The 144,179-nt window shown below is 38.2% G+C and overlaps 1 protein-coding gene across 1 annotated transcript; it reads right to left on the reverse strand.

The window, feature by feature from the left end:
* Positions 1–6,360: 6,360 nt before the first annotated feature.
* Positions 6,361–115,007, reverse strand: CHSY3 (chondroitin sulfate synthase 3). Its single transcript, XM_069879948.1, has 3 exons — positions 114,371–115,007; positions 112,651–112,934; positions 6,361–9,023 (listed from the first exon to the last, which is right to left on the reverse strand). Exons 1-3 carry the CDS (start codon positions 115,005–115,007, stop codon positions 7,458–7,460), a joined length of 2,487 nt encoding a protein of 828 aa, XP_069736049.1. The 3' UTR covers positions 6,361–7,457.
* Positions 115,008–144,179: the final 29,172 nt, after the last annotated feature.

Raw genomic sequence — 144,179 nt, forward strand, 5'->3', positions numbered from 1 at the left:
TAAGTGAGTTCTCTGTGAGCTCTCCTTGCTAGGCAGCATGCCTGTGTGGTGGTGATCTCCCCTTGAGCTAGGACACTTCTCAAGGTTGCTCCTTGAGTCAGAGGAACCTTTAGCAACAGCAGACCTTTGGTAAGCAACTGATATCGCGCATAACCTTGTAGTATGAAAACTTTGGTTTGTACCTTGGTAATTTTGAATGCACGTTGAATTGACAATAATACAACATTAGTCCCATGTAGCTACTCATATTAATTATTCTAAACTTTGCATATGTAATCCCATAGACAGGTACTGTCCACTTATTCGGGACTGAGCTGTAGCTAGACTTCTCTCTGACAAAAAGCTTAGAAAGCAAGAGGGTCCACTCTAAACCTTGTGACTCAAAGCGAGGATCTTCCTTACCGTTTTGCATCCCTGCTGTCCCTGTATGAATCATTCTGATTCAAGTCTAACTCAGTTTTCCTCCATCTGTTTCTTCCATGTAGTAATTAAGAGTGAACCTTGGCACTGAATTTTGCGAAGTCACATTTTTCAACAATATATGAAACTCTTTTTTTGTTAATACCTTTCACAGAGTTTCTTTAAGTGATCTAAATCACCCATTAGCAACAAATTGGCAGAGTCAGCAGGATCCTAAATCAGGATTAATGACATACATACAGAGGGTTAATGCTTTCTTTCCACAAGGCTTAATGAATGGACTTCCTCACATGGTCCTGAGCTGAATCCAGGTAGACATATTAGCACTCTGCAGAGCACAGCAATATTTGAAACATTAAGAACAAGAAGAAAGGGAATCTTCATTTTAGTTTCTTACATGCTTCATTCTTTGTCCAACCCTGTGTTTCTGACAGTGGGCTCTCTTCTAAGGATGTTCTAGGTAAAATCTTGATCTCTCTGATCTCTTTTGTACATAACGTCAAGAGCTAGTGATTTGCCCTCATGTCCTTCCCTTAAACATTTGTTGATTGGTTTCAACTTACATACTTCTACAAAGAATACAAATGTTCTGCTATGAGCAGAACAGTTCTGAAGAGGAAAACACAGCATTTCTCATTCACTTTTACCAGACACATCTTCCTATAACTTGTTTTGTTAAAAACACCTACAGTCTCTGGATATCCTCCAGCATCAGCACACGCCAGGTGCATAGCTCAGCACTTAACCTCTCTTACTTAAATAAATTTGCTTAGCTTTGTCAGCAGAAAACATTCAGTCATAACTCCTTCATACTGGATTTCTCATCAAGCAAAACATTGTATCAATGCACCAAACACAGATGAATATAATTATTTCAACCACGTAGCTGTGGCTGTATGGTTACACAAGCTGTATACTACTATTATCCAGAAGCCTTTGCTTAAAGAAACTATCTCATTTAAATAGTGATGTGTCATGTAACAATGATAAAAATAGAGCATTTTAGGGAAAACAGAATAAAGCTGTCAAAGTTCTAACTCCCAGTTAAATAACAATGCAGTGAATCATATCTGAAAACAGAACAGGAGAAAGTCATAACTGCAAGTTAAACTATCACTTCAGTGAACGTGGGCCTGCTGGTCAGAACAAACCAGGCGTGAAATATCTATAGTTTTGTTATGGCTTTAGATGGTTTAAGCATTTGTCTGCATGTACAAGTGGACCACAAAATGATACAAAAAGCTTTCAGGATGAATGGAAAGTGGAGTTCTACTTTAAAACAAGTTTTGTGTTCCACTCTCTTAACATAAAAAAGACACACCCCCCTCTCTCAATTTACATCACCTCTATCCATCGTGTCATCCATGAAACACTTTTTACAGGATTCCTAACTTAACTGCATACCTCATTTTTCCTTCAAATGCTGATAGCACTGTGTTAGGACTTGGTGCCTCCTCCCAGCAGTCACAAACTAGAAGCATGAAGGTGAATCCCTGGATATCATGATGCTTTGTACATACTCAGGCTTGTACTTCTCATGGCTGTCCAAGACAGCTAGGAGAATGTAAAGCAAGGGTGAAAACAAGTCATGAAGGCTTCCCAAATAATCTTTAATAAAAATCTTCATGATCTAAGGCACAAGCATATTTTCTTCATTATTCATTTTATTATTACTATCCTTTTCTGATGAAATCACCTAAAGGTAATTTACCTGCTATAAGTAGAAGTATTTGGCACTTATGTTAGCTAGCGTGTATCTCTTCTAGGAGTATTTTCACAGAGTCCTTTGCATTGCTAAGACCTCCTTTTTAAAGGGATACCTTCAGTGGTTGTGCACCAAAGTTGTGACAGCAGATGTATTTAACCTATATACCTACAATCGGATTATGCCACACCAGAGTCTCTCTGAATGTAAGTATCTGTCTCTCACAAGTTCAGGTAAGCCCAGTAAGTCTCACCTGCCGTAAGAAGTTCAATGCTATGCCCATAGCTTTACAACCATATAAAATTGTTGCTAGACATGGTCGGTTTGTGACGAACACTACCCTAGTGCAGGCATCCTATGCAGCACTGAGGAAATCTTCCCACCGGCACTAGAAAAGAATCAAAGCTCAGCAGCCTATAGTATATAGCACATGTTTTGATCTGCCTACTTGGTTAAGCTTTCCACTAATGCTAAATAAACACTAAATTAGTAAGGATTCTTTTAATTTATCTTCAAAGTTCCTATAAACGGTAAACATCTGGTGAATAATCAGGTGCCTGGAAAATAAGGATGTGAAATTACAGTTTGCATCATATAGTCACAGAATCACAGAATCACTAGGTTGGAAAGGACCTCCACGATCATCAAGTCCAATCGTTGATATTACATCTTACTAACTATTGTTTATTTTACTAAAATTATGGAACTGATAAATATGCTTCTGGAATTCTAGATAAAAAAATTGGAGATCAGATCAAGAAAATCCCCAGATTCTGTTCATTTTTCAAGACTTAAGGATTGGAAAGGTTTTGCATTTCCTTGGTGAAATTCTAGTATGAAGGAGACCAGAGGAAGGATTAATTAATAATATTCAGAATACTTGTAACTTAGGGTGACCTGCAAATGGACAAGTTGAAGCAAAACTGGAAACCCATTCAGCAAAAATGCTCTACTTCTGCAGATTTATAAGGCAGTGACATCATAAAACCATAATATAAACATGTTAGTTCATAAAGTTTCAAATACTGTCACAATATATACTGCAAATGAGAAGACCCAAGAAAAAGAAAAACAGGAAGAAGAAAGTGAATCATGAATAGCCAGCTCATTAATCAAGTGAATAAATTCTGACGGAAGAAAATATAATGAAATTTATTCTAAGAAATGAATGCATTAAAAATGGATTGTTTTAACTTTATATGATACTTTCAGACTTATGATAATTATAACCCTCAGATATTGTATATAATCAGATTTTGTGAAACATCTTATTATGCCGCAGTTTAGGATCTTAGTAATCACTGCTCTCTCACATAATAGCTGATTTTTTTGTCTATCTGCTATAGGCATTTTTTGTTTTCTTCTCATGTGATCTTCCCTTAAAAACAGAGCAGAAACTTTCCTCCAATAAGTGACTCATCAATTCTTAGTCTGTATTTTTTTACAAAAATTTTAACTGATTTCAAGTTGTAGGAAAATCAAATGTAGACTGTACTTGGGTTTTGATTGTGTCTTAAATCTAGAATTGTTCTTTAGAGAAAAATAATCTCTGCGGCAAACTACGTCTTAACTAATCACTAGCATTACTTCTAAAGAAACCTAAGGAAGTTTAAAGTACTTATTTGCTCTATTTAAAGAAAGTCCTTGGAAGTTTCTACAGTTCCTCAGGATCTACAATATACTCCTATGAGCCATTTTACCAACATTATAAGTTTTGCAAGGGTGTTGAGGAACCAGTAAACATGCACTGTTATAAAATCTCCAAAAGGCACTTCTTTGCACATCCTTCTGGTGTTCAGTGAGTGCACGAGTTGCCTCTCAGTGTACTGCTTTCTTGGGAAGACCATCTGGTACCTTTTACCCCTCATGTGCCATGCTATGGTATGACTCCAAGTGAATGGTCTAGGCCCGCTACCCCCACTGACTGGAAAGACTGATGGTTTTGCCCCTTCCTTCAGAAAGCTGCTGGAGAGGAAAAAGGGAAGAGATATGGGACCAGACTCCCTTTCCATCCAGGGACAAGGAGACACAGGATCTGAACAAGAAACCCTGCCACTACAACCAAACAAAATCTCTGCTCAGCAACCTCCTTTCACTCCTCCTAAGCCCTGATTATAACACCCCTTTTTCTTCCCAGAAGCAGCTGGCAGCAGCAAGCCCAGCTTCTTTCCTGTGCTGGCTTGTGCTGCCTGTTTGCAGCTCCAAGGAGAGGCATCTGGCAGTGCTGGTGGCAGAAAGGAGGTAACAGAGATCCCATGGCTAAGCCCCATACCACCCCAGGTCCTTTGCCTTTCTCCAGCGTCAGAACCACTGCCTTGATGCAGAGCATACTCAGCAAGTCTTAGGAAGTGCAACATGATGTTTCTTCTTCAAATGGAAGATGCAAGTACTCTCTTAAATTAAGCACTGAGAACAGGAAAATGTGTCAGAATGGGAGTGGATTGGGGATTGCTGAGGTTTTTATAAGATGGGTAGTGTCTGAAAGGCCAAAGTGTGAGCAGTTTGCAACCCATTTCCCAGCAATGAAACCAGGGAACCTATTTCCAGGCTAAGAACATTTTGGGAAAAATTGGTCACTATCTTCTATTGTGAATCCATTAGTTACATATTTACAAAGGGACATCATTCACATGGAGATTTCATTTTACAATGAAGATTATGATTCAGACTAGATAAAAGCATACAACTGACTAGCACAAACATTCCCATCTTAATCTATACATCCATAACATTACGCTAACACTTTTGTGCTTTTTTTTTCTCTTTTAATGTCCTTAGAGGGCATATTACTCCTTAAACAAATCAACACAAGTTCTCAAGTTGTCTCAGGGTGGTTATTTCGAAAGACAATGCAATATTTCATAATAAATTTTTATAACCAGATTTCTAACAAAGTAATTCATCATATAAACAAAGAAATCAGTCAGACACTAAATAAATATTTGTACTGGTAAATTCTAGCATTTGCTTATATCATGTAGGACTTGATCCTGCAAGCCCTCTGTATACATTTTTATCCCCACTGAATGATTGATTTAATTTCTTGTTCTAGTCTACTATGTTACTTTGAATTGAGCAAATACTTTCTGGCCATAAAGTTAAGCAACTAAAATAAGCACTGTAATACATCCCAACAGGCAATGATTTCCTTAGATGCCTCTGTAAATATTTTTTTTTTTTTCATGTTTATGAAATCATCACAAACATTTATCATCAGGCATTCAGTTTTTGATATTTACATTCTGAGTTGCATCGGTTAGTTGAGATTGATCAAGTAATTTCTATGTTCCTTGTTCTTGGCTCTCTTATTGAGCAAAGCATGACATTTGCACTCAATTTGAAAAACGCTTTACAAGAATAATTTCATACTTATACTAGACTTTACTTTCTCCAGACTTTTGAGCTAACAATACTGGGACAGGAAGGCAAGAGCCTCCAGGAGAATAACAAGCCAAGACTTCTCCATGGGGAGGGCAGACAAGCATAAATTACCTTCTATCTGTTCTCATTTCCCATAATTACTACCTTCTCCAAGGCAAGGAGGATGGCCTTTTTGAAAATGTATAAAAAACTATGGCCAGCCCTTTAGTTCTGAGTCTATTCATTCTTTTTCAGGACTGCCTTTTTCTTTGCATGGTAAATCCAGAACAGAGAACCACAGATAACACACATTAACTGACCTATGCACCCTCCTTGTGCCTTTGGACATTTATCAGGATATCTTCATACAAACAGATCTGTCAGTCAATTCAAGTCTCTTAGATATGCTTTGAATGGTAACACTGAAGGAATTAGTTACAGATGAGAAACTTGAACTCTTCAGTTCAATAATTACTTTCTTTTTCTTACTGAGCTCTGTTTGAAACATAGTTTGAAATCAAGGTTACTGAGGTTTTTAAATGGACTCACTGTATTAAAGTTTGGATGATTTCTTACGGTTTCTTGGATGCCTTTGAGCTCTTATTACAGTGTACCATGAAATTTTCCAAGAATGTGGCAAAATTAACAATGATTGTTATAGATCACTGCATGAAATGAAAAAAAAGAATTACTTTGAAGTGACTCTCTCTATCTATACATAGGGATATATACACATGTACACATATACACAGGTGCACACACACACACACACATGTATATATACACACACATATACCCCTATGTAAACATTTCTCTAAAATACAGAAATAGATTTTATTATTTCTTATGCTGTTATGATTTTAAATACTTCAGTCTGTGAATCCACAATACGACAACTTCAAGTTGTCCAGAAAAAAACCTAAATGCAGTCTTATAAACTCCACTAGTATAAACATATTGGCAAGGAACTTTGACCAGCAATAGTAAATTTTGAAACTTAAATAATTATTCTACAATTGTTTTAATTTTAACAACAAATTGCTACTGAGTTCTAATATTAATGGCAAATGTAAAAATAGATACAGCTTTAACTTCTAAGATTTTGCATCAAGTGCACCTTTATGAGAGGATTGTAAAAGTATGTACTAGAGACTCCTGCTAATAAGAGAAACTGCAACTTATATTATGTGTTTCAAAAACCAAATACTGTATGCCTTCACTTTATCATAAATGACCGTGTTAAGTCATAGTTTCTTCTTGCCTGCAAATGAAGGACGTTGATTCACAGATCTTCTAAAGTATACATAAGCATTTAATTAAATCCTGTTCATTGTGAAAATAAAGTTCATTTACACTTAAGAGTGAACAACAATGAGGAGTTTGTTATTATAATAAGACATTTAAGGACCTTGGTAGCCAGTACCAGTAGTATTTGTAAGTAGCTCCTCAGTTTTAATTTTTCTTAAAAAATAAAGGTACAGTCATAGTTATTAATTTACTTTAAAAATTCTAAAGATGAAGAAAAGTAGCATTTATACATATAAGTCCTCATATAAATTATAAAACTCAAGTTTATCTTATTGAGTTGCATCCCCAGAAGAAACATAAAGCACTTTTGTGGTACCTTCACCAGTAAATATTTGTATCACAACAAAGCTGAGAAATGCAACAAAAAACTGCATCCCAAAGCTGAAAGAGAACATTCTTCTGATGCAGTCTCTTGTGATGGATGTTCTCCATGGGATCACATGATTGCCATGACTTGACTGAATTTCAAATACAGGAAATATGAAGGAATTCGCCTCACCAGTTCCATAGGTATAAGAAATATCAGTGAACAGCAGACATCCCATTTAAGGTCAACAGTCTTTGGAAGACAATGAGGAGGGAGTTTAAAACCGCAACAGCAAAATCAAGTAATAATAACAATAATGAGGTAAACTCTCCTAAAAAGGCCAAATAGGCAGAAATGTCAGGAGAGAGTTTGATTGTACCTGATACCCATATGTTTCTGTAGCCAGATTTCAGCAAGATGCATGGTAGAGGCAAATGTACTTGCTTTGGACCCTAAGCACATTTTATATTGTTTTGGATCTAAATTGGGGTCACATTGAACTGGATGAAAAATATGGACGACTCCTACTTCTTGACTTCTAAAAGCCTTCAAGCCAGATGTTATCACTTTAGTAAAGAGGTCAACATCCTCAAGTCCCCAGCCTTGGATTGAGGTATCAAATCCACCAGCAGTAAGAAAATCACTTTTGTATATACAGGTAATTCCAAATCCATACTCCCTCCAAAATCCATTTCTCTTTGTGAAAATGAAACTACTGTCAGGTGGTGAGTTGTCTCCATATACTACTTTTGGATCATATTGGCTAAAGATGATAGGGTAGTAAACCTGTTCTCCCTGAATAGTGTTATCCCTGCATCGCTGGAGGAAGTCTGATGTGAATACCAAATCAACATCACAGAATAGCAGCAAAGTGCCATTGTCAAATTGAGATGAGGCAATTTGAAGACCTAAACCTCTGGAAAACTTTCCTGCCATTGGAATTAGGGTCATATCTGCCTTAGGATACTTAATGCTGTATTCTTTCATCAGCTCTATGTGTTTGCTGGAGTCTTGACCTGACTCAGAACTGAAAAGAATTATTGCCAACTTTATATTCTGTCTGGGAATCAGACAAGTCTTCTCAAAGTTATCCATAAATCTTGAGAAAATGTCAAATCTTCCTGTGAGAGGGACAAGAATATGTATTTTCTTGTCACTGCGTCCCCCAATGTCTTTGGTGCCTTGGAATGATGAGGAAAAGGTCTTTAAAGAATTTGAAAGAAAAGAGAAAGATTGAGTGTCACTGTTGGAATCTTCTAGTAGGCTTCTTACATTCAGCTCCTCTGCTTCTTTGAAGAAAGGTTTGCTAAACAACTGTTGAAGGTAAGCATGGCGTCTCACTGGAACTGTAACTTTCCGTCCTTTGTGCCTTTTGTACAAAAGCAGCAAATCCAGGATGTACTCCACTCCATGCAGCGGGTCCACCCTTCGGTAGCCATACTGTATTTCCTTGAAATCAATGAGCCTTCCTCTAGATCTAGAGTTCTCATTTATCATTTCCATTACTTGCATCACGGTATCATCCAGCGCAGCCCGCAGGATGTTGCTTAGGCTCTGCCGTGGTGGCTGGTTATCTACCATAGAGTAAAGAAATTTTCCTGTCAGGAACTCCCACTCGATAACTTCATCCCTTTCACGTGGCTGGAAATGGTTGAAAGACGGCATTATTCCCAGTTGCTGATCTTCCTTATTTACTTCACTGTTACTGAGCTTGCTCATCAGGGCACTTTCTCTGTGGAGCTGAATGGTCTGATAGCGCAGTTGAGAAATTTTGCGACTCAGTATGTAATTATGCAGCCTATATTGGTAGGCTGGTCTTTTGTTTGGATGAAGGGTTATGGCTGTGTGAATCTTGCTGTTGTGAAGATCTTGAATATAACCCTTGCGGTTGTGTTCATAGTTTTCATGGAACAATTGCTGCATCTAGAAAGAGAGGGAAAAAAAAAAAGTGAGACATTAAGAGATATCAAGTGGAAGCACTTTTACCCACAAAAAGACCCACATAGCTACTATTGGTACTATTGCTTCTTACCTGTTCTTATACATCATAGATATTTTTAGGCACAGAACTTTAAAGTATTCAGTAGGAATTATTTACACTGTCTTGGTCTCAGTTTCAGTACTGTCCACAGTAAGCAAATATTGTCCTCTAACTAAATAGAAGGGCCTATATCTTGCATTTATCTTTACTTCATCTAACTGCAATACTAAACAAACCACCTAACTCAAGGTCTGTACGTAATATCTCTGAGTACCTAGATGCAGGCTGAAAGCTACTGTGCATGAAATATGAAGTCTTCACCTATGTCTAACCCCTTATTAGCACAGATCCTTAATGAAAGCTAAGCAACACTGATGATGTTAAGACGACCTTGGTTTTATACCTGCACAGCACAAAGCTGCTTGTGTTTCCTACAGACACTTCCGAACAGTGCTACTTAATATTCAAAAATTGAATGCACTTTCAATAAAACTAATTTGTTTTGTATGCAGGTGATAAATCCAACAACTGAACGTTGGAATATGTGTGTTAGCAGGGATACACATAATAGAGTATGTCAATTAAGCTATTGGGCATGCAAATATAACTCATCTCGAGTAACTTCCAATATATTTCTGCGGCAAGCACAGACATCCTGTTCATCCTGTTTCGGTCAAATCAGTAACTGTAGTATTTCCCAACCATTGAAAAGATACATTTTATGGCTGAAGCACAGGTCTAGGACTGAAAGTTTAGGCCTTTATTCCTTTCTGTGCTAACAGCTGAACTATGAGCAAATCATAAAACTTTCTCTGATGCAGTTTCCTTCCTAAAATAAAACTTAGCTCATTATTAATTTAATGTGATAAATATTTATTCTTAAATGGGAAGTGGTATGGAGGAGTAAAATATTAACATGATAAATACATTGAAGACCCACCACTCTTTGCTAAGCTAACATCTACTAGCACCAGAGAAACAGAATGTTCCTATGAGTAGCAGATAAAGGAGAAGAGGCTGCTCTGTCTTATCTGCAAACAGACTGGTCTGTAATTAATAAATAAGGAATATGTGATAATCAGATATAAAATGTTGTTAAAGGAGGTGTTGTAAGCTTGAGCTAAAATCAGATTTTCAGATTGGTATTGAAGTTTGTCTGTTATACACCGAGGAAATCAAGAGAGGTGACGTCTAACGACACAATGTCTCAAACTCAAAATATGTAGCTCATTTTATTGCAGTTCCTTCTACTGTTGTTACTAGGAGTAATATTAAACTGTTCAATAAATGTAAATAATTCCTAACAAAGTGGTATGAAAATTATTCAAAATCCATTATCATGAATAAGAAATGCATCTTATCATATTTTAAAAAACCCCAGAATTTTAATAGAAAATTTCTAGAACCTCCCTCTCCCTCGGTTCAGACCCCAAATAACTGTTTGAAGAAGCGCAGCTATAACTATTAGTCAGGTTAACATTTTTGAGGCTACAGTCACGGAGCATGCAGAAAAGCAATTGCTTAATTCTGAGAACTACCTTAAGGTATCTTAAATATGCCTTCAATAAGCAGATAGACCTGTTATATTAGAGTGAGAGTGAATGTGAAAAAACATACACAGTTACAAAATTACTCAAAAAATCCTTATTCACAGAACTCCTACCTAAATCTGCCAAAGCACATTTGTTTTGTTTTGGGAAAGGAGTATTTTGCTTATCCCGTGAGATGAGATGAGATGAACCAGGCACATGAGGGTTTGGGCGATTTTCTTGCTATCACAGAGAACAAGAAATGACACCATCAGTACTGAGTCAGCATTTAACCAGCAGTGCTGGCAAAATTGAAATATGGGTTCCTTGAGGACAAGACATGGACGCTGGCAGGACAGTCAGAATAGAGATTAAGGACTAGATTACAGGAAAGTTCCTGAGAGAGAGCTGGGTGAGAATATGTGCTCTTTGGAAGAATAATTTTCCCTTCTCCTTCCATAATTTATATTTTGAGTTATGAAAGTCCCTTTATATAAAAATAAAGAAAACCAAAGAAGGGGAGGGCTGTTTGGTGGTTGAAGGGTATTAGCATCTTTCCACATGAGCCATGACACTCCACTCTTTCCTAAAACCTCTACTCATAAAGAATTGATTGAGTTTTTCTTCATCCACAATGAAGAATGCTGTTTGAGTATAACTGAAACAACCTCTACACATTTAACTTATGGTGAAACAACCTCTACGCATTTAACTTAATGGTACCTGAATTTTCACAGTAAGTTTTATTTAAAGGAGTATGATGTATTTTATCCAGAAGATTTTTAACAGATTACAAACTATCAGTGTAAAACTAAATGCTATCCTCCTATTGTGCAAATTCTTCTGTAATCCTTGACTTATTACAAGCTCATCTTCACAGCAGATTCATTAGCAGCATGCATTTGAAACAAATATCCTCTGAACATAAAGAACACATTTTTATTACATTTCAGTTTCAGATGCTTTGGTTTATTAGATATACTCTACTGAAATCATAGCCAGATGATGCACTCCGTTATACTAATGATTTTGCTTTTGATAATAAACAACAGATTAACAGCAGCAATGAAAAAAATAAAATCAACTCTGCACTACAATATTATCACACACACACAAAATTGTACCTATCATATTTAAATAACGCCACTGAGCACTTTTAACAGATCTCAATACAGAGAACACTGTTCAGAACAAATATGACAATGAAATCAAACTCTTCCTGAAGATAGCAGGTTTTAATCTTGGTGCCACACAGTAGTTTGTTTTCATAGAATCATAGAACAATAGAATCATAGAATAGTTGAGGTTGAAAGGAACCTTAAAGATCGTCTAGTTCCAACCCCCCTGCCATGGGCAGGGACACCTCCCACTAGATCAGGCTGCCCAAGGCCCCATCCAGCCTGGCCTTGAACACCTCCAGGGATGGGGCAGCCACAGCTTCCCTGGGCAGCCTGTGCCAGTGCCTTACCTTTCTCATGGTGAAGAAATTCTTCCTTGTATCAAGCCTAAATCTACCCTTATCCAGTTTATACTCATTTCGCCTCATCCTATCACCACAAGCCTTTATGAACAGCCCTTCTCCAGCTTTCTTGTAGGCTCAATACTGCAAGACAAAAATACCTCTTGTAACTTCAATTATTAACTTCTAGATTAAGGCAATTAAAAATTAAGTTTGCTTTGAAATTTCTAAGCAAAGTAGTCAAGTCTAGGAGGCAAAGGGAAAGTTGATTAGTTTCACGGAGAAAGGTTCTTTGCAAGGGCCTAAATTCATCAATGCAGTCATAACTGATCTGGAAAAGTAGGTATTCTGGGATTTGGCAAGATTTACTGAATATAAATTAAAATAATTCAGCATGGTTTAATTAAACCTGCCTGCAAAAGTTTTTATGATGCTGTATAGATAGGCGATAAAATATCAGCTTTAATTCTGTGTAGACAAATGCAAAGCATATGTGAAGAAGGCAATCCTAAAAAAACCTGAAGAATGTCAAACTATTTGCAAGCTGTTGGCACTCTGAACAAAGAACTTACTTACACAGTGGGCAATTCTGTGCAAGTCTCACATCAGTGTTCAGAATTGATGAAAGGAAAAGCCAGTAGGATGAGGGTGAGTCTAGAGTAAATCAGAAACACTATTATACAGTTGTGTCCACAGTGCACCTGAAATTTGAAGGCTGTGGGCAGATACCTCATCAATATTGCGATGTCCCATCAAAAACTGATAACATAAGAGCAGAAAGGTACTAACCAAGTCCATAAGATGATCACACACGTGGATTGTTAGATGAATAGATGACTAGGGCAAAAGGGGAGTAATCCAAAGAAGGCCAGCCCCAAGATCTATAAAGTCAGTAGCACCACAAGGGAAATGGATAAGAATAGTCACTGTCCCTTCTCACATGAAGTATTATGACACATACAATGATGTTCTCAAGATTCAAAAACAGAAAAAGGAATACTTATGTAGGTCAGCCACAGAATTTACTGGGACAGCCATCTGCTGGTGGTAAAACTTTGCATAGCTTGGAAGTGTGAGCAAACAGCTTTATGGGAGACTTTCATCATTGCTAAGCACAAAGATATGCTTTCTCCACAATACTGCTGCACTGCAGACTCCTGAAGTCCCAGCTGAGGTTGTATCACAATATGTCTTTACTGTCATACACCCCTGCCTTGGCTTCTTCTACAGATTACTGCAGAGAGAGGATATCTTGTCAAATGAGCTTTCAATATAACATGACACAATCACTTTGTGTTCACTGAAAGCAGAGGACGGGAGAAGTTGTCTTCAATTCAATATGAGGAGGCATAATGTTTTATTTTTTGCATATTGCATGACTTTGTGACTTTCCCAAAGAGTCTGCTGTCTTGTGAACAGTTATTACAGCACAACTAATGCACGACTTGGCAAGAACTTCTGCTAGCCTCTCTTCATGCCAGCTGAAACTAGAAGTTGGCAAGAAATGTGAATAATCTAACCATGCTCTGAGGAACTCTGACCTGCAGCAGGAATTAAAAAAATGAGAAAAAAAATTAGAATAAAGGCATGGCTTTATTATTGTGGTAGAGAAATACAACAGCTGATATGTAAGCACTATGTAATTTGCATTGGAAGTTCTGAAATCATCATAATATCTCTGATTTACTGGTGTAATAAAAAAGGAAAGTTCACGTTGCATATACACAAAAGCACAAACCAGCCAATTCTATTATTTCAGGACTACCACATATTAGAATACTTAATAGAAACGCGACTTTTAAAATTAATAGATTCTTTCTTTGAGCACTGTTTAAGAACAAATTATCCCATTTTACAGAGAAGACATGGACTTAACCCTCCATCCGCTCTAGCTCTTCCTAAATCAACAGAAATATTAAATTGTTGACCATTTTATCTAAAATGAACTTAAAATAAATATAGAAATAAGATGAACAGGAACTATTCCTGGTCTTTCTCCATCCTGCACCTCAGAGTTTAGCTTTCCTAAAAATGAAGATTTATTCACTGTTTCAGATGACTTTGAGGGGTGTTTAATCCATATGAATAACACATGTAAAAGCTACTGTGTTTGAAATGATACTGTTTGGCTGAACAGTAGCAAGCTGAGTACCTTAATCAAAGGATGAGTTAAAAAGAATAAAACTAGGTAACTACAGGCACATTACAATGTTCTCAAAAAAGGTGTGATATAATAAAATCATAGAATCATAGAATCACTAGGTTGGAAGATACCCACTGGATCATCGAGTCCAACCATTCCCACCAGTCTCTAAACCATGCCCCTCACTACCTCATCCACCCACACCTTAAACACCTCCAGGGAAGGCGAGTCAACCACCTCCCTGGGCAGACTGTTCCATTGCCCAATGACCCTTTCAGTGAAGAATTTTTTCCTTATGTCCAGCCTGAACCTCCCCTGGTGGAGCTTGAGGCCATTCCCTCCTGTCCTGTCCCCTGTCACTTGGGAGAAGAGGCCAGCACCCTCCTCTCCACAACCTCCCTTCGGATAGTTGTAGAGAGCAATAAGGTCTCCCCTCAGTCTCCTCTACTCCAGCCTAAACAACCCCAGCTCTCTCAGTTGCTCCTCATAAGACTTGTTCTCCAGCCCCTTCATCAGCTTTGTCGCTCTTCTCTGGACTCTCAGAGTCTCAACATCCTTCTTGTGGTGAGGGGCCCAGAAGTGAACATAGTATTCAAGGTGCAACACTAAGCTACAGGTAAGCATACATCCCTGGACAAGAAAAAAGATTTCAAAAAGTAATTTTTTTCCTGATTATATATTCTTTCTTTCTCACATTAGTCAAGCCATTGGACTAAAATTAGCTCAGCACATTGTAAGCCAAGCGATATCAAGAAAAGAGCTAAGACAAAGCACTCATGAAATAGTGCTCCTCTGTTAATACTAATAGTTTTTTTTGTCATCTCATTTTGTCATCTTTTTAAATTTAAACTAAAAAATTCATTCCAAATCTCAAAGTTTTCTTGCATTGTAGGACAGACAATACAAGAAGGATGTATAAAGTCATGCTGTTTTGCATATGATTCTAGCTGTCTTCTTGTTACGCGGTACTTCACTAAGCACACAGTGTAGTAAAAGGCAACAAATTTGTACTGGCAAAATAAGCATATGTTAGAAAAAGAATGATAAATACTTGAACTTCTGTAATTTAGCCTATTATCAAACAAACTGAACAGCACTGACATGCAAGTAAAGCAGCCTAAATGCAAAAAAACAGCAAAACATTTTAAATTACCCTCTCCATTACCTAAATGGAAAAATTGTGGAAAAGGTTGCATTTCAGAAGTAAACCCATCTAAGGAATCTAGGCTGAACTTCTTTCAGCTTACTAGGCTTTGTCTGCTTGGTGCCACTTGGTGCCTTACTTTGTGCCCTTATTTGGCAGAAACCAGCTTTCAGAGTAGGGGTACTATGGGTAGATGATAAGGAAAGGGTGAGAGATTAAAAATCTGGTAGCAGTGACAATGAACAATAGCCTCCCATTCACTGCCAATCTTCTTTCCACTGGCAGGCAAAAGAGAAAAGGTGAGCTCAGGGGTCTGGATGATGCTGAAGATCTGATTTATTTCCTATTCTGGATGAAAAAGCAGAAGTGATCAGGGAGAAAGCATAACTGTTTTTCCTAATACAGCTTAAGCTTTGTGGAACTCAGTGATCTTCAGTCTTGTGATTGCTCCTACATCCTCATATCATTGAGAGCCCAGGACAGGAAAGCCCATCCACATTCTCGTGAAGTTACACAATGAGACACTGGTAAGAGTAATAGGACCAGCTACATGTTTACAACACATGTCTTGGGAACTGAACATGCCCTTCTCAGCACTAAATAAACATAACTGCAGTCCAGCAGGTAAATGCATCTGCAGCTTTGCCATTGATTTGCCTTGTTACTGAAGGCGATTTGTCACAGTAGCATTGCCTGCTATTGTATCTGGGCAACAGCCTCAAGCATGCATATTTGACATCTTTTTGAAGATCTTAGTAGGGCACACACACTTCCTCAGGCAACAGGTTCATGAAGAGGCAGTCCACCCGCATGCAAGTCAAACACTCCTAGCCCCTCAGGGTAAACTGCTAAATTGCCTTCACGGTAACTTGCTAAACTGGATCTCACTCAGGTTCCTGCCATGCCACAATGGCTGCTGCAGCTTCCCACAAAACCGCCCTTCACCAGGGCTCTGCCCCTTGCTCACTCTTGGTGGCTTTGCCTCAGGTACTTTGGAAGCTTTCTCAGAAAGAGGGATTCTGATTTTTTTCTTGTAGTAAAGAAAGATGTACTTGATAGCTGGTACCTGAGTGGAAGATTTAAGAGACCGTTGCTTTAGTTTCTGAGTAAACTGTTCAACCATGGGGAGAAAGAAGAGCTGATAGCTGTTTCCTACTTCTTAGTGATCTCTTAAAATGATCCAGGTCTGGGACAACTGTGTCAAAGACTTTGACTAACTTTTTTTCTTTTCTGAACTTGCTGGCAAAGTTTATTCCCAACCAATTCTTTTGTTTTGGTTGGAATTTCCCTACAAACAAGACAGATTTTTAATAGCTTTGTATACAGCTCAGAGAACTTGAAACTATGTAACATCCTGCAGAAGTACCTATACAAATAATATACAGAAAATAGAATTCTTTATATACAGAAATTCAATCTTCAGAGTGTAAAAGCTAAGACAATTGTTCTAGGATCAACAAGTACTAGAGTAAAATGCTCTCATGCTGAGCCCTTACATAATTTTCTGTGAACTAGGTGAAGAAAATAAATTTTCGCTCCAAATATTAAGAACTATATTTCAATGATTTTACTTATAGATACACTGCATAAGACAGAATCAGAGTTAATTAATAAGCAATATTTCACAAATTTTAAGATATATTTCATAACTGTCATTGAACATTTTTGGGACATTAAAAATTAACTGTTTAAGCATTTGTATTAAGATCTTATTTTATCATGGCATGCTTTATTTCCTTGTGATGTTTTACTAGTTACCTATAATCTATATCAACTACACTTCATAAGAAATACTAGCTTTAATGTACTTGTGTTATTACTTCAAGAATTTATGTTATATTTTTTTTAAAAAGCATTGCAGAATTTGATCACAAAAGTGATCCATCATTACTTACAGGAAAAGAGAAACATATTTTACATGCAGGCCACTAAAACTTCCCACAAGTGAGAATCACACACAACACTTCATCAGAGCATTTAGAAATACTTCTACTAACAAAATATCTATTTTTTAAACATACAGTTGTGAAAAAATGCTTAATTGTTAACTTCAAGAAGCAAAAGAAGGGGAAAATTATTTTACCAGCATCTTACCCTTAATCATAGATAATTTCTGAAGATATTTTACAACCATCACTGAATTATAAAATTTAAACCCAAGTTTTTCTGTTAGTAAAAATAACAATCAAAGTTTTGTTTTGACTATGGAATTATTTATTAAAATAAGTGAAAGTTACAATTAACTCTGCTACATAATATGCATATTTTGAAAGTTTGTAAGTATTTTACTTGATCTTAAACTGTCCTTCACTCAGTGTGACAGTTGGCTGTATAAAGACAAAAACATCAAAATCTGTTAAATTATTAGCCTCCAACACTTGCATCACTAAAAAATTGAAAAAGTATTTAAAGCTCACATATTTAGTCCAAATTCTATCGTTTAGATTATGAAAAAAAGACAAAATGGTGATATGATAACTAATTATCCTTTCTGAATAATTTCAGTGTGTCTGGTGAAATGTGTTAGTATATTTTTTAAATGATAAAACATGGAGTAATGCATCTACGTATCTGATCAAAGATCTGAACACTGTAATTATTCTTGTAAGTGTATTAATAGCACAGAACTGGAATCCACACTTAGAGATTATACAGAAAGTGGAAATGATTTTTATTTTTTGTGCTATATGCGTTATACCATATTTGGACCAGTAACACATCCCACTTTACAGGATTATCCCTGAAGGAATTTTCACTGAACAACTTCCCCTTTGTTACACAGTCAAAGGTTATGGGCAAGTCCATTATTTTCATGACAAGCTGGGTTTTTCAAGCTTTTGATTTGCTGATCCTGTGTTTTACTACAGAGAATTAGTGAATAATTTGTGGCTTCTGACATATGATGTTGGCACTTGTGCATCAAGCAGGTAGTATGTATTTGCCTACAATTGTGGCCAATAATCTGCAATGAATGGGTATTATTCTTTCCATTCTCATGTTCCCAGCAGTGCTCATATATTTATATTCAGCTCGTCCCAACACACCTATCTCTGACAAAAAAACAGACTTCCAAAGAAACCATTCAAATCTTAACAGCACTCTGACCATTCTTTATTATGGGTATACTCAGTACAGTAAAAAAGCTGAAGCTCTCCATTACGTTACGCCAGAAAGCAGTTTATTCTATGATTGTATGAAGATGCATAGGACAACATTTCATAATTAGCTAGAGCTGTTCCTAACAAAACCAGTCATAATGCGTCCTTTCTGTTCTTCACTTGTAGAGACCAATTGCGTCGTATGATGTGTTTTATAAGCCTTTGTCAATCCAGTCCTACTTCATGCTAAGCAACTGCAATTGTCTGGCTGTGCTTCACACCATGACTTCCCTCCTCTCATACAAGCTGATACAAAGACAGAAGCTCAGCACGTGATCTGCACTCATGTTACACTGCCTGATGTGGGCAAGTATCTTCCCCAGCTCGCAACCCTGACACATGCAATGCATGAAATCTCTACTGCTCAATGAAGAATGGGGAGATTATCTCCTGTGCCTCGATTTTATGGTGCAATATAAAAATCTAATGTTTCTACAGCCTTTATGCTTCAAGTACTCTAAGCAGGTAATCTTAATACAGTGGGAGAGAACTGCTCTACATAGCAAAAGACATCAGCCTCCTGCATACCCATGCCCTGGCAACAACACTATTTATGAACAGTATGAGGCTGCTTTCTCATCCAAAATCCTTATGTAGCGGTGATATTTCACAAGGTACAATCCTCTTTACTGGGCGATGCGCGTCTCTACAAACTACAACAGTCTGACACAAAGAGTTCTCTGGTTTTTATGAATTTGCTTTGAAAATAAATCTAACTGAAGAATCTGCAAGCCTGTGCCTTACTTAACCTGTTATCCACTACAGAAAATGTGTGTCTTACAGTGCTCTGCAGGAGCTCAAAAGGCCTTCCTTAGCCAATTCAGACATAAGTATCCTAACTTTCGAAATATTTCAGTAAGTCAAATCTTAAAGAAAATATTGAGAAAGAACCATTATGTCTTCTGATTCAACTGAAAAAAATATATTTTAAAATTATATCTCAGGGCTACAACCCTGAGATCCACGATAAATTGCTTCAAAGCAAAAATGCTTCTCTGCATTCTAGCTGGTCACATTTCTGGATAAATGAAAGGTTCTAAGTGAAAGCAATTATTCGTGTTTTATATTCACAGTGTACTTACAAGTACAGCCTACAAAAGAGAAATCCTGTGAAGTGTTATCTATCAGTGCAGCCAATTATTAGGACACAAAAGGTTTTTCCTCATCTTGTTTGACAGGATTTTTGGAGTTTTTAACAATATTACTGTTTGAGACTAAAATTTGAGGCTAAAATGAAAGCAGAAAAAATGTTTTTTTTAAGCTGTTCTTATATTATAAATAATTTTTAAGCTGTTCTGTATTAGAGGATTTTTCTATATAAGTCAAGTACTGAAACAGTTCTCCTTTTAAGATCAGCATCAATTATTTACTAAGAGCTAATTAATATAAACTGCCTTTGCAGAGAATCACAGAATCACTAGGTTGGAAAAGACCTCCAGGATCATCGAGTCCAGCCATTCCTATCTGCCACTAAAACATGCCCCTCAGCACCTCATCCACCCATCTTTTAAACACCTCCAGGGATGGTGACTCAACCACCTCCCTCGGCAACCTGTTCCAGTGCCCAGTGACCCTTTCTGTGAAATTTTTTTTTCTAATGCCCAGCCTGAACCTCCCCTGTCAGAGCTTGAGGCCATTCCCTGTCATCCTAAAGCCCTTGCTAGAAACCTAGCTAAGCTCATAAATCGAGCTTTAAACTAGATGTGAAGGGGGAGGGGGTTGAGCCCAGGCTAGACAGGAACGAGCGTGGATGTGGGGCAATGGTGATTGGGAGAGGGTGTGCTGCTGAGGACCACCAGTACCTCACCACACAGAAAGTGGGAGAGAACACACCTCGGGGTGCTAAGGGAGATACGGGCACTCTGGAGCTAGGTACTCCAGTTACCAGGCAATTGGAAACGAACTCTGTTCCCTCTAAGAGAGCTGAAGGCTAGGCAGCTCAGCTGAAGTGCATTTACACCAATGCACGCAGCATGGGGAATAAGAAGGAAGAGCTGGAGGCTGTCATAGGGCAAGGAGCCTGTGATGTCGTTGCCATCACGGAAACGTGGTGGGACGACTCATATAACTGGAGTGCAGCTATGGTGGAGTACAAGCTCTTCAGGCGGGATAGGAAGGGTAGGAGAAGAGGTGGGGTAGCCCTCTTTGTAAGGGAGGACTTGGACACTGTTGAGATGGATTGTGGTGATGAGGAGATTGAGGGCCTGTGGGTTAAAATCAGAGGAGCCCACCAGAAGGTAGATTTTGTGATGGGAGTTTGTTACAGACCACCCAGCCAAGGAGAAGCAGCTGATGAGCTCTTCTATAAACAGCTGGGGTTAATCTCTAGATCAATGCCTCTCATTCTTGTGGGAGACTTCAATCTTCCTGATATCTGCTGGAAGTACAATAGAGCAGAAAGGAAGCAGTCTAGGAGGTTCCTGGAGTACGTGGAAGACAACTTCCTTGCACAGCTGGTGAATGAACCAACAAGGGAGGGTGCCCTCCTGGACCTGCTGTTTGTGAACAGAGAAGGCCTTGTGGGGGATGTGGCAGTAGGTGGACACCTAGGACAAAGTGATCATGAGATGATAGAGTTTTCTGTTCTAGATGAAGTGAAGAGGGTGGTTAGCAGGACAGTAGCATTAAATTTCCAGAGGGCAGACACTGAACTCTTCAGAAGGCTGGTTGGCAAAGTCTCATGGGAGACAGTCCTTAAGGGCAAGGGAGCCCAGGAGGGCTGGGAGCTCTTCAAAAAGGAAATCCTAGCAGCTCAGGAGAAAGCCATCCCCATGTTCTGGAAAACTAGCCGTCAGGGGAGAAAGCCAGCTTGGTTGAATAGAGAGATTTTGAGTGATATCAAGAAGAAGAGAAATGTTTATGGGCTCTGGAAGAAGGGACAGGCCTCTTGGGTGGACTACAGGAGGGAAGTGAGATTGTGTAGAGAAAAAATCAGAAGGGTTAAGGCTCAACTAGAAATCAGATTGGCAAAGTCTGTGAAAGATAACAAAAAATCCTTCTATAAATATCTAAATAATAAAAGGAGGACTAGGGAGACCATACAGTCCCTATTGGACGCAGAAGGAACAACAGTGACAGGGGATGAGGAAAAGGCTGAGGTACTTAATGCCTTCCTTGCCTCAGTCTTTAATTGTAAAGAAAGTCGTTCCATCTGTGTACAAACCCAGGAGCTAGAGGAGCAAAACGAGGCTCCCATGATCCAAGAGGAGGTGGTCAGAGCCTTGCTAGCCTGACTAGACATTCACAAGCCTATGGAGCCGGATGGGATTCATCCAACGGTATTGAAGGAGCTGGCGGCTGTGCCGGCCAAACCCCTTTCCATCATCTTCCAACAGTCCTGGAAGACTGGGGAAGTTCCACTGGACTGGAGGCTGGCTGATGTTGTGCCCATCTACAAGAAGGGTCGCAGGGAGGACCCAGGAAACTACAGGCCTGTCAGTCTGACCTCGGTGCCAGGGAAAATCATGGAGCAGGTGATCTTGAATGCTATCATGAAGCACATGTAAGAGAACCGGGTGCTCAGGCCCAGTCAACACGGGTTCACAAAAGGCAGGTCTTGCCAAACTAACCTGATCGCCTTCTATGCCAAAGTGACTCGGCTGCTGGATGACGGAAAAGCTGTGGATGTGGCCTTCCAGGACTTCAGTAAAGCTTTTGACACAGTTTCTCACAGCATTCTGCTTGAGAAACTGTCAGCCTCTGGCCTGGCCAGGCGCACACTCTCCTGGGTGGAAAACTGGTTGGATGGCCGGGCCCAGAGAGTGGTGGTAAAGGGTGTGAAATCCAGCTGGAGGCCAGTGACAAGTGGGGTTCCCCAGGGCTCAGTGCTGGGTCCAGCCCTGCTCAATGTCTTTATCAATGACCTGGAGGAAGGCATTGAGTGCACCATTAGCAAGTTTGCGGACGACACTAAGCTGGGTGGAAGTGTTGATCTGCTGGAGGGTAGGGAGGCTCTGCAAAGGGATCTGAACAGGCTGGACCGCTGGGCTGAGTCCAGTGGGATGAGGTTTAACAAGGCCAAGTGCCGGGTCCTGCACTTGGGGCACAACAACCCTGTGCAGTGCTACAGACTAGGAGAAGTCTATCTAGAAACTGCCTGGAGGAGAGGGACCTGGGGGTGTTAGTTGACAGCCGACTGAACATGAGCCAGCAGTGTGCCCAGGTGGCCAAGAAGGCCAATGGCATCTTGGCTTGTATCAGAAACGGCGTGACCAGCAGGTCCAGGGAGGTTATTCTTCCCCTGTACTCGGCACTGGTGAGACTGCTCCTTGAATCCTGTGTTCAGTTCTGGGCCCCTCACCACAAGAAAGATGTTGAGGCTCTGGAGCGAGTCCAGAGAAAAGCAACAAAGCTGGCGAGGGGGCTGGAGGGCAGATCTTATGAGGAGTGGCTGAGAAAGCTGGGGCTGTTTAGCCTGGAGAAGAGGAGGCTGAGGAGAGACCTCATTGCTCTCTGCAACTACCTTAAAGGAGGTTGTAGAGAGGAGGGTGCTGGCCTCTTCTCCCAAGTGACGGGGGACAGGACAAGAGGGAATGGCCTCAAGCTCCACCAGGGGAGATTTAGGCTGAACATTAGGAAAAAATTCTTCACAGAAAGGGTCATTGGGCAGTGGCAGAGGCTGCCCAGGGAGGTGGTTGATTCACCTTCCCTGGAGGTGTTTAAGGCACGGGTGGACGGGGTGCTGAGGGGCATGGTTTAGTGTTTGATAGGAATGGTTGGACTCGATGATCTGGTGGGTCTCTTCCAACCTGGTTATTCTGTGATTCTGTGATTCTATGAAGTTCTGAGCTTCGGTAATGTTAAGAAACCTTGACTCTCTTACATACTTTATCATGCACAGAGTTTTTCTTTACTCCATCTCACATCTGCTGATTTCCTAGTTCTTTGTCTTAGTAAAAAAAGACGTCTCTGGTTTCCACTATCTATTACTTATAAATTATTCCCATGTTATTGTAGCTGTATGACTGTATGTTTCCTTTGTAAAGTTAATATTCCTAGCATCATAAAAATCTGTCTGGAAGCAGGTTTTAGTTCCAGTTATCTCCAGGGTTCTGCTTACAGTGCCAAATTCAATCACTAGCCCCTGCCTGGGGAGGAGGGTGCTGGCCTCTTATAATATAACTTATAATAGCAAATTAGATTAGTAATAAAGAAATAACCAAAGCACTGAATAACTGAACACAAAAATTGTTTAAAGTCACTCATGTCCTCAATAAAAAATCAGATCAGCTCAAAAATATTCCATAATTCTATCTGTATTTCAGCATGATTCATAATAATGCATCTCAAATTTTATGCACAGCCACAAAGCTTATCTTCTTCCCTACTCTTCACCAACTACAATTTAATTTTTTTTAGTCTTCATAAATTATTATTCCACTGCCAACAGACTTCAAAAAACTGCTATAGCCCTTTAAAGAAGCTTCTGAAGCCTTTAATTATTAGAAGAAAATTCAAGAAATGCTTGTGTAGTTTATTAGGTACTGATTTATAATCCAATACTATCCAATAATGTTGAAATGAAGTATGAAGAATAGCATCCACAACTTCAATAAAGTAACACCTTGAATTCTATGTTTTAAATACTTCATCAATCAAACAAATAAAATGCCTGAATATATTGCACATTTGTTTACATTACTGCCTAAGCACCTACAACAAAAACAGCATAAGAAAGCACTTGGCATCAAATATATTTGTTTATTCACAATTAGCAGTATTTCACAAAGAAAGAGTTTAAGTATTTCAATTCCCTAGTCCATTGGCCTCATTTGAACAGATTTCCCCCACAAAATAAAGGACAAGCATTCTAGAGAGACATTTTTAACTAAAAAACTTCAAAGCATAGCATAGGAGTGATATTGGGTTATATCTTCAAAGATGGAGAAAAAGAATTCAATCTGTAGCATCCATTTTAAATTACAGTCACCCAGGCAGTATCAGATAAAAACTAACTGCAATCTATTCCACAGTGCTGGTCTAAGGATAGATGCAAGAATGTGAGATAGAGGTAAAATGTTTTTAAAACTAACTGTCATAAAAGGACAAAATAAACATGTTTCTAAGGGAATAAAACTTTAAGAGACCTACAAAGCTGCCTGAAAGGCTTTGAGACATCTTAGATAACTGACTAGTCTCCTTGCTTCAAGCCCAGGCCATGCTGTTTGAATTTCTGTTTTCTGGTAATAAATGCAATACATTGATAAAATGTGAGGTATTAAAAGGGATATAGGATGTTGGAAATTGGCAAACTAAAAAGAGAAATAGATCAGGACTAGTGTGTACCTGAGACATACAAGGAAGAACATATCAATATTAAAAGAAGCAATCTCATAAAAATCAGCACTTGTAGCAGAGCACTAGCTTTCTGTTTAAAATACTAAGGTCATTAAACTTATTTGATTTGATTTGAAGCCCATGTGTTTACTTAAACAGATCTGGCATCTTGCAAAAGCTGTTGGGTGGAGTAGGTGTCCAGTTAGGTACATGCTGGAGCAGAGGAGTACTGAAAGACAGCATCCGAGGGAAAAAAAATCCAACAAAAAAACCAACAAAATTTTTAATCTGGCAAAAGCTACCCCCCCTTCTGCTCAAATTTGTCTGTGTATGACACCATAAATGTCATCTCACCTCATGTGATTTCAGTATATCTAGGCGTGACAGACAAATGACAGATGACAGAAGCACTGAAGTGTGTTTAAGTGTGCCATGAATTTATGCACGTTTATATGGAGGTGGTTTAGAAAACTTACAACTCTAACAAAGGGCTGTCCACAGCACGAAATACTGATGGCTAGTAATCTTTACCATCTCACTGGATTGAAAAAAAAGGAGCATTAATGGTATCGCAATGGCAAGCCACTGAGCAATGCCCTGCTTAGGGTGTCATTTAGTATCTGCATGAGGTAAGTGGGAGGAAATCTTTCTTCTTCTGCTGGGCTTTCGCCATGCTATGGGTATAGTCTGCTGCGTCTGGACCTTCTTTATACTTTTAGGCTCACGTTTGGGGATGCAGGTGTGAATACAGCGTTCAGTGTAATGTGACACCATACAACCAAGAGAAAGAAGTTTTACAGAGCCCTTGTCCTCAAAGGTAAGTCTGGGTTCCCCTCTTTGTTCGCTCAACTAGTGATGGGGCTTTGTGTTCGTTGCATGCAGAGGTCTTTCCTGCCTGGGTGCAGGGACAATCCTCCCCAGGCAGGGGCTAGTGATTGAATTTGGCACTGTAAGCAGAACCCTGGAGATAACTGGAACTAAAACCTGCTTCCAGACAGATTTTTATGATGCTAGGAATATTAACTTTACAAAGGAAACATACAGTCATACAGCTACAATAACATGGGAATAATTTATAAGTAATAGATAGTGGAAACCAGAGACGTCTTTTTTTACTAAGACAAAGAACTAGGAAATCAGCAGATGTGAGATGGAGTAAAGAAAAACTCTGTGCATGATAAAGTATGTAAGAGAGTCAAGGTTTCTTAACATTACCGAAGCTCAGAACTTCATAGAATCACAGAATCACAGAATAACCAGGTTGGAAGAGACCCACCAGATCATCGAGTCCAACCATTCCTATCAAACACTAAACCATGCCCCTCAGCACCCCGTCCACCCGTGCCTTAAACACCTCCAGGGAAGGTGAATCAACCACCTCCCTGGGCAGCCTCTGCCACTGCCCAATGACCCTTTCTGTGAAGAATTTTTTCCTAATGTTCAGCCTAAATCTCCCCTGGTGGAGCTTGAGGCCATTCCCTCTTGTCCTGTCCCCTGTCACTTGGGAGAAGAGGCCAGCACCCTCCTCTCTACAACCTCCTTTAAGGTAGTTGCAGAGAGCAATGAGGTCTCTCCTCAGCCTCCTCTTCTCCAGGCTAAACAGCCCCAGCTTTCTCAGCCACTCCTCATAAGATCTGCCCTCCAGCCCCCTCGCCAGCTTTGTTGCTCTTCTCTGGACTCGCTCCAGAGCCTCAACATCTTTCTTGTGGTGAGGGGCCCAGAACTGAACACAGGATTCAAGGAGCAGTCTCACCAGTGCCGAGTACAGGGGAAGAATAACCTCCCTGGACCTGCTGGTCACGCCGTTTCTGATACAAGCCAAGATGCCATTGGCCTTCTTGGCCACCTGGGCACACTGCTGGCTCATGTTCAGTCGGCTGTCAACTAACACCCCCAGGTCCCTCTCCTCCAGGCAGTTTCTAGATAGACTTCTCCTAGTCTGTAGCACTGCACAGGGTTGTTGTGCCCCAAGTGCAGGACCCGGCACTTGGCCTTGTTAAACCTCATCCCACTGGACTCAGCCCAGCGGTCCAGCCTGTTCAGATCCCTTTGCAGAGCCTCCCTACCCTCCAGCAGATCAACACTTCCACCCAGCTTAGTGTCGTCCGCAAACTTGCTAATGGTGCACTCAATGCCTTCCTCCAGGTCATTGATAAAGACATTGAACAGGGCTGGACCCAGCACTGAGCCCTGGGGAACCCCACTTGTCACTGGCCTCCAGCTGGATTTCACACCCTTTACCACCACTCTCTGGGCCCGGCCATCCAACCAGTTTTCCACCCAGGAGAGTGTGCGCCTGGCCAGGCCAGAGGCTGACAGTTTCTCAAGCAGAATGCTGTGAGAAACTGTGTCAAAAGCTTTACTGAAGTCCTGGAAGGCCACATCCACAGCTTTTCCGTCATCCAGCAGCCGAGTCACTTTGGCATAGAAGGCGATCAGGTTAGTTTGGCAAGACCTGCCTTTTGTGAACCCGTGTTGACTGGGCCTGAGCACCCGGTTCTCTTACATGTGCTTCATGATAGCATTCAAGATCACCTGCTCCATGATTTTCCCTGGCACCGAGGTCAGACTGACAGGCCTGTAGTTTCCTGGGTCCTCCCTGCGACCCTTCTTGTAGATGGGCACAACATCAGCCAGCCTCCAGTCCAGTGGAACTTCCCCAGTCTTCCAGGACTGTTGGAAGATGATGGAAAGGGGTTTGGCCGGCACAGCCGCCAGCTCCTTCAATACCGTTGGATGAATCCCATCCGGCTCCATAGGCTTGTGAATGTCTAGTCGGGCTAGCAAGGCTCTGACCACCTCCTCTTGGATCATGGGAGCCTCGTTTTGCTCCTCTAGCTCCTGGGTTTGTACACAGATGGAACGACTTTCTTTACAATTAAAGACTGAGGCAAGGAAGGCATTAAGTACCTCAGCCTTTTCCTCATCCCCTGTCACTGTTGTTCCTTCTGCGTCCAATAGGGACTGTATGGTCTCCCTAGTCCTCCTTTTATTATTTAGATATTTATAGAAGGATTTTTTGTTATCTTTCACAGACTTTGCCAATCAACTTAGTATGAAGCTAAAAGAATTAAATGTAAGGATAACAAGAACTTCCAAAACAACATTAGAGGGGACAAGAGCAAGAGAATTCTTTCAGCTCTTGGGCAAAACCAATTTGGTAGCTCAACAGTACCCAACAATGCAAGGTCTCAGCACGAGCTTATTGCAAAGATCAAGCCTACAGAACACAATAGCTCTTCCTAGACATATATTTTTAGTAAATAATAAGAATTAGACCACTTTAAATACATAACATCACATTAATATACCGAAAACAGAACTTGCAATACCTTTGGGCAACAAAACAATAAGCATGAACTTTTATCTTTTTTTAACTTGGTAAGCACATCCTGGGAACACTTAAGTACATTGCGATGTCCCATTTTCAATTCCCATGTTAAGTAAGAAAATACAAACATCAATAAACATACCTAGCACGGGCCAAGGTGCTCTCTTTTATCTCTGCTGATTAAGTATTCACGTCTTAAAATAAAGTTAAACACAAATTTATAGCAACATCTACAAAATTTGAAAATGACTGAAACCTGGTTGCAATGGCTGGTAGACCTGAAAGTGATTTCCCAGAACTTAATACTGGAGAATTAAAGACTGAACCAATGCACACAAAACCTCAGAATTCTACCAAGAAAACAACAGGCAAAATCAGTATGGTCAGACTTTCTGCTGTACTTCTTATTTATTAACAAAAAAAGCTGCTCAGTAGTCCGCATAATGATAACCCACGTGATAGGCCAGATTTAATCTCTTTTTGCATTACAATCTTTTTTGCAATCTCTTCACTTGCATTACATTGAGTGAATGTTAATTTTCCTACATTGCACTACTCAGCTGAGGAAATGAACTGCATGATCTCTTTGCCAATTTAGTTCTCACTTCTTGCTTTATCAGTAAAAGAAAGAAAAGGCATGTTCAAATTAAGATTTTACTTCTTATGGTGTAATTAAGGAGATTAAATTTGGTTTCATTCTAGCTGATTTTATTAATATTAAAGTTCATGATAAATTATGAACCGCCCTTGAGCCAAACATCCAATTAAAATAACATAAGCATGGCAGGATGTCTGTAACGATGTTTTTCTTACAAGAAATCCTAATTATATTGCCATTGTAATTTTTCACAGGCATAGCTGAGATTTCTGACTGGATGGGATGAATTAATTAACAAGAACATATTCTTACAACACCATTGAGAATTAAATCTGACTAAAAATAAATAAAATCCCAGCTTACTGAGTTACGTGCTTCATGTGGACAGGAGATGCCACATTGAACAATGACATTGCATCCTTCCAATATCATAAAATAGCTTTATCAAGATAATTAATTGTTGGACTTCTGAATTGGGAAGGGCTGCTGATTAATAGAAAGAAAAAGCCTTCCAGCAACAGAATAGTAATTTAAAACCTATTTTATACTGCCTCATATGTCTTTATGACTAGTAAATGTTATCATTTTAAGACATCTGAAGATTTATGTTATGGAAAAAGTGGAATTACCATCCCAATGGCACTTTCCAATTAAAATCATGGAATTCAAACCAATTTTTTCCAGGTAGTAAAAGACCTGTGCAGTCATTAGCTCTTCAGTAATAAACTCTACCAATTTTCTAGCAAATCATGAAAAAATGACCAGATTGGCATAAGAATTCATCATCTACATGCACTGTCTCATATAACATTATATCTCATCATCTGCTTTACACCAAATCTGTAATATCTAATCAAATATACAGAGACCAATTCTATAAATACTTACCATAAAGACTGTGGAATAAAACAAAATTAATGAAAATAAAGATGATGAATGGGGCGGTCTAATGGAGTAAAGCAAATTTGGAGAAATACGCAAGGGAAAAAAATTCCTGGTGAAAACAATTCAGGAAATAAAGTAAGTACTTTAGTGTTTACCAGGGCAATTGACCAAAATAATTCAGAAATGAGTTGTACCTTGTTTTTAATGAATTATTGTTTGGCCTGATCTGTATTTTGAATAGAGGATGTAGGGCAGATGGGAACTGGGAAAGCAGAGAAACAAAAATGCTGTAGTTCATTTGAATTTTCTCCTATCTCTCACTGTAAAATGTTTTAATACCTTGAAGACATAAGACCAAAACCATACCTGGGGCTACTTCTGCAGGGTAACATTAGATTTATTTTTAATAGCATAAATATTAAGAAAATGATTCCTCTGTCAAGGTAGCCAGTAGCTTTATTTTGTAATGATAGCAACACCACACAGTAAGATAAACACTTTTTCACACAATTTCGTTTTATGATCAGCTTGAGAAAACATTACAGAGCTGTTTGAAACCCACCTAACGGGTTATTATACTTGTTTTCTTGGATGCCTACAGGGAGATGTTAGTTGTTACAACTGCCTACCAATTCCTATAAAGAGTAAACCCAAAGAATATTTCTAAAATACTGAATAAAATGTACTAAAGGATTTTAGAGAGAGATGATAATATTAATAAGTTAATTCAGAAACATGGCAATAATTTTTTTTTTTTTGCACTATGACTGAAGACAAACATGGAATGTGGGAAAGTATCAGAAATGACAAAGCCAGCAGGTCCAGGGAGGCTATTCTCCCTCTGTACTCAGTACTGGTGAGACCACACCTCGAATACTGTGTTCAGTTCTGGATCCGTCACTATAAGAAGGATGTCGAGGCTCTGGAGTGTTTCCAGAGAAGAGCAACAAAGCTGGTGAAGGGGCTAGATAACTTATGAGGAGCGGCTGAGGGAACTGGGGTTGTTTAGCCTTGAAAGGAAGAGGCTGAGGGGAGACCTTATTGCTCTCTATAACTACCTGAAAGGAGGTTGTAGAGAGGAGGGTGCTGGCCTCTTCTCTCAAGTGGCAGGTGATAGGATGACAGGGAATGGCCTCAAGCCGCACCAGGTTCAGTTTGGATATCAGGAAGAAATTTTTCACAGAAAAGGCCATTGGGCACTGGAACAAGCTGCCCAGGGAGATGGTTAAGTCACCATCCCTGGAGGTATTTAGAAGATGAGTAGACGAGGTGCTTAGGGACATGGTTTAGTGGCAGATAGGAATGGTAGGACTCGATGATCCTAAAGGTCTTTTGCAAACTAGTTATTCTATGACTCTATGATATCAGAGCTGCTGTAAAATGTAAGAACTTGCTAACCAGCTTATGACAGCAGAAGTATTATATTGAAATAGAAACAACTGAAAAGATCCTTCCGTAGGAACTAACAGATTACATACATCAAAGTGCACTGCTGACCAAGAATGCATGGTTTATGTTAACTAAATTATTATCTCTTTCATTGTAATCATCACCAAAGAAAAACTTCCAAACAGTACTTTGTTGTGCGTTTTTTGTCTAAAATTAAAATCACACTTTCATACCAGATACAATATAGCATTGGGAAGTCTTTAAAAATAAATCATTTAAACAAGCAAATTTACCTCATTCAGTCCTGTTGAAGTCTTGGTAGGGGCTTTATTGGTGCAGTTAGCTCAAGTTACTATACGTCATTTACTTTCCTTACATTAGTATAAGCAAAAGCAGTCATCCTGCGGATCAATACTGAAGACTGACTGCAGTGTGCGTACTCCAGCCTCCACGGCTCCTTTAAATTACTGTTCAGTTGTCAGCACTTCATGGGTTTTAGGGCTCCCTTCCATACGGTGACCTAGGCTGCCTCATGTTAGCTTGAATCACTACTTAACTCACATCAAGCATTTCAGTACAGAAAATGGGTAACAGGCAAGACTGACAATAGTCCACTTTCATTATCTTGAGTAATGGGGAGAAAAAAGAAAAAGTATCCCTGCATTGGTAGGATAAAACAGATCACACAACATTAAGACAGCGATGGGAATGGACTATCAGCAGACTGCATTGGCCTACCAACTGCCTGCTGTGGGTTTATCAGTCTAAGCACTGCATTGCCCTGAAGCAGCTGTACCACCTCTCCACCTGAGAGCAACAGGGCTGTATCTGTGAAGAAGGCACCAGAATAAATACACCCTGACTGCCCTGAGCTAGCTGGGCATGGGACCAGCACTGTGTGCCTGTCCCTGCCCCATTCAGCAGCTCAAATAATGACTAAGCTATGATTAATTCAAGTGAGAACCCTACAAGCGAGCTAGGAGCACAGAAAAGAGGACCTCTAAGCCAGCTGCACCACCTATCACACAGACTAAGAAGTGCAGCAATGGAGTCTCCTGTTGTTTGTACAAGCACCATTTATTGCAGTGATCATTTTTGACGTGATTTCTGAAGGATTATAGACCACTAACCCAAGTCCAAAGGGTATGTGAATATTTTTGTATATATTGAAAGCTCCAGGTATGCTCTTTGTTAATTGCTGCCTAAGCAATGGGAAATGACAAAAATCCACCAGCTGTGAAGCGTGAATGATCTCTATGATCTTTCTGGTATTACAACGGGATTAAACATGTTCTTACATGTGGCTGTGTCTACTGCAATTTCCATAGTTTGAAGACTGCTTTTAATCATTACTTACTTTAATTACAAAGGAGTGTACATATGTATACAAGGTGAGAATGATAAGTACTATAGTGCCATACTATCTCACACAGGCAAACATTTCAACTACGTTCACTATCGCCTGTCTTTGCCAAAAGCACATTAATCTGTCATGATTGCATGCTCACACCATCAACATACTGATGAATTCCTAGAATCAAGAAGTGCACCCCCCCAAATAAAAAAATCAGGCTATCAACATGTATATGAATCCCTTTCTTCTATGTGTACTCAAGTGACGAGGTCAGTGCCTTCATATGATGCTTTTTGAGGATTATTATATGTATGACGGATTTTGAGGATGCCACTTAGTCTGCAAGGAACTCTAAGTTAGTTAAACCTTTGAGATAACAAGAAATTACTTTCAAAGAGTGTATGATAATCACCTTTGTGCCATCCATCTCCTACAAAAGTTTCAAAAAAATACAACAACAGAGAAAGACTGGTGCTACAATGCTAAACAGAGTTTTGTATCATGCATAACTTTTTCAATGATATTGCTTCCTAAAACCTTCTCATTTGTATTCTATTTATTTTAGTTGTTTAAAGCTATATGTTCTGAATTTTTTCTAGGTATTTAAGCTTTTTAAAGCTATATGGTTGGATTTCCTCTGTCAGCAAGTTAAAAAAAACACTAAAGTTCTTCTCTCTCTAGACAAGGATACCATGGCTCTCCTAATTTTAATAGAGTTAAACCAGATTCTTTTTATGTAAGTTTCTTTAGAAACCTTGATACTTAAGTCAAAAAAGAAAATAAAGCAAGATAATAACAAGACAACATATAAAAGACAAAGTCTAGTAATTCGCAGAAAATTAAAACCTACAAAGGACATCCAATAAGACGAGATTCACTGAAAACAGACAAATGGAAATACAGTGAATTCCAGCATGAAAAAACAAAACAGAGAATTTATCATTTCAGAATTTGTACTTTAAGAATTTCTTAAGTCTCAAAATAATAAACTGAAATAGTGTAGCTGATTACCCCATCCTCAGAAACTAAGATTTAAGAAACATCCTGATGTAAAAAACATTGCCTATGATTACTGCTGCAGTGTTCTATCGTAAATACTTTGTATGTCTTATTGCAGACAGGAGAATGTACAGTGTTGAGGTGTAGCTGAGACTAAGTTCTAAAATAACATAAGTCTCTGAGGGTGACATAGCACAATTATTCTAGAATTTGTTAAGACTGACTCAATAACTAGACAGAAAAAACCACTGCTTTTATAATTATATTCTTTATAATTTATATAATACACATTAATATAATATATCCTTTCTATTTATATAATTATGTACCACATGTTCAACTCCCTTTTTTCCCCAAAAAGAGATGAACAAATTATACACTGCATATCCCACATGAATAACCTGAGACTTACCTGGACATACTTTCACAGAATCACAGAATCACAGAATCACAGAATAACCAGGTTGGAAGAGACCCACTGGATCACCGAGTCCAACCGTTCCTACCAAACACTAAACCAAATGTGGGACTAGATCTTCAAATAATGCAGACTAAGACTAAAATATTACCAAGGCTTGCATTAAGTTTATACTAGAAGCTAATTTTTTAAGCTAACATCCAGTAGACTGTAGCTAATCTGACAGCTTCACAGAACAGTGCATAAAATCATGCATTTATCTGTCCTTTTTTTTCGCACATTCCTAAAGACTGAACCTTAAATAATTTCATGAATATTCTGCAATTACTGTAGCATGATCAAAGGTAAAATTAGAAATAAGGAGTATGCATGTAAGCAAGCATAAAATGACAGAATGAAACAGTAAAGAAATAGAGAGGGAATGAATTGTAACCAGGTCTTGGTTTTTTGTTTGTTTGTTTCACGAAGATCAGTATTTTGTGCCAGGAAATAAAATAAATCAAAGAATCTGAAAATGGTCCAGTCAGACTAGAAAATAAATATGATGAGATCTGAATAAGATAAAGCTTTAAACTCACATCTGGGAATACCAGATAGTTATGAATCTTGTCAAAAGTTGTCACTTTCCTTGGCAACTACTTCCCCTCTTTGCCTTGACTTGAGCTGGCTACTGTAACTAAGCTGCCTTTTAGACAGCCTGTTCTTTGCTAATCTGTCAAAAACCTTGAAAAGATAATTGCTATTTAAGACATCATTAGAACTGAAGAGGAGGCAGTGTTGCGTTGAACCACAGAATTATTTTGGTTTATTATATAGGCCTTGGTAACATCAAGCCATAACACCAGAGCTGGTAATCTGCTGGAATGGAATGTTCAGCATAGAATACAAGCAACTGACAATGTTCTAATATATAGTTAAGTCCAGAGTCACACACATCAATATTTATATATCATTTCTTCACCTACTGAATCCTTTAAGGAACATCTCAAAATAAACACTGCAGGGAAATTAAGTTACTGATTACTTTTATTGTAAAGTTGGATGTGTAAACTTAAAAAGACTAAGCACTCCTGCACTTCAAAGGGGATAAACATGATCATATTAATTTGCACAAAAGCACACACAATAAAGCAGAAAATGTCTTTGACTGATGGGAACAGTCAAATTTTAACCAAATTAAAGTCAGCTATTTGAGTCATGCATCTGCAGATATCTTTAGATATTATGGTTAAAACGCTGTGTTTTCACTTAGTTCCCTTGTTATAAATACAATGACTGCATGTTGCTGACAAACATGACTTATTACAAAACATTTTACAATACTTTTGCAGGAGCTGATATCCAGTGGTATTTCCCTAATCTGATAAAAACATGGGTTTATTATCATATATTTCCACCACCTTGTGTTTTTTTCCCAGCTTGTGTTTTAGGTTTCCCACATTGTAAGAAAAAAAAAATTCCTGCAAACTGAATTTTTCTTTCAGATGGTTGAGAGCAACGAATAGTACTATAACAACACAGCAATCATTATGATTGTATTGCAAAGGTAAAAACAATCTTGTAGATTGTATTCACAACACAATTGTTCTTAAATATCCTTATCTGCAAGCGCAACACAACTTATTTTGCAAAAATATTTTCCTTGTGTTCTGTAGTCTTTTGCTTCACATATACTATGCTCCTTCACAAATGCTTGTTTTCATGCCAAAGCAAAAAAAGAAATGCATTTGCTGTTACATTTATTTTCCTAATTAAAAAAAAATGGAAATGGTGACACAAGATTGGAATTCATGTGCTTAACTGAAAAACTGATGTAAGGTCTATGGTTAAAACTAATATTTAGTTAACATATCTGTACTGAGTGTTAGATTTTTCTATCTTCACTGAGGGATAAGGGCTATTTAGGGAGAAACTTACAGTTTTCTGGTTTGAAAATCCTATGCATTCTCAAATTTCTAGACTTGTATGGAAGAATACCTTGTCCCTTGTTCCAACGTTAAGTTATACCTACTGGAGGCATCAAAACTAACAGATAAATTGTTCTTCTAGCCTGAAAAGTAACATGGCATAATAAACATTTTGTATAAACAACCTAGCTATGAACAACTGGTTACGGATATTCACAAAAACTCAGAAGGAACCATGTAAACATGTTGTAGTCTTGTTTCTCTCATATAACGAAATAATTTAAGAGCGATGATAAGATAATATAATCTGGACTTATGTCTTCAGGGCCAAATGCTGAATTTTCCTCTAGCAAACAGGTTGACTTTGTCCAGCAGTAGCATTGGTGATGAAATCACAGGCAACTTGAAGCATTGGGCAGCAGTGTAGTGAAATGATTCTGCAGAGAGTCTGTGAGCACTATGCACCCTTTCTGCAGCAGAAGAGTCCCAGATACATGTGAGCAACCACAGCCATACAGGAAACTGCATCCCACTACCTTCCATCTCACCATCTATTTTCTTCGTGAAACTGTAGTAGTGTACTCATTCCACATGTGTGGTGGAAGGGATGAAAAGAGGTAATCTTTTTTATTACTTTTCTGGATTACTTCAGTACTTCCTATGCTATCTGAGTAAAAGAGGTTAGTCAAAAGCTTTATGACTTCCACTTTTCAACACAAATCTAATGACACATCACTATAACAGAATCTAGAAAATGAAAATTGAATAGGAATTAGGAAAATAACTATAAGGATTACTTTTTGTGTCCACTGCCAATTCAAAGTTATATTTGTATCAGAGGGGGAACTTGTTCAGTCTTTCCAGTTTGCTGCAGAACTCTGCTCTCTGACTACATACGCCATCAAGATGTGGCACTGAAGTAACATAATGATGGGCTGTTCGATCCCACTGCCAAGACACCTCTAGTGTTCAGTCCTTCTTTTGACCTGAACAGTTGAAGAAGGAGGTTCATTTGATATCTGTGTGGCAATCCAGAGGCTGACAAGTCTCTCAAGGGTAAGATCAAACGCAGGGTTTATTTCCAGCACAGACAAAACAACAATGTAGATACTCAGGGGTACTGCTGAGGGGGCAACTTCCCAAAGTTGCAAAAACAGATTTCAGTCTGGTGAGATTATCACCTGATACTTTAAACCTGATACTTTAATACCTGATACTTTAAAAATAGACAAGGCCACAAAACTTTGATTTAATCCAACACAGAGACCACAAATACCATTAAAGGAGAGAGGAAAGACAGTAAAATAAGTGTGTGTGAGAGAGAAAGAGAAAGCAGGGAGGAGGAAGGGAGGGAAAGTAGAGAGAGAGGAAAAGAAAGTGTGAGGAGTCACCACTCTAATGGGCAGCAGCGCTGTCTTGGGAATATGTGGTCTATTCAGTAGCAGCTACAGCAGCAGTTCTTCCAGGTCTTTTCATGGGCAAATATATTTTTCATCATAATTAAAAACCTAATTCCAGTGTTCAAACTGCAGAAATTACTATTCAGACCAGATTCTCCTGACACTCTTCCCTCCAAATGTGTTAAACAATACTTTGTAAATACTAGCTTTCTTCAGCTGCCAGTAGATTTTGATAGACTCCCATCCTTAGGTAAGGAAAGGGGTTACAGCTGTCTGTTACGGTTACTAGACTGAAGATGTGCTTGTGCGCAGTTTCTCAAATGTCCGTCAGAATTTGTCTGGAAATCTTTTACCATTAAAGATAGCTACACAGTGTTTTATCAATTTAGTACTGTAAATAAGATCCTTAATTCCAGTAACATTTCCAGCAGGAAAATATATAAAAACAATGGGTATCCTCCAAAATGCTTATAATAATTTACCTTCTGCTTTTTCAACTCACAGGACCCTAACATTGTCACAAAGGAAATTCTGAAAAATAACTAGTTGTCTAACACTAACTACTACTCTTGACATGCCAAAAACATATTTTAAAAAGAGCTTCAATAACTCCGCAAGGAGAAAAAAGCCATCACATGGAGCTTAGAAGTAAGAAGTGTTCCACCAGAAAAAGGACATTTCAACTCTTTTCTGCTTTCTAACACAAGAAATCTACTTAAGCTTACCTTGTCCTGCAGCTACACTCCTATACATCTAACTTGTGTGCCAAACTTGCTTAAGAATTACCAGCCTTTAGCTCCCACCTTGCAGCTGCAGAATGCTTTCCAAAATATGAAAAAAATCTGTTATGTTAATATATGTTATCATACTCCCTGCTTGTCCCCTGCTTCTTTCATAAAGCGAAAATGTCAGTCACATCTTTCATTTGTTTTAGGCAGCACATCTGATGGCAAAATTCTTCTGGGTTCACAGGAATGTGTGTCACAAGAATAGATTGCTTAATGGGTGCATAGTGTTGTCTTTTTTTTTTTTTAAACAGGAAAAAAATCCCCAAAATATTTGTCTTCAACATTTTGAAAACTAGATGCATTAACTCCAGAAATGGATGGACAAAATACTTGTAAAAACAGTGACCTACCCCTTCACTGAAACTCAAGTGTTCATTGACAAAGAAAGTAAGAGTAGATAAATAAAAATAAAAGAACTGGCAGTTTTGTGATTCATCCATTGCATTTTGACAAACTTCTATTCAGTTCCTTATGCCACCACAAATCTACTTGACACTTGAGACAAGTGGCTTTGAGTCATGATGAAAAAAATAATGGAGACAAGCAAGAAGGCACTAAACAGAGACTTGGACATTTAGAATCCAAAGCCTCACTGAAATTTGTTTTAATGCTTATGCTAAAACTTGCATATACCCAAGGCAATATTTGTAGGTACTCATCCTAGCCTTGTTGTGCTTGCATGGAGGAGTGCTAACAGCAAAATGTATTCAATAAACTGGTTAAATAACATCAGTAAAGACAGGCACTTACTCCAAACAGGGATACAGCTCTAGATGCATCATGGTACTGTTTGACTGTCACTGGACTAACCCCCAGTGATTTAATGAGCTCAAGCTTGTGCAAGGGTGTTTTGCTAAATCCAAACTACCTCCAGGAACTTGAGACTTCTGGCACTGTCTCCTTTCCCTGTATTTCCTTGTTCTTGTCTTCCCCATTGAACAGGGCTCCTTTTCTTTTTGGCCTCTTCTCTGGAAGAGAGAGGAAAGGGATATTCATGGAAGCAAGATTAAAAAACGCATCTCAGTTCAACAAAGTTGCACCCCTTTCCACTTCCAAAACTTTCCAAAAAAATGCTAAGAGCAGTTTTTCTAATTAAAAACAAAACAAATCTCTGCATTTAAAGAAAAAGAAAATATAGGACACTAAAAAAAGCAAACCTTCCTTAAGGCTGTGTTTCAAAATTAAACACGTGAAGCATTTTAATGAAGTGTTTAACAGGTTTGAGTAGCAATTATTTGACAGATAGGAGTCTCTGTATTTGAAATTCCAAACCCATTACAGCTGTTTACTATTTTGCAGTGAGAGAACCACACTAACACAATTGAATTTCTGAATTCATTTAGTCTACCAGAATTAAAATATTTAGAATAATTAATTAGACACTTGTAGTGTATTAAGGAAAGAATTGTCTAAAAGCACAGGAAACCTGTCAGTTATTACTAGAAATTAATGAGATTTTTCAGATGTAGAAAACTCTGCAAGTCACCGGTTTCAAGCATTCTAAACACTTGGACACGCTTTCACGGTACATGTGCAGCAGTTGCCATAAGACCAACTAACATGTTCTCTCTATGTCCATTTTTCTGACAATATTTAACAAAACAATCTTTTTTGGAAGAGTGGATTTGACATTTTCTCATGCATCCTCCTAGGTAGCTCTCCCTGCGCTTTAATACGCAGTTCCAAGGCCAGCTCTAACAATCTCCCTGGACATCATGAGATCACGATTGCTGTCAATAGCCTTGGGAGTGGAGTGGGAAAAAGGCAACGTCACAAGTTTTCAAATCAGATACTGAAGAGCTCTGACATGCTGCCACAGGGTACCTCAAAGGAAAGACATGATAATATCCACTATGGTCAACTGTGGAAAAGGATCCAGGAACCACTTTTCTGAAAATTGTTAAGATAGCATCTTGAAGAGACTAATAGGAGAGTCTTCAGCAGCTGCTCCCTGTCCCTGTCTCCATCAGGTTTGCAGATATTAAGGCCAGCAAGCACCATTATAATAATTGACTTTCCAGATTACATATTCTACATTTTACGCTGAAATTCCTGGAATAACCCTGTACATTAAAACTAAAGTGTAAATCTTAAAAGATTCAGAGAGAAAAACCATAAATAATTGCTTCGACAGTTAATTGCCTTAATTATTAAGCATTGTACCTTGCTTTCTGTCTAAATTTTTCTTGTTTAAACTTTTGTTTGCTTTCATATCCTACAACATCTTTAGGATTGAAAAGTATTAATCAAACCAAAATATCCTACGTGTACAAAACTTGCAGTATGAAAAGTGATTTGGAATGCCAGGGGAATGTAAAATGGAGATAGTTTTGTGGTGTTCCAGTGCTTCCACCCTCAATTCTGTCTCTTAGTGGATTCTTCATATGTACATAAAACAACTGACCACTGCTGGACATTCTAAGAGTGGGCAGAAGACAAATGCATAGCTAAAGGAAGGCAGAAAAATTTCCTCTGCATACCAGAGGTGTTCAATTTTTCTTTCCCTGTCCATACTTGTGGCTTACGTATTTCTAATTCTCTCTCTCATTTGTCTATAATTCACAGCATTTACAGGAAACTTGGGTATACACTATTTCGTAATTTAACTGTTCTTTTGTCTGTCTTTTTTGCTATGCAGATTGTATTTAAAATGCAGAGTTGCAGTGTGACACGTTTTAAATTCTATCAAAGACTGAGGTTGACTGTTGATTCAGCCAGTATTTTGGTCTATGGTGTTTTGATACCATCTGAAGTAATAGAGTGAAACAAGCCTCCACGATTTCAAACCAGAAAAAAAGGATAAATTTTGATGACTATAAGAACCCCTCATCTGTTCCTGGGCCTCATGAAATCTTTTATCAAACCCTACACATCGCTAAATATCAAAGATATCTACAAAATACTGTCTCAGACCTCAAAATTAGGCTAACCAATGGCACTCAAATTACAGGAGAATAGAATCAAATTCTATCAGTGGCTTCTAAAATCAGCATTATTTGCCTGAGTTTTGACAGATAACGTTCAAAGCCAGGTTCTTGGCAGTGATCTGAACAGAAGAAAGGCAATGTCAATGAGAAGGGCACTGGCAGTATCCCACACAAAGGAAACAAAGAAAGGGAAAGAGAGGATGTGAGGGAAGGAAAGACAGACATGTGGAACAGAAATTGAAAAAAACAGTTAAATGTTTGCGATTCTCAATTGTGCAGAGAAAACAGGCTCAAAAGAAGGAGAAACAAATGCAGGAGGACAACAGCAGTGGATGAAACTGTAAACATGCTTCAGAGCATTCAGCATTCAGAAGGATTCACAAATCCACTCCCAGAAAACAAGAGTAAGCTGTAAAAAACCGCAAAATTTCCTTGATTTTGCTAAATAAGATGACAAGTGTTTTGTTTTCAGAATATAGCAGGGCCTGATATCTATTTTTTTTATACTTTGCAAATGTCTTTCAAATATAAAAAGCAAAAAAGCAAAATGCCCTATTTTTAGATTTTCTCACTGTATAGACAGAGTAGAAGCTTTAAATGCAGCAGCAATATAATCTCTCTATATAAAGTATATTTAAGCTTTTAGAGTAACTGCCTTTCAAGAAGTTCATATATATTTCTCCCTAAGATGCCGGTATAAGAAATACTAACTATTGTTTATTCTTCCATAGAAGGTAATTTTTTTTTCTTAGCATCTTAAGATTCATAGAATAATAAAATATGTGAATATTACTACAAGCAGTATATGCCAGAATAAAAAAATGCAACTTACAAAGAAATGACTAGGTTATGGAAAACTTTAAGATACTTATAGTTTTGGTTATTCTTCCTTGCCAAGACAACACTGGAAGAAATAACACAATCTGGAAGTCTTAAGTAACTAATTCTTTTTGATCATTAGTCTCTCTAGGAATTTCTAGTTTTAAAAGGCCAAAAAGCCTCAGTGTGACAAACTTGGCAATCAGTCTAATAATGTGAAATAAACTTCAGCATTGATACCTAAAAAGTAAATACCTTTTGATGCTCAAGTAACCTAAACTTAGAACTGGTATTTCATTTCAATAGTCCATACAATTTAGTATCTTTCCACATATAGTACCTTCTGCACCAAATTTTCCATGAAAATATGTAACCATATAAGAAAGATGTCAAAATTTCAATTGCCAACATCTGTGAGCCTGATTATAGTTAGGTATTTCATTGTTGAAATGAAAGAATAGTTTTACCCCTTGTTGCCTTGATTTCATAATGAAAAAGTTAGAAATGTTTGTTTTATCATCCTGAATGAGAGTTTTCTGGATTCTCAGTCATAGAGATAATAGGAAAATCAAATTATCTCTTTCTAGAATTTCATGTTTAGAAAGATTGGACTACCACAGCAAGGAATTTCTGTCTCTTCTGCCTTTAACTTGAGAAACTTGGATATTCTGCATCTTTAGTAAATACAAAATTTCTTTCATATATTTAAAGTGTAATTTAGATCAGCAGGTGTTAAAACCAAACACGTTAGCTTTACACATCAAGAACAAACCCTGCTTCATTTTTCTCCACCCTTTGTTTGTTCCTTAATTCAAATGATAAAAACTTACATGGCCCTGTCTTTACAGAAAAAGCTATAAAAAACCCATAAACTTTTAAAGCACAGAATGGGAAATTGTAGGGTAGATAAGAGAAGGAAACAAAAGAATTCACACACTTTATGTTTTTTGTGTATTTTGTAAAGATAATTTGCCTTATTAGATAAAATTTTATACATAATAGCTTATATGTATTATATAGTACAGAAAAGTTCTTAACGTGTAGTGTAAGGCTACCTACTGGATACTGAATTGCTCTAGAAATCCTACCATAGTGTCTAAATGCTCCAATGCATCTCTTAAAGTAACATCAAATGTAAGCCTGCTAAAGTAAAACACACATGCATTGGTGACCAATTGCAGATCTGCACAGATAAGTAAACCCCAGAAATCCTCATTTTCAGATATATTAAGGATGACATTTTTCTCTCTTCATGTGGTAAGAAAACCAGTGAAGAACTCCTGAGATTAAATTAAGTCATTATGAAAATTTGGCGGTTGTGGGGGAATGACTTCCCTATTTTCTATACCGGTTTTGAGAAAGGAAGGACAGGAGTTTCTACATGACTTAATGAATACACTAACTTCGTCTTAATTTGGGCTTAATGAATATAGCAACTTCCTCTTAATCTGACATCACCTATTGTGTATTTTCTGAACTGTATATCATCAGTCAACATCAGGCCCAGTCAACATGGGTTCGCAAAAGGCAGGTCTTGCCAAACTAACCTGATCGCCTTCTATGCCAAAGTGACTCGGCTGCTGGATGAGGGAAAGGCTGTGGATGTGGTCTTCCTGGACTTCAGCAAAGCCTTTGACACAGTTTCTCACAGCATTCTGCTTGAGAAACTCTCAGCCTCTGGCCTGGGCAGGCGCACACTCTCCTGGGTGGAAAACTGGTTGGATGGCCGGGCCCAGAGAGTGGTGATAAAGGGTGTGAAATCCAGCTGGAGACCAGTGACAAGTGGGGTTCCCCAGGGCTCAGTGCTGGGTCCAGCCCTGTTCAATGTCTTCATCAATGATCTGGATGAAGGCATCGAGTGCACCCTTAGCAAGTTTGCGGACGACACTAAGCTGGGTGGAAGCGTCGATCTGCTGGAGGGTAGGGAGGCTCTGCAAAGGGATCTGAACGGGCTGGACCGCTGGGCTGAGTCCAATGGCGTGAGGTTTAACAAGGCCAAATGCCGAGTCCTGCACTTGGGGCACAGCAACCCTATGCAGTGCTACAGACTAGGAGAAGTCTGTCTAGAAAGCTGCCTGGAGGAGAGGGACCTGGAGGTGTTGGTTGACAACCGACTGAATATGAGCCAGCAGTGTGCCCAGGTGGCCAAGAAGGCCAATAGCATCTTGGCTTGTATCAGAAACGGCGTGACCAGCAGGTCCAGGGAGGTTATCCTCCCTCTGTACTCAGCACTGGTGAGACTGCTCCTCGAATACTGTGTTCAGTTCTGGGCCCCTCACCATAAGAAGGATGTGGAGGCTCTGGAACGAGTCCAGAGAAGAGCAACAAAGCTGGTGAGGGGGCTGGAGAACAGGTCTTACGAGGAGCGGCTAAGAGAGCTGGGGTTGTTTAGCCTGGAGAAGAGGAGGCTGAGGGGAGACCTCATTGCTCTCTACAACTACCTTAAAGGAGGTTGTAGAGAGGAGGGTGCTGGCCTCTTCTCCCAAGTGACAGGGGACAGGACAAGAGGGAATGGCCTCAAGCTCCGCCAGGGGAGGTTTAGGCTAGACGTTAGGAAAAAATTCTTTACAGAAAGGGTCATTGGGCACTGGCAGAGGCTGCCCAGGGAGGTGGTTGATTCACCTTCCCTGGAGGTGTTTAAGGCACGGGTGGATGAGGTGCTGAGGGATATGGTTTAGTGCTTGATAGGAATGGTTGGACTCGATGATCCGGTGGGTCTCTTCCAACCTGGTTATTCTGTGATTCTGTGATTTTGTGATTTGGACCCAAGTCTGAAATACGCTTTTCAACCACAAAATGATGCTGCGATAAATGAAGCAATCTCATGAATTTGAATGGTTATGTCAGTTAGAAACGCACTGGTTTGCAACAATGTGCTCTTAAAATACCTAAGGTCTGTTTTTTAGGTTTTTGGGTTTTGGGGTTTTTAATGATTGAAAATACTATAGCTACTCAGGGTCTAAATTTCTCATATTAATGAGAATGTAAATTCTCATGTAATTATTGGGTTCTCATTACACATTACAAGGAACAAAACTGGATTTACTGCTGCAACTTAAGAACTCTCCACTGTGTTTGTGCTGCCTTTTTGGGTCATCACAGCCACACACAGGACCCAAAGGGCAGATTTCTTCCCAAGGTTTTCTCTTAAGTGTCACCTCACCTGTTTGTGTCTGTCATGCTGAGCAGGTAAGATTCTGATAAGTGGCTAAGGAGGCCCTCCCATTAGAAATCTCAGACTTGTTTGACAGTTTATGACTAAAGCATTATGCGTGTGTGTGCTTATACATGGTTTCGTCACAAGTCAGAATCTGGTTACCCATGAGTTAACACATGTGGTTCACATCCCAAACAGGACAGCCAACAGCTGCTTGCAGCAATGCCCATCAGAGAGACACTCTCACAATGCTGGAGGCAGTAAGTAGTTTAATTCAAGTGTCAAATTAAAACAAATTTGGGATTGCCTGAATAAATTCACTGCTGCATTAGCACTTAAACACTTCTAACCAGTGAACAATTAGATATAAAGCACGTAACAGTAAAAACTTGAGTTAGTTATTTTCCTGGGGAAACATCTGACAGAGTTAGAGGCACAATTCTTGCCAAGACGTTTCTTCTTGGTGGGGGAAAGGAGGCCTAGGTCCGTCGACTCATTCATCAGGTAAGGTTATTTTTTCTTCCCCAAAAAAAAGGGTTTCTTTTGAAAACCTTCTGGTGCCTCTCGGTGAGGTGGGGACTACATCAATTAGTGTGTGTTGACTGGCCCTTGTCCAGGCCCCTTGTATTGTCAGAAGCAGGGACTCAGCTGTCTGCCAAGCCTTCGAGGCAGGGAGCTCAGCCTGTGCTTTTGTGGGTGTCTTTGTTTTATCTGAAGCAACACCAGGCTGTGAGGCCTCTAATACACGCCAGGTGCCACTTGGCTAATATGAATGCCAAACCACCATGCAATCTGTCTGTTTTACTAGCTGCAGTTGTCCGTTGCCAGCTGGTCCCTTTGCCAACCACTCTCTTTTGCAAAATCTAAGCTTATTTCACCATTAGCAGGGCCTAATACAACTATTATACCACCTTGTCTCATTCCTAAAGTCTCTCCAAAAGGCATGGCCTGATTTGAAGGCATTGAAGGGAAGAGTATCTTCTGTGTAGCTCAACAGTTGACCAAGGAACTAAACACATCCTGTTTGACATTGTAGCATTCAGTTTGAGCTTGCCTGCTTGCCCTTTTCAGTACTTTCTTTTTGTTTTGTTCATTTCAAGAAGAAAAAGACCAATTTAGTACCAGTCATTTTTTCACTTCTGTGTTCAAACAACCCAGTTATGTCACTATCTCTTTCCTATAACTGTTAAACTCCTATGTTCACTACTACTAACATTCTCTCTCACTCCTTGACAGTTTTCTGGTTCTCTTTTGAATTATTCTTTTTTTTCAAAATGCAAATGCTATACACACTCAGGTGACATTCCCAAGTTTTATTGCAAGAAGTAAACACACCTCCTTTGTTGTTTTTTTTGCTAACTTTGGCAGCTACACTGTGAAATCGGGTTCAGTATTTTCTGCTCCGACTCCTGAATTCTGCATACAGCTGTTTTCACGGACAAAAAGCCACCCATTGCATTGTATAGGAACAGTTTCTTTCCATTTTCCTGAAGCAGTCACTCTTCACTTGCCTTCATTAAAAGGATGCTCTCTTCAAATGTGGCACAGCCCTTCCCTCTTTTAACATACCATGCAACTATGCCTTTCACCATCTGTGTTAGGTCTAGCAGAAAATGCAACTCATAGAAATAACAGCTAATGATCTCTCCCAGCTGCAAATACTTTTAATGATCTCACATGTTGCTAATTGTATCTTAATGGTATTAGCATGCACTTTCTCCATAGCATACTATGTTATTAAGAAAAATTATGCCCTGTGGTATTAAACAGTTAACAAAAATCATTACTTCTACACAATTTACCTTTATTAAGCAAACTGGAATCTCTGAATTGGATGCAACTGAATCTGGCTACCAGTTTTTATTTTCCACATAACAGCTCTGACAAATGCTAACTGTATTCTTAACATTAACTTCAATAATTTTTTCTTTCAAGAATTACAACTGTGTAAGGACATTAATCTGCATTTACAGAAACAACTTATGGAAGAAATACAATTGACACTGAAGGAGCAAACTGTGACTTAGACCTGCCAATGTGTGGGCTTGCAGAACTGCTCTGAAACAAGAGTACTAAATTCAAGCCATTTCTGTCGTGTTACTGAAATTCGAAACCAGTGTGATCTGAAAAGGTGACAGGGCACATGATTCCTTAGTATAATCCCACAACGCAAGAACAAAGCAAGACAGTTTTTCTATGGATGTGCAGAGACGAAATCACCAGCAACATATGAGAAAGTTATATGGTGACTGCAAAACAGCTGTCTTTTTCTATGGAAGACATCATATGATCCAATACAGTAAAATATTTCATAAAGTTATTAATTAAAAATAGTAAGGTCTTACAATTTCAAATGATGCCTAATGACATCTTTTTTCTTTCTTTTTTTTTCCTTTTTTCTTTACAGAGAGAGTCATGAAAGGCCTGATAATAAAATTCAAACAAAAATCACTCTGTGTTGTCTCGGCCAAAGCTTTTCCCTCTCCTTATCCCCCTTAAGTCCAAAATCCACCTATAAGGTTACAGGAAATACCAAGAGCATCAAGCCAGGCTCAATCTAATCTCCTACTTTCTGCTGAAGAACTATGACAATATATCCAGGTCAGGGAATTATAAAGATTAAGAGCAAACAGAATGGTCACAACCTGAGAGAAGATAATTTGCATTTTGTGAACTGCAACTGTGAAACCTTTCAAGTGAACAAAGTTTCTTCTGTCTGAGTACAACAGACTGAGGACAGTAGCCAAAATAATCAAATATCCTAACTGCACATTTACTGTAAATTACATCATTTTGCAGTTGTAGATCCTTTTACCAGATGACATCATATTTTTGAGCTAATGCTTGAAACTCCTGGCTGAAATCTACCATTGTAACCATACTATTCAGAAGTCCGTAGCTAAGGTTATGCTGTGAAATCTTATCCTACGTTTTCCAGTTCATCATTAAATGCCCAGAATACTATAAAATAGCAAAATATAATCATAAAAAAGCTCATTTTTACTCAGAAAATGAAATATTAGTCAGATACATGATATCTAGAAAATAAAAAGAAAAAATCACCATAAATTGTTTAAGTACAGGCAGTACTTGCTGCGTGTTAGCTGCAAGAAGATAGAAAAAGCAGTCCATGACAGACCACACAAAGTGATCACAAGAACAGATTAACATAGTAACTGCTTATTCTAAAAAAATGAAATTTAGTAAGTGTTTGTGCAACTCATCTAAAATCAGAAGAACCATTTCTGTTGATAAGTACATTACATACAGCATTCTCTGGAAAAAATTACATGTACCATAAACCGCCAACAGTGGCTATAATACAGGGATAACAACTAGGAAACTAGGCTTGATATAATGCTATTAGTTTCTGCGCATTTTGAAATATAAAACTGATTCATCTAAAAACTATATTTTACAATTTTTTGGCTTTGACTTGATGCTTAAAAATCTAGGTGGAGAACACTTAAGATTCTGGGAATTTGAAATGAGAAAAGATTGGAGGAATTGAACAATTATTATTAAATAAAAAATGAATTGGACAAGTATTATTAAAGAAAAAAGGGTCAAGGACAAAAGACTATAGCATTAAGAAAAGAGCTTACAAGAGCGTACAATACTGCTTAGCCAGATTAAAGTCTACTGCACATTATGTAAACATCTCTGAATAATATAAACCCATACATGTTACAGTAAAGAAGGTATTAAGGTCTTAAGCTGGTATACCACATTCTTCACAAAAAATAAGGACAGCAAAATAAACAGTCTTACTAAAAATATGTTCTGGAAAGAGGAGAAAACAATGTCATGTTATTCAGCTTATTTCCACTTCCAAGAGAGTTATTAAGATTGAAGGAAAAAACATTGTTCTTGGTTTACCCTATTCATAAATAGAACAAGTATTTAGGACAACATCTGCCTTAATTTACCACCAAATATCCTCTCTAGCCACAATTTGTAAATAAATCTCCTTGGGTTTAAAAATTAAGACAACTGATCTCCTGTGCATCAAACTTCCAGTGGTGACAGTACCGAACAAGGATAAAGGCATAAATCCATTCTAAGACACAGTACTTTTTTCTTTTTCAAACACTATGGTAACAAATAAATAAATAAATGCTGTTCATAATAGTAACTGCAGTGCTAATGTTACTCTTCTGTACTGATTACTTTTCAGTCGCATTAAAAATGGTCATTAGTTCAGCTATTTCATCCAGATTTGTTTAAGGGAATCTAATCTTTACATAATCAGATGTTTTTCTGCACTGGTTAGATTTCAGACTCTAAAAGACTGGGCTATATCCTAACCTCTTCACCTTCCTAATCTTTTCACCTTATCACACAATCCAAGTCTACTAAAAGTGTTTGACTATAACAATATAGCTAATGTGGCAAGAAAGCACAAAGAAAAAACTGTTGGTCTTGATGATAGTATCATTAGACACCAGAGATTCAAATCTCAACAAGAAAAAAGTATATGACCTTCTTTTACATTGTTCCTTTTCCAGAAACAGCCGCTTTGCAATCACAGTACTTTAGCTATAAAATTACAGTACCTATATATAACATCACTGTAAGAGAGACAAGATAAATTCTATGTGTTGTTTCTTTTGCTCATATCAAATCCATTGATAATCACATCTTCTTTGCTGTTGAAAACACTGTTGAGCATGATAACCATAACTTATGCAAAAATAAATTATTTTACAAATAGATGACCTAAGGAAACTGAAGTTTCCTAAACATAGAAACCACACAATATTTGTGGCCTATACAGTTCTCCTAGACAATTCCTTATGCAACAGACAAATAGCAGTTTATCCCCTATTTTTAATGTCCCTGCTTTCAGGCACAAAGTAGTTTGTTTCAGAGCAAGGAGTGGAAATTTGCATGGATCACTGAAGTGGCTTAAAGAGTATGTAACATCCTCCCACCCTACACACTGCGTATCTATGACATTAAATATATCTGCCAACTGTATGTCACAGGATAGGACTGGCTTAGTTGAGCTCCTGTAATCCTACTGTTATGCCACTTTTTAAAGCATATGCCACTCACAACTCTCCTCCCTCATAATTTCATTGATCTCGGCAGGCAGCTCTACAGAAAAGACCAGCAGCTGCTGTATCTGCAGATCCTGGCAGTAGATAACAACATCCTCTAACAATACAAACACTGCCTATTTCAGTGTGCTCTCTACAGGCTTCTCGCCCAAAAAAGCAATCAGAAGTTTCAATTATTTAAATAAATAAAATAACAAACAAGAGACAAAATGAGGTCTTGCTCTGCCTCCCAGAAGAGGCAAAGGCCTTTCAGTGCAAAGTACAGGTGCAACTCATTGAGAAGAGCCTACTCAATAAACCAGGTTGCACTTATTAACAACAATTAGCATTAGCTATTAGAAAGATCTTAGAAGGATCTTACTAAATAGGCTTACAGAGTGCCTTATAGAGAGTAATGAGCCTTAATAGGATTACTATCTATGATATTAGTGGAGAAAATCCTAATAATACCCAATTCACTGCTAGTAGCATGCCCACAACAGTAAACAGATTTACATGAAGAAAGTGTGAAATGGTCTAGATCAATTTACAACCTGTATATTGAGGTAAAACAAGAGTTTATTTTTGTTCAGTTTTTAAGCCCAGAATCAAGCACATCTCCTAAACAGAAAAGATCTTCCCCTCTCACACATAAAAGCTACACAAACTTATATTGCACTGTACAAGATACCTAAAAGGAAATTCCACTCAGGGCACAGTCTCCTTCCCACTATAAACTCAAAGGGTGAGAATATCACCATTTTTGCACGCTGTAGTCAGTACCTAGCCATTTATTTAGTACCTTTGAATCCACCAAGTGAAAAAGTAAAATATTATTGGAGGAGGCAATATTTAAATGTGGAATGTTGTATCAAGTGATTTGGTTGTATCAAGAGATATCTTCCGGCTTCTGCAGCACTTGAATATTACACAACATAGCAGACTCCCAGTTCTGTGTGTAGGGCACGTCCCTCTCCCAGTGATGATGGGAAAGGACAGCAGAGTGCCATGTACCCACCATGGTCAGTTACAACTGGTTCCAGTCACCTCCAAAAAACCCAATACGGGACACAGCTAAACCATTGTCCATGTTGGTGGTGCCTCAGTGAAAGCATTTTTAAGAAAAGACAGAAAAAGCTGGACACAGCGAGTCAAGAGAGAACAAAAAGAGTGAGAGACAGGAGAGAGAACACCAAGGTCAGAGAAGAAAGAGAAGGAGCTGCCATTTTAACTGACAATAAATTAAATTAAGTTTCCACAAGCTGGATCTGCTTTGCCCATGATGGCAACTGCTAAATTATCTCCCTTTCTTGACCCTTTCTCCTCCCACCAGCTGAGGCAGGGGAGTGAGCAGTAGCTGCATATGGGTTTGGTTCTTAGCAAAGACTAGCCCACCATACCAAGTCAAATTCATAACAAGCAGCTTCCAGTTTTACAAAGGCAACTACCAGAACATTAGTGTTCAAACACTTTTTTGGCACTAAATCCTTCTACATTCCAGACACAACAATACTTTCCATCACAAAGCCTGATCATGACCTAATAATTTAATTTTGTCTGGAGAAAGCTGCCAGGATGCATATTGCCAAGAACACCAAGCCAGGAAGATGAAAGCCAGTTTGAATCTAGAATTCCAAACAGCATCTGCACAAAATTCATTCTGCATGTACTCTAGCTCTAGTTTAGGTACATAAGACCATGACCAATAGCTATACCTGAGCAAAGATTTAAATTTCTCCCAGCATAATTAAAAGAAGTACAACCCACTTTGTACCTCACTGATAAAATATGCTAGGTGGTAAACTGATCATGCAATGCTTATTTTAGGAAGAAAGAATAAATTGAATCCAAGTTAGTAAAAAATGTAATTGATATTTTCAGTCTATATATTTTTCATTTTTCTGATAATACTGTTTTCCAACAAATCTTCCAAAAGCCTAAATGAAAAAGAGTGGAAAACAGTTTCTACAGAAAACACAATCAGAAATCCAAGTTAAGATGCAATTCTTAAATTTAAGCCTTTTCCACTACTTTAGAAAAGATTGAGGAGAAATATGCTGTTTGATGCTCCTTGTCTCCATAGTGGACTGGGCAAATATTAATATTCCACTGCAGCATGACAGAGGAAGGGAGAAAAAAGGTAATAGAAGAACTTTGGTTAACACTAAGATAGATTTCCAAATGAGGTTATGGGTTGTACCTCACAAGGAGTTTCTAAAAAAAATTTTAGCAGAAATTTAGCTGGATTAACATGACAGTTGATCCTACAAGCATGAACTAAGTGATCTCGTGAGGTGTGCACAAGCCTGATTTTTTCAAGAGTTAATGTTAAGAGCTAATGTTAATAGCAAGGTCAATAGCCCATCACCTGAATACAGGTGATGATAGGCTGTCGTGGAAGCAGGGGCTATAAACAGATAGCATCCTAGCTGCTTAATTAAGAAAAGGACAAGAGAAAAGTAAATATATTTTAATATAGTGAATTCATAGCCTAATATGCTATTGCTTGTACAGATGCAGCTTTTAGAAGACAGACAACGTGTGGTAAGCTGACCATGATGTTTAAATGAAGCTAAAGAAATCTAATAAAAAAAAATCCTGAAATATATTCTGTATGGTGACACCTTACCTTGAACATTATCTTCAGGTTCAGGCATAATCTTTTAAAGAACATTTAATTTGCAGCAAGGTTTTTTTTGCTTGCATTTTAGAAAAACTATATGACATCATTAAATATGCCACATTAGACTATCTTGCCTCAGAGACTTTTAAGAACATATTTCTATGTTCTTAAATTTATATAAGAGGTGGTCTAAGTAGAATTAAGCATGCCTCAGCAAACTGAATAATTTGAAGCTAGATAACATTCATGCAGTTATATTTCTGTGTGTTTAAATATCCCTGAAAATCTTACACACACATTAAATTCAGAAATTAAAAATTTATGAACCAACATCAGAAGGAACAAGCCAGAAATCAAACATATTTTAACAGTGAAACAGATTAAAAAAAAATGATCCTTTGTAAAAATCTAAGGATTAATGAAATAAGAATTTATATGATAGGAATTGTAAGACTCGATGATTCTGGAGGTCTTTCCCAACCTAGTGATTCTGTGATTCTGTGTGATATATGGAAACATCTACTTCAAAATTTTAAATAGCATCAACATAATTCAAACCAAAGCAAACTAAAAAATTCCCTCAAACCTGTTAATGATTAGTATAAGCTCTGAGTAAGACCACTTGTGTTTGGAAAAATACCATATTCTTTCTGGAGGACGTTCAGTAACCTTGGAGATTTCTAAACTGATCAAACCCAATACTTAGCAATAAAAAATAGGTCCTAACTCAAAGGCTACACTTTGAGTATAACAAACAAAGCCAGGTCAAAACATTCATGGCTTCCTTAGAGGAATGCCCTTCATGTACTAACTGTTTAGTGCTGTGTCTACTCTTGAAATAATTAATTTCTTTATAGATATCAGTCAGAACAAGGTCTCTCTCCCTTAAATTTTTACTCCTGAAGACCATTACAAAGCACTCAAGACCATTACATAGCACTCAACATCACTTGCTCCATGACTTTCCCTGGCACCGAGGTCAGACTGACAGGCCTGTAGTTTCCTGGGTCCTCCCTGCGACTCTTCTTGTAGATGGGCACAACATCAGCCAGCCTCCAGTCCAGTGGAACTTCCCCAGTCTTCCAGGACTGTTGGAAGATGATGGAAAGGGGTTTGGCCGGCACAGCCGCCAGCTCCTTCAATACCGTTGGATGAATCCCATCCGGCTCCATAGACTTGTGAATGTCTAGTCGGGCTAGCAAGGCTCTGACCACCTCCTCTTAGATCATGGGAGCCTCGTTTTGCTCCTCTAGCTCCTGGGTTTGTACACAGATGGAACAACTTTCTTTACAATTAAAGACTGAGGCAAGGAAGGCATTAAGTACCTCAGCCTTTTCCTCATCCCCTGTCACTGTTGTTCCTTCTGCGTCCAATAGGGTCTGTATGGTCTCCCTAGTCCTCCTTTTATTATTTAGATATTTATAAAATGTGCCCAAGGACAAACATGTGGCAACTCATCCATAATCAAATGGCAAAAAGACTGTAACAACACATCGCCTAGAAGAGCTCAAGCTCTCCAGTATGTAGGGAGCAGCCATATGTTTCAACACATTACTGTTGGTAACATATCAGAGGTCTGAACAGAACCAACACAATATCAAGGACAAGAACCAGCCTTCCAGGGAATTAGATTACATCCTATCAGAGCCATCTGAAGCTCATGTTCAGAGGCACTGTTAAATTCAACTTGGGTGGAGCAAAATATGTCCATTTGAACCAACATACCTGGAAATCCCACCTGTGAATTCATCACTATAAGCTCCCCATTTCATTAATTATTCCACTCTTCTCTGGTGGCACTGTCACTCTAACTGAGGCTTCATAATGATACACTATTCTGAGTTTCTTCCACTCTGTTCTTTTATAAACAGATTGTTGATCAGCCATTTTAGCCACATTTTCAGGATGATGTGAAAATATCACAATGTGACTGTTTCTCCTCACAGAATGCGCAACATTAAAATCATAGAGAAAAGAGCCTTCATGCTCTTTGTTGTGTTCCAAATCAATGACCAACAACAAGATCTTGGCACTTTAATAGGTACTTTAATAAAACTTTCAACTCAGTACTAGATTGTCATCAAACATAACAGACAGAACTTTGGGAACTACAAGGACATAAATAGAGAAAGTAGAAACTGTGACTATCCTAATCTTCTAGTCTTCCTCTAGTTATAAGCTTAGAAAACGAGTTGCCAGAACAGAAGGGAAGTGGACGCTCAAATTAGAGGTAGGAAGGGAGGAGATAAACAAGAAAAATAGTTATAAGGAAAGTGAATAAAGAAAATACGGAAAAAAGGGGGGGAAAAGCCCCACAGGAATTACTAGAAGAGGATTCTGCCATTCATAACTAAATTATATATGGCATAAGATACCTAGAAGGAGCTGGATCCCAAAGTCAAGGATATATAGTGCCTTTATGAAAACTCAGGTAGGCAAAGCCAAACCTTCCATGATCATGAGAAAAGTGAAATGAAATTTCATGGCTATAAATAAGAATGTAGGTTTTACATACCAATTAAAAACAAAACACATGAAAAAAATCTCAGTGACATTATTCATACACCATGGCTAGAATAAATACTGAAGACTAAGTCTTTTAGAATAAAAGAAAATATAGAAGATATTTTGAAGACAAATTATTCTTTATTTGTATTTCTGTAAGCTTTTTGTTCACTTATTATTCACTAATATCATATAAAGTTGAGTAAAAAATGCTGAAGTTACTGCTTTCATATGACTTCTTCTTATTAGTCCTGCCCTATCTTTTTTTGAATGTAAGGTTGGTCACTGTCCTGCTTATTTCTCATTGAAATATGCCTTTTCATCTTTACTCCTGTTCCTTCACCTCAGAACTCTATTTGCTGCCTCACTACTCTTTATCCCAAACCCAAAACCCCTCATTCCCTCCTGACTATACATATAGGTGCAGCATGCAATTCAACACATGAAAGGTAACAAAGCAGTCAGTCAGGAGAGGAAAGAAATACGAAGTTGAAGTTGAAATTCTGAGTATTACCCACTTGATTATTGGTCAGCTAACAGATAAAGTGAAAAGAGTTTCCCCCTTATATAAAAGTTCATGCTTAGTTCAGTTAATGCTTATCAAAGAGATGCTTATGTGGCACTTAGGGGCATGGTTTAGTGGCAGACAGCAGTGCTAGGTGAACATTTGGACTTGATGATCTTCAAGATCTTTTCCAACCTAAACAATTCTGATGCTATCAATCTGGGCTTGGCCATTAACTTTGAATCACACCAGCAACGGTGGGGTTAAATACATAGTAGGGAGCAACATCCCTATCCTGACATGCTGGAACACAGAAATATACTCTTCAAGTGGGCTAAGGAAGGCCCTGTCTCAGATCTGTCTTTATCTTGTTAATTTTAAACTATATATATATATATACGCACATTTCCATGGTTAATGTCACCTGCAGCCCTGTAGGTATAATCTGGTTTTATATCTAACCTACTTTTATCACTGGCTTGGTTACTGTCAAAGGGCACATCTCTTTGGCTCATTCACCTGACATGGGAATGAACTCAGACTGCATTATAGACACTCTACTTCTAAAGAAGCAACTGCTTTCTCTAGAAGTCAGTTTTAACAGTTGGGCTGAAAATAGAACTTTGAAGTGCTAAAAATGCTTACGGGAATTCAGCCTACCCACATAGATTCCTTATTAATAGAGCCTGAATGAAACTGAACTGCTTTACAAAAAAAATTGAATGTTTGTAAAGGAACTTCCATTAGCTTAACTTCGATTGGTTACACCAACTTAAATCACTTTAACTACCAATACAATAGGCCTCAGATTTTTTACCCTCTCATTATTTCAGCACGTCCTAAAAGTATACAAAAACAGAACTTTGGCAGCAATTCAGCTCTGCACCAAGCAAGTAAAAGTGACAGCTAAAGGAAAGTGCTATGTTCTACAAAGATGCCAGACCTTGCCTTTCTTTAGGTCTGAGAGAAGCTTTGTGCAACAGCAGTAATAAATTTTGCCAGTATTTCCATATTTTTCTAATGTGGTATGGTTTGGAAACAAGTTAAATGGCATTTTGCCATCTTTGTACTGTGCGTTTGCAGATCTTGTTACCTAATTCAGTATAGGCCCCATTTACAGGTGCAATCCTTTACATGAGCATTCTCCAAATATTTTCAGAAAAACATGGTTCCTTTTAACTAGACGATAGTTTAAAACTCTGTTATAATGTTGTCTATGTGACAACACAATGCAAGCGCTATAAGAGGCCCCACAAGATGTGAGATGTCAGTACAGCAAAGCCCATCTGTGCCAAGCCCTTGCTCTGACAAGTCCCTAGGCTGAAATGAGAGGTGGCAGATCCAGAAGCAGTTAGAATGGACAGTATACATCTGTCACAATTGCTAACACGCTACCATCATATAATTCCAATAGATACCAGGACAGATTGTAATTTCTATAGTGGGTAGAATAGGAGTGGAAGGAGGGGGAAAAAGCATCTGGTTCTGGAAGACAAAGATTTAAATTATCTAAATGAAGAACCTGATTTAGTTTCCCTCTCCCCTTAAAAAAGATTGAGGCATCACTTTCCACCCAGTGTAGAAAGTCCAAGAAGATGAAATGATGAAGCTGATATGCAGTAAGCTGATATGTAGACTCACAAGTAGGCGACCACAAAATTCCCATATGTGCCATTCCATCTTTGAATGTACTATCCTTTGCTTATTAAGCCTATCATTCTGCACTTTTAAAAGAACAAAATAAACATACTCCATTTTTTTCAAGTACTCATCTAAAATGTCACACTACTTAAAACTTGCATTGTAGCATAATCACCCTAATTTATTTGGCCCCCAGTATCAACTCACTTTCAAGCTCCACAGTTAAGTACGATACACAAAAAATAAGAGACAAATATTTGGACACTAACAGGTAGCTAGCATGTAATATTTAGACATAATATATCTAAATGTCGTATCTTGACTGGAAATAAGCTAACAAGAAGCCCTTGAATATTGAAAGCAATTAAATATTGATATAAAAATCAATAGGAATGGAAAGCTATTAATGATGATTAGATTCACAAGATCACATGTGAAGATATTGAAAATTATTCTGGAACTTTCACAGGCAAATACCACAGTCTGACAGCAGTATAATTTTAAAGTGCTAGCTGTACTTCAATGTATGTTTCTACCCAGTTATCAAACATCTGGAGGATTTAACTTACAGGTAGAAATAAGCTGAGAATGCATAATACCCAAACTTCTCACTCTCTCTCTCTCTATATATATATATGAATATATGTACATTTAATGCTAAAATAAATAAATTCTTCCTTCTCCTCCAGTATAACATCCAGCTGCAATTCCTGTTGTTATTACCCTTCCAGCTCCACAGAAAATTATATTTCTTCCATTAAAAATTCATTAATAAATAAACACATGTAAATAGATACTCCTACTACTAATAGTAAAAACATGCAGGCCTTTCATGACATCAGCATATTTTGCTAACTGGTGGCCCAGAAAAAGTAAATGTTATGGAAGTGTATAAAAGAGAAGAGATATTCTGCTTCGGCAGAACATGTTATGGAGATGGTGCAGGAGAAAATGTTCCAAAGAGTACTTGACATACCAGATTTCACATGTCCTATGAACCAAAAACATTGGTTTACAGAAAGCTGAAAATTAAACATGCCAATGAGTAAGCCAACATCAAGATTCACTGAGATAAAATAAATATAACTTTAAGATAGGGGTTTTGCTGTTTTTCACTTTATATTATTAATAAAAGAATTTTTACTCTTCTGTGTGGATCTCAACATGCAATTTACAGCATCAAAAATGAAAGATTTAAGTTTCTTTTAAAAATGGAGTATTTTATTATGCAAGACGTTTTTCAAAGAAAGTCTGTTGCAAACCAGTCTGATCCCAGTACATCCGGCTGAAGAAAAGAATGGACTATGCACTATATATTGTAACAACTTATAGTTACAAAAGCCATTTGAAACTCTTCCCAGCGGGTATTTTTCAGGCTTTGCTCCACCCCCCTACAGCCATTACAGCAAAACACTTAAAGATGCTATTAAAGAACCATTAGTGAAATTTTACTAAGACTGAAGTTTAGCTTTTACCTGGGCCAATTTAGGTAAGGCTGTCATGACTGTGGTGTCTTAGAATAATTTCACAAGCAATTTCTGCTTAAACTTTTAAAAGAATGAATTCAAAATGATTTTTCTAAGTGCTTGTAAATCCTCTGACCTTTACAGCAAGCTCTGTCTTCCTTTCAACATTACCATAAACTTCACACAGATCAAACTTGCTTGGCCTGAATGCAATAATGCCAGGTCCTGCTTTCCACATTTAGGATCAAACAAAGCTAAAATGAATCCAATGACTGTCACTTTGGTGTCAGCACAACTTGTGTCCTACTCTTGCTGATAAACTGCTTTTTTTTTTTTTTTTAATTACTTGCTGGATGTTTTGGCAGTGAAGTGCTTCCAAAACATTTCCATATCTTCCTTCTGGCGGACAAAAGGTTTTAGTTTTTTTTTTCTTTTTTAGGAAAGAAAGTCTAACTTATTTCTTTGAAACAAACACAGAATGCTATACCTTCTGGTTGATATGTCACCAGAATTCATCAGGATATAGAGGGGAAAAAAAGAAAGAAGAGTAATTAAAGAATTGAAAAAAAAAATAATTGTTATCAGTCATGAATATAAGGTGTTCGTTTGGATGATCATCTTCTAAATTACATAGTATTTTTGGAAAAGCAGAAATACTGTTTTGTGGATGAAGATTTACAGGAAAATATAATGTTGTAGTTTAATGCTTAGTGCCGTTATTTTAACTAGACCTGTTAGTTATACTCATTTTTCCCCACAGTAAAAATTAAATCTAAATATTTTTAATCTAGAAATCTGTTGAACTGCACTATTTGCACGAAGATCAACAGGACTTATTCAGAAGGATGACACACAGTGTTCTAATAAACTAATTTCTGTTCCAGTCTGTGGGCAATCCTGTTAATCAATGAGCTGCACTTTTGTGTCTATAGGTACTGAGGTAGGCACAGAGAGCAGTTGCACTTCTTTGGTCTGCTGCTACTTGGCTTTCACACAGCCGAGAACTGTCTAAGGGCAGGCTTAGTATTCTGCTGCCAGCTCTCTGGTTCTGCACCACAACTACACCAGTCTATTACTGTCTCTGTGCTTTGCTTCTGGCTGCAGCATTAAACCATCCAAAATTCAAACAAGTTTTTTAGCAGGCAAACTCACGCTATGGAACCACTACGTGTAACTTAGCTCTCCTTTTTTTCAAGCTTTCAGTCAATGAAAGAGCTTGCAGCAATGGCACAGAGCTATCCAACTGAAAATTACTTAGCGTAAAAGTTTTGTATTGGCTATGTGCTACAGGCAATATATTAAACTAACAAGCTTGTCAGACCTAAAATATAATATGCCATGATTTGTCCTGGTAAATAAAATGCCATCAGACAAAGAACTGTATGTTCATACTGAGTCCAAAAGTTCAGACTATCACCTCAGGGTGATAGCATTCATAGGCAAAAGTTAGAACCCACAACTTTTGTAAGGATGACTAATGAGTAAGGGCAATAATTACCACAAAATGTGTAGTGGGGCAAAGCTGTTCTACATATGCCAGATATTTAGAAGCTAGAATTCATATAAAAACACATACTTTGTGGAACACAAATCATTAGCAGATTAAGAGGCCAAAGTGGAAATCTATTCAGTCAAGAGACTGATGACTGGAAGATTCACTTTAAGAGCACGGCTTTCTCACAATTAAAATGCTAACTGGAAGAGAATGGGGGTGTGTTTTAAATGCTAAAAATCAGTGTTTTGCTATTATAGACATGTAATCAAGACTTGTGACCATGGGAGACTTTTCCCAGAGTTTTAAGCTTAATGTAGGTTTTCCAGGGTTGTCTCATAGACTAAAACATGTATTTAAATTTGATCTATTGTACATATTAAAGAAACCTACACCTATTTAACTATAATTTTCTTGTTATCATAGTTCAGCTGTGCTAAATTAAAAAAAATCATAAGAATAACAGTGTAAGCTCTGTGTGCTTTTTCAGTTTGGAGGAATTACTTTTGAATCTCTAAACGTAATAAAGACAAGAATTCCCTCAAAGAGAGGACAAAATACTACACTAGTAAATATTTACAATGCAGTCAAGTTGTAAAGTCAAATTCTCATGTATTTGGCCATCAGAAGACTAGTTTCTCAGTCTCACAGATTTGTAGCTTAAACATGCATATTTCTCTAACATGAAATCACTAAACACAGAAATGTTATTAACTGTCTAAAATGGCTTAAATGTAAGCCAGTGCTACAGAGCACTCTCACAGGACATAAAATTGGTACATGCGTATTTACATATCTCTTTGTACTGAACTTGTGCAGAAGAAAGTCATACAGAGAAAATAAGACCAGAAAGCAAAGAAAAAAGTGAGTTTGGAGGTACCTTATTTTTAGACTGCAAATAGGATTTAAGAAATCAATTTTTTTTTTCTTTAATGGATACACAATTTACAGGTGTCTTAGAACAATTACAAGTGAGCAAAATGTAATAAAAGTAAGATATCACAATACTACTGGAAACTGGGGAACATATGAGGGAGTTGTAGGGACAGATTACCATGCTGAAGTATAAGCATCATTGCAGTGTTAGCATCAGAGCTTGCGTTTACTTAAAAACAGAACAGAATCAAGATTAATTCCTCTTCAATCGTAAGCATTTACATTGGAAGCCCTAGCACACAAGGTGGAATATCTAGTGAATGGCGAAAGCATTTATTAATAGACAGAAATAGCCAGCCTTAAGACCTATAGTAAGCAGTGTACTGTCCGCTCATATATATAGATATTATGTATAAACATAATAATAAATATTCTTCCTCTTAATGTTTCAAAGGCTTTATTTATTAGATAGTAATAGTATAATCCATTTTGTTCTAACTCTAATGTACACTATATTTTTAGCATGTTAAATACTCTTCAGAAAGTATTCTCTGAAAAGAAGACATTTCTCCTTCAATGACTTTAGTATGCTGTACCATATTAAGGCAAGTCCAAAGACTGCTCCAGGAAACTCAGTAAGATATAACAACTACAAGACAAGATAGCACTAGAATTAAGATACCAAAAGTGTCTGTAAGAGTATAATCATGGCTTTAAGCAAATGAAGCATTTCAAGCAATAGTGATGTAATCTCTTGCTTTGAGAGAAAATAAACATTTGGTTATAAAGAAAAGCAAAACAATTGTGGATTTTTAATAACTGATTTTGAACACTACACAAATAAGACAGCATAGAATTATGATAGAATTATATTTCTGCTATCATAAATTACTGTAAACCTCAGCTATCTATGGTCACACAATTTAGTTCAATTCTTGTAGGACAAGTTCCTAGTTACATTAGACTTTAAACTTTGAAATCCATGTGGCAGCTTTGGACAGATATGCCACCTTTCAAAAATTTACAGCACTATATTTCAAATATATTTCAAACCAGCCACTGGTGTATTTCAGCTAGCATGATAGCTTTTCAAATAAACTTATCAACAGTTGAAAACATTATTCTATACTAAAAATTTAATTAAAAAATTGAACACCATGGGACTGCAGCAGAAGAAAGCTATAAATGCATATAATTGCATAGAGCATATTTGCAGATGCAGTTTTGGGTTGCAGAAGCAGTACTAATCACTACCTGTGCAATCAAGTTGCTATAAAACAGCCCGCATTTACTTAAAATTTGAAATAAAATTCATATCCTTACTGTATAATCATATATATATTTTATGTTTAGTTATTCAGAGGAAGTTACCTGGAAGCACCTGCTGAGGGAAAGAATATATATAATTGTTTCTTTTTTTAAAGTAGTCACAGGGAAATAAAAGGAAGTCACATTCAAAACTGAAGAATTTTTACTCATAGACAAAATCTATTTAAATAATTTCTAGAGTTTAAAGCACCTGTTTGGGGACAATTATTCTGAAGTGAACACCTTTCAGAGCACACAGATGAAACAAAGACAAATTCATGTCAAAATAAGTGCTCACAAGTGTTTAAAAATCTGTAAAATGTGCATATGTACTACACTAGAAGAGTATGTGGTACCACTAGTATCATTCAGAAAAAGACTTTTTTTACTGGGTGCAATCAGTTTACATTATAATGGGACAAGTTTTCTTTTGAATTGCTATTTTCAGGCATATCCACATATGTGACTACACCTGACAGCAAATACATTCAACAAAGTTCTTCAAAATGATTGAGAACTGCTAGTATCCTTTTCAAATATTGAGGTTATTAGTATTATTGCTATTTTAATTTAGTTTAGTTTATGTTTAGTATAAATTTTATTATTTTATATAATTATTTTAAAACTATATTATTAATAATATTAGTATTGTTTTAAAGTACATAAAGTTTTGCAATTAAATTAGCTGTTATGAGACGTAAGAATCAAATCTTATGAAGCTGCAGCATCGCAGCACTATATTCTCTCCTTTAATCAATGGCTTGCCCTATGATACATTTCTGCCTAGTGGTGACTAATCCATCAAAGTGACCACATTTATTCTTTCTATAATATACTCAGCATAATTAAAGTTAAAATTCCCATCAGAATAGATGTGTTCAAACATGAAACCACACTGCTTTGATAGCAACTGAATCTCCTTCAGGACACTCCATGGCAATAAATTATAGCCAGAAAAAGACAAATTTTGATGCAAGGTATTTTCAACAAATAGCTAGATAGTGATGATATTTAGTCTCTGTTTCACCATATTTTGAGAAGAATTTTAATTTTTATATATATATATAATTCAAAGGTATGCTTAGAAAGCAAAACACAATACCAATGCAAATACATTGCTCAAAAGGGCAAATGTAATTGGTTCCAAATCTATCTTAGAAACAGATCTGAAGTAACAATAAATTATAGCACTAAGTATACAGAAATGACAAAAGACAAAAACTTGACTTCTGCTGATTTGAAGTTAATAATCCTATTCGTACTTTTAAACCAAAAACATTATTATTTCCTAGAGGAGGCTACCACATTATCACTACTGTTCCAGGTCAGAAAGTCATTCATATTATATAAGATGCGTAAAGACACATATGTAAGAATTTGTGAAACAACTTTTCTTCCAACACTTGAGTTCTGAGTTCTTCCAACTTTGAGTTCCAAAAAAAAAGAGTCAGAGCTCTCAGCAACCTTGTACGCCCAAACAATACAGAGTAACATGTGAAGCAAGAACCCACCTCTTAATAAAGCCCACAACCCTCACTGACTTACCACTTAGTACCACAAAGCAAACCTATAGGAAGACAGTCAGACCCCTTAAGACCATTCTCTTTCATATGTGCCTTAATGAGTTTTCCAAAGTTCAGCTCATCTTAACCTTTTATATCCAGCTTTCTCTATCTTTGCATCCCTTTCTCATCTAGCTATTCAGAATTGTTTCCAACAGCACACAGACAATGCCTATGGATTGTACACATTCAAATGACTTTGTTAGAGCAGATCATATACACATAACAACCTAAGGACAGGGAGACTGCTCTTCCAGTAAATTCTAAATCTCATTTTCTTTCTTAAGTGGAGCTCACAATTGCTATCTGCTTTATACTTCCAACTTTTCACCTTATTTATCATTAGATTAAGATATATATGTGCACATATATAATGTATTTGTCACTTCAAACCATGGAACATCAAACTTAGTGAAGAGAAACCTAGTTGCCTTTGTATTCTCCTGCTCATTTTTCACACTCTTTAACAGGATGAAAAATTCTACTAAACACAGATTTAAAGTAAAAAGGAGTCAACATTTTCCATTAGGAAGCAGTACTCTTTCTATGTCCAAACTACTGCTGAATGCCTTCCCACAGTTTTATAAGAGGAAAAAATAAATACAACATGGAACACTTTTTTTACTAAAGCAGGTTCCACTTAAACCCCTATGATTACAGTTGAAATCAGCAGATCAAGCTTCTACAGCTTTACATAATGGAAGTGATTGTCTGCTTTTCTATGCAGTATGAGGTATTATTATAAAGGATAATGAAGTTACAACAATATTCAATGATAAATGGCATAAGCTAAGGCCAAAGTTTGGAATGGTCAGCTACTCTGACTTTCTCATATTTTCTGGATATTATTTACCCTACAGTAGCAGAATCATAGGATCACGTTCTCCTAAGGTGAGAATAATGTCAGGCTGTGAATAGTGAATCGTCTGACATGAAGGGAAGGGGAAAATTTAAAGTGCTACAGTAGCAACTGTAAGGACAGTAGAACTGAGACTCCTTTCACATTTGATAAAGATCCATTGCAACTATAAACATCACTGGGTTGTGCAGTGGGTTTGCAGCTAAAACCTAAGGCAGATTTTGGTTGGCTGGTTGGTTGGTTTTTGAACAGAGTGTTTCAAATAAAGTTCTTTCAATGTTCCTGTTGACTATCTGATAGCAGAAATAAATTACTTACATGAATGAAACCACAGATTCTCTCTGAAGGATAAAAAGAAGATATGCTGCTATACATACGGTTTCCACAAACATGCATCTTAAAAATTTTTAGTAGGTAGCACTGAAAAAACCCCGTGAATGGTCTCCAGCTGAATTCATGAAAGGTCTGTAACTAATCCTAATTATCATAGATTTGTTATATTTAATGCTTCAATAAACAAGTATTTTTTATCTGCACTTCTCTCTCCACATTCCCACTGATTTTCACATAGTAATGAAGGGGTGAGAAAACACTCCTAGTGTCTATGCAAATATACAGCTGCCTAGCTGTATGTTATTTCAACTTCAGAGTACTATTTCATGGTCAAAAATCACAGGCTTTTAGAAAATAGCACTCAAAATTATGTAAATATAAAACATCTGCATTTATCCTTTGTGCTAAAGGAAGCTCTCTATTTAAACTTAAGACATTAGGAGGTTACACATGGAGATATCCACAAAACTGATTCCAGAAGCAGGATCCATGATGTAAGAAAGGAAATGTAGCTGTGGTTCTTTGAACATCTGATGGGATGGAGGTATAATAACTGCCACATGAGGATTCAGAAAAGCTAACTGTTCAATTGATGGTGTGCCAAGCCCAACACCCCAAAAAACAATTAGCCAAAACTCCGGTCTGTCGTATGCTCTGAAGCACATACTGCAATGCAAAGTTTATCAACCTTGTAAATGTAAGCCTGCTCAAAATACAAGATGGGTATTTTCTCTGTTTTATTTGCCTAAAATTTATTTCAGTGTCAAAATTCCTACAGTCTTTTAATCTGTCCCAAATACACTATGCACTGCAGAGACCTCTACAGTAATGCTGAAAATATATAAAAGGATGGCTTTGAGAACAGATCAGGCCATACTTCCCACACAAATACAGCATTACATTTAGGAAATAGCATTTAACTGCTTAGGAACTGATATAAGATAGACATTATACTAGACACAGATTATTTTTATTACATAGAGACAATTACATACAGCCCTGCTTCATAAAGAATAACAGTAGCTATTATAATTTCTGATAGGCAATTGCTACATAAAAATTAATACATATTCAGCCTCTTCACACACGTCAGTTCATTACAGGTGGATTTTGTGTAACACAAAGCTCTAACACCATAATAAGTAATTCTTCTTGTATAAGGAAACAGAAATGTTAGCAGGACATGAAACATACAAGCACCTTAAAATCAGTAACTTAATTTCTTCCCATGGCTTTATTATACAGAGTATTTTTTTCACAAACTCATTTCCTAAAATTAAAAACCCAAACAAAAATATTCAAAGGAAGATATGACAAGAAAATTACAGTGATACAGTGTAACGACTCAGCATTCAGAAAGACAGTCAATAAAGTTCCCCATTTTATAAACAAAATAGTGTAAGACAAGAGAAAAGCAATCCTACCTTCTAAAATATTATACATTTACATTTCTTACAGATGAAAAACCCTGCCAATACAGTTGAACAATAGGTATCTCTAACTTATAAAATAATCTCCTCCTGACTGTTCCCTTTACAGATGTAGTGGAGAAGGAAAGATACTTAAAATTCCTAACAATGTTCTGAAATATGCTGAAGGATATTCTTCTCTTAGGTGTACTTGCATTTTACAATAAAAATATAGAATCATCTGAAATATAAATGCATTAAGGATAATTTCATCTAGTTCCTTTAACAAATGGACCCTCAAAGAATAGCAGAGTGGCAAAACTCTTTTTGCAAGGCTGTGAATGGTCACTGTTGTATGTATTTCCCTGCCACAGAGTCTGAAAGGTTATGGATAAGTCCTCAAAGTAACAACTGATGCAGTACAACCTTGCCACTGATTTTATGCTGATAGGGAAGGCTGGCAAGAAATGTTGTGTCTGAGTTGACTTGAATGAAGGGATTCATTCACAAATGTGTTCACAAATGCACTTCTTTAATGGTTAGTGGATGAGCTCACAGGGCTAACAATAGGCTTTATACATGCATATGTCCACTTCTAGCAGAACCAGGTGGGCAAAGCTATCCCTTTTCCATTTTCAAAAGCAATAGTTTCCCCTTGTCAAAGTAAGTGTGTTAAATCACTGAAAAACCTATTTCGGGGAAATAATTTTTTAAAAAGCTTTAAGAGTAATCAAATTATTTACTTTCAAGTCATCTCGTTAATTCAATGTCTGTATTCTCTCATTGAACAAATACTATCAGTAAGAAGGGAAAACCCGATATTTATTTGCAAAAAAAGCCAGCAACAGAACCTAACTGCAATTCTCTATTCTACAGAAGTTATTAACAGCCAGACATGCAGACATCCTGAGTGTGGGGCTAACACTCTACCCATTTGATCACCACTGATGTGGAAGTAGTGCATGTGCAAACATATTTTCCCTATATTTAAACACACTTCTTCGTAACAGACATGCAATAAGCTCTCATACTTCTTTCCCAAAACCAAGGTGCAGCTTATTTCTTGTTGTATTTACTAGTGTTCATTATTTTTCATTAATTCTAAGTAAGAATCTGTATTTGCTGCCTAAAATGTGACAGTTGCTGATGTGCTTTGCCTATACAGAGAAATCTGATCATAAACTAGGCAATTATCTGAACTCTCTATTTCTATGGAAATAACTAGTCCAGAAGAACTGAAAGCCATCTTATTTAAATATAAACAGCAAAAATGGTTCTTAAGCTTTGTTTCCACTTTCAGCAACTCTGAAAAAGACTTGTAAATTTCTCCTCTTAACACCCCAGACAGTATGCTTCTCACAGTTCCTGCCTTCTGAAGACTCTTACAGTCTATAAGATTCAGCAAACTTGCAACATATCATTATCAATAAAAACAAATTTTTGCAACTTCTCTTGCAGGCCTTTCTTTCCTAGCAGTAGCTGCATCATACCACTGGAAGCTTTATAGCTCTGAAGTTTCTGCTCTAATCTGCTATTGTCTTTGTTGGTACCATGTATCTTTACTCTTCCCAGCTGTCTCTTGCTATTACTGCTTTGACTTTAGAAGTTAATAGCCATATGTTGTCTCTCATCAGCCCACATGATTCTTCATAAAAGATACAATTACTTGTAGTGACGCTCACAAATGGATAGCAAAAAAAGAAGCAACACAACTGCTCTGCAGGTCTCAACTGAGAACTGCTACTATAACATAAACAATATTTTACAGCCTTTAAGACTGGTGATGAGAAGTTCAGATAACCTAGATGCACATGATAGTTGAAGAACAACTAACTCAAAATCAATGTACAAAGTTCTTACAAGAACTTTCTAGTCATCCATTAATTAAATCTTATCCTTGGTTTAATTTTAAATTAGCTGTTTCCCTTCCCAAATTAACATATGGTGATGTCATACTAATGGCACTCTTTCATTGGAATGCTCTTAATATAGAGTAACAAGTTAAGGCTCACCTGAAGAGTTACCACACACAGCAAATTACCTGTAAAATTCTTTGCTACCTTTGCTGGAAGATTTTCAGTGCACTATGTTAAAGAGCGTAGTCAACAAGATACTAATATTTCAAGGTACCATCTTACAGAGAGAGTATGTTATCCAAGTCAGAAAAGAGTCCCAGGATTATTTATTTTTCTGTGTAATGTGCTGCTTCTTTGCTATTGAAACCTATCCCCTAGGTTCACGTGTTTTCTTTACCACCATACTTATCCAAATATCATCAAGCTAAAATTTAGAAGCATACATGTGAAACAAAGGTGAAGTAACATTACTACAGGAATTTTGGAAAAGAATTTTAAATTATTCAACAACTACGCTTCACAGCATTCACTTCCAGAAGTCAAAATTTAGTCATTTCTTCCATGGAATAATGATATAGCGGAAGTTAGACCAATATCAATAACATTAACATTCCTTACTAAATAGTGATGTAAATGAGATATAACTTTCTAGAGATTTCAAGAACATCATATCTTACAAAAATAATTTCTGCAAGAAAAATGAAAGTAACTAAGCAAGAAAAAATTGTGATGTGATGGGTATCCAGAACTGACATCTGAAGTGAACTTATCCTATGCATGAGGATGTGGCATGGTTGAGATGTAAAGTTTAGGCATTGTACACCATATTTCAAGTCTAAGGACAAAATGGTTCAGGAAAAAATAACTGGAATGAATGGCTCTGCAACTGGCAAATATCATTAGGATTCCTTATATATATATATAGGGAAGACTGAATTAATTTGGATTCAAATAAAATACTTTTCCACCAGCTTTAAGTACATAAATATATACCAAGGTGAGAGAAAAAAAAGGAGGATGTATGCAACATCTTTCATTCCTCAATTTTGTCATTGTTTTCAAGATTTACTTCATTTACTATGGTGCCCTCTCAAACAATTTGTGCATTATTTGCTACTAATTCACCTTCAGAAATAGAATTCTAAGACTGTAAATAAAAGAATTGTACAAACAACAGATATAATATAATCCCATTTCTTAGGCTTTTTAGCCAATGGCTGAATAGTTTGTGGTTCACAAACAAATAATATTAATTCGAATATGCTTAATGCAAAACAAAATTATGCAAGGAAGAACACATTTATTCTGAGGAATGCACATATATGGCTTTTTTTGCCAAATACTGAATCTTTGCTAGACAAAAAATGTTGCACAAGTCAACTTATATTTACAACACCTTGTTAGAACAATCAGTTAAGAAAGAAAAATTTGGAACAGCCTGTCTGTCCAATGCTCCCTGCTTTATTTGAAACGAACAGAATATACATGCTTATTTACGTGACCAACTAATAAAGTATCACTTGCTGCCTACAATTGCTTAGACTGTCAGGTCTCTGAGCAAAACTTCAAGAAAAGTCATCATTGTTACAAAACCATTTGCCAGTCTGCACAGTAGAAGAACAGGCACTTACACTGATTTCATCCAAACAATACATTTTAGTATATTTCCATTGTACAAGAGTCACCATAAAATTAAAATTCAAACCCACTGGATGACAATCAAGATTTTTCACTAAGGGTTTAATTGGCACTTTTCAATGTGACTCATAAGGTTCTTAAAACAAAGAGGTAAACAACTGCAGCTCTAGAGCTCTTATTGTTTTTTTTTCACACTAACATTAAGGAATGAAAAAAAAATAATAAAGCTATGATCTGCCTCATCTTCAGATTTTTCACTCTCCTTTTCTTCCTAAATCAAGACCAACTCAGGACTATTCATAATGGTAGAAGAGTATGGAGTATTATCTTTACAAAAGCTCATTAATACTATAAATATTCATACAGGCAGAGGAAAAAATATAACAGGTTTAATGGAGCAAATGTACTACTCTTAAATACTTCCTTTTTTTAAAAAAAAAAAGTACAGATTTTACCATTAAAATTAGATTTTTTTATTTTGCTTTCTGTTATTTTACATAACTTTGAGAAAAAAGCCCCAGGTAGGAAACAAAAAAATTAAATCCTAAACTTGCAGGTCTACCTTGACAGGAAAGGCATTTCATTCAAGCCACTTTTCAAGCCACTTGATTTGATTCAAGCCAAAGGCATTTGATTCAAGCCAAACAGTATAGAAATACTATACAATGTTAAGTTAATGATACAGGATTAGCAGAGCCATAGTGATGAACTGCATATCAAAACCAGATATTAACTATGTTAACAAGTTTTAAGAATATTTCAAGATTAATCATCATCATCATTGGGGAGAGATTGTTTACAAAGGCTTGTAATGACCGGACTAGGAGGAATGGGTATAAACTGGAGAGGGGAAGATTTAGACTAGACATAAGGAAGAATTCCTTCACCATGAGAGTGGTGAGACACTGGAACAGGTTGCCAAGGGAAGCTGCGGGCGCCTCATCCCTGCAGGTGTTCAAGGTTAGGTTGGATGGGGCCTTGAGCAGCCTGATCTAGTGGGATGTCCCTGCCCATCGTAGAGGGCTTGGAAGTAGATAATGTTTAAGGCCCCTTTCATTTTTATATTTTAATTCAACTTCACTTGAAACTTGAGATGTCACTGTCATTCTCTTTAAGGAATTCTTGAAGATTCCTGATTAATTCCACCTAAAAGCTTGATGTTACATTTTCTGTAATAGGTCTATGCAGTAGTTTGAGGGAGATGAAATTCTTCAGTCCTTTTAGAATTCAGTATGCAAACAGGCATCAGAGTTCGTAAGTGACCTAAACGCTCACAAAAATGCTGCGCCCCTTACAACTGAAAACAGTGAAGAAGATAAGAAAGTGCATTTAATGTATTCAAAATTCTGCCAGTCCATGAAGACCTGGAGGAAGCCACTAATTAAATGAATCAGTGTAGCTTATGCACATTGGGACAATTATGTTTCACTAGGGAATTTAAATTTGGATTTCAAAGGCTTGAACATGTAACACTCACTGAGTCAAAGTCTGGTTGAATCACCAAGACTGACCTGAATAAATTATTTCTTTATTTAGGTCTAAATTAACAATAAAATCTCTATCAGCTATATACCAAACCAATAAACCAAACTTACCTGTGCACTTTGACCTACTCATAGGTAATCTGATACAGAGATAAGTTCATATGATATTAAATAACCGAAAAGTATGAAGTGGCAGAGTGATACATTTGGTGAAACAGTCAAAGAATCCATGTAAAAGCATTCCCGTCTGCCTGCAACACATTGTATGTTGCAGTGCCGTTACGTTTTAAGCTGACTTGAGTCTGGGTTGTTTTAACCCATCTACGTGAGTCTAATCCCCCTTCATCGGTACCCGTGCAACTTCTCCTCTAGCTGTTTCACTGTCAGAGGCTTCTGTTACTCCAAGCAAAAGGCATTTATTTACTATTGGACTAGGGTTCACATTCAGTTCCCCTGGCTATGCTAAAAGTTAGTTGTTACACTCCATTGATTTTAAACTTAAAAATTACATGAACTGAAGTATATGAGAGACAAATTCTAATTTATTTTTATATAAGTCAAGCTGCTAAATAAATATAGGTCCTTAATTTTCTCTGTTTCCAGAGTGTTCAATTTTCTTGCAGATATAGAACACACGATATCTCAAGTCTCTTTAACAAAATAATGAAACTTTCTAAAAACCCAAATACACTTCTTCATGCTGTAACAACATTGCTGTCATGTTGCCCAATCTCTGGCCAGTATATAGCATACATCTGCTTTGGGACAATTATCTTAAGCAATAATGAAGAAGTACATACAGTATTAAAAAACTGTTTCCTCAGAATGAAGATGCTTTAGTCTGCAAGGTTACACTCGACTTCATTTAATTATTTTTTTGTCCCTGTGTCTCTAATAATACAGACCTAATTCCATCAAATCTGGAAATTATTAAAGCAGTCAAACAAGAAAAAAATGGAGATGATGTTTTCCAAATGCAAGCAAAGACTAGTCTCTGTGTCTTCTTAACATAATGCTAAGTGGGGAATAATGAGAAAGGAGGAAAGACATCTCCATGCTCAGTTTCCCTTTACTACAAATATTTTCAAATATGAAGATGTACCTCTCCACTACCAGCTCACTAGTAATTTCATTGCCCAGACCATCTCCTGCCTTAAGCAGGATTCTTTCCTTAACTTGTTAAATACAGAGATTTACAGGCATAGTCTGCTTTTTTTGTGTGCCAGACCTTGTACAGCAATGCAGTCAAACAGATGAATACATAAAGATTCTAAAGACAAAATTTACATCACAAGTTTATATGGTGCTTAGTTCAAATTAATGGCTATGGATATCTTTTATTCCCTCTCTTTCACTCTTCTGTGTAGATGCCTATGGGTGGGGGTGTCACCATAAAAAAGTTTAATCAGGACTACCTCCACAGACATTTATAGATACTAGTGGAAAATGATGACCGGTATTGGGCAGTAAAATAGTCACTACTTACTTGATGTAATACAGACATAGTCAAACCTCCAAACAATTTTACTTTGCTGAAACTTTCCTAAGTATTTACCTCTATTTGCAGAACAAAAACAAATTCCAAAGGCTTGACATGAATTGCATGAAGGCATGGAATGAACTATGATCCTCCTGACATGCTATCAAATACCCACATCTCTATTAAGAATATACAAGCATCTCCTAATATAAAAATAAATATAATTAATATATTACAGCTATGCAATCTCATGAAGTGCATTTTTCTAGCAGGTCTCAACACAGTGACTGGTGATGACCATCAGTACTTATAGTTCTGCAGAAGTCAGAACTTCATCTACAACAGCTACAGTAACAGAAAGAAGCAGAAAGAACCTGCCATACTGTTTGACTCCATACATGTTGGTCAATAACTTAAGGCAGGAACTGCTAAACACATTTCCTGGAAATGATAAAAGTTTAACATCCAAAATAAAAAAATTTCTTTCCTTATAGGAGTAGTATTTGAAGGATTGCTGCCAAGGTTTTTATTTTTTTTCTGACAAATGCGGGACTCCAGCTCCTTCCCTAAAACAGTCCTGAGTAACATTCTCCAGATTGTTTGACAGAATCAAAAACTTGCTTCAGCTTCTTGCTGACTCCTTCACAGAACAAACTTTCTTTCAGATTTCCAATTATCCTGAGGTAGCTAATTTATTCAAGTCAATCAAATTGATACAAAAAATACTTTTTAAAAAAGGCATTTTTCACTTAAAATAAGCTACACTCTAAGAAAAATATATATATTAGCTACTGTAAAAGCCATTGTGAACAAATCATCTGATGCTAATATCTGTAGCTGATGTAATATGTAATTACTATTTGAATAAGACAATTGCTATGAAGATCCAAATTAAATAATCAGTCACACCTCTACAATAAAATATTGTAATGTTATCTTTTTTACCTTCACACTATTTTGTTTTTTTACCATCAAAATTGATCATAAGAAATAATTTAGTAGTCCTCAGTTGAATACTGCTTTTTTTAAAAAAGAAAACTTTCATTTTTCCTCTTATATTTTAATAGTTTGGTTCTTTTTCTTGTCTTATAAACTTCCTTTTTGATTTTTTTTTCAACTCACTTCCACAGATCTGTGAATATTTTTTAAAGAGATTCCATTCAGTTTCCACATTCAGCTAGTGTGTGGGAAAGAAGAGTGTGACCAGACCAGATTTCTGAAAAAATGCAGCTCAATCTTAAAAATAAAACACAGTTCAAAATAAAATTTCTGACTTTAATATTAAAACAACCTTAATTAAAATAAAAATAAGAATGGAAATGTTTTGTTTTCCACTGGGAACAGGAGGACACTCTCACTGCTGAAAGCAGACAATGTTTAAGAAACAGTTTATCCCCTAGACAATATACAAAGCATACAGTGCAAGAACTGTGAACCAATCTGTATGTCCCTTATGCGCCTATAAGGGTACCTAGGAAGTAGTTAGCACAGAGAAGAACTTTTTCCTCTCATTTCTCTTAAGGGAGAAATAGATATCTAACTGTTTAAAGTTATTTTGTGTATGGGGTCAATGCTGTGTATGTGCGTGTGTGAAGCCTCCAACATATAAATCAATCTGTGTAACTCAAAAGGGCTAAGGGTCAAAAATTATTTTATTATATATTTTATTACACATTCTGGCTTAGCCATTTCTTTCCATGACCTTACTGCAACAACCAATTTCTTGCTGGGGAATAGACAATAACATTAATCACTTCAGCTTTTTGTTTCTCAAAACTGAGTTACATTCCCTTAAGATTTCAAGACCATCCACCAGAATAGTGGTGTACTGCTGGTGTATTGTGTTCTTCTTCCAGGCAGTAGAGGGAAGGACCCAGGGCCCAGCATAATCAGGACAACTGCTGGTTCACCCATCAAGTTGCGACTTGCTCTTGCCACAGGTATGGTGTATCCAGGAGGTTTAAGCAATTTCAACAGTTTCAAAGACAGTGTGTTGCTTAGTCTCAGTAGTCCAAAATTCCATGCACACCAAGAAAATAAAGGAACAACAAAAAAAAAAGGGTGGTCTACAGTGTTGGGGCAAGATATGGCAACTGTACCTTCAGATACAGAATTTAGTTACCCCCACCCACAATGCCCCCCTCTCTTCAGGGCAACCCAGCACATTTGCCACATACATGGACGTGTCCATACATGGACAGCTTGATATAATCATCATTACCTAACTTACCATTCTTCCATGTACATTTTTGGTTAGCAGGATGAAGTCCAGCTCTGAAATTCTGAACAAGGTCAGAAACAGGTAAGAAAATGCGGTGTCTTGTTTCAGAAGTATGAGTTAGAGAAAAGGAGCTTCTCTCTTCCATTAAAAGTGAAACTATTGATTTGCATTTATCTGGAGCTCTGTCAAATGCAACTCAGAATTACAAAATTTAAAGTTTATTAACTGTTGGCCTGAGAGACCACTAAATACATGTCAGCTAATTTCTAAGGTAGTACCGTATCAAGGAAGAAAATTAAAATATTAAAAGTAAATGTAAATTAAGCATTTAGTTTCCTTCTTTAGCTTTTAATTTAAGAAAGTTCAGTAGAAAATTGCCATTGGTGTGTCCCTGCCCAATTCTAAAACAACCAGAGATAATTTTTTAGTGAGATAATATATTTTTAGAGAAATGGAAGCAGATAAGAGTACCAATAGCTATTGAGAGTCAAGGTGTGTTAATATACAATATATGTAACTACTCTAGCACTAGTACAGTTCTTATCATCTGATGCTGATTATTTCTCCTCATTTCTTACTGCATTGCTTTTCTAAGATTTCATTAGCAGATGAATGATCTTCCATCATCTTTTATGTTTTTATGAATGCTGTCAATTAGAAGTCATATCTTTGTTCCCAAATTAAACTGGCAAAACCATCAAACAAGAGCATTATGCATAGGAACTGTTTAAACTCACACTCAATATTCTGTAGAATAAGGAGTTCAAGCACAATTCAAATGCAAAAAAGGCAGTCTGACTCCTAATGGAACTTAATTAAAGATACTATTTCAGAAATAATGCTCTGAAATCCCACCCACACTGAAAAAAAACCAAACCCAAACTCAATGATCCCCACTTTCCAAAGAAACCCAGGAACATTTGAAAGGTAGAATATAATTGAATAAATGCAACTATAGTTTATGCAACAGTCAGTGTAAAGAGCCTGTCAAGTTGATATGGACTGATCTGCAGAACAAAGCTCAGGAGGCCAACTATAACTGTGATGAAATTCACACGTTTTCTTCTGAGAAAATGAAAATGCGAATTCTTACTTTACTGTATCTTCCACACAGCTAACATGAAGGACTAAGCTACCACAATGCAAACCAAAATTAAGCTATAAGTATCAATGAATAGGAGTTCTGTGTTATACAGTCAAAAGGTTTTCATACATACTTATTTTTTATGGACAGTGAGACAATAATTATAAAGCTTCACATGGAAAAACTTGGTTTTTATTGATATCCCTGATAAGAAGTGAGATTTTTCCAAGTCAGCATTTTTTCTCATTAACAGTACAGCAACATTGATAGAGAAGATATGTACATTTAACAGTTTTTGCTCCATCCCAGCCTTTTAAACAGAATTGTTCAATAATGCAATGTTTTACTTCTGCAAAACCATGTACAAACGTGTTTACTGAGGAGATTTCCAGTGGAAAGTAGCAATATGCAGCTAGCACTAAGCTTCTCAGGGTCACTGACATACTATTCAATAACGTGTCAGAGTGAATTAGGTCATGAGCTTCTAATCAGAATTTAAGTAACTGCTTGACCAAATTAGTGGGCTTCATCTGAAAAATAGTTACAGAACTCTTAATTCAAATGCAAATTTTAGAAGTAATTTCACATACTGAGATGAAGAAAGTGTTTCAAATTTCACCATGTGCCAAAACCAGCAAAAGTGACAATGGAAACCAGAGGGAAGTTGACTGCAACCAAAATAAACTATCTATTATGTATTAGAAAGGGAAAATATTTTCTTATCTAGGTAACGATTAACTTTAAAAATATTAATAGTATAAATTGTAATATTTTTTAAAAAAGTAAAGGGATCACTTTTTCTGATATTTTTCTGTCATCTACTTAAATTGAAGCTTTAGAACTTTTTCAAAGCATGAACCACCACTTAAGAGTAGTATTTACTTGTCTGAATCAAAACCATGCACCTACAGCTGTTCTTAAAAAGACCAGAACCAAGCAATAACAGATACTTGAGTGCTTTATAAATTGCTTTTTATTTAACACACCAGACAAAATAACAGATTATATGAAAAAGAAGTATTGTGAAGTCATTTCTTTTTTTCCTAATATTGTTAATTTAATCTGATCTGACCAAGAGCAGGTCAATGTACCTTATCCACTTCACCAGATTTTTAATCTGCCTCTGAATATTCTGACCTTAAATTGATCCTATGCATGTGTTCATTTATACTACCTATGAAAATAAGGAAGAGCAAAAACCCTAAATAAGGAAGAGCAAAAACCCTAAATATCTGTGTGGCCTGTCATACTTGACCAATGGCCCATGCACTAAGCATTGCATCCATAAAGAGGACACCAAAATAACAATGGTAGCACTAGCTTTTGATTTTACACCTTAAATGAGAACATACACAAAACAAGAATTTTAATAGCAACCACAACTATACAACTTTCAAAAAACTTTTGATTTCCTGAAAGGATTTACTTGTTCCATAGTAATTCTAAACAATAAAATATACATCATTTTGGAACTGTAATAGGAAGCGGAAATAGTTCTATAGCTAACCATAAACAACTAAAGCATATAATAGTAACTGCAGTATTCCTTCTGCTCTTACAGTTCAAAAAGGAAGTACAGAACCTTCAAGCACCACAAATTTTAGGACCAGCACAAATAAAAATGTTGTCATGTATTTTTCAGGAGACTCTTCATAGAAACAGTTCCCTAATTTAACCCTAGGCAAACCTTTCTGAAGATTTAGAACCGTATTAGATGATTAACTGCAGCCACCACTTCCTAGCTTAGGAGCTTGCTCTCACAACTTCTTGAAATGAATTACACACTGTTTAAGGAAAATTCTGAGCAGACAACTCCCTTGACAGTGTTTACTTACTTGAACAACATAGCGCTTGTTTTATAACTGACCTTCATGCGCGTCATCTCACACCTCACAGCTGCCAATTAAGCTGCTCTAGGGTAAACATACAAAATAACCAAATAGTCAAATATGCAGGGAAGAAAAAAATAAATCTAGCTGTATCTTAATACCCAGCAATGAAAATTAGGTAAAAATCTGACTTTCTCTCAACATAGCATTCAAAGTTACATTTCTATAAAATGCATACAGAAAATAAGCTTTAAAACAATTCTTCTCTGAAATACATTCGATAATACTTTTCTCCATTTAATAAAAGCCTCAATATAAAGAACTTTGCTGCTACAACTTGAAGCTATTGGCAATTAGGAAAAAAAACCACAAAGCATTAAAACTCTCTTTTCTTAGAAAAAACTTTTCAAAAGTGTTTAAAAACCTTTTATAATATTAAGTTTTCACTAAATTCTGTTAAATTGAATTCAAAACATTTCAGTGGTACATGCAAGGCTTTAACACCTTTCAAATTAAAGATATATCAAGCACATCTTTATAGTTTTGATTCTTTTTTCTACTTGAACAATACTTCAGCGATGTAATGGTATACTGTGCACTTCATTAAGTAATGCAAACCTGCTGGAGAAAATAGAAGAAACAATAGGAAACTTTTGCTTTTTGCTCACTTCCACAAGATTTTAAGCAGTTCTGATTTCCTACAGTTCTGTAGAATCGCTGTCAACAAGTTATTTGAATATTTAGAAACTACTCCTAAAAAACGATGACTTTCCTGTTGTGTGTTGCTCAGACTGAGGAGCTTCATCAGAGCTCCTTTAAAATCCTCCGGAATGGTCCTGTTCGACAAGCACCTGGATAACAAGCTTTGAATCTAATCTTTATTAAATTTCTTGCCTGGTTGCTCTCACACTGGCTAGCTGGGGAGAACTTGACTCTGACTAAGCCACTGGAAGAAAAATTGCAAACATTTCTATGATTAAGTTCCCATAAGTTGCAGTTTACTGGAGTTGATTAAAGGGACAAACTCAGAAGAAGGAGTGGAATGGCATGCTAATGAGGCAGCCTACAAAACAAATCACTATGTCTCTCACATATGCATAGCACTATGAATAGTGCCACAGCTACTTTTTCAAAGAAACAGCCAGCCAGATGATATTTTTCTGATGATTCAGAGCTAAGAATAATAAAAAAAAATAAAACGCCACCAACCCAAACCAACTAAACAGCCACAGTGTGAACTGTAGGGATTTTTAATTATTTATTTTTTATAATCAGAATATATTTTGGGTAAAAATACTATGTAATTGTAATTTACACTTTACTTCACAGAACTCTAGATAGATCACATCTGTCAGTTTAATCCTGTGCGCTGCTGCAATTACCCCATCACAGAAAGCCACTAAATTGGTCACACAGGCTCTGCCCCTGGTGCAGCCATGCCGGCTGCCATTGACCACCTCCCGACCTACCTGTGCTTTAGCATGTCTTTTAGGAGGATCTGTTTCATGATCTTCCCAGGCACAGAGGGGAGGCTGACACATCCTAGTTCTCAGGGTTGCCTTTTCTCCCCTTTTTAAAAATGGGCACAATGTTACCCTTCTTCCAGTACAACATTACCCTTCTCTGGGGTTGTTTAGCCTAGAGAAGAGAAGGCTGAGGGGAAACCTTCTTGTTTCTACAACTACCTGAAAGGAGGTTCTGGAGAGGAGGGTGCTGGCTTCTTCTCTCAAGTGGCAGGTGACAGGATGACAGGGAAGGGCCTCAAGCTCCCCCAGGGGAGGTTCAGTTTGGATATCAGGAAGAAATTTTTCACAGAAAGGGTCACTGGGCACTGGAACAGGCTGCCCAGGGAGATGGTGTAGTCACCATTCCTGGATGTATTTAAAAGATGGGTGGATGAGGTGCTCTGGGGCATGGTTTAGTGATTGATAGGAATGGTTGGACTCACATGATCCTGTGGGTCTTTTCCAGCCTAGTGATTCTGTGATTCTGATTCTGTGATTCCAGTTAATAAGCTTCTTGTGTTAGTGATGATGTATTACGAGACTAAAGTACTCCACGCATTCGTTTCTAAAGCAACTTTGAAGCACTGGTCAAGACAGTCATCATAACCTGATGATAGATAAAAACTCCCTACAGTTTTAATTCAGAGAAACAGAAATGCCCTCCCCCCCCGCTGCAATGTTGCCTGTTCTTTCTATTTTCTTACCTATTGCCAGCTCCTTTTGACAGCATACACACAAAAGAATCCCAGTATGCCTTGCATAAACAAAACATTAAAATCCTTCATAAATATAATGCTATTGCATAACATACTACTAAGAAAGGAAATATGCTTGCTCAAATAACCTAAAGGAGTGTAAAATAAGGTTCATTTAAACTAATGTTACACCGAACATCTAGAGGTCCAACACACACACACACACAAATAAGACTAACCCTACAGCCTGCGAAAGAAGAGTGGGAATGGAGAGGCAAAGGGAAGGTTACAGAAAATGTTCTAACCCATCACAATGTAACAAAGCTCAACTCCATCGTTTCACTCAGTAAGCACATATTCCAATGTTTTCTTACTCTCAGTTGGAAAATGTTGATATACAAGAGTGAGCAGCAAATTAATATCAGGTTTCCGATGAAACTGAAGAAATCTGCAATGCAAGCTTTTTAATTATTGACTGAGGTTTACAGTGAAGACATCCTAAGGATCAAGTTGGTGCTCAAAGGAACACATTTTCTGTCCATGTAAGATGGGAAAGCAAAAATGATGGAGATCCCCAACAGCCTTTCAGAAAATGATTGGCAGAAATGCTTTCAATGTTGGTAGCATCGTATGCAGCTGTGTATCAAGTCATAAGGGAATTATTTTAAAGGTGATCGTAGCTGACTTTATTTGTTAAATAAAAAGTTGTCAGGCATAGTCTCTTTTTTTTTTTTTTTTTGTGTTGAACCTCTTTTTAACCGTGTTTACACTGACTCACCTTTAAGACATTGAGTTCTATGTCTACCTTTCATTTATATAAAACCTCACTATGTAGTGATATAATAATGCAAATACTACATTGTGTTACAATTACTTGTCTTGTCACATAATCTGGTGTTCTACAAAGTCCTCTCCAGCAACGCTACAACACAAGAAGTATGAAATCTTTGTGACTACTGACCAATATAATAACTTTGGATTGTTGTAACAGAGAACCTTCAGCACTATATATTTTTGTACTCTCTGAGCTACAGAATTTGCTTGAAATACTGCCTGAAGTGACAGTGCTCTGACAGAAACAACCACCCCTCTTTTCAAAACAGAGGCCCACAGTTATGGTGAAATGAAGCAGACATTTATTAAAGATTATCTGCATCTTTAGTATTAACAAAGTTACCATAGAAAGCCTTCTGTATAAATCTAATCTATTTAGCAGTAAAATGACAAAGGAAGACAGACACCCTGTCAGCAGTTAGTGGTCATTTTGAAAGCACAAATATTTAGCAATGTTCAAACATTTCTGTTCTTCAAAAGTAAAACTTGAACTCATCAGGATCCTCTTGGCAGGCAAGAGACTAAATTGCTGAATGAACAAAGCAGTCCTCTTTAAAACTGAGCTACAAGAAAGTGAACAAATGTTTCATTACGAAATCAGAATACTTGCAAGAAAGCTGCTACTTCAAATTCTGATGCAAAGGTAGTACTGCTTTTAGAAAAGTAAGGTGAAAAACTTAAAAGGTGTATAAAGGTCAATGTTTCAAAGCAACTACTATTCCATGCAGTACAGGTATACAATTCTAACTAGGCTAACACTAAGAAATGTGTTAGCATTAAAATACATCTATATGAGAGTAAAAATTCTTACAGCATCCAATTACATCAGGATGTTAGGTTTAGACAATATTGAAGCATTGAAGAAATCTAATTCTCTTCTCTACAAAGTTTATGTATATCCCTAAACATTTTTTTAGAAAAAAAGACTATAAAACAAAAGACAACTATTTCATTGCAATGAAAATAATTTTACATTTTCTAGTTAAGATTTTGTCCTTTTTCTCAGTCAAGGAGCAATTTCTTCTTCAAGGTTTTATGAAGATCTAAACATTAAATTTACAAATTATTAGAAAATGCTGGAACTTTAATATTGCATAGAAAACTTGGCTTTTAATTTCTAGGTTTCTTCACTTTTTCACATATAACACATCAACTATATTTGATTCTAATAATTTGAAAAAAACCTTAAACAGCTTTTAAATTTGTAAAGAATGGAAACCACACTTCTGTCTAGAATTTTTGTATAAAAAAATAATATAAAAAGTTCAGCCACACACTCTTCCACAGAGTATCCAGACTTAGCAAGGTTTAGAGGCTACCAGAATCAGCAGCTTCTTGAGGACAAAAGCTGAACATAAAAAAAACCTGATCAAACATTATGCTTGAACTCTGAACAATTAAATTACATCTCAAGAACTTTTTACAAAGACTAAAACTTCTCACTACTTGTAGTAAGTTAATAAAGTCTAATATTGCACTAGATCTAATAGTGTTTTAGAGACAAATCATCATTATGCATTTCTGTGAACTGCAACTGCATGTCCTGTAGCAAAACAAGGATTTGAAGGGTTTCATTATTAGTGATTTGCCCGTGAGAATTGCCAGGACTGTTTTTAAATCTGATGTGAACACAATGAGTTTCATGCCTTCTTTACAGATGGAATAGTACCATCTGTATCATTACAGACATGACTGCTTGTAGGTCATAATTTACTACACCTTTCACTACTGCTGTCACAAAGGGGAAAGAAAGATCTTCCATTCCTTCTCCTCCCTGTCCTGAAACTGTCTGTGAAACGAGGTGATATGATTTAAATACGAAATATCAGAGAAATAAACAATATCCCGTTTTTTTCTCAGGGGGTCAGGTTCTTATCCTGTTGTACTATCAATCTACTTTTATATTGTGTCACCTTCAAATATAACAGGTTTTCTGTGGCTTAAACCTCCACAGTTACAGAACCCTTAATGCTACCCTCCAGTGTTCAAGTTAAACCCAAGTGATGCAGGATACATTCCTGCACACAAACTCCATGCTGCCATGCCTTCTGCACATCTGTTATCCAAGCTATTTCATGCAGCTCTTGATTATTCTGAAGTCTGCAGTACAGAAAAAGCCATATAGCAACGTCTTTGAATTGAACATGGAGCTCATTACCATAATTTTGCAATGTATATTACATAACTCTGCAAAAATAGTTTTGTCCTAATCTAAATCCTCAGAAGCCAAAAAAAATAGCAATTCTACAATTGTGTCAGAAGGGAAATTGATCTCATATTTAACCTGCAATAAATTAAATAAGTTACTTATATTTATGTTTTCAATTATTTTTCTTGTACAATTTTTCCTTACTGGTGAGTTACCCAAATAAGAATTAAGGCACTAATACTGAAGAAATAATTACGAAACATTGTTAAAATTACATTCTTTTCAGATTGGTTAAAAATCCCAGATTCTTTAACCCAGCTACTGAGCATTCAAAAGAAATTAAGAATGGGGAAAAAAACCCGAAAACAACAGAGAAATACACTAACAGTTACTATACTGCTAACAAATAAAATGTGCAACACCTATATTCTTATTAATCTGGAAAACTAATAGAGACATCAGGTTCCCTTGGTAATAATTTAAAGTGGGATAACTCTGAAGATACAAGGACCGCACATTAACAATCACAGTGGAATCTGCAGATGACCATTAAAGAGAAATGAGAATGCCATCCTTGTAGCAGCAGAAGATGCTCATATCCCAGATGAATAAGAGCAGCTCAGACATCTTTAAGATTCCTCCAAATAAAACTAACAGAACTTGCAAAATCCAATCTTTTTTACCAAATACACAAAATGAAGTGACAAAAGAAACTTCATATCTGCATCTAATAGAATAAGTGTGATGTCCATTCAGATAATATTCTTCTGCACTCCCAGTCCTAAAAGACATCTGACCAAATTTTAGAGAATCAAATCAGGCAGTCCGGGTGCCGGATTGATTACCAAGACAAAAAACATCCCAAAGGATGTTGTGACACAACACAGAAAAGGGATATGAATAAATAAGAATGAAGAAAACTGACACATCACCTGCCTTGAGACACTACACTTCAATACAAAAGTAAATGTAACAGAATTAATTCTGCCTAGTCTTCAGTCCTATCTATTTCCACTTCTCCTCTATGAGTGTAGAAATGCTGAACTGGCTTATTTCTAGTAATAAAAAAAAAAAATTAAATCAGCACTGCAAAGATATTATTCATATAAATCAAATATGTCAATATTTGTTACTAAGATGGTTTATGCTTTTGGGAAAATGATACTATTTTTCACATTTATAATACATGCTGCAGTCATTCACACAATTTTTACTAATAAAATTTGCTACAAACTCTACTAATACTTGTTAAAATTCAGAGGAATCCCTTGATGAATATAATGACTAATTACAATGAAAGGGAAATTATATCAAACAAGAAAATGCTTAATAACCATTAACTTATTTATTTCTATATAAATATTTGCAAGAATAAAGCAAGGACAATTTGTCTTAGGATAGATGACACTGACACTGTTCAGGGAAATGCCATAGGCATAGCTGTAGCATAATTGTTTACACAACAACAGCAGCAGGCAAGATTATAATTGCAAAATAAAGTTCAAGGGAAAGCAAACAATAAAATTTTGAAACAGACCAAGCAGCAGTTCCTATGATAGTCATTACTACTCTCAGTATCTAAACAAACTTTCTGTTTACTAAAGAGGGAATTAGAAATCCCACACTTACTTCAGGGATAGTCAAGGGAAATAGATCAACAAATTCGGAGGCAAGCTAGGCAGACTTAGCACCAGTCTTTTCTGTGGGGGCTTGCAGTCAGCATCTATTTATGCTTCTGTTCTTCATCTGGGACAATTAACTCATACTTCCATGAATGCTGCATGCCAGCAGTAGAGCTAAATTAAGAAAAGCTATTTTGCAAATCAATTCACATCTCTATTCTGTTTGCGTAAAGTATATAAAGAGGCTGAGGGGAGACCTTATCACCCTCTACAACCACCTGAAAGGCAGTTGTAACAAAGTGGGTGTTGGTCTCTTCTTGGGCATTACAAGTGATAAGCTTGAGAAAATGACCTCAAGTTGCATCAGGAGAGGTTAAGATTGGATACCAGTTAAAATTTCTTCACTGAAAGGCTTGTCAGGCACTGGAAGAGGCTGCCCAGGGAAGCAGTTGGGTCACCACCTGTGGAAGTTTTAAAAAGATGTGTAGATGCAGCACTTAAGGACACAATTCAGTGATGGACTTCGCAGTGTTAGGTTAAAGGTTGGATTTGGTCTTTTCCAGCCTAAATGATTCTATGATTATATATTTCTAATATAGCATTATATAAATTTCTATCTTAATGCCTGAACTGGAAGACAAAATCCCCATAATTTTAGGTTTTTCCAATATTCTCAATAGACTCATTGCAGTGCTTGTTACATGGACAAAAGCACTAAACATAGAATACAGAAGCTATTATTAAGCTGTGCCTTCACCCCGAATACAAAACTGACCTCAGTAACTTCTACTATTTACACTTGAAATGCCAAGCCTTGAAAAGAAGTTGTATTCTAGATCTTAATTAAATCTTGATTTAAAAAGTCAAGCATTTCTCTGAAAAAGTGGTAACTATTGCTCATTTGTTCTCATATCACAAGATGGAGCAAGATGTTGAATTAAAATTTTATTATAAGCTGTGAAAAATGATATAGAAAGATCACACTTGTGTTCCCTTTATGTCAATAGGTATGGTGTATCATAATACAAGCAGAAAACTGATCCGTTAGTTCTGTTAAAAGAAAATAAATTCTACCCATACACAAAAACTCAAAGAGCTCCTGAATTGTCTTTAAATATATTATTCCTTAATTTAAAAAAAAGACATTAATTAATCTTATTTACAAAATCAATACTAAGCTAATACACACAGAGCATAATTTAAGGTCCTAAATTTTGTTTTCTTGAACTGAATGAAAACTTCATTTTCATATACCATTACTGTAACTAATTTAGTTTGCCAAATTCTCCAGCTAGACTTATGATTTGTGTGCTCTAATACCCCATTCTCCAGCATGTACCAAAACCCACATCTAAACTCTGTTCCATGATGTGTTAAAATAAAATCAACAAAATTTTGGCCTACATGAATACATGTATCCTTTACCCAAGCATGTTGTGGGCTTTTGGAAAACAGTCAGCTTTGGACGTGCATTTTCTGGCCAAATTTCACAGCCTTTCTCTAGCAGATGCCCAGCACTGTTCAGGGGTACCCAATATCATCCAGAGAGTGAAAGCACAGAACAGATGTTACAAGAAATCAGTCCTGGACAAGCACAAGGCTTTGAGGGAAAAAATAAAAATCACACACAGCAGTTCAAAACACAATGAGTAAAAATTCTTTTACTCATAATTTAATATAAGAAAAAATAATCTTAGTATTTCTGAGTAAATTCAAGAAATCACATCAAGGAAGTAGCCATCAACGTAGAAAAAAACGCCTTTCATCTGATCCTCCTTTCCCATGTCAGTGTTCGTATACTTAAACTTCAGAAACAATTACAATCTGACATTTTCCACTCACTGTTAACCAAGAGTCGCCTTCAAGCATCATAAACCAACTTTAATTTCTCTCTTTCAGTTTTTTTGCCAGTTCTTCCTAGACTTCTGCTATGTATGTCCCACTTTTTAACATAACACAAGCAATCAGCAGTTGCAGTGTTCACAAGACATAGCTCTAAGACTGCCACTATAAAAGTAGTTGCTTTAGAGCCTGCTTTTCTAGAAGACTGTCTCTGTTTCACAGACCTAGGTATTAAGAAAGATCATAAAATGCATCATGGAAGAGGTTTAAATGAGAAATTGTAACTCTCTGGCAGAACACCAGGCTGCCTGTGGAAGCACTGAGAGGAATAGCTGTAAATGAAGAAAATCAAAAGCATATGTTTCACAATCTTCAGGACAGTTTCAGAATTAAAAAAAAAATTAATGATAACTACAAATAAATAGCAGAAAACAGACTAAAACACACTGCTAGAAGAGAAACAAAATTAAGTCTTGGAGGAAAAATAATCACGTTACAAACAAAAGTGACTTATGCAAGACTTGACAAGCAGCATCAAGAGACAGGTTTAAAAGTCCATGTCACACTCTAAAATCGCACAGCCACTTGATCATTTCAAATAGCTCATCCACTATCTTATCCTGGTGGAAAACCTGCCCAAGGGTCTTTTTTCTCTTATCTAGCAGAAGGCTATTACATTGTTTCCTACCTTGTGTTCTTTCTCATTTCTGGGCTTTAGGACTCGCATTCCAACACCAGATGTCACCTTTGTGTTCAAAAACCAGGTAGATGTGGCACCTTGTGACATGGTGGTGTTGGGCTGGTGGTTGGACTTCATGACCTTAAAGGGCTTTTCCAATCCTAATGACTTTATGATTCTATCTCAGTGATCACCTACCCTTGAACACAGCTGTACAGACATCAGTGCCAACTAGAAAAAGTACACAAGAAGGACAAATACTTGGGGGAATTGTTTTCACATCAGGTTTCAGTCATCAGATTTCCAGAAATACATTTCTAGAGTCAGATACAGAAAAGAACATTAACACATGATGATACCCAGCCTAACTTGTGGGCTTCTGCCATGCATCCCTGCATAAATCAACCAAAGGTCACAGAGCTTGAGAAAAAAAAATTAAAAACTGCAATATCTAAAATATCCTCGCGCTCTCCCTGCCTCAGTATGACGAATAATTCAGCCAAGTGAAGCAACTAGGAGAAGAACAGGCCTGAAATTGTACTCAAGACTTCGTGCTGCAAGTGAGACATTATAGTAAAAAAAAAAGGAAAAAGAAAGAAACAGAAAACTGAGGAGAACAGAAAGTGATCACAGCTGTGATCAAAATGTCTACTTGAGTAGACAGAGTTGGCTTTAACTGCACTTCTGTCAGGGGTCTGGCATTAAACTAAATGTAAAATTTACAGCATTAAAAGCACACTACTAAATCCAACGAGCCTCAGACACGAATGACATCTGCTAAAGTCTGCCAAAATAAATGCTTCTGAACATGATAAACAACAAAACCCTAGACACCAGGTCTTTATGATGTTCTACTGACCTAGGAGGATAGGTGAGAATCCACATCTGTCTTCATCATCTAAATTCACTCCGTGTAGAATTTTGAGCTTAGCTTTATTTGCTGAAAGTCTTTAGTGCTGAGTTATCTGAGAAAGAAACCATCAACTGTGAAATATCTGTTGTCAGACAAGCCTTGAATAACTTTAGAAGGCCAAGGATTTCAAAATAAAAACACAGGGTCTTTTTTTGTCCTGGGTAGTGACCAACAGAACAAAATCTCTACAACACATGTAGAATTTCTGTTTCTATTAAAAGCTATGTTCTAAGAAAGAAGACTATCACATAGTTTAATACTGCATATATGCAAGACAAAAATAAAATTCATGCCAAGAGAAAACCAAATACAAACATTCTGGAATTAACACTTGAAGAGCAATTGTGGCTTGACAAGATACCAAGAATCACATGACTAGTTGATTACATATTTTCTCCCTACTTTAGTTGATACGTTTAACTCACGACTTAATGTTTCAAAATATTGACCTCTTATTATTACAGATAATGATATCAAAGCTAAATGTTGCAGTTAAAAAAAACAGGTTGAGTTGAGATTACTACATCCCGCGTACTTATTCAGTAAACTGACCTGTGACACAGCATGAACAGGAGGAACAGCACATGCTAACTGAAACTTTTGAATTAAGGTACAGTGACTTCCAGTTTTCTCTGTAATTAGACTACCCCCGTGTTTTAAGGCATACATTGTCTGGAAGTTACAGTGTAACTTCATAGAAGTCCACAGAAAGCCAGTATGTGACTTGGTTCCAAAAGGACAGATAGTGAAGCAGTAACTTTTAAAGCTGTCTTTGACACTATAAGTGTCCAACTGTCACTGTATATCTGCACTTCAAATATAATAAGTGCCATATGGATGATTCACACAATTGATGCTGTGCTTCCCTTAGTGATCCATAGATGTTTAAAGATCTTTCAGTATTGCTTTTCTTGAATATACTCAAATTATGTAAGGAATTAGATAATTCTGCTGCCTGGATTACAGTGGATTTACAATTGTTTTACAGACCAGTGAGCACAGACCATTCCAACTAAGTGCAAGAAAGCTTGTGGCTGATTGGAATGTAAGGGGGAAAGCCACAAGGTTTCAAAAGGAAAATGTAAGCTTGAAACTTAATCACACTAAAATCAATCTAAAATTTCAACAACTTACCTGCTTCTATCTCTCTCTATAATCTTGAGGTTTTACAAATCTTGTCTTGTGGCAACTGTTCTCTCTCACCCTGCCAAATCACAGAGTCAGTAACCAGCAACTGGAGTTGCTTAAAAGAAGTAATAGTAAAACTAAGTTCAGAAGTGCCTGTCTAAAGGCACAGAAGCAAATCACTAACCATCAGTCAGAACAAAGTTAGGCACTACTTGAAAGATCAAGCAGTTTCTCAGTTTTCCAATAATTATTTGAGGATTTAACTATCAATTCAATGTTGTCAAAACAGAACTCTAGAGTTATAAACATTTTCAATATTTTTAATGTATGTTACAGTAGCCACTTTTTTAGTGTCTATTACTTTCATATCATACATCTGCTCATTAAGGTGAGTAGAACAGAGATTATAAAAATTTAGATATAAATGACTAATCATAAAATTATCTTTGTAGGAGCTCCTCAGAATCTTACCAGCATAGTTGTTTTAATCTGACTAGCTTATTTTCATGCATAAAAAACCGGAAACCTTTCCTGCCACCTCAATTAGAGTACCCAGATCCTTTGACATCCAACACAGCTACCCCCTCTTCAAAGACGTCACTGCTACTGCCTCTGAAGTCACTCATTAGTTTATGTCAGTAAACTATAATTTATGTTTGTGCTTTTTACCATTTAAAGCCCTGTTAGTCAAGATGAGCATACTTTAACATGCTCGTTTCCCTCCTCTCCAAGAAACCTTCTTTTGTCATCAGCTCTGAAATTAGCTTACTTTAATTTAGTTTAATTGCTGCAAGTGACAAGGCAGTGACTGCCAGTTCCTTTTCCTTTGATTTTTATTTAGAGATTTAGTCTTATCTTCATCCACTTGCTAAAAATCAAACTAGCACCAAACAATGGACAATAACCACAGATACACAGATTTGTTGAGAAACATTGAAGGGGTAAGCTACTCTCCTCAGAGTGGACAAAGTTTACAGATACCTTCAGACAGGGATTAAGTTATTCCTCTACAGTCAGCAGCAAAAAGTAAAATTTAAGGATAACACAGAGCAGGAATGCATATTTAGCTGTTTAGCTACACAGGATAAACTTTCTGCCTAATACCAGTGCTTGCAAATAAAATGTCTGTCTTAGTTTCACCTTGTTTCGCTTGTAGTATAACAAGCATTTAACTGCTCTGAGTGTGAAGTTACAGGGCCTCTGATCAAAACACAAATAATGTAAAATAAATTCTCTGCAAGCTGTTCCAGAAATGATATCGTTAACTAGGGTTTGTTAGCAGTTTTTTCTAAAGGAAAATTTAAGCCCCTGAATATCCATACCCCCCCTCTCCTACAGGCATACAGTTCAACAAAATCCAAGATCGTATATAAATCATATTTTCAGAGCACTACATACTCATAAAAGTTACACCTGCTTTTCCCAGTGCAGAATGCCATATACTCAGCCTGATGACACTGGCATTGAGAGAAAAGTAATGTCTACCACTCTATCAGGTTTTGGATAGGGAACAATTATTTCCATTGGACCAAACACACAGTTTTCTAAACGCACAGCACTTACCATACTGTTAGGGAGAAGAAGCGAAGCAAAGCTAGAGCAAAAGCCTTTACAAGCTCAGGAAAATTCAAATAAACTGCAGAATCTCAGGAGTCAGTATCCTAGTCTAGCTACTAGAAATGAGAAAAGTCAAGCTAGGGAAAGATATTTCCACCTTCACAAGGATACGTACTTATATTGTCTAAACTATATCAATCTCCCCATTACAGTAGCAAAATATTACTAGACAGTAACAAAATACCTCTGTATAAGCTCTATGTTTTTGCAAAAATTAAAAAAAAAATAACAGCCTAATTTGAATATACTTAGTCAAAATCAATATGGGAAAAACATTAAAAATATTTCTTTGTTCCATTTTGACAAACAAAACACCAAGAGACTGTCTCATATTTTGTGTGTATTTTGAGCATCTTAACTCTACTTAAGGCAGGGACATCCCACTAGATCAGGCGGCCCAAGGCCCCACCCAGCCTGATCTTGAACAGCTTCAGGGATGGGGCATCCACAACTTCTCTTGGCAACCTGTTCCAGTGTCTCACCACTCTCATGGTGAAGAAATTCTCTCTTATATCAAGCCTAGATCTGCCCCCCTCCAGTTTATAACTGTTCCTCCTTGTCCTATCACCACAAGCCTTTATGAACAGTCCCTCTCCAGCTTTCCTGTTAGGCCCCTTTCAGGTACTGGAAGGTTGCTATAAGATCTCCTCTGAGCCTTCTCTTCTCAAGGCTGAACAAGCCAAACGCTCTCAGCCTCTCCTTGTATGAACGGTGCTCCAGCCTTTAGATCATCTTTGTAGCCCTCCTCTGAGGGCTGACTACTCCAGATGAGGTCTTGCAAGGGAGGAATAGAGGGGCAGAATGACCTCCCTCGACCTGCTGGCCATGCTTCTTTTCATGCAGCCCAGGGTATGGTTGGCCTTCTAGGCTGTGAGCACACACTGGTGGCTCATTTCGAGCTTCTTACTATAAGCACCTCCAAGTCCTTCTCTGCAGCACAGCTCTAAATCACATCATCCCCCATCATGTACTGAAATTGGGGATTGCCCCAACCCAGGTGTAGGACCTTGCATCCAGGTCCCTCTGGATGACATCCCGTCCTTCCAGTGCAACAACTACTCCACTCAGCTTGGTGTCATCTGCAAACTGGCCAAGGATGCACTCAATCTCGCTGTCTATATCATTGATGAAGATGTTAAACAGCACCAGTCCCAGTATGGACCCCTGAGGGACACCACCCTCTGAATACAACCATCCAACCAGTTTCTTGTCCACTGTACCATCCACCCATCAAATCCATATCTCTCCAGTTTAGAGAGAAAGATGTTGTGGGGGACTGTGTCAAAGACTTTACAGAAGTCTAGACAGATCACATCTGTTGGTTTACCCATGTCCACTGCTGCAGTTACTCCATCATAGAAAGCCACTAAGTTGGTCATACAGGATTTGCCCCTGGTGAAGCCATGCTGGCTGCCACTAATCACCTCCATGTCCTCCATGTGCTTTAGCATAGCTTCTAGGAGGATCTGTTCCATGATCTTCCCAGGCACAGAGAGGAGGATGACAGGTCGGTAGTTCTCAAGGTCGTCTTTTCTATCCTTTTTAAAAATGGGCACAACGTTACCCTTCTTCCAATCACCAGGGACATAGTAAGTACTTGAAGAGCTTGAAGTCTGCTTTCCTAAAATTTATGGTCCTGACTATACTCCTCACCTGTCCCATATCCCTCTGGACCTTGAACTCCACCAGTGCATGATCACTGCAGCCCAGGCTGCCTCCGATCCTAATGTCACTGATGAGTTTGCTTGTATTGGTGACCATAAGGTCCAGTATTGCACCTCCTCGGGTGGGAGCCTCTACTAGTTGGACTAAGAAATTATATTCAATGCACTCCAGGAGTCTCCTGGTTTGCCTACAGCTTGCCATGCTTTTCCAGCATATGTCAGGGTGGTTGAAGTCCCTGAGTAGAATGAGGGCTTCTGAGCGTGAAGACTGCTGTAGATGGAGGAAGACAAATTCATTGGTCAACTCTCCTTGATCGGGTGGCCTGTAGTATACACCAACCACAAAGTTCCTTTGCTGCCTCAGTCTTTTATTCCGACCCACAAGCTTCCAGCCTGTTCGTGGCTACTCTTCAATGACAGCCCCTCACATTCTATCCTTTTCCTGAAATAAAGGGCAACAACTCCACCTCACCTATCCAGTCTGTCCCTTCGGAACAGCCTGTAGCCATTGGTAGCCACACTCCAGTCATGGGATTCGTCCCACCAAGTTTCCATGATGGCAACTAGATCATAGCTTTCTAGCAGGATGGTAGCTTCCATCTCCTCCTGCTTGTTACCCAGGCTTCATGAGTTTGAGTAAAGGCACTTCAGCTGGGCTGCCAGTTGCATCACCTTCCTAGTAGATCCTTTGTAACCTATAAGGTGTTTTAGAGAAGTTTCCTTCCTGACATCTGATCCCTGACACCTGTCCTCTCACTGCTTGTTATAGGCTAGCCTGATGTTATGCTCCTTCCCCTTCACATCTAGTTTAAAGCCCTATCTACAAGCCCTGCAATCAAGTCAGAGGCATCCTGAGCTGCTGGGACCTGCATCAGGAAGTCACTACATATTCATTAGTCTGCTTTGCTAAGATGGCTAGCTACTGTCAGTCACAGCAAGGTCTATTTTGTACAAGATCACTTGTGGCCATCCAACAGATCACGCAAAAAGCATGGGGCCACGTGCCACTTGCTGGAACTGGTGATGCCACCAGAGGCACATCTCCACACGCTGAACTCATTAACCTTCTTTAAAAGATTTCTTGTCCTGTGTGTTATCTTCTGCCCTAGAATTCACTGTTTATTGTCATATAGTTCCATTCAGCTAAGCTGTATTACTGCTGTAAAAATTACATCTAGAGTATTTCGTTTTCTCATTATAAAGCCCATTTCCAACACCACACTATTTTTGAAAATAGTACCCATTGGGCTGCAGTATTATAGTACTGCATCAACAGTAAGTTTTTAAATAACGCAGTACCAAACTTCATATGGCAAATATTCTCACTAAAATGATCCATGCCACATTTTGCCTCTCCTTCTGTTCCCTTATTCCCCTTATTAAAGTTTCACTAAGAATAACTGGAGGACCTTCCAAACAAATCTTATGAGAAAGTTTAGGTCACAACCTGGCAGGGGAAACTGTCAAGTACACTGTCAAATCAGGATCGACCTCTGATTTTACACACATGCTGAAACGGAGTACAAGAGTACCTTATCCATTGTTTGCTCTCTTGTGTATGAAACGTAAACCAGAGTGCATAGTTATGTTACTAAAGCCTAGTTTTATAGGCTACAAAACACATTCACAAGGATTAAGAATATACATTAGAAAGAAATATCGATTATTCAACATGCTACCCCATTTACAGGATTGAAGTAATTTGTGATGGGATGTGTATTATATGAGAGATGAAGAATCATGATCTGTCACTTTATTAAGGATGCTGCATGCTCCTGTACTGTATTGAATGCTCTATCTGTTTATGATTTGGGGAAAATGCTTTGAAGCAAAATTTTACATTTATCCATTGAAAAAACGCCTACATACAAGACTGTAATTAGAAAATCTATTTTAAGTCAAGCAAGACACATTTAAATTGCATACTGGTGCCTCAAGGTTTAAGTGCTTGGCAAAGCAACCTTAATGCTTTTAAAGAGATGAGATTTCTTTGTTTTGTATATATGATTTTAATTCACTGCCAAATGGAAAATAATTTTGGAAAGAAAACAAATTCAGTGGCTTCCAGAAACAAGTTGCATTGCACAGTTTCAGAAGGATGTCCAGATAAGTACACTCAGTTGTTTCTTTTCACTTTATTGACAGTAACTTAAAAACATATCATGATAACTGATTCTAGTGCAGAGCTTAAAAAAAAAAACAAACAAGCAAAACACAAAACAAAATGAAACACCACAAGCCATGTCACACAGATTTGTCCCAGGAGTTGGTAGAGATCTAACATTGCCCCTCAGGCAGAAAAAAACCATCGCGGAGGTCATCTCTGTATCAGCAGGCAATAGAACTATCTAGCCCTGAGTGGGATCATGGTGGTAAGATTTATCACATCTTTAATTCCAAGTTCCTGTTATAATATACTACACAGTCTTTTCATGCCCCTTCAAGTCATACCACCCAATTACTTTTCCAGACCAAATAAAGCGACATAGAATAGGCTTCCTTAATGGCAAACAATAGTTTTATAGACAAGACACTTAAGGATTTATCTCTCCCATGAAAAGGTTCCACATTTTATTATAAAATACACAAATGCAAGAATAAGCTACATCCATTTTTTAAATTTCAGAACTTTGGCACCAGCCAAGGATGGCCAACACCTCACTGCACGGTTGCCTAACAGGTGAGTATCTTTGTTCATATGAGTTCCAGGCAGCTAAGTGGTTACCAAAGGACAACACTGGGTGATGTCAAGGTTTATAAAAAACTAGATAATTCACAAAAGAGAAGGTACTGCTCAAAGCATTCAGTTACTTCCGAAAATTTCCCTTGGTGAAGAAATTGGATCACTCATCTGTACTCAAAAAGAACAGATTAAATTTACAATATCCACCCTGGGCATATATTGATGTCTGTATTAGATAAGAATTTCCACATAATTCAAGAGGGGTTAGCTCTGAAAAACGTAAATCTAATTTAACGTGCTTCTTGCAAAAACTTCAAGCATAAGCTTTTGCAGTAATCAGATTGCAACTAATTAGTATTTTCTAGCAAAATCATGAATGCACACAATTCATATTTTCAGTAAACTTGCTGTTTTCTGTATTTAAAACCTTGCTTAGTCTTTGCTTCTTCAGATTAATTTCTAAAATGCATAAATAAATCTAAGTAACACAGAAAGTTCCATAAAGAGGCAATCTGAATCATCTACAGCTTCTGCTTCTATTAGCTTCTGCTCTGATTTTGCAGATGTATAATGAAGCTGTAATTCTTTTATGTTAGAAGGAGCAAACATAAACACATGCCTGCGCTTCTCAATCCATCTCATGGTCACTCGTTATTTTAGAGGCGGACTACTTTAGATATTATACAAGCAGAACTGGCTCCAAAGACCACTATGTTCCACTTCAGAGCTACCTTAAGAGTGTGCTGTGCTATGGACTTGAAGCAAAAGTAAGTTTTGTTGAGATCATCCAAGATGCCCCATTCTTCCCCATTATTCAGAGTATTCTCTTTCCCCTGATATGTTGATTTACATCCTTCCAGCAGGGAACAGAGGGTAACATCTTCTCTCTGTCTACTGACCATGCTCACCCTAATGCAGACCAACATGTAGCTTGCTTTATTTGCAACATCAGCATACTTTTGGCTCAACTTGGCATCCACTGAAAACCTCAAGTCCTTTTTGGTGTGTCTACTCCTCAGTCAGACCCTCTCCAAGACTGTACAGAGCAAAGGCCTACTTCATCCCACCTGCAAACCTTTGAAATAGTTCTTGTTTACCTCATAAGGTTTACAAAGGCCCATTCCTCTGGTTTCTCAAGGTCCCTCAATACTACACCTTAACTTTTCCATCTGTGTCACTCCCTGACTTTAATGTTCTCTCCACTACTGCTGAGGGTATGGTCTTCCTTCCCATTTCAGCAACCATGCTCTTCGTAGAGATACCGAACCATACTGCACCCAGAACTGGACCCCAAGAGTACACACTTTTTCAGCTTACAAATGAGAATAACATGGGAACATCAAAATCTTCTGAAGTGAAAGTATACTCAATCCATCACTCCCCCTCTTCTGCAATGCCTGTCATTTCATCACACAGACAGTGAGGCTGGTCAGGCATTGTTTGCCTCAACAACATTAACTCTTCTTCATTAACTTCTTTCCCTTTGCATGTTTTCCTTGCTACTTAGCCATTGTAGAGAATGTACTGCAGTCATCCCTGAGGATGTGAGCTGTCTGAGTAGTGTATAGCGCCTACTCATTCCAACACAATTCTCAGGCAGCACACACTTGAGTACAACAGATCTTTAGTACTACAGTGAAAAAGTTAAAACTCCTTAGAAAAACAAGATCTGTTTATTTTTTCCCATTTGCACTCAAGAAGTTTCCTACTATTTGACAGGTACTTCTCCTGATGTAGCTTTTGCTGTAATGCTTGTTTAATATGAACTACAGCTGAAGTAATCTGAGAAGCGTTCTGCAGTCACTAGCATGCAGCAGTGAGTAAAAACCTTCTCAGAGCAATGCTCAGATCTTTTTTCCTGCTCCTCCTTTCCTGCACCTTCCAAGCTACCCACTGCCTCCTCAGAGCCAAATTCTGCATGTCACACTGGTAAAAAACACGTGCATACAAGAACTGCCCTCAAGGTTTCCAGCTGCCAGCAAACAAGCTCTAGTCCACAAGTTCTGGTATTGCCTGCAGATGACTTCTGCAATTAAAGTTAAATCAGACTCCTAGTGAAATAGGTGTGGAAAGACTTAGAAAACCCAGCGTATAATGTCAGCTCAAGGTGTACAGAGAACAGCCACAAAAGCTCAGGCTAACCAAAAGCACATCAGCAGTAGCATGTTCTTTGTTAATTTGTGGCTTTTATCTGTGTTTTAGCATTCTTCCCTCTTTGTTTTCATTAGCAAGCAAACCCAAAACACAACAAAAAAAACAAAATTAAAGAAACAAAACAGTGTAACTTTTCTAGTCCCTCTGCATACACAGAGATGGAAAACTTTGAGTAGGCTTCTATCCTTGTGAACTAGCTAGAAAGCTCCAGGCAGAAACACAGTCCCTTCCTCTGACCAGTAATTAATGGCAGATATAAGAACATGTAATTAAATCACCTGCATAGGTGATACTAATGCTACTACAAAAGCCTCTTAAGAGCATGTCCAGGGGAAAAAAAAAAAATCATGGCCTCAGATAAAGGCTTTTCTTAATCTTTGGAAACCACTGTCATCTCACAATAGTTATAGATCTCCTACAGGACGATTTGTTGGCAAGCCTCTTTGTAACACTCATTCAAGCTACCACTGAAAAGCAAGCAACCAGCCAGGACTGCTGGCTTTATAAAGAGAAATCTGAAAGCTTGAAGATCTATCTACCCAGCAACAGAACTTTTCATTTTGCATTTTAGTTTATCCATCCAGTCTGCATGATGCAGTAACATCTTTCCTAAATTATGCCTTTTCAGGAGGTAATTTCCACCATACATGTACCATTTTCTCTTGAGAGACCTTAATCTCTTGAAACCTGTATATTTATGTAAGCCTGGTTTTTTTGGGAATACATTTTCCAAGGTAGCCAAAAAACTCTTCAAAAGGCTGAATTTTAGTGCAGATAATTCAAGGAAATGAACTCAAACAGTCAGATTAAAAAGAACTGGTATGCTCTCCTACCATACACATATACAGACACTTCTTCAAGTACAAGTTCCTTTAACAATTAATTGGAGTCTTTCATTTCTAGTTTTCATTAATTAAAGCACTCCTGAATAGTACATTCAAGGGCTTTTTTTGGTTTATTTTTTTTCCAAAATAGGTATGGAGTCATAGCATAAAAAGATCTGCAGTATAATGTCAACATACTTCAACCAAAAACATCAACTCTCCCAGCCAAATCCAGTATTCATTCAGTATTTGTCCTGGCTGCAAAGGCTGTAGAGGAAGTCTGAAAACTACTGCATATTTGTCTTCCGCAGATGTTCAGCTTTGGATTCAAGTAACCAACTTGAAAATGGAAGTCCAGTGTACAAGGATAGACCTTTGAGCTCCTCTAGTGGTTTCTGATACTTTACATGTTTATTTGCAGTAATCCACAATGAACAACATCAAAGAAGAAAACAGCAGATCACAGAGCTTAAAGTTGAAAGACCAAAAAGCAACTTTCTTCTAGGATGCACAGAATTGCTTTGTTCAGTTGGAATGAAAGCCTTCAACAATTAACATCATGTGTGATTAAGCTCTTTGTGAGGGATAATCTCTTATTTGCTAATCATTTGCATGATATGATGTACAAGGAGATTTGGAACACAGGTTAGAATTTTCCATGGGGGATGTGATCACATAATACAGCACATTCCCTCTCCCACTAACATCTCATCTGTCCTTGCTGTGGAGGTCACTGTGCTAACGAGGCAATTTTTACCAGATACTGCACCATCATGTTTAGGGCAGTTCTCCAAAAGCATAGAATTAAAAATGTGACTACTATACTAGTAAATCTTAACATTAAGTGAACTATTCTGGCAGTCAGAAGCTCAATAGTTGAAAATGTTCAAAGATCATAATGACAAACAGTACTAACCAATTCCAAAATCATGATGAATTTACAGTGTGACAAAGCCTTAGAACTTGCAGACATAATCCTGGGCTGCAGTAGTGAACCTGAACATTGAGCACCACTGTAGAAGTCACAAAGAATTCTCATGCATGGAATCATAGAATAGTTAGGGTTGGAAGGGATCTTAAAGATCATCTAGCTCCATTTCCCCTGCTATGTGCAGGGACATTTTCCACTAGGTCAGGTTACTGAAAGCTTCATCCAGCCTGGCCTTAAACACTTCCAGGGATGGGGCATCCATGACTTCTCTGGGCAGCCTGATCCAGTGCCTCATCAACCTCACAGGAAAAAATATGTTCCCAACATTTAATCTAAATCTGCCTTCATTCAGCTTGTAAATGTTACCCCTCATCCTATCACTACTCTTCGTGATAAAGAGCCCTTCCCCAGCTTTCCCCTAAGCCCCCTCTTCTGGAGCATTCCTTTCTCTAGGCAACACCAATTCTCTTACCCTGTCCCCATATGGGAAGTGGTCCAGTCCTCTCATCATCTTCACGGCCCTCCTCTAGACTTGCTCTAACAGATCCATGCTAAGAACTCCAGAACTGAATGCAGTGTTCTAGGTGGGCTTCATGAGAGCAGAGGGGGAAAATCACCTCCCTCAACCAGCTGGTAACAATTCTTCTGATACAGCCCAGGATACAACTGGCTTTTATGGGCTGCAAGCCCACATTGTTGGCTCATGTAGAGCTTCTCATAAACCAGCACCCCACAGTCCTTCTCTTTAGGGCTACTTTTAATCCATTCTCTGCCTAGTTTGTATTTGTGCTTGGGATTGCCCTGAGCCAGGTGCAAGACTTTGCACTTGGCTTTGTGGAACTTCATGTGTTTCACATATGTCCATCTCTTGTGCCTGTGCAGGTACCTCTGGATGACATCCTTTCCCTCAAGCATGCTGACTGCACTATACTGCTTGGTGGTGTTTGCAAATTTCCTGAGGATGCACACAATCCTGCTGTCCACGTCTCTGACAAAGATGGTAAACAACAGTGTTCCCAACACCAACCTCTGAGGAATGCCACTCACCACAGGTCTCTACTTGGACACTGAGCTGCTGACTACAACTCTTTGGTGACCATCCAGCGAATTCCTTATCCCTTGAGTGGTCCATCTGTCAAATCCATGTCTCTTCAATTTAGAGACAAGAATGTTGTGGGGGACAGTGTCAAATGCTTTGCATGAGCCCAGGTAGTATGGAGAGGTAAGTACAAGGGATGAAACAAGATCTTTCTAAAGTAAATAATACATCATAGAAGTACACGTGGCTGCATAATTGCCTCAAAGAAGTTACAAGTGTCAGTAAAGAAGCTACTTATTATAGCAATTGCATTTTTATAACACTATTCCAGTGGCACAGGACAGGTAAAACTGAAAACTCTGAAGTGTAGAAGGTATCTTAAATACATCCTTAGAGTGTCTGAATGAATGCAAATATGAACCTGTTAAATTCTGATTTGGTATCTGTACTGAAGAACAAATGCCAAAACTCTACTGGATGTCTCTCACTACTGTGTATTGATCCCCAGTGAAGAACAATAATGATTATACTATAAAACACATAAGAATTTTCCTGAAACTATTTCAAAAATAACAGTGCAACATTGTATGATTCTATCCTTGTACTAGTCATCAAAGCTTCTCTTCTCATAAAAACAACATGCTTAATCCAGTGACTGTTTTTGTTACCTACCTAGATAATCATAATGGATGTGATAAGGATGAAAAGTTACTTCATTTGTACAAGATGCTACCTAGTCTGCAGACAAAAACTTATTTTGAGCAAGCTGATTAATATAACTATGGCTAAATGGAAACAGCTAAATAAAAATCAAGAAGAAGAATACAAATCTCTTCCTCTCCCAATCCAAGGCACCACATTTTATTTTCTTTCAAGTTTCAAAAAACACAAAGTGTGCCTACATTGAAGGTAACAAAGTTATTAATACTGGGTAAACCATTACTTGGTTTGTTTTCATTGGCTGCTACACAGATTTACGGCAGAACCTCCAAATAAAACTCTTTAATGTCCATTTCCAAGGAAAACAGTAGGCCTCCAAATGCCATTTAGCAATGGAAAATTAACAGTAAAGTTATTCACTAAAATTATGAGTTTAGTACTAAACCAAACATTCCAATTAGCGAGAGCAAGTTCTTTTAAATTGAGATGAGTGGGAAGCTCCAGCAATTCTGGACTTACCTGCAGGAATGCTACTACAGAGGTATATTTTGAGATGCTAAAGAAGGTATCACAAACGTTCAGAATTTAAAAAATAAAATAAAATGAGAGCTTTTGTTTAATCACATCAATAACTAGCCTACACTCAAGAACATATTTTAACATGGTTGTTCCAATGACATTTTCCCCCCCTCCTGAGCTAGTGAACTTTTATTAGTGTTTTATTGACAGTACACACCACTGATGGAAATCCTATTCAGATTAATGTGGGTGCCTTAAGTGCTTTCAGATAGCTTAGTACCCTATCAAAATACAGTCAATAGGTGAATACTACAAAAGATAACTGGCATGTTTAATACGAACAAAGTAGCATTGTAACACTGGATACTTATACAGGGGTGAAGTTCCAACCGTTCCAGATAGATTTAGGCAAGGATCGCTATAATCATCAGTCTCCAGAAACAGCCAGTAACAAGCTAAAAGACATAACTTTTACAGTCTTTATGATTATTCAGGGCCCAAAGTTGGGCAAAAAGGCAAAAAGCAACACACTGCATTAATCTTAAAAATATACACACCCCTACACCCATGCTCATATATACACTTCTACGCACACATACACACAGAGAACATCAGCACCACATCCCTTTTAAGGCAAAAACTCATGGAAGAAGTCTTACTTGTGAGGATGCAACTCCCATTCATGAGCAGCTGATTTGTAGTAGTTGTTTTCTAACATGCCAAACTCAACAAAGGCATGTCAGTCTGTTATTCCAACCTACCTTCTCCCAGCATTACACCCTCCTGCCTCTAGCATTATGTGCAGCTAAAATAATAAAACCACTGCCATTCAAAATATTTTTCCAGTGACAAAATAGGAAGCTCAGGTTAGGCTTGGATAGTTGATCAGCAAACTGAAGAAAGAAGACCAGCCTTAGTCATTCAAGGCCCTCTGCCCCATAAAGACCAGAAATCTATTCCATCTCTCTCCCACGACAGAGTTGTCACCTTCAAGCATACATGTCAAAAGCACAGCATTAACAGAAATTTAAGAACAGAGTCTGAAGGCAGGTTTATTATTACATTTAGTACAGTAAAAATTAGAGGCTAACAGATGTGGAAGAGGGAAATGAGCACCAACTTACACTGGCCAGGAGGGAGGAATAAGCAATGCACAATTTTGGTACAGAATTCTTTCTTGAAGGTACAGAAAATAAGCAGTTTTTGAGAAGATGTGATAGGCACTCTTTAAAGCTCTAAGCAAACCTCAAGCATTAAAATGCCAGAGAAGTAATATACATACACTTAACACGGCACAACAGGAAGCTCTGCAATTCTCACAGGATAAGAGCTACGCCATAAAAAGAGTCCCCGTTGGTGATGAAAAATTATTATAGAATCACAGAATGGCATAAGTTGGAAGGGACCTTAAGAATTATCTAGTTCCAATCCCTCTGCCAGGGATAGGGACACCTCCCATCAGTCTGCTTAAAGACCCCATCCATTCTGGCCTCAAACACTTCTAGGGAGGGGGCCCCCACAAATTCCCTGGGCAACCTGTCCCAGTGTCTCACCACCCTTCATGAAGAATTTCTTCCTAATGTCTAATCTAAATCTTTCCCCTTCCAATTTAAAGCCATTCCCCCTCACTCAATCACTACACGCTCTTGTAAAAGTCCGTCCCCACCTTTCCTGGAGGCTCTCTTCAGGTACTGGAAGGCTGCTATAAGGTCTCCCAGAGCTTTCTCTTCTCCAGGCTGAACAAGCCCAACTCTCTCAGCCTGGCCTCATAGCAAAGGTGCCCCAGTCCTCTGATCATCTTTGTGATCCTCCTCTGGACCCACTGCAACAGTTCCACTTCCTTCTTTTGTTTGGGATCCCAGAACTGGACGCAATACTCCAGGTGGGGTCACAAGACAGCAGAATAGGGGGCAAAATCACCCCCCTTGACCTATTGGTAACGCTTCTTTTGATGTGGCCCAGGATACGGTTGGCCTTCTGGGCTGTGAGTGTGCATTGCTGTCTCAGGTCGAGCTTTTCATCAATCAGAACCCCCAAGTCCTTCTCAAGGCTGCTCTCAGTCACATCATCACCCATCCTGTATTGAAACCACAAATTGCCCAGAAGATTGCCAGAGGTGAGGACCTTGCATTTAGGCCTTGTTGAACCTCACACAGTTCACACAGACCTACTTGTCCAGCTTGTCTAGGTCCATCTGGACAACATCCTGTCCTTCTGGTGTGACAACAGCACCACTCAGCTTGGTGTCATCTGCAGACTTGCTGAGGGTGTATTTGATCTCGCTGCCTATATCACCAATGAAAATACAAAACAGCTCTGGTTCCAGTATGGACAACACTTGTCATGGATCTCCACCTGGACGTCAAGCCGTTGGCCACTACTCTCTGAATCCAACCATCCACTAATTTCTTATCCACCAAACAGTCCACCCATCAAATCCATCTCTCTCCAATTTAGAGAGAAGGATGTTGTGGGGGAATGTGACAAAGCCTTTATAGAATTCCAGATAGATCACATCCCTTGGTTTACCCATGTCCACTGACGTGGTTATTATGATAACAGGTGCGCTACATTCGGGGGCTGGAAGGAAAAATCTTTCAAGGGAAATGGAAAGATAGAAAGCTAAGTTAAATAGAAGCTGGAAGCCAAAATACACATACATACAGAACAGAAGAGCAGAGACATAACTATGAAAAGAAGTGAAAATCAAGATAAAAGCTGAATTCTTAAGCCTTACAGGATAGAGACAACAGTAAATCCCTAGAAGTACAGCCTAAAAGCTCCAAAGGAACTTCACTTATGCCCCTAGAAGCTTAGTTATCAACTATGCACAAGCTCTAAATACATGCCTGTGTACATACAAGTGCTTATTTCCAGGCACTCAGATTTACAGTGTATGCCTCATATAGTAGTTAAGGACACATATACTTCCATGGCATCATGGCCATCTATATAGCAATAGAAATGCTACATTTCTTTAGTCCACCTGTCTCCGCTTGACAAGTATCTAGTTCACACACCTTGCACTCCAAAAGGGCACCATAAATAAATAAATACCTCCCCAATACTAGCAAATGCAGAGTCAAACAGAGCATTAATTTTCATCCTTTAGATGTTAATTTGCCCTTGAATGATTGTAAAAAAAATAAAGAAGCAAAATGCAAAAACATTTAGGGATTCAGATGAACTTTAAAGTAACTTTGAAAAAAAATCCTTCTAAGTGTCAAGTGCACAAAAAACAGAGCACAACATGGCAATCCTATTGAAAAGGAATACTTCCAAGTTTCCAAACCAAATGGTTTTTTTTCGTAAACAACAAACTGAAAAAACCAAAAACAATCAGTCAAACAGTCCAGTCAGAAATGTTCACAAAGGTTAGTTTACCAAAGGTAAAACTTCAACCAATGTGGAAAATGACTGTCTCTTTAAAGCACAAGATTAATCAAAAGCTAAACTTCTCTTTACTAGGTTATGGTAAGACTAAATCATACATAAATAAACATTCAAGTACCTTGTGTTAGTTATAAGGCCCCTTATGCTCCTTGAAAATTTCCTACAAGTATACCTCTTGTTTAAGATGTTCTTCGTTTCTTAAAGTATGCGTATGCTTTAAAAGAATTCTTAGAAGTGGGCTAAGAACCTCTTCTTAGTGTGATACCCAGGAAGAATATTGCAGCCAAGGTGGAATTGCACATTTACTTGCTGCCCAGTTCCAAATATGTACTAAAGAGTAACCAACTTGTGCACCCATCCTGAGCTTAAACCACTAGCCAGAGCCAGCCAGATGGAATAAGCTCCTCATAACATAGCAGTTCTAGCTACACTTTAAACAGTTTATGTATTCTTTGACTATTTAATGTTACATAATGAAACAAAATAACTAAATAAATAATAAAATTACAGTAGCATATAATGACAATGACTTAATACATACCTACTCACAGAAGAATTAAAAATATGTGGAAACCAGTTTGGTAATGAGAACCAGAGAATAAATAGAGTCTGAAGACCTAATATGATCCAGCTACACTTATTACCTGGTTGCCTAACTCCACAAAACTCCCAACAAACATACAAAACCAGAAGAGAAGCTTGAAACCTTATTCTTCTAAGAAAACAAACATATACTATTTTGGATACCTAATGAAAGAGCACAGTAAATGTAAGTGCACTTAACTGGCACCTATTTCAAATTATGTCTGTAGCTCTCTTTGTTTACAATTTCCAGCTTCTGTGTTTGTGAGCATTTTCTATTTCAGCAGCAGCTCATCTTTTGATCTCATCAAAAAGTATGAAGTCGGAAATTGGAAGGCATAAAACCAGTTCTCTATGGGATATTTTCTAAGTCCAGACAAGAAGAGATAGAAAGAACAGTCCAGGAAAGAAAAAGTAAAAAAAACCCATTAGCTCTGGGTGCTGGAAGAGGGAAGGAGGAAACCATCGCTGGAAGAAATGATCGGTGGAGGAAATGATCGGTGGACACCCAATGTATTTGACACTGTGGACTACCAGTGTATTTGATTTACCTGGCAATCTGCAAAAAACACTTTATCTTCAAAAAGCCTGAAGTAGGCCAGTTTAACAAAATTCTTTGTCAATGTATGATCCAATAATCACAATAAAATCTGTACGTGTGAAAGGGAAATTTATTTCAGAACACTTAGGAAAGCCAAAAGGTTGAAAATAAAGATAATTATTAGAATATCAGTAGAAACTAATGCTTCCAATGTGGTTTGGTTTACTTGTCTTTAAGGTAAAGGACAAAATTCTTGAAACATCAGGAGTTCACTATGTTTTATTTCATCGATTCACTTAAAGAAGTGAATCCACTGTTGACCATAAAGAAGACAAGTTCTTCATCTATAAGTCTCCTTTTAAAAACCAGGCTTATTCCTTCTATAGTGTGACAAGCACTAACAAGAGTGATGATGGGATGGGTTTAAATGAGAGGACACTGAGTTGTGCTACAATTGTGTCACCTCACATCAACACTTTTGAACAAGCTAGCCTTCTGCACTAGAGTTCATTGGAAACACCATGTGCACTATACCAATTGCACTAAAGTCCTGAGAAAGCATTTCCAATAAAATGACAGCAAACATGAGTATGCCTCGGTCCACATTTCCATAGATTGTTCAAGATACCATGTGCAGAACTAAAGACACAGTTTTAATCATTTAAAAACTTGTCCTCATAGTTTTCTTTTACTTGTCTGTGGGAAGCTTTGCTAAGTCAAGTGAGCTTATTCTTCCATGCAAAAACTTTGAAATATTTGCTTTAAGAATGTACAAATATTCAAAACAGACTAGAAAGCTGCTAGGTAGGCACATTGATAGCTGCTTGCATATTAGAAGAAAACACATTAAGAGGAAAATGTATCCACACTTTCTTCACATCATGGACACGGAACCACACCCCCAGAGTTTTTCAGCACCTTCATAACTCAGTACCAAGAGGCAGAATTACCTGTCTGTCAAACTTCTTAAAAGGCACAAGCAATATTTCATCTTGGGGCACAGCAGCAAAGACAGGACACACAATCTACAAACAAGACAGAAACCTAAGAGAAGCTAACTCACAACAAGGCTGCAAAACAGTCCACTTTAGCTCTTGGCTCCACAGCTAAGACACCATTGTACTATTGAACCCCTCTGCCATGGGTTTCCATGTGTGTGCTAGCACAGACTTCTGTGGCAACTGTGGGAAAACCATCTGAATCCTTCACAATAAAGGACCCCAGAAAGGTACATCCAACTCTCACACACCTGCTGCTCCACACAGGGAAATGCTTAAGACCCTCAATAACATACAAGTACCAGGGATGACTTTGCTTTCTCTTTGTGAACTTCACCAACTCCCAGCCCAGCTGATCTTTCCAGGATCAACAAGGGGCAAAAAGACAGCAAGGTACCCCAGGGTACCTGAAGCCAAGGGAGGCAGCACACCTGGGCAGTCTTCCTTAATACACCAGGTAAAAGAGCAAATGAATGACAGCAGGCAGCACAGATTAGGACCAGAGCCATGCAGGGCAAAAGTAATGCAATTAGCACCAGTTACTGCAACAGGATATGCATTTAATTATTTGGTCTTGGGTACACACAGAAACTCTGTGCTGCAACTGTATGGAAATATAACTCACTTTTATAAAAAGGTGAGAATCACAATGAAGTAAAAAGTTGGATGACTACTTTTAACATTGCTGCTATCAATTAACAAATAGTTAAGAGAGCACATACACAATCCTGTATTGGTAATTGGCCAGCTCTGAGGCCACTGTCATCATCCCATTCCTCTCATCCTTAAGAAATCCCAGCTACAGACTTAATTATCCACTCTTTTATGCATTTCTAGTCTAGGATCCCTGATAGCTTGCTCTGTGCTTTTTTAAAATGGTTGCTGTTTTTATTTTAACTACCTAATGAACTTGCCTAAACCCAACAGCTTATGTGGAGGTAAGTACTGCTGCTTTCACATTATCATTCCAGTACCCAAATGAGCAATATACCACCTTAACATCATCAAAGACAAATACACATCTAATGTTTCTCTTTGGCGCAGTGTTCAACTCAAAGCTGAGTTGGGATCAACACCTTCACCAAAGAGAGAGAGAAAGCCTCAAATTAAAACTTATAATATGTCACAAAGGAAAACTGATGTTAAAAAGAAATATTTTTAGAGGAAGCCAGGAGTGGCTTTCAAAGGTTCCAGCACCTCTGGAGACAGTAACAATACCAGTGCACTGCTAAGAGAACCTTTTTGAGTGAGCAGTTTGATCAAAATAGGCATTTTCCCAGGGTATTTACATTAATAGTTACTGTAACAACTGCAAATCAAAACCAAATACGATATTAGAGAGCTGTATTATTAAAGAAGAGGTTATAGTAATAAGACTGTATTCTATGGTTGTCATAGAACTCTGTAAAAGGGAAGAAAACAATGGGAAGATACAGACACAGTTATTAATGAGGACTGCTTATCTGTTCAAAGTTTTCTTCCACTATCAATGTACACACTACCCAAAGCTCAAAAGTATACAATGTGTTTCATACAAATGTAGTTTTCAAGATTAAAATTAATATAGTGGCTGTTGGACTCGATAATCCTTACGGGTCCCTTCTAACCATATATTCTATGATTCTATGATAATTTCTCCCACAGAAAGGGGGAAAAGGGTATAAAAAGAAAAGCTTTACAAACCTAACGTTAGAACAAATGTCCCAAATAAACTGATGACTGGCCTTTAAATCTTTTCAATCAGTATTTGTCATCTTTCATCTTCTGAAGAAAAGCTTTGTTTTATATTTATAACCTGACAATGTTGGATTCCTGCTTGAATTGTTACAGCCACTTAATTCATGTGCTGCATTTTAGTTTGTCCTTTTATGGAAATACACAATTTGCTCTACTATAAACTTAGATTACAAATTACAAGATGGTCTTCTGAAACCAGAAACATAATTTAAAAAAAATAAAATAGATGGGGATGGAACTAAGCAACCAGACTTTTCTTCCAAGTGGTCCTCTATAGCAAAGTTCTTCCTATATCATAATGCAAGGAACAACACAGCATCTAAGATTTTAACTATAGTTTAGCTTTCAAAGAACAAAACAAGTATGAGTCATTAAAGTCAAGCTAATACCTTCATTCATTTACAGAAAAACATTTCAAGGCTTCAAAATTAGTGGAAGAGAGAGTGCTAGCTTTAAATATGGATTCTGAAACCACAAAAGCAAAAGGTCCTTTTTAACTGTTATTTTACTGTTACTGATTTGTGTTAGAAGAAGCTGCTAATGGATAACAAAAACAGAGAATCTTTTTACAGAGGTATTACAGATGTATTTGTCAGGTTTATTACACCTTAATCATTAAAGTATCATCAAAACTGGAGGATAAATTAAGATATAGTTGAAAAACTTATCAGGACAAGGATGGATCATCCGTAGAAAGAAAATGATCCATTCAAAATATAGCACTTCTAGCAAATACTTCTCCATGCAGCAAGGAAATGTACCAGATTTAGGCTGCAGCTCAATGGCTGCTTCCAGCCAATTCAAACATAAGCTGCTCCCAAGAAGGGCAGTTTGATACTCTCCTGCCCCTACATTCCTGGCTGGACATAATCACCTCTTCTTTCTTGTGATGTACTTCTCTAAGTACTGATTCAGCTGAAGAAAATAAGGTGGGTCAGGTTCAGGTTTTAAGTGGAGCCTGCTCCCTGCTCCTGCTCACCACAGGGCTACACCAGTGCTGCAGAACAGGACAGCAACCAAAAGTAGCAACCGCCCTTCAGTGTAAACCCAGGTTTATGTAGCCTTAGAGCAATTGTCAACTTGCAGCTCCAGGGCAGGTTTTGTCTACTCCATTCAGCACAAGTGCCCTAAAAACCCTGTTATTTGATTCACTTTCTCAGCAATCCAATGACTAATTCTTTATTTGAAGTGGAGGAGCTCCATCAGCAGAGGCATTCATATCTGGCTTCAAATCTGGTAGAACAAGAATTAAACTCTAGAATAAGAGTGGCTTTTTGCAGGCTTGTACACCTTTTTTAATTCATTCTGAAAAAAACAAACATTTTCAAAAAGAGGTTAAAGTTGTAATCCTTTACTTGCCAGCAAGTGTATTACTTATAAACCAGCACAGCTTACTAGTTAAGTCTAAACAAAAGCAGAATAAAGTCTGGCAGGCAGGGAGTTGCACCTATGCCAGCTGAACCACCCAGCAAAGATCAAGCATTTCAGGTTTTCTTTTGAACTCTTCGATTTCTTTTACCCTCACCAAAAAAAGTCTTCCCAATTCAGCTCTTAGAAATGAAAGCAGGTAAAAAATGATGGAACAGTGATTCATTTCTCCTCAGGCTTTTCTGCTTCTATGAATTTTAAAGGAATTATTTCCAGTTTCTATGAGTCTTCAGCAACACCTACTAAATACAAGTTGTGCATCTTCCCCAACGGAAGTGTTCATAAAAATCTTCCAGCTCAACAGGATTCAGTTTAATACTTGGATAAAACAAGAGGACCTCAGGACAAAAGTGCAGCTGGTTACGTAGAGAGTCATGGCCCCAAGCTTAGGGTTTAAACATGGGTACCTGAGGGGATAATTCGCCTTCTAGAAAACCAAGAGTGCTGCTGATCTAAGGCAGAAAAAGAAAACAGCAACACTTTCGGTCCCCTAGAAATAAAGTCAACCTGGTCAGTCATGCCTGTCACCGACTAATACAGTAACCTGCAACACACCAATCTGTTCAAGTGCAATATCAGTCTGCTTGAAACAATCCGCTATACAATGCAAACTATGCCAAAGTAACAATGCAACCTGTCTCTCTCCTGACACCCTCTTTCGCTCCTTCCATTCCATGTAGATTTAATGATGCAATATCATCCTAGGCAGTTTTGTCTTAATAACCTGCACCTCCTAGAGCATCTTCTATACTGGTAATGGAGTCAAAAGTTCTTCAAACAGATGGAAATGCTGGTCAGAAACGAACAGCTGCTATTGCAATGCCTAACATATTTTTTCTTGACCATTCCTTATTATATAGATCTAGAGCATCAAGAGCAACTGACAGTCAAAACTTATGTCATTCTATTTCAGATCCCATGAAAACACGTTCTTTTTCACCAAGTTTCTCTTTCCACAGCCAAATCCTACTCTCAAAAGCTGAGCTTCTGCGCAGTCATATAACTTGGTCTCTAAAACTGAAGAAAGTAAACATTTTTTTGCTCAATCCCACTTACAACCAGTGCCTGGAGCCAACATTTCCCGACAAACAACACCAAAATAAATGACAGCCATAGGGACAATGTTACCTATTATCCATTTTCTTCCCTTTCCCAGATTTCTTCCTAAGAAGACAAACCAGAAAAACAAACCCTAAACCCCTTCCAAGATATTACTGTCAAGGCAGAATCATAATTCTGCTATCTGATATGGACAAGCAGGCGTCACATGCGCATAAGGATTTGAAAACAGACTTGTACAGACACAGTCCAAGCACATCAGCATGCAATATTAAGCTGCCAATGCAGCACCTGCTTCGGAAGTCTGATTAAGTACCTCTAGTCCTACCCTAATGTATAGCTGCACAAAAAAAAGCCTTCCCTGCTTTACCAGTGCAGTAGGTATATTATTTCACATCAGCATTTACAACATTTATTGAAATAGTCTCTGAAAGCACCTTTCTATTGTGAAGTAAAGGATAAGATTTCCACCTCTAAGATTTCTACCTAGTTAGTGTCAACTATTCAAAATCTTTCTTTCACCTGTTACATGCACTGTAGACTGGCAAACCCATTTTTGAAACGGACAGCTTTCTCCAGGCCATTCAAAAAATTACTTATCCACAAAGCCAATTGTTGCTCCTGTCTTTTTGTCATTAATAGCAGATAACCTCTTTCAGTGGCCCACTTACTTAAGGATTTTTCCTGCTTAACAAGAGAGTGCCGCAAGGGCAAGCATACATCAATATTAAAGAACCAGACAAAATAACTAAAATCATCACATTTGCTGTCACTCTTTTCTCATTCTGGCAGTTGCATGCTCTGTAAGCAAACCTTTTGGGTACCGCAACACACTACTTAAGAAAATACTGCTATGGAGTTAAGTCATCTGCTCATAAAATGTCTTCAACATGGGAAGATTTATTACACTGTGTGTCCTTAATAGCTTATAACACTGGTTTACCCTAAGAAAAACACTGTCAAAAGCCTATCATACACACAGGCAGTGTAACAAAGTTCACTTCTGTACAAGAAAAAAAAACACCCAACCCCTATTTCTTCTTTTGCTAGTAATGAATACCATTAAAATATATACGAGTAATTAAGAAAATATAGGCAATCCTCCTTCAAATGCCACAACATATAATAACCTGAGAGGCAGAAAAAACAGGCATGCCACTTGCTTATTGAAAACTCCAATACTAGAGTCCTGTCAAGAACTATACAAAGAAACCCTCATGGTAACACTGTAGCAACTTACAGGTAGCAATACTTACAATATGGCTGCAGGAATTGTCACCAGTGAAAACTGAAAGACACAAGTAGACACAAACATGCTTGCAGCAACATGCCATGAATGTTTTCCTCTCTTTTTTCCTTACAGTCTGCAGTACACATTCTGGTGCATGCACTAGAACACGGTTACAGTGGAAAGAGACTTACACTGCAAGAGGTACAACTGTAAACAAACAAGACGTTGCAATTTATGCTGTCACCTACCTCATACGACCAAACACACTGAGTTCCTCCAAACCTTCGGACACACCTGCCCACCTCCACATCCTCATGAGTGGTGTACATTTCTCGAAGGCATTCACCTATATGCGGTACCATCCTCCTGAGAACCTCCCGGCTGAAGATCATTCCCGGCCCTCCCATGCAGAAATTCTCTCCAGGCTCCAGTCCAAGTTTTCCAAGCTCTTCAATATTACCCAGACCAGTCTGTCCCAAATACAGAGGCTTACTGCTGTTCAGTGAGCGAAGAAACTCTTCCAATTTTTCACCTGAAAAAGAGACAATACTACTGTTATTTCTCTGCCTGCTGCCAGCCATCTCTTTCCCTATACCTCTAGCTTTTTCAGAAATACAACAGGCCCCTGAGACTATCACAGGGAAGCACTTTCAAAGCAGTATCTGATACCTAATTGAAAATATCCTTGGACAAGCTTACTGTTGACAGATTATTTTTTTCTTCTCATTAAATAACATTACAACGACATTTTCATTCAGCTGAATGCCAGAATATGATCCAAACTTAAGTTTACCAGTAAACTTTGTTCTGTTCAACCTATACTAGTGGAAAGCATTCCCTCACTAGCTTAAAACCTTCTCTGAAGTAGGACAATTTGCCAAGGCAGGCGAGGAAGGGGAAGGGAGGGGAAAATGCCAGGTGTTGTTTTTATAAGATGAGCTTTTGGAAAAAGACTAGAGCAAATATCCATCAACCAAGATAAATATGCTCGATTACAGAGCAATTATCAGAACAAGGTAAAATTCAGGCCCCTTCAAAAGCATTATATTTCCAGTGCTACAATGTCTACACACGCGTCCTTCAACCCCCTTTACCTACTTCTTTTAAGAAACCGTGATTTCATATTCACTTGAAATTAAAAGTTTCTGGACAGCCTTAACTCAGAACCTTGGAATCAATTAAACATTTCATAAATGGTTCATTACAACTCCAAAACGAGCCCAGACAAAACAGTGGCAACTTTTACGCCTGTAACCAGATCTATACACGTATATTACATCTGCACACGAGGTATTATTTCACAGACGAATGACAGCAAACAAGTCAGCAAGCCATAAAATGCCCAAAACAAAACCAAGTGTCAGACAGGGAAGTACACGACCACCTCCAGCTTTGAATGGTGCTTTCAAGCAACCACGCTCACGACCTGGGCTCACACATAAAATTTAAGCTTTTTGTTCTTTCCTAAGAGCAGGACACCGTACGGGGGTAGCAGCGGCAGCAAGAGCAGACCGAAAGGAAGCGGGATGCAAACTTGTTTTTTTCTAACGGTGCCAGAACACCCGCACGGGAGCTGGACCAGAGCTGGACCGGAGCTTCTTGACGGCCCTGCCACGGAGAATGGCAGCGGCACAAGTAGCCTTCAACGGCTGCGTTTGCTCAGCCGAAGCGGGAGCCGGCGGGGGGCTTTTGCCGGTGCCGAAAACACCATCGCGGAGCAGCGCGGAACAGAAGGCGAACGCTCCGCCGCCCCAGCCCCGCGCCGAGCTCCCCAGGCATCGCTCGGCTCCTCGGGGCTCCCACCGGGACGGCGGAGCCGGGCTGGGGCGAGGTGTTCGGCTTCTGTTCAGCGCTGCTCGGGAGCGACGTTTTCGGCACCAGCGAAAGCCGACACCCGCACCGCCGAGCCCCCGCAGCGCGGGTCCCTTCCTCCTCCTCCTTCTCCTCCTCCCCTCTCCATCCCGTTACCTTTAACGTAGACGTCGTCGTCCGCCCGCATGAACCACTCGTACTTGTCCAGGTAGTGGTCGTGCATGTACTTGAGCATCATGAAGGACTTCTTCTGCGGCGGGTAGGAGTCGTCCACGCCGGGCAGGGCGACGACGGGCAGCGGGGGCAGCCCGGGGGGAGCGGCGGAGCCCTGGCTGGAGAAGAACTCCACGCGTCCCGGCACCGAGGGCGCCCAGGTGCGCTGCGCCGCCACCGCCCGGCTGCCCAGGTACTTCTGGGCCGTCATCACCCCCACGTAGAGAAAATCGCGGGGCCGGGCGCAGCCCCCCTGGCCGGGCCGCCCGCCCCGCTTCTCTCCGCCCTCCTCCTCCTCCTCCGGGTCGCCCTCGCCGCCGGCCGCGGGGCCGGACACCGCGCCCTCCCGCGCCGCGGGCGGCAGCTCCCAGGGGCCGCTCCTCAAACGCGCGACGCCCGGCACCGCCTCCGCCCGCCCGACCCCGCCCGGGCGCCCGGGGAAGGCGCAGAGCGCGGCGCCGCGCCTCTTCTTCTCGCTCAGCTCGGCCACCCGGGGGGCGATGAGCCAGGAGGCGGCGGCGAAGCCCAGCACTAGCCCCAGCGCCGCGCTCAGCCAGGGTCTCCGGGACCGCGCGGCCATGGCGCCGCGCCCCGGATCGAACTTCTCGCGGAGCGGCGGAGCGAGCCGCGCTCCCCGGGCCGCGCCGGCCGCCTCGTCGCCGCGGCGGCTGGTCCCTCCCCGCCCCTCCCACCGCTCGGCCTCCCCCGCCGCCGCCGTTCAGCCGGCGGCTTCCGAGCGCCTCACCCCGGAGGGCGCCGCCGCCCGAGCCGCCGCCGCCCCTCGAGCCGCTCCGGAAGGAAACGCTTCGCCCAGGTGCGGGCGCGGCTCCCTGGGGCGCCGCTCGGGCGCGGGTGGGAAGCGCGGGGGGGACGCACCGCCAGGAGGAGGGATGCCGGCTGCTCTGCCCGCGCTCCGGCCTCCGCTCCCCTGCCCCGAACGGGTTAAAGAACACCAAACCAAACCTAAACAAAAAAAACCCCTATCCCTCCCTCCTGGACGGCGTTTTATTCTCGTGGCGGGGATTCCCACAGCCCGAGTTAGGGTGTTATGGTCACGACCTCCCAGGTGCTGAGGCAGAGCCTCCTCGCGAGCTCCCGGCGGGCTGCACGGTCCGGGGTGACTGACAGCAGGAGTTAAACGTTAGGGCCGCCGTGTCTGTAGAGGCGGTTTTCGTTCTGAAGATCAGTATGTTCCCTGTGCATCCCTAATTTTATCGTGCAAGATGCTCATCTTCAGGAAAAGCCGTGTGTTTTTCCTCACACCTGTTGTCATTTCACTAAACTTCATCCAAGTTTCTGAAGATCCAGTGGCATACATTTGGCAGCAAAACCACCCCTTCTTCTAGCTAAGTCTATGGAATCATCTATCACTTCTTATGACTTTATCAATTGTCGGACACTTGTGTCAAGGGGAGAGGAGGAGTGTGGAAGCCAGTACTGTGTGATGGAAGCAGGAGTAGGGGAATAGTCATGAGAGAAAAAAACTAAAGCCTTCTTCTGCAAAGACAGAAATTATTTCACCCACCTAATGAAGAAGAAAGCGTACTCTGCACACTCTTTAGCTATTAAGAGGTCACCTACTGAAACAATTTTCAGTTTTTCTTCTGCCTCTGCCACATGCAGTGAGTAGGCTGTGTGCTTTTTATGGTTTTGAGCTCTGTGAGCGTCAGCCTCAGGAAACATCCCTTCTATGTTCCCCAGGGCTCAGCATCTTTTCCAAAGCAGCCCATCATTCATTCCTTCTCCACATGCACACAGGCTGGAGCATTTATAAAGTTGAGCAGCGAGACTCCAGGTACCAGGTGCATAGGCATTTTCACTTCACTGTCACCATTAAAACCAACCCAATCAATGTGCCCAGGCACATAAATACCACCCAAGATGTTCTGTAAGCAACAAAGTGACAGATCCTGCATGTGCCTTCACCAAGTTACTAAGAAGCAACAAGCTAAGGGGGAAGGTGACATTAGGGATTACCAGTATCAGGAGTGTTTCAGCTTTCCATATCATGTGTTTCTGTTTAAGCTCTCAGGGGGAATCTAATTTTTGGCTTTTCTCTTGTAAAAAAACCAGTGCAAAACACAATCTCCAATTTCACCCCGTAGTTTTACAGTCTCTAATCAACTTTTTACATACATGACCTCTGATGAAGGAACTATAGAAACAAAGGGGTATCCTTCTCCCTAGCGATACTTTTAGACTAAAAGAATATTTTTTTTTTAGCTCTAGTGGCCAGTCTTTCTTCCACAATGATACCAGCAGAAGCCAGAATTCAGGCGGGTGTGTATCAACTTCTCACTCTTGCTTTACTTGTCTGACATTAATTCTGGCCACACAAAACCCATTCGTAGTCTTCAATGGGCACAAAGCCCTAGACTGAAGGGGTGTTCGACACACGTACAATACCAAGGAGGAACAGAGTTGTTTTTTCCCAAGATTTTTTCTCCTTTTCCTCAGTAGTTGTCTTACTACTTTTCCTTCTCAGGGCCAAGTCCAAAGCCACCAGTGATATATGGTGAGGAATTACAAGTAGCCTTCACATTCAAACTGGACAGCAAAGAAAGTTGCGGTAGAGTTAAATCTCTAGAGCATTCTTGGATGTTTTCGCTCAGCTAGCTTGTTGAGATGCCTGAATATGATACCGTTGCTTCAGATGCAATTTGCAGATCACAGCTACTGTGTAAAGCACATCTAAAACAAGATAGCCTGAACACCATTCACAGTCTCTTCTTAGCAGCCATAGGTGAGTATACTGACTAAAGCTAGCTGCACTCTAAGCGATACTGAAGTTAAGTTCTGAAACTGTATCTCCGGGTGCAGTCTTTTATCCTGCCGGTCCCATGTCCTGTGTCAGTCATCTTGAGAAATGAGGCTCTAGACAGTATAAGTTGGTCAGCTGAAACAGACATAGCCCAGGAGGGGGTTAGAGCTGAACAAGGAAGAAAAAGCATAAGATCTAATTCCACCATCAGGAAGGGGTTCACCAAACTAAATTCTTTTCAGTTCCAGATATCCTACATAAACCAATAAGACTGTTAGAGCTGCAGGGCTTATTTTCCACATAAGAAACCAGTGGCTAAAGCTTAAAATTTGCCAGCTGTAAAAGAAAATTGAAGTGCGATTGCAAGGAGAAATTAATTGCTCCAGTTGCATTAGAGCTGTTACTTCAGATAGAACTCCTGACCCTTAATTGTGCTAAGTTTTGCTTTTAAGAGAGCTTTATGGCATAGTAAGATTAAATAAGTATGTATATATTTATATATATTTATAGATACACATATCAAAGATGAAGAAGTTGTTAATGGTATTTGTTGATAAAGCAGCTTATTGCCATTTCAGCTAAAAGGTCATTTACTTGGGATTGTTGGCATGGTGTTTCAACTTTCCACATGAGTTTTGTTTGAATGTGTGTTGGTATGAAAGTCAGATGATGTATGGTTCCCTCAAGGCAGACCAAAATAAACTTTAACATTCAGTTAGGCCTTTTTTTTAGATTTTGAAGGATTAAAGACAGGTTTAGAGAATTTAAGAGATAGAGAACAACTTCATGTATCCATTTTGTGGCATATTGCATGACTTCAAATAGCAACCTTAGGGGTGGCTTCAATTTATGCTCTAGCAGTCTATCACTCACTATTATTGAGTGATAATAAACTCACGCTCTGTTAGGCAGATAAGCAAGATTGGTGGCAATGAATGCTGTTTTCAAAACACACTGAAAGTGCCTAACAAAATGGTAGTAAATGTATCTGCTTGATGCAAGAAAAGAGGAACTTAATACTGGTGTATTAATTATTGAAAGGACTGGAGTTATTATGAATAATCTGATAAGTCTCAATATTTTGTGGTACAGTCTCAGTATTTGAAGCCAAACCAAAACTTTTTTCACTCTTTTTTCACTTTCACCAAGGTATCACCGGGAAGCGGTGAATAGCTCCCTTTTAGGTTCATGAAGTTACAAAAGATTTATAGCATTTGGCTTTAAGTGATCGACTGTAATGTGCCTATCCTGCAAAAATGGCTTGCACCTGAGTTAGCCTGGCCATCTGCAAAAGACAAAGACATTTCAATTGCCTTGAAGAGTAAACTTTTGAAAATTTTAACCTTGAAATTCCCCTTGGGTGTTCAGTATTATTGTAGAGGCAAATACGTGTCACTTACAGAGCAGAAGTTGTTGCTGACATCTGTCCTTTAACATTTTTATAACCATGTATTTATTCATTGATGCATCTGAGCAATTGTATGCATTAATGGTATATTAACTATGTAATAGTTTAACTGTATTTATTTTTATTCTTATGTTCTAAAACTCCATGGAGTTTGTGCATCACTGCAACCAGACTCTGTTTCCATTTGCATTTATACATAAGGTTTGATTTTGCAAAGTAATTACTGGTCCAGATTAACCCTAACAGCCATCCGGCTGAATTTGGTTAAAGACTTTTCTGTTGATTTTACTGGGCACTGGACTCAGACAGGTCTTGTATAAATATAGACCTTTCTTTTCAAGAGAGATCAGTTCCTTGTGTATATTCAGCCAAACCCAGACACTTGTGGTCTTGCCACCTTTTTCTTGCAGAGCAACAACACCTACTGGAGCAGAAATTCAGCTGCAGTATCTTTCTCCTTTACTGCTGTCCACAAAGCCAATTCTGAAGCTCCATGTCCTCGGTTCTGTTCCAGACTGAGATCAGTAAAGAGCAACAGGCATTGCTGAGAGCAAAACCTTTATATCTTCCAGAAATGTACACAGTTCTGAAAATCCAGGAGCAACTTGACTTTTACACTCAAGATGAATTTGCAGCATCAGCTATTACAAACCCCATCTTTTTAATTGTGAAACAAACATACTTTATCTGCAGTTTAATGGAAGATAAATGTGGAACTCCATACTTCTGTACTTTATTTTTGGGTTAAAGCTAGTCTGTGAAATGCATACTTATGAAAATCCTTCCAGATTTAATGTTTGAAACATTTATTTATGAAGTATCATTATGACACAATTTTACACTGGCAATTTATAAGTAGATTTTATTTTGCCTGCTTTATCTTTCTCCTTTTTCAAAGTGTTATTTTTTTTCTGTATTTGTAGTTTTCCCTCTTAGGATACAAATAAACGAGGCTAGATCACTCTCTCTTAGGAACAGGAAATATCCGTACACAGCTCCCACCTATATGTAGGATACATTAAATGGTTCTATTTGGTGGACAGCATTATTGGCTTCCTTCCTCCACAACAGCTGTGGATTTGTAAGGGCAGGCACAGTCTCAAGTGATTTCAAAGGTCTTGGTTGATTATATGCAATTCCTTCACCGAAAATATGCAGATGAGTTAGGAAAGTTGAATCTTTCCCAGCTTGCAGGTCTATTGCATTCTCATGCCATCTAACCTGTAATGCAGGTATGTTTTGCAGCACACTGCGCTGGCTTTGATCCTGACACCAGATCAGGCACATGGCTGGAGACCGCTGTGGCATCCTTTCGTCCACAAGCACTGTGTTTTCTTCTTTGAAGCCACAGGATGAGACATGGTCATCTCTCATGCCAACAGAGCTGCTCTCAGCTGGAAGCAGGGATGCACTCTGGAGCCACAGCATGAATGTACTAGCAGAGGCCATAGGCAAAAAGGATTTTCCAAGATCCTGCAAAATCTGGAAGCTTCCGAATTCTGAGCATGTTCTGCAGCTGTCATCCCAGAGAAGTGTGCTTTTACCTTACCAGGGTCACCTGGGGTAATGGTCCTGAAAGAATCCCAAGCACAGGAATCTAGAAAACATTTCAGGAGAACTGAAGACTTGTTCCTTCCAGGGGAACTGTTGGCAGAAGAGGTCTGGTTTTGATAGGTTCTTGCACATTTCTGATATTAAAGAATGTAGTGTTGTCTCCTCTATTAAAGCTTCTGTCGGGCATTAATGCCTATTATTCCAGTGACAGATATAAGGGTTTAGCAGAGGAATTTCCACTGTTTGGAAAAAAGCTGGCAATATGCTGCATCTCTATGTGTGCATGGGGTAGACAGAAAGCCATGTAAGTCAGTCCTGGTAAAGAGGTAGCTACAGTCATAAGAAGCACGACAGAAAATCTCTTTTTCAAAGACCTCAGCAGAAGCATTTGGTTCTCATTGTACTCTGAGCACTGACTATACAAAGAAAGATTTAAGACTGAAAGTAAAAGCCTTTCTTGCTAAACATAACTTCCATAAAATATCTACAGTAGAATAAGAACCTGTGTAGTGCTTTCTTTCAACATTTTAAAATACGTTCCTAAGGCAGAAAAAGTTTTTGTTGTAGCAGCTTTTATTAATGTTTGTAACACCAAAGGTAACACCCCCATTTGATCAGCCTGGCCACAGGAAGCCGTATATTTTCTTGGAAACAAAAGGTAAGAAGATGAAGTACAAAATTAATTTCTAGTAGCAACAGCCATGTCCTCTGATCATAAATATCTTCCTCTTTAATTTGCAGGCTAAAGCAAGGCACGTGAGGAAACTGTGTGCTATATACTTTGTTGTGTTTTAGTGTTTTGTTTTTTTTGTTTGTTTTTTGGTTTTTTTATACTGTTTTGTGAAGGAGGAGGGCAGTGCTTGAAAAGTGGACGCCAATCAAAATCTAAAAGTTGTTCAAGCCATTTGAAAAGAAGAATCTGGGATAGGAAATAAAAATTTAAACTAAATTAAAAGCAAGCAAGCAAACAAACAAACACTCCTTCCCTTCCCCTCCCCCCCAAAAAAAACCCAACCCAACCCAACCCAAACCACAAAACTAAAACACTGAGAAGCAAAACCTAAAAAGAAAACAGCAGGAAGGGTGAGTAGCTTCTGCTTTCAGAGAAAGAATGAAATAGTTAGTTGTCTTCCACTATAAATCATCCAAACCAAAAATAACAATAAGCACAGACACAGACCTTCCTCCAAAATTCGTTGTCGCTACAATATATGACATCTTAAAAGGAAGATGTAAAAGGAGAGAACTGTAAGCCCAGAATTCTTTGAAAAATACTTTCTTCTTATCCGAGGCATGTCAGTTTGGTGAGTTTCCTCCAGTATTTTCTTTTATACCATCCTTTCTAAAGAATTTTCGAAGAGGACACTAACAATTTGACAACAAACTGAACCTTTTTCCATGAATATCCTTCTAGTCAGCAAGCTGAAATGCCTGAATGAAGGACAAATGATACTAAAACCCCTGACTCTTTGCATTAAATATTACACTAACATTACATTGAAATTGTTATAAAATCTATAAAAAAGTAACTTTACTTTGTATATTATGTGACTTTTCCCTCCTGATGCTAGAGATGAATTTTCAAAGTTTGAATTAAGCATAAAAAGTGTTATACTGAAACATTAAGGGAGTAAAATAGGAAGAATTCTAATTAGAATCCACTTCTGCAAATGGCAAGTACTTTGAATTTAGTTAGAAGTAGTCTCATTAAATTTGGTAGGCTTATGGATTTGTCAGTTCAGCTTCTAGTTCTTTTTACTAGCTGAGTTTATTAGTAATCATACTAAGATTTCTAAAAAACCCAGACAACAGCTAAACATTATGAGCTTATTTTTCCTGGGAAGTTTTATGTATTGTCTGCTGTCACTAATCACACACAGGATTAGAAAGCCTGGAAGGAGAGCTTTTAAAGAGGATTGGGAAACAGAAGAACTGTAATTCTAAATTCCTCTCTGCCTGCACCAAACATTTTCTGTAAAACATATAGTCTAGATACTCCAAATAATGAAAAATATGCTTCCTCTTCTGCAAAACAGCACCCAGTGGTGCTTCCTGAGGCATGGCTGCATCCCATCCACATGCACTGGTGGAATCAGAAACTCACATGGCTTAATTCTGTGCCACGCAGGGGGAGGTGGATTCCGCACTTGAAAGCAGATATTGATTGGATTATCTTGTTAGGTCTCTGGTAGCCTTTTGACTAAGATAAAGATTTTCACAGAAGTAACGGATCACAAGTCAAGTTCATATCTAGGTGCTTATTTCAAAGGGAGTTGTTCAAAGGAAATGAATTGATCAGCTGAAGGAATTTTTCAGAACTGAAGTTAAGTAGAGCTGGTCAAATATTTGTTGTTCATGGTATCCCTTTATGTATCACTCAAATGACCTCTATGATTTACTAGGTGCAATTGTAATTTAAAACTGCAACTGGTGCAATTTAAAATACTTTACATACTGCTTGATGTTCTAAACTCATAAATAAATATATGTAACTATAAATACTAGATTCAAATACTACTTGATTGACAGAACATTTTGCTTTTTCAAGATCAGTTTTCATAGTTAAGGCCAAAATAAGAAAAGAGGTTTTGTAGGATTGTTAATTCTGGCAGACAAGACTGCTACACAGATCAGCCCAAGTGGGTTCAGTTAGTAGGGTGCCACATCACAAATTCTGTCATATCTGCTGCATAAAAGCATGGGAAAAATGTCAAATTTAAAGCAAAGAAAGAAAGGTTTGTTAGTGCACCCAGGGTTAGAAATCTTCAAGAAAAGTATCTCTGTAAAAATAATGTTGAATGTTAAAAACAATTATAAATGCACTGTGATGAACTGTTACATTCCCATTGAAAACAATGGAACGCTTGTTGATTTCAACAAGCCTTGAACTCGACCTGAAGGCAATCTGCCTTACTTATGTTTTTCACAGCAGAATACAAGTAGGCTCTTCTACAGCTACACCGGGAGGCAGGATAGATGTTGACTGCTTCACTGAGGGCTGAGGAAAAATACACATGTACCATGTGAAGAGTAATTGTGCCACCTTGTGAAACAATACTGTGGTTGCAGTCTGATGGTTTCTGGTGGTATTTCATTACTGTTCAGATCATCATGTGATATCTTCAGGACTAAGTTTTTACATAATTTCATTTTATACTCTATACTAGAAAAGAAAGAAGTTATTTCACTGCTTGCTTTCAGTATTATTTGCTGATTTTTTTTATTTTTTTTTAGTTTTGAACTCATTATTTTTTTACCTGCTGATTTCCTGCTGTATGTTTCCGGAAGAAGTTTTGCAAGGAGTAGAGAGCTGTGAACAGCAGAAGTTTTTCCAAAAACATTGTATCCTTGGCAAAAATAGTGTATATAAAATGTTTTGCCCAGAGAATCTAGAATTTTGCAGGGAATGAACAACCAAACATACTACAAGTACAGGGAAATTTTGAAAGGAAAAAGTTAAATTGTGCAATTTATCATTTTGTTATTGTACTCAAAATGAAAAAGAAAATCAAAGCAATTTAAAAAAACTTTTTGATTTAAAAGATACAATGTGCGAATAAAATTATGTGCATGAAATATCAATAATGAAATCAGTTTACCAAATGTCTAAAAGGAAACAGTTGCTCTATTTTAAAAATACATCATACCAAATATATACATTGTGATTTTTACCATCATTGTTTTCTTATTATAGGGATAGGAGACTGAATTAGTAATGTTTGAAACTTGCATTTGGATGAAGACAGCCCAAAAGTGAAAGAAGGAAGGAAGGAAGGAAGGAAGGAAGGAAGGAAGGAAGGAAGGAAGGAAGGAAGGAAGGAAGGAAGGAAGGAAGGAAGGAAGGAAGGAAGGAAGGAAGGAAGGAAGGAAGGAAGGAAGGAAGGAAGGAAGGAAGGAAGGAAGGAAGGAAGGAAGGAAGGAAGGAAGGAAGGAAGGAATTTGGGGCATATTTTGTCTACTCAGTTACCCAACACGTGGTGGCCCAAATTCAGCAGTATCTATTTTTCTTTAGCACAGAAGCAATCCTAATGGAACTAGGACATTAAATTCTAGAGATCCCAAAAGAAAAATTATAGGACTGTGATTTTGTGCATAAAATTCATAAGTTATCCCAAAATATTCCTTTATAAAAGTTACAGAATTTGAAAATGTCAGGGGTGCTATGAAGCAGAAGTACTATTTTGCGTTGAGAAGCATGGGTTCTGAATCACTAGTACAGGAATTAACCTTGTGATTACAGAAAGGATGTATTTGAAATTATGTCCAATTTATCTTTGTTTTTAATAAGGAAATTCATAGTTTTCTTAAGCCTAAATACATTTAAACATAGCTCAAAATAGAATTTACCAGTCAAACAAAGAAATTTACACTTAATAGTTTAACTTAACTTTTAAAGCAGGTACACTTTACACAGTGTTGGAGAAAATCCACTATTTGTCCTCAGACTGCTTCTGCCCAACAGTTATATCAGAGAACTTTATATACACAGAGGCTTCTTCATATTCATATTTTTCAATGAAATGACAAGTACACCTTATTCCTGGAACCTCATCACATATCCAGGGGGGATAAAATTAATCCCACTCTTGCCTTCTTGTCCCCCAGAGTCATTAAGACTAATGGCTCAGACTTGGCCAAGCTCTCATGACTCTGCAGGGGATTAATTTCAACCCTCTGGGTTAGGTTCCAGGAATAAGGCGTGCTTAAGAATATGAAGAGAATTCTGTGTATATAGAGTTCTCTGAAATCGCTGTTCATAGAATCATAGAATCATAGAATGACCAGGTTGGAAGAGACCCACCAGATCATCGAGTCCAACCATTCCTATCAAACACTAAACCATGCCCCTCAGCACCTCCTCCACCTGTGCCTTAAACACCTCCAGGGAAGGTGAATCAACCACCTCCCTGGGTAGCCTCTGCCAGTGCCCAGTGACGCTTTCTGTGAAAATTTTTTTCCTAACGTCCAGCCTAAACCTCCCCAGGCGGAGCTTGAGGCCATTCCCTCTTGTCCTGTCCCCCTGTCACTTGGGAGAAGAGGCCAGCACCCTCCTCTCTACAACCTCCTTTAAGGTAGTTGTAGAGAGCAATGAGGTCTCTCCTCAGCCTCCTCTTCTCCAGGCTAAACAACCCCAGCTCTCTCAGCCGTTCCTCACAAGGCCTGTTCTCCAGCCCCCTCACCAGCTTCATTGCTCTTCTCTGGACTCGCTCCAGAGCCTCCACATCCTTCTTGTGGTGAGGGGCCCAGAAATGTACACAGGATTCAAGGAACGGTCTCACCAGTGCTGAGTACAGAGGGAGAATAACCTCCCTGGACCTGCTGATCACACCGTTTCTGATACAAGCCAAGATGCCATTGGCCTTCTTGGCCACCTGGGCACACTGCTGGCTCATGTTCAGTCGGCTGTCAACCAACACCCCCAGGTCCCTCTCCTCCAGGCAGTTTCTAGACAGACTTCTCCTAGTCTGTAGCACTGCACGGGGTTGTTGTGCCCCAAGTGCAGGACTTGGCATTTGGCCTTGTTAAACCTCATCCCATTGGACTCAGCCCTGCGGTCCAGCCTGTTCAGATCCCTTTGCAGAGCCTCCCTACCCGCCAGCAGATTGATGTTGTCTGCAAACTTGCTAAGGGTGCACTCAATGCCTTCATCCAGGTCATTGACAAAGACATTGAGCAGGTCTGGACCCAGCACTGAGCCCTGGGGAACCCCACTTGTCACTGGCCTCCAGATGGATTTCACACCCTTTACCACCACTCTCTGGGCCCGGCCATCCAACCAGTTTTCCACCCAGGAGAGTGTGCGCCTGTCCAGGCCAGAGGCTGAGAGTTTCTCAAGCAGAATGCTGTGAGAAACTCTGTCAAAGGCTTTACTGAAGTCCGGGAAGATACATCCACAGCCTTTCCCTCACCCAGCAGCCAAATCACTTTGTCATAGAAGGCAATCAGGTTAGTCTGGCAAGACCTGCCTTTTGTGAACCTGTGTTGACTGGGCCTGATCACCCGGTTCTCTTGCATGTGCTTCATGATAGCACTCAAGATCACCTGCTCCATGACTTTCCCTGGCACTGAGGTCAGACTGACAGGCCTGTAGTTTCCTGGGTCCTCCCTGCGACTCTTCTTGTAGATGGGCACAACATCAGCCAGCCTCCAGTCCAGTGGATCTTCCCCAGTCTTCCAGGACTGTTGGAAGATGATAGAAAGATGATCCACCAGCTCCTTCAATACCGTTGGATGAATCCCATCCGGCCCCATAGACTTGTGGGTGTCTAGTCGGGCTAGCAAGGCTCTGACCACCTCCTTTTGGATCATGGGAGCCTCATTTTGCTCCTCTAGCTCCTGGGTTTGTACACAGATGGAATAACTTTCTTTACAATAAAAGACTGAGGCAAAAAAGGCATTATGTATCTCAGCCTTTTCCTCATCCCCTGCCACTGTTGTTCCTCCTGCGTCCAATAGGGACTGTATGGTCTCCTTAGTCCTCTATTTATTATTTATATATTTATAGAAAGATTTCTTTTTATCTTTCACAGACTTTACCAGTCTGTGTTCGGCAAAAACACTGAGGACAAATCCTGATGCTTCTCCAGTGCTGAATAAAGAATACCTGAGTAATAGTGAAATTAACTATTGAGTGTAAATTTCTTTGTTTCTTCATTTCAATCACTTTCAACACACTCAGTGATTTATCTTTTCTGTTTTCAGAGTTATACTGGAGAGCCTTTTCACACTGAAGCATGCTCAACATGCTACGTTATGCCCAGACATTGTTGACTTTAGAAAAGAGTGCTACCCTACCTGCTTGATATGTTACAGAATTGGCAGGCATGAAAAAGCTCAGAGCACTGGCAGACAAAAATCCCTTGGGAGGTAATGGAAGTGAAGAAATGGTTCCTCAAAGAAACATTGTCAGGTCTAAGAGAAAGAAATTTCCTGTTCTTTGTATTTCCAGTGAACCCACTATTGAACATTCTTTATTACTTTAAATAAAAGAAGCATGGATAAATTGAAAAATAATCCAAATTACTGAAAACAAGGATGAAAACGTCACTGAGCATCCAGAAGGGAAAAGAATTCAAGGTAACCACAGGTAACAGTTGTAACAGCATACAGAAAGTATATATCAGGAAAGCAATGATGCTGAGCAGGCCAGAGGGAATGTATGTGAGCACTCATTATATCCTTTCTTTTAAAACGCCATCATTTTGTCTTTTTCATTAGTTTTCTCTGAAGATACTATTTGCAATCTGGTTGATAACACAGTCTGTATCAGCATCAAAGACATAAGGATTCTGGTTAGAATAGGGAAGGAAGATACTAGACAGGGCCTCTACTATAGTTAAAAGTTGCTAAGGTTGGCTGAAACTGCAAAGCTTCATCTTAGGATACTTGGAGAACTGTAAAGCAACAATTGAATCAGCATTTCTTAAAGATGACTCGAATTCAGTTATGTAAAACTCACATTGGAGCAAAGGGAATTCAAGATATTATTCTTAGTATCATGCCTTTGACTCCTTTCAGACTCTTCAGGTCCTCTACAGAGGCTGATGTAGAAAACAAAGAGTATGCAATGATGTTTTTATTTTAAAAGCCCTTCACCTTAGCTTTTCTCAGGAGTATTCATCTGTTCTCTCTCTAAGCTCAACAAACCTCAGTTTCTCCCTCTAGATCCACTGGCCACCTCTATGGTAATTCTACAGTCTTCTAAACTTAGATGAAACTTTCCAAAGATTCCAGTTGAGGTTGAGTAGCTTTTGGCAGGCATCTGTATTAGGACAAGTGTTGTTTACTCTCTCTTTGTTGAAGACATGGATAGTGGAGCTGAGGGCACCGTCAGCAAGTTTGCTGACAACACCAAGCTGTGCGATGCTGTTGACACACTGGAGGGAAAGCATACCATCCAGAGGGACCTGCACAGGCCTGAGAGCTGGGCATATGTGAATCTCATGAAGTTCCACAAGACCAAGTGTGAGGTCCTGCACCTGGGTCAGGAAAATCCCAAGCAAAAATAAAAGCTGAGCAGAGAATGGATTGAGAGTAGTCCTGGAGAGAAGGACTTGGGAGTGCTGATTGATGAGAAGCCTAACATGAGCCAACAATGTGATCTTGCAGCCCATAAAGCCAACTGCATCCTGGGCTTCACTAGAAGAAGTGTGACCAGTATTCTGTTCTCATGAAACCCTACATGGAGTACTGCATTCAGTTCTGGAGTTCTCAGCATGGGGAGGACATCGATCTGGTAGAGAAAGTCCAGAGGAGGACCACAAATATGATCAGAGGGCTGGACCACCTCCCGTACAAGGACAGGCTGAGAGAGTTGATGTTGTTTAGCCTAGATAAGAGAAGGTTCTGTTGAGACCTTATAGCAGCCTTCCAGTATGTAAAAGGGCCTATAGGAAAGATGGGGAGAGACTCCTTTTCAGGGACCGTAGTAGTAGAGTGAGGGGTGATGATTTTCAGCTGAAAGAGGTAAGATTTAGGTTAGATATTGGAAAGAAATTTTTTTTCCTGTGAGGGTGGATAGGCACTGGAATAGGTCGCCTAAACAGGCTTGATCCTATATGGAGGACCAAATGCCCTACCAAAGCAATAGATTTTCTACCATGTTCTTGCCATATATACCACCCTCAGAACTTGTGCAATAAAATGGACTTGTGCTGATTTCCAGCATGCATTTATAGTCCATCAACAGCAACAAATTCTTTCCAAGCTATCTTCCTTGCCTGCCAGTTCCCTATCTAGCTCACAAGCACAACCGCCTGTAATAATATATTTTAACAGCAGCCTCCAAAAGGAAATCCACAAATAAGTCTGGGCTTTTTGAAATTTTTGTTTAAGGTGTGCAATGTCATGATGTCTTAGGATAAAAGGATTGATTTTATATATGCAGGTTTTGTTAGTGATAAGTCTTGTCAGCGTATGTATTACACCAAAAAAAGTTTAATTCAAAATAACAAAGTTGAAATATTTTGTTTAGGTTTGGTTTTGGTGAGCTTTTTTCACATAAAGAATGGAAAGTTGTAATAAAAGATCAGCTCTCTAAAATTAGAGATTAGCATCCTTCTTCTTTCTTCTCCCATGATTTCTAGCTCCAAAAAGATCATGATGTAAATAAGAATCCAACCTTGCAATTTTAATTGGTAGCAATTATAGTAAATTAATTAAGAAAACCAACTTGTATTCTTCAGAATTTTTTCTTTTCTTTTCTTTTGGGTTTCCAAAACTGTAGGCTTTAGAAGGCAGAAATAGACTGTAAGGCAGGAGAGTCTGCTGATACTTACTCTAAAAGTGTGGAGGGTATCTAGGTTTCTGTCATAGTCTGACAGCATAATTAAAGTATAGCAAAACCCTGTTTATGAGCATCCTGTTGAATTACGTGAACTCCTCCATCTTCTTCTGGAGAGGATGGTAAGTATTTTTGTTCTTTATCATTACCACATATATGAAGTGACACGTGCCAGAGCAGGATATACTTACCTCTTTACAGCATGTAAGGAAGAAAAATAATTTAGGTGATGTCCCTGTGCAAGGCAGATCTCAGCTCCTCCCACATTCCTACAATTGCTTGGGAGCAGGATCCACTCACCCAGTATCTGGGTAAGGATTTATCGACTGCCAGAGCCACCTTCGAGGGCACCGTGTTTCAGAGTCTGACTGTTTTCACCCGCCTTCACTCATTTATTTTGGAGTCTGTTTGTTTAAAGGCATGACAGCCACTTTCTGAGGTCTCTGGCCTGAATGCAAAGTTGTAGATAATTTTCAACTGCCTCTTTATTGTAGCTGCCAGTGCATCTCACCCGCAGCTGGCAAGACATTGGATGTTTAATAGTTGGCTCCATAACCTTGAACTGTGGCAGGTAACCAAATACACTGTTGGCATATTCAGATATAGCCAGTATGAATCAGTAAGGGTGAAGCTAACTTTGTGTAAGAAAGGAAACTTGAGAAGATCCTATAACTAAAAGTAAAGGACGATATCTTTAACAATAGCTCTGCTGAAGTTATGAAGAAAATTCCTGGGCATCCTGACATCCTGTCTCAACATCACGTATGAAAGGAAAAATAATCTTCTAAACCATTGTCCTTACAAGTACATTATTCTGATTCATGAGGAGAAATCCCTAACACCTACCCCAAGCCACTATCAGATTTTAAAGGCACAGCTAGAAGCCTAACTTCTAAAGAAGGGGCAAAACAGGAGAGCTAGCAGGAAAAGCCTCAGGGACTTAGTATTAATCTATTAAGTTTAACATATCACCATGCTATTAAGGGCAGAGTTTACCTCTTTTTGTTTGTATAACTTCATAATGAAGGCCTTCCTCATCATCTCATTAATCAATAGATTCCTCAAATGGATTCTACTGATATGATCACTAACAGCTTGTTCTTTAATATTTAATAAGCATGCATCAGCAATTTATTTAATAATTAGTAGATAGGAAATTGATTTTGAATACTAAATAACTCCTAATAATTCACAGACATACATACCATTTTGGTTTGGCCTAGCTTACACAGTTTCTCAGCCTTATGGCCTACATCACTGTGATAAATAACGAAGGCAAAATGAATTAAGATAACAACAGCAAAACAATGTTTTTCAGCAAGCCTTAAGCCTCCACTCATAACATGTAGAAATATTTGCAGGTGAGAAAGTGAAGGGGCTTCTTAGTTGTTTAAAAGACAGGATGCCATGTTTCAGGAGTTATCTCATCCCACTAGAAATTTCAGTGGGAGCAGGCAGAGATGGACAGCATTGCCTGCCTGATTAGCCCCAGGAGCAGCAACCCCAGCCACAAACTGCAGGTCTATCTCACTCCCTGGCAGCCAGTAGAGCCTCCCAAATTGCTGCAGTGACCAGCTACTTAGCTTCATGGGTGATCTGCCCATCCAACAGGCAGGGCATCTGCACCCCTATGTGCCCTGGGCAGCCCTGACTCACAGCTGACTAGGAAATACAGCTTCATAGACCTCTGCAGAATTCAAGGACTAATTTCCAGCTGCCAATAAGTTACACAGCACAACAGCTCAAAAGGTGACCACTTTAGAGCTCTACTGGTTTGATATGAGACTGGACTGAAGGACTGTAAGTGAACAGTTTGTGTCAAAAATGCATAAAAATTCTAGTGACTGCCTCAGAAACTATATGACAAATTAAGTACTGTTAATTACTAAGCTGATAGAAGTGGACCTTTCTTACAATCTGTATCAATGAACACCAAAGGAGAATCTTGTTTGCTCTCTTGAGCCTATATACACATGAAGCCCAGCTGGCAGCAAATCTAGCTGAAAGGACACTTTCAAATTTCTCTTTGTCTCCCCTAAATTTTACAGCACATTTTTTGTTGTTTACAGAGGGAGTAAAAAAATGCATGGATGTGTAAGTTGAAGGCTGAAAGGCAAGCAATTTGTTCTGCATGGTGTCTAGTAACCTTATTCCGCTCATGTCCTCAGGAAGTTTCAGAAGCGTCAGTCATGGGCACAGATCTGCTTTCTGTTCTTTTTCTTTCTTTGTTTCTTTCTTTTATTTTATTTTCCTGTTATTTAAAAAATCTAGCAAAGATGGTGATGCTTTCAACCTTCTCTCTCAATACTGGAATGGCTAGAACACACACAAGAAATAGGAGCTCTGAGCCCAACTTGGACTGCAAGTACAAATTTTCATTGAGAGCAGATGTGAAAATAGGAGAGTTGTCTTTAATCTTTTGGATAGAGCCATTTTCTGAAAATGGAAAACCTCAAGAATGCTTGTGTGGGATTTCTCTCCATTTGACTACAATATTTTTACAACAGAGAATGTGTTTATGTTCTTCAGTGAATAAATCAATGTCTTGTTTCTGCCAGGAAAACACCTTATCCCCTAGTCTATTTAAGCCCATTTATTCTACCCCTCTTGCTACTCTACCTGTATTATTAAATGGTAACATCTAACAAAAGACGTCCTGTGGTACAGTAAGAATCGAGAGAGCAATTCTGGAGTGGAGGAAGGCAAAGAAGAAGGGATGTTCCGCACATCGTCAGCAGGTATCCTTGAGCCTGACATAAAAGTAAGCTATATTTTTACACCTTTCCATGTATTCACTGATAGAGGTCATAAAGCCTTTACAGAGTCATAGCACAAGTACAGCAGTACAAACTTATTTGGCTTTTACATTACAACACTGAAGATCTTCATTCTTTACCATGTAAATATTTCACTGTGTATAGGTAAAGAAATTTAAGTAAATGCTGTATAGCATGCTATAGGCTTAGGGTGCTTAAATTTTTGAATAGGAAAAGAACAATATTTTGATTTTGGCCATCTTAGGTTGATAGATCATTATGGTGCCTAAGGTCAAACAAAAGTATGTTTAGCAAGCTAGTGCAATCTTTACCAAGAAAGAAAAAAACTTTAAATTTATTTGCTTTTAACATAGGTTATATATTTATTTTGAAAGTGTCCATTTTTTTTTCCTTTTAGTATAGGCTGAGATTGATTACTCATCAGGACAATGAGAAAATCAGAAAATACAGGTTAACTGTCCTTTTCTATGTAATATTACTCCTCCTGTTTTTCTTCTAGCTGCAGCTAGATAAGTTGGTAGTTTATATCTCAGAGATTCTTGCATTTCAGTATGTTTGTAGTAAATTTATTAGCACTAATGGTACACAGTACACTCTTGTGTGCACTGCACAGTATTTATGCAGGACATCAGACTTCTATTTTCTCCAATTATTTATAATTTTATTTCCTTTCTGGTATATAATCTTGAGGGAAATGAAAAGTTACTGTAAAAAACATGTAACTGACCAAAGAAACCTACATTGAAAAATTACATGACAGAGCGATTTTCATCACACTTGACACTTAAGATTCCTATTGTGATGTCGGTTACCTCCCTTATTCCTTTTCATGTTCTACTCACGTTCTAACTTTTGATGATAGCTGTTTATTTCCATGTTTCCCAAGTTGCGTACTTAAAGAATATCCTCATTTTTTATTTTACACTCAATTATAATATTGTTACTCTTTTATTATTTTCCTCTTTTCCATTTTTTGAGTAACTAAAGGCTGTTAAGTCTTTTTCCTCTGATGATACTCATATACACTCAAGTTTTTCTGCCTACATTTTTTCTTTTACATGATTCCACTCACTGTTTTCCTTAGTGATCAAAGTATTTTTTCTAAGTAAGAAGTATAGCTATTATTACTTGTCAGCATGTTTGGAGGTAAATGGCCAAGTGTTCTCTCCCACAGCTGGCTAACCCGTAGGTGGTGAATAGGTTTTTGAACTGTGCTACTCATGTGCAGCCTCTGAGCGCAAGAGGATGGTCCTGGGATTTTGTGGTAAACTTACCAAAATGTTTATTTGTATGTGATAGTTAAAACTTCTATAAGCTTAAGTAGTTTAAAACCTTTGAAGTACCAAAAAGCTTGTATAATGATTATTTGTGTTACAGGATATATTTATTTTCTAATTTTTAAAGGGTGACACTCACACATTGTCAATGTCTTGACACTATAATGAGATGCCTTGACATTGTGCGTCCTTATAATTAGCCATAATATGTTATTAGCCTTAGTAGAACTGAACTGATGTATTCTCTTGATTCCCAAAGTTGTAATGAAATGTCAGCCAAGTGCTGTAAGAATATTTCATGAAATTAAGAAAGTATTGGTCTTGGAAAAAAAAAAAAAGAAGTATTGTTCTGAAAAGAAAAATGCACATCCCAAAGCCAGATTGTACTTGTAGGACAATAATTGCAACATTTCTCCAAACAGAAAATACTTTGCCATTGTCAAAAAATAAGATTCAAATACCAAGAGATCTGTGTAAATGTCAGATATTTTTAAATTTTTAAAAAGAGATGTAACTTTTGAAAATGTCTCAATTCCCATTGTTTTTTATTTGGGTAATGACAGCCTTACAGAGTAGCTAAAGGATACTTTTCAAGGATGACCTTTTCAAAGGATAAGAAGGAGTGAGAGACCTTACATATTTATTTTCCTGTACAAGACTTACAACTGCTTCCCAAACAGATTTACTGCCAATCATGAGACTAGTCTGTTGCCATCTCCCCAGGGCAGGAAGTCCTGCAGAGAACATATCAACATGTAATTCAGGTAGATCCTTGTCTGTTTGGTAGGAAGTACTGAAGGCACTGATCAGAACTTAATAGAGTTTGGCTGCAGAAGATTGGCTTTATGTACAGAGAGATTAGGAGTTTCCTATTTTGCAATAAAGAAGTCTAATACTCCTGTTGCAATTTAATCCTTCAATCCCCAAATCTCCATTAGTCTGGAAGAATGTTTCAGAAAGTATGATACAGTATTCATTATGATTTTATAACTCACTAAGTATTTGATTCAGCCTTTCAATTCTGTTTTAATACAGTATGTTGTTGTGCAAAAAGCTGTATTATCAAAACTTTATGTCAAAACCTAAATAGGTTTGTTCTTTTTACTAGTATTAAAGACAAGGCTGTAAGCCTGAGAAAATAGAATTTTTTCTTTATATTAACCCCTAAGATTACATTTAAAAAGTATTTTTTTCTTGGGAAAGCTGTTCAGAACACTTAACTTATGTTCTCAATTGAAGCCACCTTAGCATTACAGTAAAATTTCTGATTTTTAAACGTGTCAGTGTTTTCCTTTGATTGACCAGAAACAAAGTCTTATAGTACCTCTTAATGATGTATTTTCAGTGATGCAAGGTGGTCTAGGTAATATATGGTATCCAAGACATCGTGTAAATCCATCTGCTATTATAGTTGCTGATCAGTTGTGAATGACATCTGAAAATTTCTCTTCCTTCAGGCTACTTCCAGCTTTGTTGATAGTGACCTCATTTCTTCAAACTTAATGAAATAGAAAAAAAAATCCAAGACTGATATTGGCGAGGCATAAAAATGTACTGGAAAAAGATTCTGATTTGATGCATAGGTCTTTTTATTTCATATATCGAATTCACATTTCATTCTTTTTATTAGTTCTGAACACCATATTGTAATCTGCATGTTGTCATAATGCTCCCCTCAATGATGACTGTTTTAAATTGAAGATGCGCACAAACTGCCATGACCAACATGAGAACTGAGGGGAGGGAAGGAACAAGGGATATTATAGTGGGGGTCTGCTACAGGCCAGGAAGAGCAAGCAGATGAGGCCCTCTATAGGCAGTTAGGTGGAGCGTTGCGTTTGCAAGCCCTGGTTCTCATGGAGTACTTCAGCCGCCCCAATACCTATTCTGTCCTTCCTGAGCTCGCCTTTGGACACCTGCATTATGTGGACAGATGTACCACCCCAGTCAAACACCCCACATGCCGCTATCCTGCTATCATGACAGAAGCATGAGCCCTCCTCAGGGCTTACCCCCTACCTTGTCGGGTAAGTGTTTGACACTGTCCCACATGACATTCTTGTCTCTGAACTGGAGAGGCACAGATTTGACAGAGTATCACTCAGTGAATAAGGAATTGGCTGAATGGTTGCAGTCAAAGAGTTCACTGACTCAATGTCCAAGTGGAGACCTGTGACAAATGGCATTCCTCAGGGGCTGATATTGGGGCCAGTGTTGCTTAACTGCTTTGTCAGAGACAAGGGCAGTGGGACTGAGGGCACTGTCAGCAAGTTTGCTGACAACACCAAGCTGTGCGATGCTGTTGACACGCTGGAGGAAAAGCATACCATCCAGAGGGACCTGCACAGGCCTGAGAGCTGGGCATATGTGAATCTCATGAAGTTCCACAAGACCAAGTGTGAGGTCCTGCACCTGGGTCAGGAAAATCCCAAGCAAAAATAAAAGCTGGGCAGAGAGTGGATTGAGAGTAGTCCTGGAGAGAAGGACTTGGGAGTGCTGATTGATGAGAAGCTCAACATGAGCCAACAATGTGATCTTGCAGCCCACAAAGCCAACTGCATCCTGGGCTTCACTAGAAGAAGTGTGACCAGTATTCTGTTCTCATGAAACCCTACATGGAGTACTGCATTCAGTTCTGGAGTTCTCAGCATAGGGAGGACATCGATCTGGTAGAGAAAGTCCAGAGGAGGACTACAAATATGATCAGAGGGCTGGACCACCTCCCGTACAAGGACAGGCTGAGAGAGTTGATGTTGTTTAGCCTAGATAAGAGAAGGCTCTGTTGAGTCCTTATAGCAGCCTTCCAGTATGTAAAGGGGGCCTATAGGAAAGATGGGGAGAGACTCCTTTTCAGGGACCATAGTAGTAGAGTGAAGGGTGATGATTTTCAGCTGAAAGAGGTTAGGTTTAGGTTAGATATTGGGAAGAAATGTTTTCCTGTGAGGGTGGATAGGCACTGGAATAGGTTGCCCAGGGATGTCATAGATGTCTCACACCTGGAGTTCCTTATGACCATGTTGGCTGAGGCTTTGAGTAACCTAATCTAGTGGAAGGTGACCCTGCTGCTGGCAGGGGTTTAATCTATAAGGTCCCTTCCAACCCAAACAATTCTATGATTCTATGATTTTAAAAAAAATAGTTAATATAGTCAATACTTGCTTCCTCAGACCCTCCATCCCTGTGTAATTAAAAATATATATTTATATTTTTATGGAAAAAAACCTATATACAATAGAAAGAGGAAGTGATTTACTCATATTTGAGCAAATGACACAGATATAGCTGAGTATAATTATGTATTTTCAAAAATGTAACTGTAAGAAGATTGAGAATTATAGCAGTACATGGTGATTTTAGATATCAGTTTAGAATGAATACTTCTCAACCACTGTATCAAAAGATGTCAGTTCTTAAATTTTCAGTGGTTTACATAATTGTGGTACGCTGTAATAAGCAATATGAAGGAATACAGAAGAAATTTCTGAAAGAGTATTTTTGAAAGTTTTTTTGCCTAAAATCAAGAAAGGAAAGCCTAAGTAATTGAAGTATAAATAAATGCCTGTAAAATAATTTTATTACATTTGCTTAATGACATGTGGTTAAAATTTTCATTTCTATAGACCATTAACTTCTGCAAAGCACTTCTGATTTAGCTATATGAATTAACTACTAAATGTGTCTGCTATGTGGTTCTTTAGGACTTGAAAATAAAGGGCATGTACTTGCTAAAAGCAAAATTAGTCTATCTGTAAGGTACAAAATAGAGAGATTCCTAACACGTTTTTTTCCCTGTAAACTTTTTCTCCTCTGTCCTTTCTTGATAGTTTAGACACAGGATTATAAAACGTGGAATTAATACTAGGAGGTGTGATAAGTTCAAAAAAATAATAGCACTCTCTAATTTTTCTTATCAGTTTGAAAAGCTAGCAGATTTTATTATTTTATTGAATATACCATGTCTAGTGTTCATTACTGTTATGCTGGAGTGTATGACTGCCTCTGGACAGACATTCAGCTCTCTAAACCTTCAGGCCAATAAACCCCTATAAATCTTTTATTATCTAACTATGCTAAATTCTAAATGGCTTGTGATAACTGACCATCACCCCTCAAGATCTTTGGACTGTAAAATTCTGCCTATGTTGAATATTTTTCTTTCACTTAATTCTGGCATCCCAAGACCCATGGTCTTTTCATTTTTATATGAACTCTTTAGCTCAGAAATGTTCTTGCTCCAGTGACACTATTTTCTTCAGAAATGTAAGATTTTAGATTATCTATGAAGAAAACAGAGGTATATACAAATTTAGAGGATCCAATCCTATCAGTGAAAGTAGAGCAAGTCACAGCAGCTAAGAATTCCATACAGAAACCTGCAAAAATTTACCATCCTATTGGTCTAAATATTTTTTTATTTCTTTTAACAGAGAAAGATAACAGAATAGAACAACTGTTTTGACATGGAATTGTTATTATTATGATACAATTTATTTTTTTCCTTAAATCAGATTGTGGCTCTTCATAACAATTCTATGTCAAAAAAACCCCAAATTGGCAGCATGCCTGCTTGGAAACGTATTGACCAGACAGTCAGTTCCTTTTGTAGTTCATTTGCTGTCAGTAAGACAACTAATTCTTGCAGTTAACTCATAAATGGAATAGTGCAGCAAGCCCTCAGAAAAGTACTATACTTCGGGAGACACAAATTTCACTTTCCAGCTGAATTTGCTCCTGAAGCACTTTATAAGGAGTCATGCCTTATGAGTCTATCTCTGAGGGAAGAATGGCCCAAAACTGAACCAGAGAACTGCAGCTCTGGCTCTCTGCAGCTAGTACTGCAGATAGTATACACAGTAGAAAATACGGGTAACATTTCTATTACAGTTTGGGAATGAGTAACAGATACCTTGTGGAAATCTTTTTTATACTTTAGTCTGGCATGATGATCATCCAAGAATCCATGAAAAATATAAAAGAATTTTTAGAAAGACAGACTAATCTCAACAGGACTAGTACAGATTTTTCAAGACAATAGTAAATATTATTTTTAAAGTGACTAGATATGAGCCTTCCTTGAACCTTCACAAATATTTTTTTAAAAAATGATAAAATATAAAACATAATGGCAAAATCATCCCTATTTCTGCAGAGGAAAATCACACCTTGAGAGTCACAGATAATTATTTTGTGCTATCCAAACAGTGGACAATGGAGAGCTACAAGCTACAATTACTGACACAAAAATCCTTGACATATGTCTCCAGTAAGATCACACTCTGGAAGTCAGCTGCTCATAGGATCAGAGGTGTACTACTGTCCTGGATAAGAACTGGCTAAGAGACTGCAAACAATGCAATGTTTCCTCGACTTGCAGAAGTCCCTTCAGGGCACACTAGAAATAAGATTGCCTAATGTATTTATCAATCACTAGATAAAACAGCATGAATGGTGAGAAGACAGATTTTGAAGGTGACTCATAATTATATTGGTTAGGCAAAATCAGAGAAAGATAGGAAGCAACTCAGCGAGACCCACTGGGGTTAGATGAGTAGATAAAAGATGGTAGTAAAAGAAGGCATGCTGAAAGGAGTGATCTGAAATAACATTTAAATGTTTTAAAATTATAGTGGAAAATATATTAAATAGTTTGGGACGTGGTTTAAAATTCTATTGTTGTCTAGAAGAAATATCCCTATAAAATCAAAATGGAAAAACATTTAATCATAGAACCACAGAATCATAGAATGGTTTGGTCTGGAAGGGACTATTGGTTTGGAAGGGATCGTCAAGTTCCAACCCCTCTGCCATGAGCAGGGACACCTCCCACTAAATCAGACTGCTCAAGCCCCCGTCCAACCTGGCCGTGAACATCTCCAGGGAGGGGACATTCATGACTTCCCTGGGCAACCTGTGCCAGTGCCTCACCATTCTCATCACCCTCCCAACTCACCCTACAGTTCTGCCACTGTACCACAGTCTTGAGTTTGAAGCTAATTTAATCAGGAAGGAAAAGATATGTAGTTATTTGTGAATTGTTCAGTGGAAATGTTCCCTTTGTATATAGCAGCATGTATAGAGAATTCCTTCTTTAAAATGCCATAATCTGTTTTGATAGTCCTTTCTCAAAGTGGTAATATGACAGGAATGTTAAGCATCAGCAAACAGAAAAGATTAGTTGGCTTAGGTTAAAAAAACATTGAGAAAGTATTAACTGTTATTGTCTATTGTGCACTTTAAATTATAAATTTTCATAATAAAGCTTAAGGACACCTACAAACAGATCTAAAAGAGATACATTTAAATGAAGAAGTTTTAGAAGGTACAGAACAGAGTTAATTCTGTGAAATTCGTTGTTGGAAAGATCTCTGCATTGAGACAATATTCATCTTTGCATTAGGATAAATACATACAGGGCACATTATGAATAAATTAAAGGTTAGCAAAAAAAATCGCCATTGCATGAATAATTTCTTCATTGTCAAAAGTTTTTCATTTCTGAAATATCTGATTGCGTTTTGCTGTTAGAAATATGACACTAGGACACAGGTAATAGTAGACTGGATTAGCAATTCCTGAATTCAAAAAGTCTTGCTGGATTAGTACTAACCTGTCTCCATTCCTAGCTGAAGTGATTGGGAAGCAGCTGGTTGCTTGACAACCATGTTAGCCCTAGGTTATTTTCACCATATTTATAGGCCAATGTTCTGTTTACATCAGATTCATTAGCTATGCCTTGCACAAAGTGGGGAGGAAGATGTGAGGAGCTTGCTTCTGCAGATCACATATGAATGAACCAAGACTAACAGAAAAAACAATGCGGAGGGGTAGGGGGAAGGGATGGAGACTGAAGCTGGTACAGAAGAAAAGCAAGTAAAAAAATAGCTGTAAAGCACAAACCAACCTGAGATCCAGTCTCCATGCCTCATCTCCTCCTGGAGAAGCTGCAGACTATCCATCCAGGTATTACTAATGTCATTTGGATTTTTGAAGTCACATGTGTATTTCTGCAAACAATCTGGAACTTTTCAGCCTTCTGTCTTTCCAGTCCTGGGTTGGAAAAAGTAACAGACTTTATCTGGTAATATAACAAAACCCAGAGAGAAAACAAGAAGTAGGAGTGGGAAGTTTGGAAAGAAGATGAAATACAGGAGGAGAGTGAGAAGAAAATAAAATTAAATCTGGTTGTTCTGAGTTTGTTAACTAAGAAGTATGTAGTTAATCAAAAGTTATAATGCAATATGTCTGATAAACCATTAAATCATCATACTAATGGTTCATAAACATGGCGTCATTCTTAATAAATCTTGATCTAAAGCTGACCAATTTTAGAATTTTTTAGTATCATTAATATTCCCATAGCTGATAATTTCCTTATGCTGGAAAAAAAAGTATTTAATAATAATAATTGTAGGTGACTTTTCTTGCTTTGTAAATGTTTGCTCATGTTTCATTTTTGTGACTTTTTTGGTTGCAGTGCACTGTATTGGATTCCAATGACTGTATTTGTGACACTTTCCCTTTTTTTGCACCAGTCAGCTATTGGTTAAAAATAGCTACATTATATTGCCATCAAATATTCATTAAACTGAGATGTGGCAGCCTGTGAGAAGTATCCAATTAAGCACTTCACTTTCTGCACAGAAGGCTACAAATGAACAGTCTTCTTTCTTTTAAATTATACATAACGGGCTGCCATTAGTGTCTGTAAAATAATTGATTAGGCAAAATTTACTTGTAAAATACATATTAGAAATAGAAAAGTAGATTATAGGGGATGATTTTGCCTTGGGACTTTCCTCTGACTGTGGGAAAAGTACAACATACTTTGATTTAATTTTTACATAGCCTGAAGAAACCTGAAATGCTATATCAGATCATTCAGTATTTTCTATTTCTGACATGTATTATGTATTACTAAACCTTAAAAATCAGAGATGGAAAACAAATCACAGACTTTACTCACCCTGAAGCGATTATGGGGCAGTAAATACAGCTGGGTCATGGGAAAGTCTCAATGACATTTTAGATCTATCCAGTTTATCTTATTTTGTTGCTAGCACATTGGTATGCCCATAGATTTATTTGAAGAAGGTGCCTAGGCTGCAGTTAGAGTCACGAGCTCCATCCATGCAGGCAGAGTTGAGCTAGTTTTATCAGAAATGGCTGTAGAGGTGCATTGGCTTAGGCTTCAGTCTAGGACAGTATCTTTCTGATTTCCCAACACCAGCCCATGCTGCTGACCCCTCACTGGCAAAACAGCTAAAGTTTTCTGTGCATATTGTCAAACTGCCTCTGTATCCACAGTGCAGACCTGACCTGCTAAGGTAAGAGGAGGGACATAAGACTGGTGCTGGTCTCCTGTTTCGCCATCACTGTGCACCTTCAAAGGATAAACTTGGCTTCTGTGTAAATCACTGTGCCCCAGGGTATGTATTACATGCCTATTTTGTAGCAGCATTTAGTGTCCATTCTGCCTTGTATGCATCTCAACTTCTTTCATTTGTTGATTATTTATCACCTGTCTGATGTTAATTTTAATTCACAGCTTTTAAAAATTGCTGATTTCTGCACACTGCTTCAGTATGCATCTTCTGGTTATAGCCAAAGCCATGTCTGCAAGCTGGGCCTAAACTCCACAGTGCGTTCCTTCAGCAGACTGGAAACCATTTGGCCATTTCATTTACATTTAAAACGTAGGTTTTAATTGGTTTAAATACGAAGTAAAGCACTACAAGCTGTTCAATGCATTTTGCTGCTTTTAACCTGAGATGAAATTCAACTACATCCATTGTAATATTTAATGAGTCACATAATCTCATATTGACTATGCACTGATGTCAGAAGAGGAAACCTATGGATGTGGGAGGTAGCAGATGCCACCTAAGCCACTTGGAATATTTTAAGGCAGAGGAAATAGCCTGCTAAAGGCCTCAGTACTTGGAAGAATGGCATGTTTTGCAATGTGGCTGCAGACAAGCTGCCACTGCAGAGCATTTTCAAGCTTCTTCCTTCCCCACCTTCTATCTCCAGTCTTGCCTTCCCACCACCTTCCCTGTGGCAGTGGCAGCATCCAAGCAGCCCTGCAGTAAGGCAAATGGGGAAGCTAAATGAACACATAACCAGTCTCATGAAAATGTAAAGACCCCTCTGATAGTCCATCTCCTGGGTACTTGTAAGGCACAACAGAAGAGGGCAGAGTAAGTGCCTGAGAGCTGCAAAAGGGCTCTGGATTCTTAAGTCCTGACAAAAGACATCTAGTAAAATGAAGTTACAATGTATTACAATGACCTCACTCTAGTTGGGTCATTAGGTTTCAGAGTCAAAGTCATAAAACAAGAAGAGCTATTTGCAGGACTACTGGTACTGATATTTCTGACTAGCTGCCGACTTAAGAAGTCAGTTCTTTGAATGGTGTTTTCAATATTATTTACATATTGATGCGGTTTTAGCTGCCCAGCAAGAACATACCACTATAAGGCGATCTTACGGTGAGAAGAGACAGTTTACACGTTTGTATATGTCCACTACCACATGAAGAAAAAAGGGTGAAATCCTTGTTTGTAGGAACAGTGGTAAAATTCCTACCCAAGGAATAAGATTTCATATATAATAGAAATGAGTATACATTTAGGAACTCACCAATGAACTAATTCTTTGTTAATTTTTTAGCTCGACCTTGCAACACTTTACAAGCAAAACGTTTTTTGAAGACAGATCATTTAGTACAACATCATTGTGAAAGTTGTATCTCAATTATGATCTTATTCAAAATTAAGATAGTAATAAATTTTGTGTCATAAATACAAAACACGGCCATTAATTCAATAAGAAATGATAAATAAATCTACAATTTAATTTTAATTTTTTCCATGTTTTCTATGGTTTCCAGAGTATAGCCTGAAAATCAACTTCATTCAATAGCCCAATCTGTCACAAATTCCAGAAAATAAGAACTAGCTAGAAAAATACTTGTCAGATGCATATGTACTGAGAAAAATAATCAACTTCTATGCTAGATATTGCTATATATAAATAGCATACGTTATTTATTTATTTTCCCTTGAGGTTTTTCACATACATCAACTCTTTCTGTAGAGGTAGAATAAAAAATTTAAAGTTTTAATAATTAAAATATTGAGATAGCAGAAGCAGTGACATACATGAAACTAAACCAAATCAGACTGTGATACCTCTATGCAGACAGTGACATTATTCCTTAAAAAATTCTTTTGTAGTTTTTATTTTGTGAAGCTTGCTATTACTGTCCCTGGATATCAGAGCAAATCTTCTTGCCTAATATAATAAGAACTTCAGCTTTTGAAGTTTATCTTAGTATTTACAGGAATCATCTAAAGCCCAGTCAAATCAATGGGAAAGATCTTAGGATACGTCTCTGCTGTGTAAAGCACATTGCACAGAACCGTGCAAGAGATAGTAACTAGGAGCTAGAAAGGAGTGTAGCAGCAGAGCAGGTTAAGCCCCAAAAAGACACTAGTTCCAGAGGCAGCTAGCTCTTATCCACTTGTCACCTCCCTGTAGCTATACAATGCATGGCATAGGCAAAGCCCTATTATATTAAGAAGCCATATGCAGTCTGGTCTTAAGTGAAACAAATTCCGCTCTTGTTTGATAGTCTGGGTTCTTAAGTTTTATGTGCTTCTCATCACATTGTATATCCTCTAACCTGCAGTC

Source organism: Phaenicophaeus curvirostris, chromosome Z (genome assembly GCF_032191515.1).
Source record: "Phaenicophaeus curvirostris isolate KB17595 chromosome Z, BPBGC_Pcur_1.0, whole genome shotgun sequence".
NCBI lineage: Eukaryota > Metazoa > Chordata > Aves > Cuculiformes > Cuculidae > Phaenicophaeus > Phaenicophaeus curvirostris.

Excerpts from the sequence above, each read along its gene's own strand:
- CHSY3 (XM_069879948.1), bottom strand. The coding sequence starts at position 115,007 with ATGGCCGCGCGGTCCCGGAGACCCTGGCTGAGCGCGGCGCTGGGGCTA. Across the intron at positions 112,935-114,370 it reads CGACGACGTCTACGTTAAAG|GTGAAAAATTGGAAGAGTTT; the intron begins GTAACGGGATGG and ends TCTCTTTTTCAG. Across the intron at positions 9,024-112,650 it reads AGTGTGTTTGGTCGTATGAG|ATGCAGCAATTGTTCCATGA; the intron begins GTAGGTGACAGC and ends CTCTCTTTCTAG.